Source organism: Coffea eugenioides, chromosome 2 (assembly GCF_003713205.1).
Source record: "Coffea eugenioides isolate CCC68of chromosome 2, Ceug_1.0, whole genome shotgun sequence".
NCBI lineage: Eukaryota > Viridiplantae > Streptophyta > Magnoliopsida > Gentianales > Rubiaceae > Coffea > Coffea eugenioides.
Window position 1 is genome coordinate 24,401,030 of NC_040036.1, and position 126,282 is coordinate 24,527,311.

A 126,282-nucleotide genomic window follows, 5' to 3' on the forward strand; every position below is an offset into this window, starting at 1 on the left:
ACTTTTGCATGTAGTGGGATTTTGTTGTGATATTTTGCCAACTTTCCATCATTGAAACCATCTGGTTTGGTTGCCCATGTTGAGGTCGGCACTTACAACAAATGGTTTGGTTAATTATTATGTGAGTTCTTGTTCTTCCCCTGCCACCCTACTTTGGCACATCCTGCCATCTTTGCTTGTATTTTGTGTAATAATAGGCTTGAAATTAAGCATGCAGATCATTATAGAAAAACATGAATTTGAACCCCACTCGCCCCATTCTTTCTTGGCCAAGATAGTAAGGGTTGATATCATTTTACCTCCTTAACGTTGGATGTAAATCTGTTTGGATTGTGAATTATTAGAGATATTTTTACTGTAGCACTATTTGTGATGTGATGTATGTGAGATAAAAAGGTAATTGGGAAGGTAAAAAGGTGTATTGGAAATTGTAATGATGATGTAAGCAAATAAATTTGGGGAAATAAAACCCAATCCAAACAAACCGGTCACGTTTCCCCCTTAATGTTATCTTTTAATTATTTTACCTTCAAAATTAACGGTCAAAATTAACGGAGTTTGTTAATTAAAGTGAAAAGACGTGTTTAACTCTTAAAACTATTATCACTTTACATCTATAAACTATAGTCTCATTATTAATTTACTCCTAAAGTTATTTTTTAGACAATTTATCCTATCATTAAACCAACTTAACAAATTAAAGAACTTTAGAAGAAAGCACCATCCTCTTTGCATAATAAAAATAATAAAAAATTTAGAGTAGGTTTTCTTCTTTTTAGTATCAAAAAAAAAAGTCAAAGTGTTAATCTTTTTCTTCTTGTCAATTTTATTAATATTGAAAAAAATAGAAAGACGGGGAGGGGGGAGAGACAGAGAGCTCAATTCTTTTTTTTTTTTAAATACAAATAAAAAAGAATTAAATACTTTTATTATTTTAAAATTATTTCACTTTTCTGTTTACCACCAAATTCCAATGCTAATCCCGACAACCTTAAAGTAATACGATAATATTAGACTCTTCTTTATTTTTTTCTTTGCAAAATCTAATTTTCTGTCTCTTTCTTCCTTATCTACTTTTCTTTTTTAATATTAATAAGTGTGAAAAAAGAAATTTGAGAAAACTCTTTTATTTTTATGTTTTTGGATCTTTTAAAGTGAAAAAAAGGAAGAATAACTATTCCAACTTTTTTATTTTTAATTATATATAAAAGGGTAAATATATTTAAAAAATTTTGACCATACTAGTTAGATTAACGATGAGATAAAATGACTAGAAAATAATATTAGGAATTAAAGCGATTGTATCACTATAATTTCAAGGGATAAAGTGATAATAACAATGTGATAATGCTATAGAATAAAGGGGTATTTTTGTCCAAAATTTCTTAACATGCTAAGTTGAATTACTTATGGGGATGAAGTGACTAAACGATAACGTTAGGGGGTAAATTAATAATAGTGATATAGTTTAAGAGGATAAAGTGATAATAACTCGTATAGTAATATAAAGAATTTCTTAATCCCATTTTAAGCTAATAATATATATTTTCTAACTTTATTCAAAACCTCTTGTGACTGACGTGGAATCATGCTCCACACATTTCATCTTTTCAAAAAAGAGTTGCGATTTGGCCAAAGTTGGATGTGACCTGCTTCTCATACTTGCATAGATTAGCATTCGAGATGTGATGAAGCTATTCCCATATCACAATCAACAAGTTTTCGAGAGAGAGGGAGAGGGATTATGCTTTAAAATTTGAACACTCTCAAAATGCAGCCTGGAATCAATAATATGTTCAATTGCAAATTCATGAGCGTCGAAATGTTTGATTCCCACAGTACTATTGATTGAAAGTTGAGAAATGAGTGCATAAAACGGGCAAACTTTGTACTTTTAAACGGTAAGGTAAATTATTCTTGACGAAACCAAATTTGACACTACTATTGTAAGATTCATATTTCATTAGTTGGATATATGATTTCATGTTTAATTAGTGGGATGTAAGATTTTGAAAATATCACCGTCACATCAAAATCAACTGAGGATTCCTATTCCAATCACTCAGCTTCACTATACATTCCCCCTGCTAAGAGATTGCTGATACATATTAGTAACATATACTTTCATTGAACTTTTTCTTGACTAGCAATGAAATTATATAGGGGTTTGTCTGGATTGAGATAATTTCAAATAAAATAATTTATTTCATAAATTTCAATCACCCTTTTATCTTCCAAATCACCTTTTCATCTCACATACATCACAACGTATAAAAAAAAAATGCTGTAATAATTATCTCAAATAAATCATCCAAATAAACTCCTATACAGTATTAGGCAGATTGCCTCTTTGTTAGGGTCTGGAATGGTGAATTTTGATTTCCCCACCAGTGCCATTCCAACATTGATCAAATTGCTTTAGGATGCACCAGTAGAATAGAATAGAATAGACCACCCTGGTTTTGGCTCTGCACTCTACAGACAGACAAAGGAGGCCCATACTTTTATATTTCTTTAAGTTTCATCCTGAGACACGGTATAGTATTCATTAAGTTAAGCATCAGGATCATGAACATCAAAACATGAAAAAGTGAAAATTATCACACAACTTTGTCTTCACATTTTCCACCGAGTATAAAGCTAGTTAGCCTGAGAGCTAACATTCTCTACTGGTAGATAGCAATGCCTGGAATAATGTGACTGTCTTTTCTTTCCATGACAGGTAAACCAATTGAACCTCTCTATATATATATATATATATTGAATGAGAAGGCTACTGAATTAATAATGCTTGTTCCTCCTCCTCCTCCTCAGGATAGAGGGCTAATGTCTTAACAATTTCACCGAAGACCATCTTGGTGTCTGCTGATTTTCAGTTTCAATCCATCATTTTAATTGGGTGCTGCAAGCCGAAAGAAAGAAGAAGTGCATCGATCCCACTGAAAGGCTTGCAGGTTCAACCTTCTGATAGCACTTGTTGGTGAGAAGTCATCAAATTTTCTGCTGCTGCTTCTTCTTCTAGTTTACATTACCCTCACCTTGCATCTGCATTCAAGGAACGTATAGAATTTGAATTTCTGTTTCTCTATTAGTAATAGTCATGAAATCATGATCTTGATTGTCCACTTCCTTGTTGACATACATTGTTGTGGAATAGTTCCAAGCTTCTGCAGTGGTTTGAATTAGCAGAACTTCCCACGTAATGTAAGCAAAATGGTGAGTTTTCACAAGTCCTTTGGGTGAAGAGAGATCTCATTCATCCAGTCCACCAAAAGAACATTTACATCAGAAGAGGAAACTTTCCGTTCAACTTTTCATCATTACCAACTGTCCCAGTAAAAGAGGAACTCATTCCAGTACTTTCTTTGCACTGCATAATATTATACTACTTGGTTTCTTTGTTGGAAAGAAACACAAAGCACAACATTCATCTCATGTCCATTTCTTGAAGGCCAAAGTACTTTTCATCAATTTGACCTTCTCTTGCCCTTTTACTCGTTCTCCTCCAAACAGGTTGATATATAGTTCTCTGTCAATCATGTCCCTGAGCTTCTAAGCATGCTTTAACCACAACTCCTTCGACAACTTTTTATATGTATTTTAACAGGACAGGCCTCAGTAGAACGACCACTTGGTAGTAGGAAACTAGAAAAATATAAAGACCGGGGGGGCTGAAATTTGGCAAAAGCCAATAGCAATAGCATTGAAAATAGCATATATTGAGTTATGTGATGATAAAGGGAAGAAATGTTATTTATCAAACTGGGATTTGAAAAAGAGCCCCATTATTTATCAAATTGGAATTTGAAAAAAGTTCCATCAACACATGTAGGAAGTATTCTAAGAAATTTTGCTCTTCATCTTCCAAATCACAATTTAGTAGAATGTTCTCTTTGTGGATATCTTTGGAATCTAATGTCCTATTTGCTAAATGCTATCTCAAGCAATACGTACGGAGATTAGCACACCAAAATGCAGTAGCTTTTGACAGATGACGTCGATTTAGGGGCAAAGTTGAGGACCACTTTCCATGAAAGCACTTCACGGGAAGCCCATATAAGACTAGAGAAATTAACGTTTGGCCTTATAACTGTTGTTCTTTAGCCGTTACATTGAAAGGTCATCAGTTTCTTAGTCCTGAAAACAATGTTGATTGCTTTATCATTTTCCTTTCCACCAGGATTGCTGATCAGTGGCGAATAAGCATAAACATTTTGTGGATGAAACACCGATCATTAGTTGTAACTGTTAAGAATGAGATCCTAATGCTCTTCATGCAATCAGCTTGTTCTGGAAGTCCATGTAACTTAGAATGAACAGGTTCAATTCTGAAAGACCAGAAGATTGGAACATCTACTCCAGCTCAGATCCTAGTCCATCTCAAACAGAAGTTAATCAGGAAGGTCCATGGAAAAACTTTGGGACATCAATGAATGCCCTTTCTTTTGGTTTTGTTGCTACCGCTATCTTAATTTCAATGTTTCTCATAATGGCCATCTTCGAGCATCTTTTCAAGCCAAGTGAGTCTTTTTCTTCACCTCAAGGTGGCAGCAGCAGGACCTTGCGATCTACGCAAATGCAGAAACTCCAAGATCCCCAAAGGGTATGTTCCTGCCAGCAATTCTTCCTTTTTTAAAACGTCGTATTTCTCATGGTTTGAATGTCTAATTTCTGTGGCTGCAGGTGTCAACAATTTCGTATTCCTCGGATTTCTCCGTCTTAATGCCAGGGCAGCAGTATCCTACATTCATTGCCCAACCAGCTCCTCTTCCTTGTTCAAGGGAAGGGGTGTGCTGGCCTCCCCATGAACATAGATAGCTAGTCTTTCCTCGTTGTATCCACTGCTACATGATAAACCACCAAGTAATCTTCGGTTTGGATGCCTCAACTTCGTGGATGAATGTATAAAACATATATGGTTTTGGATGCTTAGGTAAAGAAACTCCCCCACAATGACGTTCTCGTTTGTTCTGTGTAATAGACCTTCAATCTTGCATCTTATATGACAATCCTCTGAAAACTTCCACTTCCAGTAGCAGACTTGAATCAAGCTGAAAACTGCTGCTTCGGCTGAAAAGCTCTGTGTCTCCTCTCTTCACGGTGTGCTTTTGTCAAATGACAACTAACGTTTCTCAGGAAAATTTTGGCCATGTTTCGGGAAGAAAACGAATTGAATTATCTTCTTTCAGCCTGTACTACGTAGCTTAAAAGGAAAAAAAACTCGTCAATTATACATAACCTATAAGCCTAACCTAGCCTAAGCTGAAAAAGGGCGCCATTCTGCAGCGCATAATACCTGTAGATGGCCTTGTTTACCTGATCACAATGAATATCAAAGATCATCTCTTCACAGCCGAAATCGACCAATGTAAGATTATGTTGCTATATTACCCAAATTTAAGAAATCTTTTCAGTAGATAATTCCTCTGCTTGGGGGTGCTCAAGAGCAAATGCTGTCACTCGGAAGGATGACAAAGGCTCAAGAGCTAATGCTCTCACATAGTAGATAAAACTCAGAATGAGGAATACACCACAAATCGAATTTTCACATTTAAAGACATTTTCTCAGCCATATGAGGCCTTGTTCTCTGGAAACTAACTGTATGGCACAAAACTAACAGGCTGAAATGCGCCAAGATTGCATGGGAAATTATATAACACTAGCAAGATTGTGAGATTCGCATTCACAGGAGAAAAATGTGAACAGAAAAAAAGAGGTCAGTTCAATCCCGCGCCATTCAATCTCATACATAAAGATCAGTTCCTTTCCCCTACCACTTTTACAATTCTGTACAACAGCCATTCCCGCTTCAAATTGCTTATGCAGCAACAAGACGACTGGCTAGGGACCACCTCGCTCCTCCAAAGGTTGCTGCTTTAAAACGATATGCCTCTCATCTTAGGTCTGAATTACAACCTCTATGCTGTTAACTCTCAAGAAAAGTTACAATGAAAATCTAACCTAAATTTATTCTGGAATATCTTCATCAGGTTGTATTACAGTCAGTAAGGCGTACTTTACCCTGAGTGAGATCCTACCCTTCTCAACCATCAGTCTTGCACCTGAAACAACCCAATACCCAGGAGTTTCTTGTGGCCCTCTTGTCATCTCGGTTGTGTCAACAAATTTCAGCAGTTTAGGCGCCTGTACAGGAACAGGAGGGCCACCAGGGTAAACAGCAGAGTTTATGTTCACATCAGCTGGCTCTGGAGGTGGCTTTGAAACAGATGTAAAATGATGACTAATCAGAGTTGATATAAGTCCAGATTTACGTGCCAATCCCGGGGATCCATCCCATTCAGGATGTTTTACGACAGTGGCCCCCAGAACAGTTGAGAAACGAAGTCGTAAGAAAAGAATATTTTTGAACCCATAATCCCTGACTTGTAACTGTGCTCCAGTTACAATAGAGAGATCCTCATCAGATTCAACAGGAGCTGTACATACATGAGAGAAGTTCTTCCACTGAACCTTTTCAAAGTATTTACGATCACAAGACTCATGGAGGAAATTCCCATTTGGATCATCCACGAGTTGGAAAATTTTGGGTAGAGATGAGAGATGCTGCAAGTGTATGGCCAAGCGATTGCTCCTTTTACCCTCAAGAAACAGTCGAAGACCAGTCACAGGCCTTTTGCCTACGTCAACCTGAATGATTAATATCAAATTACTATTGGAAGAAAGCACAACATAATTCACCAAGAACAAAAGCAGTGATTACTGAAAAGATATGGATAAGTCACTTTCTTTTCCATTTCTTTACTACTTATTTTCCAGAAAACCATTCCAGCAGAAACATATGGTTTTTCTCAAATAGTTTCTGTACTATCAGCACAACAAACCAGGTTTCATGCCATATCAACAAGGCTTTTGTAAGCAACAAATAAGAAATGAACTTGGGGAAAGAGATTTGCATCAGCAGATATTTTCATGTACAGACAATTGGTCGGCAAGAAGTTGAAAAATATTAGAGCAGTAATCCTTGTTGTGCACTGCCTGTGTTCCAGCACTGCACTATTACTGCCATTCTCTTCCTCCTCCCTCCATGCATTAGAATTTATAATATGAAGCCGTGTAAAAGAATACATAGACGTATAGTTAAAATTATGTTCAGGATGCTATCAAGTGCTTCTAAATGGTACACCTCTTGAAATAAGAGAAGATTCAGAACCGGTAAGCTTGATACATTTATCAAGAAATTGGACACCAAGTTTTCAGCCAAAATTGCAGACTAATAAATACCAAAGGCAGCAAAACACAAGGAAGTCTCTGTGAGAAGACACGGCATTCTTTTCTGTTTCTATTTCCATTTAGTTGTTCTTTCTTTTTTTTTTTTTTGGGGTGGGGTGGGGGGTTTGGGAGGGAAGAAAATAGTCACCCTTCTACATACTGCAACTTTACAATATAGTATGTTCGGAAGGATTCAGCTCTTTTTGGTACTTATTGAAGCTACACTAAGATACAAATTAAAGGACAGCTGGGAGGGGCATAAAATCAGGCAGTCTATAAGAAACCGAAGGAGAGTCAAACTAATAAGTAAAAACACTTTACCAGAGCAGTGTTTACGTAGAGCTTGGGACCCATTAAACTAAACTGCAGGGAAGCTGTGCTTTGCTGCCTCCTCTGTGGACCAAGAGGAAGGTCACTGAACACAGGAGCCCACTGCCTAGGCAACTGGAATTCCAAAAATTGATGAAGTTCTTCAATAGGTGGTTTATCTGCAAACAGAAGCAGGAAAGAAGATGCATCAGAATTCATATATGCTCAAGTAGGTCTAGGAAGAGATGTAGAAGACAATTATGTCCTGCCCAACCCTTTGGTGCTTCTATACTCCCCCAGTTGTTTTTTCCCCTTTTCTTCAACAACTTAAGACTCTGTTGGATCAGTCACGAGCTTGCCACTCACAGGAGCTCAAAAGCAATCTGTCTTGAAGGAAACAACCCTCCCCTTTTATAGTCTCATTGAAGAAAATGTTTGAATAATCAAATGACTGAAAAATATGAAATCACAGGGTACCCCTATAGGTGTTTAAAATAGCCTAAAGCAAAAGATGCTAGATCTTACTTACATCTCAAATATAGATTAATGGCATGGATCAAAAATCCACTTCCACGGACTCCATTTAATAGGGATGTTACTGGAATGAATGACATTGAAATCACATCAGGTTCCAATTGCACAGTTTGTAACCACTCATTATGACTGAAGTTTTTATTGTCATTTCCACCTCTCCTCTTGCAAATGCTAACAATATCCTGCAATTTTACATTCAATTAACAAGTCCCAAATTGCTTATATGCTAGAAGGCAGCAAGTAAACAGATTTCAAACTGGCATCTGGAAGACTTACGTCCTTATGTGAGTAAGAACTTGATGTCCCACTATTTGCAAATCTTAGTCGTTGTTCCCGGACTTCAAACTGCAAAAATGAACAATTCAACAAGATTTCAATGAATTAAATATTCAGATTAATTGCCACCACCCCAAAAAAAAACAGAGAGAGAGAAAAAAATACAAGGGGTAACACAAATTCTTTATCTATCTTGATAAATAGGATGATATTACAAGTGGGCACATTAGTTATGACCCATGCATGCTAAACAAGGCAACCCCTGATGAGCTCCACTAAATTACATAGGAAAAGAAGTGTGTGAAAACTCTATGGAATCAGCTTATTCTTGGTTTATCTAGCACATGCCTGATTGCAACAAAAACCTTTTTTATGGTAATCGCCATAAAAGAACTGGCATCAAATTGAATGGATTAACCCAATTCTTTGGTTCTCTCAACTGGTAATCAGTTCCTGAGGAAGCAAATTGCTAGGGTGGTTTGTTGGGTAGTTATCGTATTAGTTTGCTTGAACTCATGTGATTAGTATCCATCTTCAGTGGCCTCAAAGACCAATTTCAGTTAATTTAGCCAGATGAAAGAAATAAATGCCCGTTTACACCAGAATTCTTCTGTATGGGAAGTTGCCAGAAGAGTAAAAGATCTTATTTCTAAACCTTCTCATTGTGGTATGCTTTTTCAGACTCCGTTCCATATTTTCCACTTGCATCTAAAAACCTTTTATCTGCCATAGCCTTCAATCTTTTCTGCACATCAGCAGGTTGAAGCGATGAAGAATGCTGCTGCTTCATGTATACTACATCCCTCCCACCCATCTTCACACCAACAATAACATGGGTGCCAAATTTTTCAATGAACCTGTTAAAGTAGATGAAAAATATATTTAGCATGAAAAGAGCTTCTAGCAAAGATTAGGACATGGAACATAAAACAAGATAACATGAAGAGGTCGATGCTCATAACCTACACATGACAAGTGAAGAGTTCTCTCCCTCCTCTTACCCCAGCTTTGATTAACAGATGTTGGAGTTTCCGCAAGGAAACCCTCAGCCATGTATCAAAGAGATTTGGCCCCACAGATGCATCTCTTAAATAAAGAAGTGGAAATAGTTCACCTTCTTTTAGTTTGATAATACGCAACCCAATATAACCTTAACTGCTTTCATACTAATCAAAGGTTTAATCTATCTCACATGCAGATAGTAATGTTCTACAGTTTCACTCACACGTTGACTGGAAATAAACTATGGCCATGCAATTGGTAGTGATGAAGTCGGAAAACAAGGCAATCATTGCACAGATCGTGTCACAGGTTAAAAGTAGTTTCATAAACTTGAGCACAAACACAAAGTTTGTGCAAGCAATATCTGAATATAAAGTTTGCAAAAATTGTTTTTTGTACCAGATGTAAACACAATAGGTGATGTTGACATCAAAACCCCTTCCTGGAGGGGCATTTCATCTCACAACCTCCCCCCAACAACCAACCAAAAGAGAAAAAAAGAAAAAAGAGAAATACTTCAGTGAATGAAAGGATCAAACCTACAATACCAGCCTGGATATATACAGAAACAGTAGGTCCACACATAACACACAAAGAAAAAAGGGAATGAAAGTGCTGCCTTGCAAGTTGTACCTAGCTAGTGCAGCAGGTTCCCATGATGACGGAACTTCTTTCTTCACATGATCACACAGCACCAGCTGAGATTTTTCTAAAGCAACTGTATAAAGTGTGATGAATACTCCATCAAAAGCAAGAGTTTTTGTATAGGCCGCATCTTTCTGCCAGCAACTAGAAAACTCGAACATGGCATTGAAGAGTCCACAAGGGATTTTACCGGTCAATGACAACTCCTGGTTGAATTGTTCCGACATCTGATGATAAACATGTAGTGTGTAAATACAAAAGAGAAAATCTGTAAATGTTGATCAAAAAACATAAAAATAAAAGGAAAGTAAAATAACTTGTCCTGATGATGACACAATAAAGTAAGTACAGAGAATCCAAATAAAACGAAAACACTAGTTTTAGTTCTGATTTTAAAAAAAAAATTTGTCCTCATATGAATTATAACTTCAACTAATGGCCAAATTTGGCTGAGTGTAGAAAGATCAGAAAGTTCACCCTCTAATCTAACAAAAAAAATTGCATGGCAAATATAATGCACAATCAAATGTAACATTCTTCAGCGCTGACACATCTAATTTAGCATGAACACAAACTGAACTCAAACACGAGAAAAAGTTACCGCAAATATCAATAACAAATGGAAAACGTAGGAAGAACGGTGAAAGTATGCAAGTATTCAGAGACATATTACTTGCTGAAAAGTAAGAACATCGGAGCGAAACCGGGTGCGTTCTCCTTTATCACATTTGATCGATTTTGGCACATCAGATATCAAAATTCCGCCTGGGAGTACGACATCTTGACCTTGATCTTGATCAATTGCAATCAGCTGCGAATCCCCTTTGCAGTATTTGAGCCTAAGATCTACAGATACATCATATCCACGCCCAATTGACTGAATCGCAACTTTTGCTGCTTCTGGAGCTGAGAGCTTAAGTGCCATTGCTTAAAACATCCTTCTCTTCAAAAACAGGAATCAAAGCCCAAGAATTACAGCGCAAATCCTTGCTCCTGTTCCCAGTTTAAGCCGAGTTCAACAATAAATCAAAATGTCGAGAATGTAAAAACTCTGTTCGTATAAGTTTCTTCACTCAGATTTTCCTTGAATTGTTACCAATTGTTTTGCTATTGAACTCAGTAGTATGCTTAAATTCGAGAGCCTTTGACCTAATACAGTTCCGAGACTCCCAATTTTCAAGCTCAGCCTTGTCACTATCTATTCTTGCACATACCACGGGAGAAATTCTAGAGCAAAATTGGAAATTTAGCTAAAATAAATGAAGATATAAATTGAGCTAATTCTCAAAAAACACACCTGCATAAATTTATCCCCACCTATAATTTAGCAACAGGCCAGAAAGAAAATATCAGAAAGAAAGCATGCTAGTATAGAAATGTTGGAGCTGGGTGGTTTCAATAATGGCAAGTGGTTGGAAAAACTTATAAGCCCAATGAGAATTTTTTTGGAATTGGGAGCTGAAAGTGAAAACCCTAGACTCTGCCCAACAAATTGAAGTCAGCTCAGATCTAGAGACACGAGAGTTGACACTCAAGAGTCAAGACTACTAATAAAGGGCAAAAATTTTTTTTTTTTTTTTGACTGAGGTCTTCCATTAGTTTTTATGTGTTAAAGTTTTTGGTCCTATATTTTTTGGGGCAAATATAAGATATTAAAATCAGCGTTCGAACATTTCAGTGTTGGATGCAAACGAATCTAATCAATTCAAACATTTAGTGTTCAAGCTTTCTTGTATGAGTCCTAATTAATTAAATAAGAGTGTTCGAACCATCCGCCTTTGGGTTGGTGGTTACCACCAATGCATTAAAGTATGATAGGGTGTTCAAACCATTCTACAATGCATTTAAGAGTGTTCGAACCACCAGCTTTTGGGTTGGTGGCCACCGCCAATGCATTAAAACATGGTAGGGTGGGAGGTAAGGGTGCGTAGTGCATCCGTTTAGTCCGATGATGATTTAGTCCCTTTCAAATTATTCTTGGACCTCTTCAGATCCTTCCCCTCCCTCTAATATAGGAATCTAACATATCGACTGAAAAAAAAAATGTTCGAACTTTGTACTCTTGTATTCAAACATAGTATAGTATTCAAATTTATTTGATTATTCTAATGAATTTGAAAATTTGTTCAACTTTTGAGTTATTTAGTATTGAGTTGATTTGACTAGTTAATAGATCAAATTCAATTGAGATCTTATTAAGTTCAGTACGATTGAAATATCTATTGGATTGATTCATCTTTCAGTCGCATCCCTGTTCTATGGCTAACTATAATTCTATCTATCCCCTTTTTATACCTAACTAAAACTCTATCTATTTTCAGAAAGTGCATTGAAATTTTTTATTCTATATAGTATGTGATGAAAATGGAATTGATGCATAAAAAAAAAGATTTTGAGTAATAAAATATCTTTTTATCAAATTTTAATACTAAATCAATAACATATTGAAAAGGATTGGAGTGAAGTTAGAAAATCGAGGTAAAACTAGTAAACCAGAGACCGGGACAACGGCAGTAAACGTCAACTAGCCTTGCATATATCCATTTGCGTGTTCAACGGGAATGTGATATAGTGGCTGACGGTGACGTGTAAATTGTAATGTAGAACTTATGGACCGGGTAATTTACCATGTTGTTTCTCTCTAATCGTGTATGCATTTGATTCAGCAAAGTCGCATGCAAGACCATTCAACGTATGAAATGTGTGGTTGTGCTGTGTGGGTGGGTTGGGGGGGAGTTGGAGAAATCGGAAAGTGAATGTAAGTGAAAGATTTTAAGCTCAAACGGTTGAGTGATTTGCGAAGAAAAAGTATAAGTGAAAAAATTTATATTCAATTTTTTTTATATACATTATTTTTTTTTAAAAAAAGTATGAAATAGCAATCGACTATATTGGGTAACCTAAAGGGATAATTTTAGAAACTTCCCTTGAGAATTTCAAAAAATGTTATAAAATAATTAATCTCAAAAGAGATTATTGTAATTTTTGAAATTTGAAAGAAGGCCAATAAATAATCAAAAATCTCAGGAGAGGTTTCTGAAATTATACCTAAAAATAAATGTTAGAGAAGGTAAAGAAACAAGATTGCTATAGTGAATGGAAAATGACCGTAGAAATTGGAGTGAGTGAAATTTACAGGCGGGCGCAGAGGCACTGTGCGGTTTGGTGACGATTTAGTCATCTCCAGGTTCCCTATTGATCCATTTATGTCCACCCATTTTTCTTAGTATAGAGTTGGAGTAGTTTTAGAATATAAATTATCACGTCGACAAAAAAGAAAAAAAAATGGAGTTAAAATGAACTAGTTTAGTTCAAAAGTTGTGAAAATTACGTAAATGTATAATGAGACTTAATAACTAAATTTATTGCTAAAGGACTGCACGAATACATGTGAGTAGGTTTGGATAAGAAACCCATGAAAAAATCCACCTTAACATTTTTTTTGTAAAGTAGGTTGGGCAGCTTAAACCATTTTCAAAATTTTGAATTGGCTATCATATTTTTGGATCATAGACTAGTTCGATTTTCTTGATTTCCCATTGTTTTTTTCGATATTTTTTAAACAACCCTAGAATTCATTTGTTTTAGGTAACGTGGGAGGTAACTATTTATCTAATTTTGATAGCAATGGAGAACACATGGGCTTGTAGTCTTTGCTTTAGAGTTGGCATAAGTCGACTATAGAAAGTGATTATAAAAAATAATGAATATCAGCAATAAACTTATCTTTGATAAATTATAGATTTCAACTTCTTTTGACTATCAAGAAATTTATAATCCAAATGTAAAAGTAAACAAAAAATTTTAAAAATTAATTATCTAAAAATCAAAATCTATAAAATGAATTAAAATAAATAATCGAGAACAAGTCCATAGCCTTAAAATCTGCCCACAGACGAGTGGAGTAGCAGTGAGCCAAGACCAGTATCGTAACGGGTTGGGCCGCAATACTGTCTGATAAAATCAGTCCGTAGCCTTAAACGCACTTGTTGTATGGATGAATGGAAAAAGAAAAAGGTATAGCACATTGCTGGCGCTTGTCTGATAGCCTATATCAATATTTCTGGGTCTTTCATGTATATTAGAGGCACAGCTCCAAGTCTGGTCCATGGGCTTTATCCGGAATTTGAAAGGGGGACACAATATAATTTTTTTTCTCAGTGACATAATCATCTGCTACAGTGACATAAATTTTAGGGTGCATCTGATAAAATTAAAATTTAAAAATTGAAGTCTGAAATTCGAATTCGTTAAATTATTAAATTATTAAGTATTAAATCTACTGCATTTGAGTGCATATCACATTAGTGATAAGTAAATAGATTATCATTTAATTAATTCAAATATTTAATTTTTAGTTATCAAACGGTCTGAATATATTAAGATCTAAATCCATTCAATTTAAATACTGAATTGGGTTATTAAACAGGGCCTTAGTTGCTAAAGTGACATAATTATCTCCTAACGAACTTAAAAAGTATTCAATCTCATATTAATGTAGTTTTTCATTAGTAGGATTCCAAACCATCAAATCTAACTTAGGTGTTTGGTTTCGTAATTTTTTTCCCCTCTCTTCTTGTAATTACCTTTTAGACCAGTCCATTTAAACATGATCTCTGTGACAGCCCCACCTCCCTCTAAGGCGAACCAGAGGGTTCGGCGGACCGCCTGCCCGACTCTCGCCGGGACTCAGTCGTTCACTACATTCCTCATACAGATTACAAGATCAAACTCAAATATTACATCAAATTCTCCAATAAATAATTACATATCAAAAGCGAAGCGTCCACGCTTCCACTGCGCCACTCTGATCCTTGATACCAACTATTATACAGGAGGAAGTCCAAATCTAGACTATTACACATCCAATCAATTCTAAACGTTCAATACAATCCCAATATGAATGATTACACAAAAGGAAATTCAAGTTCAATCCATACATGAGATAATCCAGGATTAAACACTACAAGCCACTCCTTCGCCTTGAGCCCTGTGGAGGGGAATAAAACATTTTTGGGGTGAGCTAGAAGCTCAGCGAGTAACCAATAAAATCAGTTATCAAATCAGTTTAACAATGGTTCATTTCAATGATGTTGTAAATCAAAGGATAAGTCTAGAAACAATTACAACGTTTACAAAACATTAAATAGGGAGTATCAATAATTCAAGAAACATTTACAATGGAAAGCGATAGTAACATTCATGAAAAGGATACGTTCGTTCTCCTGTCATTTCATTTCATTTTTGGTTTCATTCGTGCATTCATTCACCCCGTCCCTGGCTTTTGACCAGGCTCCACCAACCTACAAGGTAATACTCGAGTATACCGAAACGTTCACCCAAGTTCCTAGTCGCCCGACCGAGTCCGCTTCTGGCTCGAGACGACCGGTAACAAGGGGCAATGGCCAGTTCAACCCAAAAGGCTTACATTCATGCGCAAGTAGCATTTAATCATTAATCATTGAAAATTTCATATTTATTAGGTCGAGTGCGATAAAGTACACACTCGCCTAGAAAACTCGTTTTAACAATCATTGAAAGCAAAATCATAATAACAAGACACTGATATGCAAGCACGCATGATATGTAAGAAACAGTTCCAAAATTAACTTTGAAAACAGTTCCAAAAGTAAATAATGCGGGAAAGCGGTTCAAAAGTAAATTGGAAACAGTCAAAAGTAAATAATGCAAGAAACGGTTCATAAATAATTTTAGAAATAGTTTGAGGTCACTCACCTCCACGGCTCTGAAACCATCCATCATATAGCATTGCCTTGCTCAAATCCAAGTCTTAGATCACAAACCCCAATGCAACAAGTCCCTTCAAAGTTCGGACAGCACTTCCTCTAAATTTGCTAACTTTTCCAGCCATCATGGCTTCATTATATCCTCAGCCAGTCCCAAAGGTACACACACAACAACAAATTCATCCAATAGCCATTCAACAAGCTCCAAGTAGTACTAGTTACAAGTCAAGCTAGGGAAAAGTCCGGAAATGAAAATTATAGCACAAAACCAGAAAATAGTTTTGACGTCATTTTGCGATAATGGTACCAAAGGCGCTACGATGGTCGGATGAAGGTGCAAGACCCACCGTTTCGAAGCTAAGAACCAGGGCTACAACAATGTAGAAGGTCACTCAGTCCAAATCCCAGCACAACTAAGTCAAATATGCCAAATAACAAACCAGAACCGTAATTGCAGGTTTACAAATTACACTATGCTGTAATCAGTACAACTCAGTCTAAACAGGTCCAAATGTAGAAATTCCAAAGGCATATGGTAGCTAGGACATCAAGATACATTTCATCAGAAGACCTCAACACCCAAATCCAAAACAATTCCAGTCAAAACAACCCAATTACAGGCGCAGTTCGGCCATCCTGAAACCCAGAACAGCAATAGTAAATTTGACATTTCTCACTCTACACTACTCCAAATGACCTGAAATTTTACAGGCACCTCAAACACATCAATACATACAACTTTCATGTTTTAAGAAAATGTCAATTCGGCCTCTAACCATATGATCCCAAAACCGGACAGAAAGGGGGTTATGAAACCCTAACTTTTCACATTTCCTTCCAAACCCAAAATTGGTTGCAATTACCAATCATTTACATCCACTAGAGTCATAACCCCTCATTACCAACCATCATAAATAACCACAACATCATGATCACATTAAACCAGAAAATTCCTCAATAAAATGAAAACTTTACCAATTCATCTCAAACCAAGAAACAAACCACAAATTTCAGCACTTTAGCCACCACTAGGCACAAATTAAGCATCATTAAGTATAGGAGGAAGTGTAATCACCACTTACCTAGTAAACAAGAGAGAAGGAGTTGTAGAACACCTTAACTTCCTTAAAAACTTCACCAAACAACTTACTAGCACCTAATGGAGGGATTTTATGGAGTAGAAACTAGTTTATGTGATTGTTTTTGGAAGATTGAGCTAAATGGAAGCTAAAATGTTGAAGAGTTTCTTTCTTCTTTGCTCAAGAGAGAACCGGCCATGGAGAGAAGAAAAGAGTGAATTTTAGTGATTTTTGTGAGATATTTAACTCAATTGCAAAAAGTCAAAAAGGATGAATAGTTGTCTTAGGCTTCAACCACTCACAAAGTGACACGTGTCACTTCATTAAATGTATTTCTATCCTTTTGTTTCCTCTCACATCAATCACATCTCATCCTCCACTTATCTCTTAACACCCGATAAATTTCACCCAATATCCGGAACTTAACCTTATTGGCCGAATTTTTTCGAACTTTCGCACTAGTGGGTCCCACGTCCGATATATACTCTTAATTTCTCAAAACCTATTTGATACTAGAAAAATCATCCAAAAACTATATCTGCTCCTTAAAAATATCTAGAAAATTTCCCTACTAAAGAAAACGCAGAAAACAAGCCATTAAATAAATAAAACCCTAGAAAATGGGAAAAGTACGGGTTCTCATACTTATACTTTTCGGGGCGTCACAATCTCCCCTCCTTAAAAGAATGTCGTCCTCAACATTCCATCTTGTACCAATCAAGTCGAGACATCCCGCAAGAATCACTAAAAACCAAACCCACAGTCCGGCATCCTAAACTTCAAGCCTAGGATACACTACAGAGATCTGAAACCTAAGCTCTGATACCAACTGTCACGGCCATGGAGGAGAAGAAAAGAGTGAATTTTAGTGATTTTTGTGAGATATTTAACTCAATTGCAAAAAGTCAAAAAGGGTGAATAGTTGTCTTAGGCTTCAACCACTCACAAAGTGACACGTGTCACTTCATTAAATGTATTTCTATCCTTTTGTTTCCTCTCACATCAATCACATCTCATCCTCCACTTATCTCTTAACACCCGATAAATTTCACCCAGTATCCGGAACTTAACCTTATTGGCCGAATTTTTCCGAACTTTCGCACTAGTGGGTCCCACGTCCGATATATACTCTTAATTTCTCAAAACCTATTTGATACTAGAAAAATCATCCAAAAACTATATCTGCTCCTTAAAAATATCTAGAAAATTTCCCTACTAAAGAAAACACAGAAAACAAGCCATTAAATAAATAAAACCCTAGAAAATGGGAAAAGTACGGGTTCTCACACTTATACTTTTCGGGGCGTCACAATCTCTGAACAGTATTGTTGGAATTAAAAAGGTTCACAAAATTTTGATTAATCCATTTATGAGGTTATACTTCTTTTGAGAAATTTCTGAATGCCTTTGTGATGCAACATAAAAACATTTGCGGTTTAACCCCTCAAATCAAAGTTTAATGGCTAAGGGATACGTTCACTATTTCAACGAACTTGGTGCACTAAGTAGTACTAGTAAAACTGTTTGATAATTTAAATACTTTTAGAGCTTATTGAAATATTTGAGAAAATACGTGATAAGAATATTCATGTATGATAGATATGTAGTTAAGCCTTGTTTGGACAGCAATTTTTCTTCGCTATATTTTCCGTAAACACATTTCTCTATCACATTTTTACTTCACATATATCAAATTGTTACGATAATTTTTCCACAAAAAATATAGGAAAATGCAATCTAAACAAGGCCTTAGTTTTATGCATAGATAATTTATATTATTAATATATATATATTCATAAAATTTCTGCTAGAACACGAGCCCGTTTAATTTTGAATTGCTATTTTTAAGAATATTTTTAGAAAAATATATTTTAACAATTTAATACATATGAGATAAAAAGGTAGTTGATAGACGTGTTTATGTAAAAATGTAATATTTTGTATTAATTTTTTTTCCGAACCAAAAACTACGAGAAAATGAGAGTGTTGGGTTTCCATGAGGTGAATAGTATTAGTGCATCCTTTTGTAATTGCCAAAATGTGCGGGGTTGAAATGTAATTTACTCAAACGTAAGTAAGAAAGAAGAAACCCCGTTTGATGCTTCGTTCTTGCCACTTCCCTTCCCCAAAACGAGAAGAGAAACATACCCCCGGGGCATTCATCACTGATCCAATCGCAACACTCACTCCGCTGAGAGAAATCATTTCCCTCTTTATATTTCGTTTCCCTCTGCAGCAGCAGCGGCGGCAGCAACTTCTCTGGTAAGTTATCGACTTGTACCTAGTGTATAACATCTTCCTAATTAAGCCAATTCTATCTTTTTTCTTTTTAATTTAAAGCTGGATCTTGCTGAATTACTTTTTAGATCTGGGGTTTTTGATACTCCGATCTGTTCATGATTCTTCAGTCGTTGCTACATCTTGCACCAAATTCGATTAATTTCACTCACTAGTTTCTACAACTCGTGTTAATTGGTCCTTGCATTCTTTGGATCAATGCCTTCTCAGTGCGTGATATTGCATTGCAAGCTTTTCGTTGGTCATCCGTTTATGTTCGTTAAATTATCTGGATTGATCTTTTGTTCGTTGTTTTCGCTGAGTTTTAGCTGGTTTGGTGTTTCAGAGGTGAAACAGGAACCATTTCCGAGAATTTGAACCTGTGGAGGCCGGAATTCGAGAGGATCAAAATGGTAATCCGTGCTGCAAAGATTAGGATTAGCTTTTTTTGTTGCATATATTACCACTTGAATTGGAGATCATAAACTTATGTGCCCCTTAATATCTGATATGCATATATTGGGTTTTCTCATGATTTTCTCCCTCAATTTTTTTTCTTAATTATGCCTTTTTGCGTGTGTTGATGCAGGTGGTTTTAGCAGCTTCCATCATAAGTAAATCTGGCAAACGTAAGCTCCATATTCAATTTAGATTTCTTATTTCTCTGTGCAATTATGTTGATTATTTTGTGTTTTGTTTCTAAGCTTGTGAAGCAAAAAGGGAAAATGTACTTGGAGATTTCTGCTTTGATTGTGTACTGTTTGACTATTTGTTAAATTCAATTGAGATTAGGGAAAAAGTAGTGGTTTTGTTAAGGCTTTGTTGATTAGGGAAGTGCATATGATTAGTCCTGATATTTGCATGGAAACGTTGATATCAATACGTATATGAATTTAATTCAGATATAAATTTTCACAGAAATTCCAAAAAGCACTAGAGGATTGTTGGGGATAAACTCTGAAAGTTGAGAATAGTGGATCTGCTAGTAATAAATGAAAAGGGAAAATATATGGATGCTCGGGCTTGGTGCAATACAAACACCCGATTCTTGAAAGTGTTAGTTTGTGGCATCCTAGGAACCCACACCAAATCCAGTCATTTTGCTCTATAATTTTTGGACTAGAATACCGAACAAAAGGAAGTTCTCTAGAAGGACAGCCCAACATGCACCTCTTAGAAATGGAAGAGAATATTTTGCCAAAAAACCCGAGAAGAGAGAAATTTGTGCTTTGCTCTTTTTTTTTTGTGAAAAAGAAATATTTGGTGGGATTTTGCATGCATTATTTCTTATGATTCCTTAATTGTTACTCCTTGGAGTAATTGTTTGTTGGGATATGTATGTTGGAACCTACTAAGCTACAACGATATTGAAGCATCAACTGATCTTTTCATGCATCATGAGCCATCTTTTATTTTCTATGTACAATCTTTTATCTGGGCTTGGACTTAATTATGTATTTTAATGTGTTTTGATCTCTTTTCGCATATTATATTTTTGTTTAATCTAAATTGTGATGTGGCTCTAACAGCATTGGTGTCAAGGCAATTTGTTGATATGTCACGCATAAGAATTGAGGGATACCTTGCAGCATTCCCAAAATTGGTTGGAATTGGGAAGCAACACACCTATGTTGAGACTGAAAATGTGCGATATGTCTACCAGCCAATTGAGTCTCTCTACTTGCTGCTTGTAACAAACAAACAGAGCAACATTCTTGAAGATTTGGATACCCTGAGGCTGCTCTCTAAACTTGTATCCTTTCTGCACATTCAGTTTGCTTCTAAATTTTATTGAAAAATGGAAAGTTAAGGGATAATGTTTGATCTCATGTTAAATCTGATTTTCTATTGTAAGTGTTTCTTTCATTTTGCATTGATCTGAGTTAGATGGAAGTTTTGTCAACCATCATGCTTCCAGAATCGATATAAATGGATACAAAAGAAGACATTGGTTTATTAAGCTTATTCCTTAACAATTTATTAGGTCCCTGAATATTCTTATTCCCTTGATGAAGAAGGAATTTGCAAGACAGCATTTGAGCTTATTTTTGCCTTTGATGAAGCCATCTCTCTTGGGCACAAGGAAAATGTTACTGTTGCACAAGTCAAGCAGTATTGTGAGATGGAAAGTCATGAGGAGCGATTGCACAAGTTGGTCTTGCAGAGCAAGATCAATGACACCAAGGATGTCATGAAGCGCAAAGCTAGTGAGATTGATAAAAGCAAGGTAATGCGCGGAATTCAAGTCTTCTCATGTTTTTATATGCCTTTGTTATATATAGTTGTTGTTGTTTTTCGTACACACTGCCTAAAAGTTGTAATATACATTCTGCAGATTGAAAAGAATAGAGGTGAGAGAGGAGGTTTTATGCCTTTGCAATCAATGTCATCTGGTAGAATTGATTCTGGCTTTGGAAGTGATACGAGTTTGCCTGGTACTGGAGGTGGTTATGGAAGTTCATCTGGTTTTGGACTGACCACAGATATTGATTCTTTCTCTACTAAGTCAAAAGGTATGTGTTTATTTGACTTATGACTAAAAATGGCACTGTTTGTTTAACTGTGTTCTATAAGTTGTTTCAAATTTTATAGGCGGAAGCGACCATTTAATGAGGTCTAAATGCTCTCATGGCGGTCTAATGTAAATACCTGTGATTGAGTTTACTTTTAGTTTCCTATTGAAGCTGGAATCTGCATTGCATCTTTAGGTTTATGTTGTGCCTATAATACTTGAAAAAGTTATGTACAGCACATGGGCTGTGGAGGGTAAGATATTTACTGATTGTATAAAGTTATTCTTGTTCATGATTAAACATGTTTGAAAGCACTCTGAGAATGCATTGTGGCTCCATTTGTGCCTCCATATCGAGAATTGAGTATCAAGAATGTTATTTAATTCAGAACAGGACAATTTTTACTTTTACTCATGTTTATTTATTTTTGTTTAAAATGAGGACGAAAACTTTTTTAGAATAGAATGGTGTTGGACCATACATATCTAACTGCTTTATTGTTTCAAGGTAGGATATAGTTTGTTGATCATAATGCTATTTTTATGATCAGGTCGTCCAGCTGCATCAGCTACAGCTCCACCAAAAGGCCTTGGAATGCAGCTAGGTAAAACACAAAGGACCAACCAATTTTTGGAGTCTCTTAAAGCTGAAGGTGAAGTTATTGTTGAGGATGTGAGACCCACTGTTGGTCAGTCCAAACCTGTTGCTCCACCACCAACTGATCCCGTAACATTGAATGCTGAAGAAAAGCTTAACGTGACACTGAAACGTGACGGTGGTATCAGCAACTTTGATGTTCAGGGTACCTTGTCTCTTCAAATTCTTAATCAAGATGATGGACATATCCAAGTGCAGGTTTTCCCCTCACCTTCCATTCTTCTCTCTCTCTCACACACGCACATCACTGTTCTTGCTCTGAGACCAAATCCATTTATAGAAACCGCTGTTTCAAATCCTGTATCTGGATGAATGAATGTCCTCAATGCTATGCCCTCAGAGGATGAAAATTCTTCCAATTTTCTTTGTCTTCTTAAGAATAAAATTTTGTGATTCAATTTGGAAGAAGTCAAATGTTTTTCTCATTATTCTAATATTTTATTCTTTTATTTTTAGTAGTTTTCTCTGAACAACGAAAATGGAGGCATTATAGCGGTATGACATGGTTTTTCTTTGCTTCTTCCATCCCATAGTAGGGGATTACTTGCAGTTTCTGTGAACTGCTGAATGCTTGGATTTCATTTCTTCTGTGAAACTTTTGCTGCCCCTCTATTCTATTTAAGGAGATGAAGTTGATTCCTCCAATATGATTTCATTAGTTGAGCTGAAGTTTTTTGACAAAGCTTAGATGGCTTTGGGTATCTGGTAATCCAGGTCGTTTTGTGTTATAATTGTAATAGGCATGCTAATTCAATTGTGTAATTTTCAGGTTGAAACTGGAGGAAATCCAGCAATTCTTTTCAAAACACATCCTAACATTAACAAGGAGTTGTTTAACAATGAAAATATCCTTGGACTGAAAGATCCATCTCGCCCATTTCCGACTGGCCAATCTGGTGATGGTGTTAGTCTTCTGAAGTGGAGAATGCAAAGTGGAGATGAGTCTTTGGTGCCATTGTCAAGTAAGCTAGTGGATTTGTGATCTGTACTTGTTTCTTATGTGATTACTAATTTGCTGTGTTCTTGATTTCTGCCTCAATCTTATTTCAGTAAACTGCTGGCCTTCTGTTTCTGGGAATGAGACCTATGTGAATATCGAGTATGAAGCTTTTTCATTGTTTGATCTTCAAAATGTTGTGATCTCTGTGCCACTTCCAGCCCTAAGAGAAGCTCCTAGTGTCCGACAGGTTGATGGTGATTGGAGGTGAGGTTTTATGGGTTATATGTTGAAGTAAAAACTCATTAGTTCCTCGTCAGTTGGACCTTTCTTCCTGGAGATTGAAGCTTATAGAGTCCTTATTCTGTAGGCATAGGTCTCATATCTTTTGTGGTTTAGCAATAGAATGGTTGCCACTTCTTCTATACTGGAGCATATGCTGCATTTCTTGCTTGCTTCCATGCAGTGTAGCATGTCTTTATGTATCTATGGTATGTTTTGGAAGTTGTTGATCTACTCAGAATTGAGTGAACTGTGCAGAGTTCTGTGAAGAGTTGTAGCCCGAGTCTTCTGAATTTTGAGTTTTTATTTCTGACAGCTTTGGATCCTTGCTGCACAAACTGATGTGATGCTAGTTGTTCCAGAATTGTAGATTGTAGACAACATAGTCTGCATCTTCAGAAAACTGGAACAACTAAAAGCAAGTGAAGTTACTGGACATAATATTCTGTTCATGCGAGAAGATTGAGCTTAAATAACTCTCTCTCTCTCTCTCTCTATCGAATGGGTATCTAGCTTAATTTTTTATAATGAGATGGTATGCGGCCTCTTCAAGTAGCTTTTTTATGTTGCATCTTCCAAAAGGGGAAAAGTGGGTTTGCATTTAAGTTATTCATACACTGCCTAGGTTTAAGTGGTAGCTGTGAAATAGCATTTTAATATTCATTTAATGCTTATTTGCAGGTTTGATTCCAGAAATTCTGTTTTGGAGTGGTCTATTGTGCTCATTGATAATTCAAACCGCAGGTCTGTTTGATTTGGAATCTTATCCTTTTAACCTAAACTACAGTTGGCATTTTTATTCTGAATTGATTGCATGTGATCTTGGCAGTGGATCTATGGAATTTGTGGTTCCCCCAGCAGATCCAGCATCCTTTTTCCCAATTTCTGTGCGTTTTACTGCTGCAAGCACATTTAGTGACTTGAAGGTTTGCTTTCGCTTCATTTTCTGTGTCTTAACATATGAAGATGATATTTAAAGAGGACACGTGTGAAAAAAAGGTTATACTGCCTCCTCAGAGACCTATGGCATCTCCTGAATTAATTTTTGGCGTGCATTACAAACACTAACTTCAAATACTCTGTAAATACCCACCCTTCTGTATTTTGCCTGGTAATGCCCTTGACTAGTAGCCTGCCTACATTTTCCGCACAGGGGTTTTCATATTTGGTGCAGTAAGATATGATAAGATCTTTATCTATCTGAAGAACCAGTTTTATTTAAGTTTGCCGATTTTGTTATGTATCTAGAGATTTTCTCAGTAATGGATTGGCAAACCAGAAAAGTTGAGATTTGCTTTGTGTGGTTTGATAGATACACATTCGATTTTCTAGATGTACCCCTTGCTAGTCTTTGATATACTATGCCTTCAACACAGTGCTAAAATGAGAAAGAGCTTGAATCTGAATGTGTTTTTTAGGCACAACATGACCTTATTTATGGAGAGTTAACCCCTTTGAGAGAGAGAGGAATCTATGCTCTGCAATTTAAAGCTACAGTTTTTGTGCATGTCATTTTTCCACCTTGATGCTTGATTGGCATGTGTAAAGATATTTTCTGTGCTTAGACACCTAGAAGGTTCATAAATCTAGTGTTTTCTAATCCACTCCTGCATCATATACCCAGAATTTGGGGCTCTCTCCTTGTTAAGACTTGACCATTTTGTTGAGTAGTATTTGTTTCCTGAGTATATGCAATCGTAAAAATTTTGCAGGTTGCCAATATTTTGCCACTGGGAGGTGGACCCGCTCCTAAATTTTCTCAGAGAACACTGCTAACTACAGAGACTTACCAAGTGGTTTGATCAAATAGATGCCGTCCGTGATGGTCAAAAAACTTAATCTGCCAATAGTTTCAGAAATTTTTTGTGTTCTGAATTCAGAAAGCAATTGTCTGTATGCTTTTCTTTGTTTTGTTTTCTCGTTTGGTTGAAATTTTGGGACGAGTTCTTCAGGTTCACATTATTGTTATACTGCGAATAGCTTGATCCTTTAGCAAACCTTTTCTTTCGCTTATAAGAATTTTTTTTTCGTTTTTCCAGAAGTAATTTACTTTTGCTAAGCCCACAAGCCCTGTTATATTAGACCTGTTTGCTCCCCACCCCCCTTTTTGTTAATAAAAAAAATAGTTTTAACATCCACCGTGACCACAATCTACTTCACTAACCGTCAAAGCCAACTAACATGTCTCTAGAAGAGACAATTCTTGGAAATGATAGACTCCTACATTTGGTTGCTAGACAACACAAAAAATTTAACAGTTAAAACGTGTGGAAGGTTTCAAAAGTAAAATCCACCCGCCATAAAATATGAGGATTAAGCAGATGTTGACCAAAAATTCCATTCTAGCAAAAGATAACCTCGACGCAGAACTCAAATTCATCTCATTCGCTCCTAAAATGATCCATCTAAAGGATGGTTTCACACCAACAATTAGCAGTTGCCTTTCTAGTACAGCATTTACTAGTATCATACCAGTATACATACACCCCTTAACTCTCTCCAGTGCAGTACTGTACTCCTCCTCCCACATATCAATATCATCTCGCCACCTCAAATTCCTTCATAATCATAAATTCATAACCCTTCTGGACTTTCGCCAACAGAAGAGAGCAAAAGAAAGAAAATGAATGGATATTCCAAGTTGATTCTTGTCAACAGCAAATCAAGATCCATTGATTTTTCAGATCTTAGTGCCATTGATTTAACTCTCTCTCGTCAAACCCAAAATGTCCACGAAAACATTCCTCCTAGTCCTACTAGTGAATCTGATGATCAAGATACCGACACCGTCGACCGCCAAGACCACGATCAGTCCCCTCCAATTCCAAAGCAGCAGCAGCAGCAGAAGCAGAAGCAGGATGAAGATGAACATCAAGCAGCCTGCAGTAGTGTCGGTGCAAAGTACTTGAGCAACAACCGTTCAGTTTCCTCAGCTACTTCATCCCAGAGGTTCAAGTTGGAAAGGGAAAGAATCACAACAACAAAGAGAGGAATACAATCAGCACTGAGGAGAGCTTTCTCAACGAGAAGATCCTCAACGCCTTCAGTCTCTCATGAGAAGTATTGCAGGATCCACGACCAATGTGTTGCGATCCTACTTGATGATGATGACGTCGATGAAGATGTTTTTGAAGCCATGGAAGACAATAACGTTACGAGTACGAACTCAATAGGATCTCCGGAGAAGAAGAAATTTGGGATCTTGAAAGCCTGTAAGCGTATTCTTGGATTCTAGTACTACCAATAATAATTAAGCCATGAAATGTATGAGCTACAGATGAATCTGCTAATTCATCTTTCTTTTTCTGCCAGGATTTTGTTTAATTACTTTGGTTTTACAAAGTATTACTAGTTTTTTTCCTTCTCCTCTTTCTTTTTCCTCCTACCTCATTTTGGATTGCAAGCTTTGTTTATTTTGCAAGTTTGTTTAACTGCATGAGAGTAAATAAGATTAATCCATCTGGGCTAGTAACTATTCTTTGCATCTTGCCTCCTCTAGTAGTAAACAATGGAGTAGGACCAAGATATGGAAAAAAAACCAAAGAGGAAGCTCCCATGGTTCGTCGTATGAAGAATAGTAAACTTGAGCTGCTATGAAACATTTCCTTTTGACCTAGAGTAGTTCTTCTTACGATTCTCCATGTTGTTTTATGATAAGAATATAAATAATTGTGCATGAATGCCACACCTGACATCTTTCACTATAAAACTATATGGCTCATAACATCAAATAGTTGAAAAATGTGACTATTATTAGCCTTCGGAAGCGGTGAGAGTAGGGTTGTAATCGAACCGAGCTGCTCGGTCAAAAGTTTGACTCGAACTCGGTCAAACCGAGTTCGAGTCGAGCTCGAGCAGCTCGATAAGGCTATCGAGTCGAGCTCGAGCATCCAGAAGAGATGCTCGGAGGCTCGACGAGCCTTATCGAGCATATTAATTTTAATTATTTAATATATTATTATTAAAATTATATATATTATTTAATATATAAAATTACCATTATACCCAAAAAAATTGTCGAATTTACGAAATGTTTCAAATTATATAAAAATTTTAAAAGGGCAATAATGACTTTTCACTCAAAAATTATCAAGAAAATGAAATTTAATAATTCGATCTCGATAGAGCTCGATAAGGCTCGAATGCTCGAATGGACTCGAGCCCACGAGTCGAGCTCGAGTATTGAGAGCAAGTTTCGAGCTCGAGCTCGAGCTCCAATAATACTACTCGCTCGAGCTCGAGCACCCCTATCTCTATGTCGAGTTGAGCTCGAGTATGGCGATACTCGGGCTCGACTCGACTCGACTCGATTACAACCCTAAGTGAGAGCATACCTAAACAACTCTTTTTTTTTTTTTTTTTACGTGCCTTGGAACTTATGCTTGACCCCTTAATTGTTGCAAGAATAGTCGGCGAGCATGCTTTTACCGCGTAAAGAAAACAGTAAAAAGAAACTGGTGGTGGGTAATTTGGGACTTCACAAGTTACTAGTTTCTATAATAATCCATATATGTACATGCATGCTTTTTAGTACAAGATCTAAATCTAGAACACTTTTTCAGTTATCCACCAGGGAGGGACAAAAGTCCCTCTTCGAGTGCAGGGGTAAGAGTTTCGAAACCCTTTGCTTGCATTTTCCATTAGGAAAAGATCCACTTTTTGTCCCTAAATTTTGAGTTAGGGACATATTTTATTTCCAAATTTTTAGATGCACTACATTTAGTATATGAATTAATTATTTTTTGTCACATTTAGTCCAAAAATGGTAAATTGCTTAATTTGAATGTAGAAAGTCACGTGTTTTGCACGTGGCCATTAAGTAAAAACAATTTCTCAATCAAAGTCAACGGCCATGTCAGCCTTCTCCGTCCAAATTGAATATTTAACCGTTTTTGGACTAAATGTTGCCCAAAATAATTAATTCATATACTAAATGTAGTGCGTCTAAAAATTAGGAAACGAGATGTGTCCCTAACTTAAAGTTTAAAGACAAAAAGTGGATTTTCCCTTTTCCATTAAGGATTTCCTAGGAGATAGTTTAATTCTTTTTTTCGAATCCTCACAATAGTTTAATTTCCTTCGAATTCTCAATAGTTTAATTGGGTTCATTCCCATCCTCCTCCCCCCTCCTCCCCTGCAGGTATAAGACCAATTATAAAAATGTGTACTAAAAATAGAAAATGGAACACTTCATGATCTAAATTCCATACGATATGGCCTGCCTCACTCAAACAAGAGTCTAAATGGTCCTACTTCACGCTTGAGATGATTGAATTATTCCAACATAAGACAACTGAAAATAGACATACACAGCCCAAATAGTATAAGTATACTGTCCCCTTTTTATGTACATTTCTAAAAGTTTTACCTCCTAACTGGATACTATAAAATACAGCCTGGGCTACTGAGATTTGTTGATTACATTTGCACTATGGATTTACAGACTTTGTTAGTACATGCAAGTTTCTTACCACTTGTTGAAATGTCACTCACATCTTAGAGCCCCCAAAACTAATTAAGTAAAGTATGCTTAGACATGGGCCGGGTTTGTTTGGATTGTGTTTTATTTCCCCAATTTTATCTGCTTACATCATTATTACAATTTTCAATACACATTTTTATCTTCCCAATTACCTTTTTATCTCACACACATCACATCACAAAAAGTGCTACAGTAAAATATTCCAAATAAAACACAATCCAAACAATCGTCCATAAATATCCGAGGGGTATTTGGTCCGTGTGGAGATGAGATGTCGACCATGTGGTTATATTGGAGGCAAAAAAAAATTTCATAAAATTCGGGGCCACCAATGTTGGAAGAATTATTTCTGGACCTTATGAAAACGAAATATAATGATGAGTGATTTATGTAGTAGTACTATTTTTCTGCTCTATTTGCCAAATAGGTTGGTGGGGTGACTGGTGAGGTCTCGTCCTTCAATATCATGCCCTGCATTACTTGAATCAGAACAAAACAAAGCATTAAAGAGAGAGAGAGAGAGAGAGAGACGGTCAATTATTCAGTAGTGATCTGATGAATGTAGAATTAATTATTCGATTTGCTGAGAATTAAATCTCTCGATTAGAGGACGTGGCATTATAATCCAAGAAAGAAAGACGGAGAGAATCACTTGGACTGACTTCTATAAGCACGTGTAAATGGCAGTGAGTTGTTGGATTTTATTTTTGCCCTTTTTGGAGAGTTGACGACCTTTATGTAAATGGCGTATAAGAAATTTACAATGTAACGGTCAACTTTTTCCTCTCTGGGATGTCCACAGCAAGTTTTTTGAATCGGTGCGGACTTCAATTCAATGTCTACATCATATTGGAGTTCAGCAAAATCCAACCCTTCTTTGATAGCTTTCGGGTCATGGATATTATTTGAACCGGCTCCTGCTCCAATGGTTGTATGAGCAAGGGGAAACGTATTATCTAACCAAATTCGAGGCATCACTCTCTAATTTCCAAATTTTTAAAACAAAAAAAAAAATCTCTAATTTCCAAATAATACTGGGTTTGTCGTTGGGCCGTATTTAGAGCAGACTGGAGCCCATCATCACTCATCCAATGCTGCTGGGCCCAGATCGATGACTGCAAATCCAGTAATCTATTATTGTCTTCTTGCTCCTTATCTTCTCTCCCTCTCTTTCTCCAGGCCAAGCTTCTTTGTTTATTTTGATAAGTACAGCTTTGTTGGTTTTTTTTTTGGTTTTATAATTCTCTTTAATATTTCACCATCCCAAGCCCTACCCAATTAAAATAACAAAATCTAAAATATTGTGTGGCCAATGTATATGTGCAATCCGGATTTTATACAGACTACATTTGTCCTTGTTTTGCTTCTATAATGATACTATATGTCTTTATCATATTTTTGTACTTTACGAAGACTTTGAGCAATCTTGGACTAAACCATTCTCACGCAATTCTATTATCTTTTTCTACCATGAAATGGAAGTCAAACTTTTCGTTTCTTTTTTGTGATTGGACCCAAAATCCTAGTAAAATTTTTTCATGAATTCGTTTGGATTAAAGATCATTTGGGAAAAAAAAAAAAAAAGTTATTAGGGACACATTGTAACACTTTTCGTAATAGGAATAAACTCATTGATAGGAATTTTGTCTTAATCATTTTTCGCAAAGCTACACCTAACACTTGGTTGTAAAATAAATTACTAAACATTTTCGTGGCAAGTGTATTTATTATTATTTTTTTTGCGCAAGTTCTTGCCCATAGCTTATGTGGTGGGTTCATTTTTTTTTTTAAACTTAAATGTGGTGGATTTAATTGAACAATTTGGAGCATCACATTGCTTAAATGTTACTTACCATATATAGTTGGAGATATGAACGAGTCTAATCAAACAAAATATCTTCAAGTTTGATTATTTATTTTGACAAACTTAAAATTATGTTTAAGTTCAACATATTTATTTATCAAATCTAATTCAAACAAAGTTTTTATCAAGTAGAATTCAAGCCAAGTTTGGAATAGTTTAAATTTTACATAAAAATTTCAAAATCTCTTCTAATCAAGCCAAACTCTATCTATATCTAGTCAAAGTTTAAAACTTTACCACACAAAGATGTTCGTTCATGTTTGGCTTTGATCAGCAAGAATCCAAACACGAAAGCACTCTTATCAAGTCGAACTTAATTCAGCAAGAATCCAAACACGAAAGCACTCTTATCAAGTCGAACTTAATTCTTCTGAATAGCTTGGTTCGAATTTTGCCATCTAATATACACGTGTCAATTTTGGTCCCTTTCAATAGGATGATATGAGTGTGACATTAGATCGAACCGAATTTCCATGTCATCAAAGAAAGAAAGGAAGGAAGGTAGGATTGGACAACTAATGATGGATGCAGCGTACTTATCCTGCCTATAATGTTTGTTTTTCCATGTCATCATCGTACTAATAAAATCAAGAATTAGAGAAATGATCCGATCTCGTGACACGTCGATTATGGAAACGGTGGGAATCACGGGCTGCCCGAGTTTCATTTCACCATGAGACAATGGGGCGAAATCTGTGGTGTCAAGTGTGTGTGCAAATTGCAACGAGTATAATTTACAGCCCATTGGCATCCTTTCAAAATGAGGGAAAATTATAACACCCCACATTCCCATTTCCCTCATCATCCCTTGTTCTTGTCAATCACTATCTAAAAACTCATATCTTTTTTTTTTTTTGTACATATTGTACATATCATTCGTTATTACTACGTAGGTGGTAAAGTTATAATATTCTGGGTGGCCTTTGTTTTTGTCGATATCAAAATTATTATTATATTCTGAGGGAATATAAAAAAAAAAATTAATTTCAAGAAAATGTCAACAGAAGAAGGTTTGGTTATGGTGGTGGAGGATAGCATCAGCTGTGGTTCAGCACCAGGGTCTGCCCCTGGTTCCCCAAAGAATAGGGTCAAGTTTCTGTGCAGCCATGGTGGCAAAATCCTTCCCAGGCCAGCAGATGGTCACCTCAAATATGTTGGGGGTGAGACCCGCGTCATCTCTGTCTCTCGAGATATCAAATTCTCAGGTTCCAAACTTCTTTTATTCATATCTTCCCACGTTCGTTGTCTCATGTGTCATGAGGATGAATTGACAGCCTTTAGCAGTATAATAAGCTTCACTACATGAATGACTGCAAATTTTCATTCTGCCCTTTGATTTTCTTGATAAAAATTGACTCTTTCTGCTTGGGATGATATTTGGCGTTTCAAATATAGCAATTGAATTGTTTGGCAGTTGAACCATGCAAAATATTGGACTAAAATTCTCATCATCATAAATAAACGTCCCTCCCGGGGTTGAAATTAATGCCAAAAGATGAGATGTGAATCTTGGCCTCTCGAGTACTCTGGAACCTATTATTGATGTATTTGCGTTTTTCCTTTTTTTTTTTTTTAATGTGATGCCGACCGACTGAATAGAACTTATGAAGAAGCTCACATACCTAATCGAAGAAGAGATGGTGCTCAAATATCAGTTGGTCCAGGAGGATCTTGATGCCCTGGTTTCGGTGAAGACTGATGAGGACCTGAAGCACATGTTCAGCGAACATGACCGGTATGAAAGTGCAGGGTCCCCGAGGCTTCGAGCCTTCCTCTTCCCGGCAAACCCTGTTGTGGTGGAGAATTACGCGGACGCTATTGCAGTCGAGCAGCGATACATTGATGCGATCAATGGCATTGTTCGCGCCCCGCCCTCATCAGGCACTAAGCTGCATCACCCAACTCTGACTGTACATCCTGCCCCTGGGGCTTCCTTTGGCATATCTTCTGCCTGCTCTTCCCCAAGATCACCTGAGAGCTGCAACACCGATGGAAATGCCCATGAACCCATGCTCCAGAGCAGCTATCACAGCACCCGAATGCATATGCACAGGGTCCAGAGCTCACCCACTGTCTGCAACCTTACCGGTCTTCAGCAGCAGAACAGTGCTTCTGGTCTTCAGCTGTATCCTCAGAATTACTACCAAACCATCAGGCAAGGCTTTCACCAGGGCTATCAATATCCTAGCAAACCACCTGCTGATGGCCATAAATGTGCGGGACCGGAAAGGCTGATCTCGGTTAGATCTGTTGGTCGGGCGGAAGGCACAAGATACCAGGTGGATCACGGTACCCCCTACTACCAATCGGCCCCCAGGCACACCAGAGGCGGTGGGTGCTGCTCCAAATGCCTGCATTATGATGAATATGGTGCTGCTTTGGAGAAAAGAATGGAAAGAGGAAGTAGTCTCTCTCCCAGCCCAATTCCCCTCAGTCCTCGCCAGGGCCACATTTTCGTCAAACCATGGGATGCTGCAATAGGGGGTGAGAGCTGATCAATTGACTCCACAGTGGACCTGGTATTACCAGCTTTGGGGTTCAAGAAACTGCTAGTCTCCCACCCACTCTGCACTCACAATCTGGGTTTCAATCTCACCACTCTGCTGCAAAAACTCATCGCCAGTCGTACATTGATTTATTTATTTTTTTTTTTAAAAAAAGAAAACCCCCAATCTTGTATGTCACTAATTATACATCAGTCCTATTATCTGGAACTTGTACACGGCTTTCTTCTCCGAATCAGAAGGCAAGTATCTCTGTTTACTCGAAGCAGCTGCACCGGCACATAGCTAAAGTAAACAGACAGCTTTGGTACGTAATCCCGCTGAAGCTATAAAGCAACATTTCTCATGAATCAAACAGAGAGCGGACAATGCAGGTGCAATTCCACTTGAACCGAGGCCGGTCGTTGACATTTTTTAACAGGACCGTTGCCACTTAAAAGCCATAAGCTCCGCTCAATCGTAAGCAATTATATGTTATTCGTGAGAACGATATTTATCCCTGAGTTTAAAATTTAACTTTGACAGAGGGCCTGGTTGGGAAATGGAGGAAGCCATGCTGCCATAAAAAATTCCAGACGCCCAAAGAAAAATCAATAGTAAATTAACCCACAATTAAAGGAAATGGTACGAGTGCAACACATGTGCCAATTATAGGCACTAGGTTTGTTTTCAAACACAAAAAGGCCATTTGAAGATACTATCAAAATTGTCAACTTTCCTGCTACCTAAAATTCCCAACGTTTCACTACATAGAAGTGGAGACAATCTCAACCTCAGCGTAACAGAATAAAAATTCGTTGCACAGCATTAAACCCTTTTAAGAACTGCGCACAAATACATTTAAACCATCAGCGCCAACTTTTCTATGTATTTCACTGTCAAAAATACCATTACTGAATACTTTTGTTACCTCTATATTAAATCCTAATAAGATATCCTTCTCAAGCCCCCTGACACGAACAAGTTTCCGCAAACGCTAGGACCGTTTCCACAAATTCACGCCTTATACACATTCCAAGGCTTGTAAAGGTTGGAGAGAGGGGCTGGGAGACCATAAAGTGAAAATGAGCTCAGGATCAATGTTCCTTTTTTAAGGCTCACTTGCTGTCAGTAAAATCAGCATCAATGACGTCTCCATCATTACCCTTTCCTGAAGGCCCAGGTTCAGTGCCTGGTGCTGCACCAGCATCAGGTGACTCACCAGGCTTGCCATAGACTGAACTACCAAGTTTCATTACTTCCTGGTTAAGTGCAGCCATAGCATCTTTGATGGCCTGGGTTGAGTCACCTGAGATTGCATCCTTGAGTTCCCCAACTTTCGCCTCAACCTGCTCTTTTACTGCTGCAGGAACCTTGTCACCAAATTCCTTCAGCTGCTTCTCAGTCTGGTATACAATAGAATCTGCCTGATTCTTTGTGTCTATGGCATCCCTCTTCTCCTTGTCCTCCCTGGAAAACTTTTCAGCTTCTTTAACCATTCTGTCCACCTGTATAAATTCACGCAGGACGTAACAAATTCTCAGCTTAAGGTGCAACAAGTAGATTAGATTTTACAAAAAAGAAAAGGCTGCTTTTCTATTGCATGCCTCAGCAATCGAATACATGGAGATTTACAGTCTTAACAAATTCTCAGCTACATGAGATGACTTGTACATTCAGGAGCCATACCTCATCACCGGGCAACGTGCTGGCACCTGTGATGGTGATATCTTGCTTCTTCCCACTGCCTTTATCAACTGCAGCGACAGAAAGAATTCCATTTGCATCAATGTCAAATTTAACTTCAATTTGAGGAACTCCTCGTGGGGCAGGTGGTATCCCATCCAGACGGAAGCTGCCTAATGATTTGTTGTCCCTTACAAACTCTCTTTCACCTTGAAGGACATTGATTTCAACACTAGTCTGGCCATCAGCAGCTGTTGAGAAAACCTCTGATTTTGATGTGGGAAGGGTTGTATTTCTTGGAATGATTTTTGTCATCACACCACCAAGAGTTTCTAACCCCAGAGACAAAGGCGTTACATCCAGAAGTACAATATCACTGACATCTCCAGCCAAAACACCAGCCTAGTATAAACAAATTAATTATGTCTCAGGCAAACGAGTGGCAAAGACAAATTAAAAAAGATAAACATAATTGAAATCAAGCTCTGGCTTTGACACAGAGTAAGTTTACTAAGTTGCGTCATATTTAGAAGGGCAAATTGAAGAGAAAAAGGAACTGTTACATCTCTAAGTAGCAGTAAATCACACCTGCACAGCAGCTCCAAGAGCAACAACTTCATCAGGATTGACTGTCACGTTAGGATCCTTTCCAGTCAGTTTCTTGACAACCTCCTGAACAGCAGGAATACGTGTTGACCCACCAACAAGGATCACCTCATCTATATCACTAAAAGAAAGCTTTGCATCGCTCAGGGAATTCTGAACTGGTCGTTTTAGCCTGATAAAGAAAGGAATAGGATAATTTCAGGTATGCCAGCTGTTAAGAAAAGCAGAAGGTGACTTGGTTATAGAATAATGATATAGAGAAGAAGCCTCAACGACCTTTTCATACCTATCAAGCAAATCTGAGCAAAGCTCCTCAAATTTTGCACGACCAAGAGTGGTTTCTATGTGTTTGGGACCATCTGCCGTGGCTGTAATGAAAGGCAAACTGCCACAAAAAAGAAATGTACTTGCTATGATATAATACCAAAATATTTAAGAGGATATAGAGGGCATCAGAAAATATTGGTACCTGATGTTTGTTTGTGTTAAAGATGACAGTTCCATCTTAGCCTTTTCAGCTGTTTCAGTTAAACGCTGAAGAGCTTGTTTGTCCTTCAGAAGATCTATCCCTTCATCCTTCTTAAAATTATCAGCAAGCCAATCCACAATTCTCTGCACAACATAATTTATTAAATGATGATTCCCCAGCAGCAAATACAACTAAAGATATTAGTCGAAAGTAAGATAACATTTTCTTTTATGTGGGATTTGGATGAACATAGAAAACTCATCAAACAGTTTTAAATCAACAGAGAGAGAGAGAGAGAGAGAGGATACCAACCTTGTCAAAATCATCACCACCAAGATGAGTATCTCCAGAAGTTGAAAGAACCTCAAATACTCCATCACCAACTTCAAGAACTACAACCAAAGCAATGGCAAAAGGAGTTATAGAAAGTTGCATTTTGGAGAAGAAGACAATCTGTTTAGACATTTATACAGAGTACATGAGCTGAGGATGAGAGATAATACAAATAGCCACTTGGAAGGAAATAAAGTCACAGAAGCAGCAAAAGTGGGCAAATTCTTAATAAAAATGAAAGCTTTTACCAAGAATATAGCCACTCCACATGATATCAAGAGACAGTGTATAACCAATCACAACAACAGACACTTGGTACCTGAGACATCAAATGTGCCACCTCCTAGGTCAAAAACTAGAATAGTTTCGTTGTTCTTCTTTTCAAAACCGTAAGCCAACGAGGCAGCGGTAGGTTCATTTATAATTCGAAGAACCTCCAAGCCAGCAATTCGACCAGCATCTTTTGTTGCTGTTCTCTGAGAATCATTAAAGTATGCTGGAACTGTAACCACAGCTTTAGTAACCTTGTCATTCAAAAACTTTGAGGCATCATCAACAAGCTTTCTCAAAACCTAAATCAGGAAATATAGAAAATCAGCAATAGACCAAAATCAGTAAAGCAATAAAAGACAAAAACTCAAAGGCACAGTATTTTTGAAATTCAAATCCTCCAAAACTGTCTTTTGACTAGAACAAACTACAGAATTCAAGCTTTTCTTGCCACCTCAGCTTGCATTTGAAATGCTCAACTTCGGAATATCCACTTCTTCATTCACCAATTGAGCACATACATTCCACCTTCATCTCAGAACAAAGCTCGTCAAATCATTCAGCTACTACAGCTTCTATATGTCAGCTGAACTATAGCTGACTTTATCATGTCCCCTTACCTAAAATCACCTCATTTGCACAATCAAATTCATAGACACACACCCACAAACCCCAAAGATAAAGTAATAATCCTGCATACAACAACAACAACAGCAATAACAATAAAATTAACATTCCCCTCCCCCCCACCCCTACTTCAAAAGTGGCCTTCATTTAAGAATCCAACAATAGTTCACCCTACGATACACATGCTCTAAACAAAATTCACCGCACTGTTATCGTTATCCTCAAAACCTGAAAGCATCCAAAGAATTTAAGAGTCCAATATGAGAACTGAACCACGTATCAGTTCAACTGTATTCAATAGTTTAAGCAACCCAGGGTTTAACAACGTACACATATCAATGTGTACCTGAGCAGAAATTTCTTCAGCAGCAAACATTTTGCCGATAGCAGGGCACTCGAGCTTGACATTTCCATTCTCATCCCTCACCACAACGTACGAAACTTGCTTAGACTCCTCGTCCACCTCCGACATTTTCCTTCCGATAAACCTCTTGACCGAGAAGAAAGTATTCTCGGGATTCACGACAGCCTGGCGCTTAGCAATTTGACCAACAAGCCGATCCCCATTCTTAGCATAGGCCACCACGGACGGCGTCGTCCGCTGCCCTTCGGCATTCGTCACAATAGTCGGCTTACCCCCCTCCATCGCCGCCACCGCCGAGTTGGTCGTCCCGAGGTCAATCCCCACCACTTTCTCCGCCACCACCCGCAGCGGGGCGGTGTTGTACCTCCGGCTGCTGCTATTCCTGGCATACTTGAGTTTGACTCCAAAATCTGACCTGTTTCTGAAGTTTATGGATTGACCGTAGAAGAGGGTTTTAGAGGGTTTGTTTGGGGTTTGGTTCGCTGATGAGAAACGAGCAGAAGAACCACCGAGAGCGTGAATTTGAGCAGTTGAGGAGGCCATTACTTCTGCCAAAGTTCTCAACTTTATTCAAACCCTAACCCTAGAAAGTGGTGCGAGCGGGACGCGCGGGGAAGAGGGTGGGGCGCTGGGGAAGGAGAAGGAAAATGGAGAGAGAACGGAGCCTTTGAGGTGAAGAAGAAGATAAGGGGTTTACAAGGGGTTGAGGGACTTTTTCTTTTTTCCTTTTCTTTTTACTTTGTTGAGAGGAGGGTTAGGTAGGAGACAGATGGAAGATTCTGGAATTCTCTTTTCCTTTTTCTTTTTTTTTTGGGGAGGATTTAGTAATTTTTGGTGAGACTGACATCAGGAAAAAGAGTTGATTTTGATTGGACGGTTTGTTCAATTGTTTGGGCCTATCGACCAATTTTTTTTTTTTTTTGTGTCTCTATTCTATACTACCTCCTATACTAGTTTATTTTAAGAGGGAGAGTCCAACCGAGTCTATTGGAAAATTGATTGAGATTGAATTACTATTGAATTAGACGAGTGCATTCCGTATGAATTTAAGTTAATTAAAATGGCAAATCACATATAGTGATAAGTGGTAGAGACAAGGTTTGGGCCTATCGACCAATTGGGTCCCATCAATATATGAGGATTGTTCTAAATTCATACAGGTGTGTGGTTCACCAGTCTGGTCTGATAGTGGTTCAGTACCCATCAGATTTTCTCGACTCAGTTGAACCACACCCTAGAGTAGTAGGAGTAGATTGGAATAAGTTAGATGTGTCGTTACGATAAAAAAAAAGTTCTTATGATTGCCACTTTTCTTGATGTATTAAAATTTGTGCTTAATTGTATAGTAAAAAATTAAAGGAAAAATAATTTAAAATATCTCTCACATTTTATCAAATAAATTTCTTCATTCCTCACTTTTAAAATGTTAATTTTCTATTCATTACAAATTCAAATTCATAAAACTTGATCCCAACCTAAGTTTTCAACCACTTTTTACCCTGAAAATCATCACATGATTCACATGTAATTGTTTCCGTTATATAAAAAAGTTAAGAAAAAAGTGAATATAGATCAGATCATTTGTTTAATTACAATGGAATTTAACATTTTTGCTCCTATAAAAATGTCAATGTATAGGTCACATGATGAATTCAATGTAAAAAATGGTCGAAAACTTAAAGTGGAGACCAAAATTTATCAACTTGATTTTACAAGGGATGCAAATTACCATTTTAAAAGTGAAGGACGATAAAATTTATTTGGAGAAATGTAAAGAACATTTTGAATGAATTTTCCAAAATTAAAAATAGAAGCTAATACATGATTAAGGATATGTATATTAGTACATGCACTAATATTCTGTAATATGGTTAACAACAAGGTATCCAATAGAATTAACATTGACTCAAAAAAAAAAAGATTTTATTTAAGGATTAATCTTCTATATAGTGATAGTGTATACACTTTCATCATTAAATGTATGATAAATAATTTAAATTCAAATTTTGTATATATATAATTACATCCAATCATGATAATATATACATTATTGTTTGTGAACATAATAAGATTAACTCTTTGTCTTTGTTTTCCTTAGCGATGATGTTGAACAAGTTTTTCCTGGCCTTTAAGAAAGTAGCGAAGAGTGAACGAACCAAGATGCAAGTTACAAGCTGCGCGTGGTTCAACTATTCAACTTCCTCTTTTGAATTCCTGGCCTTTGACCTAAAGTTTCTGAGGTTTGCTCTTACCAATTAGAGCCATTTTCATTATGCAAAATCAAAATGCATGACATGTCCAACACTATACACATTTATAGCTACGGTTTGCTGCCGGAATGACGATCACAACACTGATAATGACAAGCGACTGCAAATTGAAACTCAAACCTTCGATTTAATTAGTCTAACAACCCGACAGATAAAATTTTGTTTTTCCAAAGAAATGAGGATTCTCGATTACTGTCTGATACATTTTCTCGAGGAAAAGGAATGGAATCAAAAGGGGTGAAGCATGAAGCATCTTTGCTTTATTCCACACCCCTTACCAACCTAAGCAAGTACCAAGAATAACGGCAAGATTTCACCAACACCAAATCGGCAATGGACTGCCAGGCTGCCATTCCTGTACTGTGATTAGAAATAATCGACAGTAGTTGTAAAAGGATATTAATTAAGGCTATAGAGTTGGTTACAGTGAGGGGGGAAATCATGAAGTTCAGGACAAGCCTGCTGGGAGTTTGCATAAGCAGCAAGCAGACGAACAGCTAAGAATCCAGACCAGGCAACCCCAGCACAGTCACAGTTGTATAGGGGAGCCAATAGTCATACTAACAGAAATACTTTTTTTACTCGACAAAAAATGATAGCTACAACCTTGCAATTTTTGTCCCTCTAACTTCACTATTCTAATCTTTCATTTCTCAATCAAAAGTGCTACTTCCCATGCCTGCTCTCTCCCCCCGATATTTCAGGGTTGACAAATTAGCTTGGAATCTTTTATTGATGGGAAAGGCATTGACTTACCAACTCTCAAGTGAAGAGTGTCATAGTCATACATACACCCGTCTCCAGTTGAAAATTTTACTTCAACCTTTAGTAGAATATTGTTTCAGAGGCAGTGCTCTCCATCCTATATCTTTCCTATGGAAACCTCCTGGCCAATTAATTTGATCTACAGCCTGGTATGCTCTATCCCGTGCCTCCTCAAGATCCCTTCCCTTGGCAGTAACCCCAAGAACACGCCCCCCTGCTGCAATGAAATTCCCATTCGTGTCAAGAGCAGTTCCAGCATGGAAAACCTTAACAAATGGAGAAACTTGCTCTGCTTCTTCTAGGTTTTGAATCAGTGTCCCCTTCTCGTAGCTCCCGGGATAGCCCTTACTTGCCATAACTACAACCATGGCTGAACCAGGGGACCAGTCTAGCGAAATGCCACTCAGTTCTCCCTTGCAAGCTGCGAGTAGAACTTGTGCCAGATCGGATTCCAAGCGAACCATCAGCACCTGTAAATCACAAGACCAAGCAGCAGCATAGAATGTCAGAGTAGTCACATCTGCAAAGGAACAAATCCATATCAAACTCCACTGGATCAAGAATTGATATACCAGAAGACTAGTTCACAAAGAGGAGAAAATGAAAATACGAAAGTGGTATGGTGTTCATCAAAAACCACCAGAATGGCACCCAAAAAGAACATGATTGCTTAGACTTTATAACAAACATGTTCTACTTTAGAAGATCCCTACAGGAATCACTTTGCTATAAATACCCTCAAAGACCACCAAAATTTAGCAACTTGATGATATAAAAACCAGCAACCATGAAACTGATCCAACATAGGATAACTAAGTGGCATTCTGCTTTGATTAGATCTTAGAGAACCCCCAACTAGAACAACTCATAGATGGAGATGGAAAGAAGATAGGCAATTATAGCATTTACTTATCAATTGTTTGAAGGTACTAAAACAATAGTTTACTCAACTGATACACTAGTAAAATTAGAAGACAAACTTAAGACCACAACTTCAGTTTTCAATTGGTTAAAAAATAAAATTAAAAAAGAAAAGAAAAGAAAAGAAGAAGAAACAGAAATTGAAGCTTCAAACGGCAACCTTTTGCACATTCCACTACATCACTTTCATCTTCTCAACTTCAACAACAATTCTAGGTAAGAAATTGCAGCTACCAGTACAAAACCAAAGACATCAATAGTCAAAGATACTAAAGAAACTGACCTGGCACTCTGGATCTCCAAAGCGCACATTGTACTCAATTAATTTCGGCAATCCGGACTTCCTCTCAATCATGAGTCCAGCATATAAAACTCCAACAAATTTGCATCCTTCATTGGCCATTCCTTTCACAGTAGGTAGAATGATGGATTTCATAACCAAAGACTGGAGTTCTTTTGTCAAAACTGGTGCAGGAGAGTATGCCCCCATTCCACCAGTATTGGGCCCTGTATCACCATCCCCAACCCGTTTATGGTCCTGTGCAGATTCTAGAGGAATCGCATTCTCCCCATCTACTAGTGCGAAGAATGAAGCTTCTTCTCCTTCCAAATATTCCTCGATAACAACACGGCAACCAGCAGACCCAAAATCACCTTTGACAAGCATCGAGTCTACAGCATCATATGCCTCCTCGAGAGTCAAGGCAACAATAACTCCTTTTCCAGCTGCAAGTCCATCAGCTTTAATAACGATGGGAGCACCTTGCTCTTTAATGTAGCTTTTTGCAGCGGTAGAATCAGCAAATGTTCTATACTGCAAAGAGTAACCAGATTTACCATATTCAAGATGCATTTGAATAGTCAAAGTTGCCTAGAAACTGTCAATCCTGTTATGAATCGAATAATGAAGACAACGTTGTGAAAGACATGATTTCTAAACCAGCCATTAAGACAGATGGAACCATGCTATAAATGTCGTATCTGCAACAAAGAAACAATACCCTTTGCTATCTACAATTGGACCCACCTTGGCAGTAGGAATTCCATATTTGTCACAAATGCCCTTCATAAAATTCTTGGAGCCTTCTAAAGCAGCAGCTTCTGATGAAGGGCCAAAAGTTGGAATTCCAGCCTTCACGAGATCGTTAGAGAGTCCTGCAACAAGATGTGCCTCTGGTCCCACAACAACTAGTCCAACACCCCACTCACGACAAAAGGAGATAACTGCTGAGCTATCTAAGATATCAAGGTCAGAAATGCAAGTTGCATCTCCAGAGTTGGAAATTCCCGCATTGCCTGGGGCACAGAATACAGCGTCACAAGTGGGAGATCGTTTCAATGCATAACAAAGAGCATGTTCTCTTCCCCCTCCTCCAATCACCAACGCAACCACCCTTTCCCCTGCCAATAACATTGAGTAAGACTGTGCGTGTAAGTATCACACATTTTCAAGCTGCAAGCTAATTTTATCAAGCCCCTTCAATTGTTGTTAGTCCAAAACTATCAATCGTTTATAAGCCATCTGTCTTATCTTTCCTAAACTCTGATTCACCAAAACTGAGGAAACCATGCGTCAAACGCAGGATGGTGATCAAAATGGATGAGTACAAAATTTCACAAAACAACACGCAGACATTGACTCTTTTTTCTTTAAATTACTTGATATTTAATTAGACAAAGAATGAACTAATACAAACGCAAGTTATGTACTAATTCATCCGCACTGAATAGAAGTACAAGGAAAAATATCTTTCCTAATCTTCTACCCAATGAAAAATTTGATCTTTTATTAAAAAAAAAAAAGGCATCACTTTTCTTCCCAATTGCGTGGCAACTAACCCCAACTCAAAACCAGAGAGAGACAAACAAGAAAATGAGGGAATTCCAAGTTCTTAACATGATCCTCTACTCGAAATTGAACTCATATGTTGAGGATTAGACAACGAATAACATTACCCTTTTTGAATTCATCCCGTTTCTGTTTCTCATTAGAAAATACTAGCATTCTAAACAGTAAGCTTGAAAGCATAGATTCTTGTATGCTTACCAGAAGAAGAGGTACCATTGACAGAAGACAAGCTACAGGCTACTGTGGTGAATGTCGACCGAAGACTATAAACCCTGCGGCTAGAATTGCCACGAAACTCAAGTTTTAAGCAATCCCACTTAATTGTTCCCCCCCGGTAAACAGAACGGCTTTGGTCGGCCGTGAACAGTTTAGATGACTGGTAATGATGGCTGCCCGGAAATTTTGCTGTAGCTCCAATACTATGAGGCATGCATGATGCCATTCTAGCTTATCCTTGATTATTTCCCACCAAAAAAGATTCAAGAAGTGAATGAACAAACCAGAAAGGAAAGATACCCCAATAAAGAGAATTTAGAGAAGAGCAGATAAAAGGATAAAGCTGTGTGTTTTATGTTTATGAGAAGAGAAGAGTTGAGGAGGAGGAGGAGGAAGAAGAAGAAGAAAGAATAAAAAGGGAGAGTAGTCTATCCGGGTCTTAGGTTTCTCCGCTTCAGGTTAAAATTGAAAGCATCTACGTCAGACTGTCAGAGTTCGTTCACATTCACGTCTAGTTTTTATCTTTTTAGCAGAGGGGTGTGATTTTTTTCAAGTCTAGTTTGTTTGTGTTTTTTTTTATTCCTTTATATTATCATCTTATTTTCTTCCTATTTTGGCTTTTTCATCCCTTTCGTTGGGTACTTGGGTAAATAATTAGCAGTTTTTTATTTGCTGAAAAAATATGGGGATTTTTTTTTCCCTAATATGCTCTAGTCACATTTTTCAACTACTTTTTTTTCCCTCTTTCCAATCATTTTATTGTAACACATGTATCTCGTAACAGAAAGAATTAGAATAAACAACAAAAGAATTACCAAATAATTATCAATCCAAACAGACCAAAATGATGTACGTGAGACAACTATATAATTGAGACGTCTTCGTGAAAAATGCAAATTTTTTTGAAAAAAAAAATGACAATTCAAACGAGACCCAATGTATAACTTTTAGAATATTGATATTTTACCGTAATATCTTTTCTAAGATCACATTACTTTTACTATTATGAAATAATAGCTGAAGTTAACCAAAAAGAAGATTTAATTAATTTAACTAGTGATACTTAATTCTTCCTTAACTTCTTCATCATTAAATTTCCTATTTTTTCTATGCACTACTACAAACGACCATCGGTTTAGGCTTTTTCTTTTTCCCCCTTCCGTTTTTAGAGCTTGAAGTTTTGAGTCTAGGGAGTAAAACAAGAGATGTTGATCAACAAGACATCCAGACTAGCATTCAATTTATGGATCTGGACTGGGTATCAAGAATCAACTTCAATATCACAAGCAATGGTTCTCCTTCCACCATGTTTTTCTTGACAACCTGCTTTTGAAGATGCGTGTATTCGTTTCTATTCTTATCTTAAAGAATGACGGACCATATTGCCAACATCATCCCATTAGGTGCTCCACATTAGTATCCCATAGTCCTACTGCAGTCGGGCGAACCAATGCAATACCATAGCACCATACCGAGTTACAAAATAAAGAGATAGACTGCCTCCTGACACCAATTACCATAGCATCATTGGTAAATGTGCCGCTCAAAGATTGCGATAGACAAACCAAAAAGACCATCAGCCACTGTGGCACAAGTCGATAAGCTTGGCAACAACAGCTCTTAAGTCTTACCTTGCGTTATCCAATTCTGATCCATAGTAACAAAGATTTGCCCAAAATGGGTAAAGAAAAACAGAATGATAGGGACGCTACAAGCATGAACAACAACAGGCAAGTGAATACTACCAGAATATCAGCATCAGGGAGCTTCCCTGGAAATGTTCCTATGTCACTATGTGAAACTGATTGATAACATTACAAACTAATCTCCCGGTAGCTCGGTACTAGGCTTCAAAAAAGTCCCGCTTTGAAGATTCTCACAAACATACAAACAGTGGATAATAAGGGTCTAAGCGTCTGGTTTATCATAACCAGAAAATTGACGATCCTAAATTCATATTTCGCTCATCTCCCAGATTCTACTGAGAAATTCATTTCCAGCTTTATACAGACATGATACACGATATTCCCAAGAAAAAGATTTACATGTGATACAGGACAAAGTGGTAAGGTGACATTGCCAGATAAGCCACTAAGAGTGCAAAGCCATAAACAAATTCTGCCTTCGAGCATGCTCTGGAATAAGCCGGCGGACTGTTTCAGCAGGGATGCCCTCAAGTTCTGCCACAAAATTTACATGAGGCATCTAGGGTTCATGAGAAGTCAGGAAACCCCAAGAACTGAGAAGCTAAGAGTCAAAAATTTTAAGACGTGACACATGTCCATTTTAGGGAAACACTGCATAAGCTACTTGGCAGCCTCAGATGGTACTTGAGTGCTATTCTTAAATACCACTTGAGAGTAACATGTAGCATGATTAAGATACTCTAGTTTTTCTGGCCAAGGCACCCTGACAAATTGAGAAAGGAATAGTTCAGTGAGGACGAAGACTAACCTTGAGGTTTAAAATTAAACAGTGGTGGAAGAGGACGTCCATTTGGAAGTCTGCTGCTAGGGTCTCTTAATTCATCAAAGAAAGGGTGAATACAAGCTTCCAACTGCAATTCCACAGACATAAAATTGATAAATCATAATTTGAGCATGGTGCTAACTGATTTCATGTACAAATCTGATCTTACAGCAGTGCATCTCAAATTTGGAGAGTACTGGAAAAACCGACACACCAGGTCCACAGCCTCTGGGGGCAAACACTTTTGGAAGACCTACAAGATGATGAAAAATGTCGCAACAATATTTCACAGACAAGAAACATGCATCCTGAGTGATGATAACAAGAATATTAAAGGTCTCAGTCTTTTTTGCAGATGGCCAAAGAGATAAACCTGACCACGCATCAAGATGCTATAAAGCATCCTACATCCAATTGCAACAGTCAAAAGGCAAAGGACTGTTCAATAGTTAAGTTGCCCTTATATGAACAGTAAATAAAAAAAATAACATTAAAGCAAGCATCAGAAAAGATGAGCTCCAAAATCTTGGTCATCATCACATCAAACGTATTTCAAGGCAATTGCATCATGCACAGACAATTCACTGTCAAAGCCTGAGCTTGAAGAAAGCTCCTTACAAGGAATCTAGCATGTTGACCGTGTAAGTAATTGCAAAGACAGAGAACTTCGTTATGATCATGCAGAAGGATCCCAATTCTATATGAACACTAAATTATCTCTATCAGTTTTATGTAAGTTGAAGGCTCCATAAAAAAAAAAGAGTGGCAAGCCCCATAAGCATCAATATCAGGAAAATTCATCTGCAGAACCTTATCAGACACACTACAAAGTTGGCAGCATACCTGAGCGCACTTGAGGAAATAATAGCGTCAAGATTAAACTTAGTTTCATCTTTTATTGGGTATAGTTTTCAACCCACAGCCTTTATCAATCTAATATAACGTCCACCAATGGTGCCTTCTATGAGATACTTAATACAGATAACACGTGTCTTGAATGAATTTAAATGTCTAACTCATTATCCAACTCCAAATGAAAGCAAAATCACATCAAGGTAGTGATTACTTAGCTATAGTATGAGAATATGATGCCAATTTCATATCCAAAAAGCGAATATTGTAATAAAAAGTGCAACTATGACACCAATCAGCTGATAAAGAAACAGCAAAAAGATAGGAAGTGTGCAAACCTTGTGCCACGGATGTGGCTTTATCTGAGGAAACTTAAATTCAGTGTAGTTTGGGTTCATGCATTTTATCTCCTCTCTGGTAGGTGTTCCTAAAACCTGCCCAAAACACAAATTCACTCAAGGTATTAGTCTGACTTTGTTTGCTGCAACTCTTAAAAGATACTAATGGTGATATAAGCAATTTATGTACTAAACAAGCTTATGCACATTAGAGTAATCTTCTTTCTAAAGTTGTTAGGTAACAAAAGATTTGCAAGCATTTTCAAGCCTTAAACCCAGCAACATTTTTTCTCTGAGTTTGAGATGATAAAAAGGAAGTGCAAAATCCTTCATGGAATTTTCAAGATCAGGAATATCTGCATAACCCGTCCAAACAGTTCCAAGACATAAATCGGAAATTCAAAAACATTTTCATTTCATACACTGGTAATACAAAATTCCAAAAATCACAAACTATGTTCAAATTCAGTATTGAGGTAAACGTCCCATGAATTGAATGGTGATGAAAGTTATCCAAAGAATGTTTTGAAGCATTAAAGGCCAGAGAAAATTACCTTTATAATCTCAACTAGTTGGTCAACTCCACTCTCTCCAGGGAATAAAGGCTGTTATGGGAATTGGAGATACGAGTCAAAATAAATACTGATTCAAAATTTTCAGCAAGAAGGGGTAAGCCTAACTATGGACCGCTAGACCTACCTTTCCAAGAAGTAATTCAGCCATCACACAGCCTGTTGACCAAATGTCAATAGCAGTTGTGTATTCAGTGGCACCAAATATGAGTTCAGGAGCACGATAATATCTTGAACAAATGTAGGACACATTGGGCTCCCCTTTCACCTAATAGTTTAGTTAGAGAAACCAAACTGCATCAAAGCAACAACAAGCCAATTCCCTTTCTCAAATGAGCAAAACATTAACGCATAAGACTAACCAAAACTTTTGCACTCCCAAAATCACAAAGCTTTAGCTGATGTGTATGAGGATTCACCTGAAATATTAAGATAGAGCTAGTTAAACTAATAAAGACGTCAACATTAAACCATCAATCATTCTGCCCCAGTTGGAGCATACCAATGCACCCCACTTAATGAGAAGAACATCATCTCTAAACCTAAGCGTTCTCTAAGTTTTCATCACAATAACTCTTCGCATGACTATTGTACTCCTGAGTCTGCTATACTATAATCCTGAAGTTCATTCATCACATCAAGCCAAACCAGAAGAGAGAGAGAGAGAGAGAGAGTATATCACATTAAATAACTGCATATAACTTTACAGTACATAGCTTTATCAACTTTGAACTTGTATTAAGTGATAATCTTTCAGTTGTCCTACCATGTTTATCAAATCTCAGAGAGCTGAGAGGAACAATCATTATAGGCTTGGATGACAAGAGTGGATTGAAAAGGAAACAAGAGAAGGTAAATTGAAGTTATAAAAGGAACAACAAGAAAAAATGAAGGTAAAAAAAAAAAAAAAAATCGCACTTACTATTAGTGTCATATTGATCTGGAGACCACCCATCTAGATAATTATTCCTATGTTTTTGGCACATCAGATGCTACCTCCACAGTAATATCTATACCTAAGTATGAATTCTTTCATGTAAAGAATACATATTACATGGGCAATATCCATCTACTTTGGTCAAGTCTCTTCAAATGGATGTAAGTTTACATATATTCACTCCTTGAACCGAAAATGCACATACTCTGGAATTATTAACATTATCAACTTACATGGTATTTGGAAAGTGGAGATTCTCTCTTAAAACCTTCTGAATTAAGAAATTAACTTCATAGTTTGGTAGCAATGAATTAACGCACAGATAAGGAACTAAAGTACATTAGATTAAGCTTGACTAAATCCCTGTGTGTAGAATGTATTGTGAGATGCAAAATATAACCTTATCAAGGACATGAAAACTAAACAGTAAATGATGTTTCTATTTCACAATTATGAGCTATGATCTAACATAACAGGATGAAGCACATCCCGAATCATCCCATCAGATGCTGAAGTATGAGTGTGAAGTTGCTCTAGCGCAATAGGTTGAGCTTTTTAATACCATCTCATCAGATGCAGAAGTACTAATGCCAACAATCAAGTCCTCAACAGTAAAGAAGAAAACCTTACCAGTAAATTCTGAGGTTTGATGTCACGGTGACAAATTCCTATGCAGTTGTGAATATATGCCAACGCCCTGCATATCTGCACCCAAAATAAGAAGTCATGAACATGAAAAACGCCAAAGAAAGACAATTAGCATATTGTAGCACCAAATGCCCTAAACTTTCACTGTTGCAAGCCTGGGAAGTCTAGATTAATGAATTGTTAATCCTGCCAGCAGAGATGTTATACTCTGTTTCACTTCTGTGATGTCCCAGCAAAATCAGGATAAACATATATAAAACCCTCCTCTCCAATAATATAACATTTTAGGTGACATCATAATCTTGCATGTAAAGGTATCTAACTCTTAACCATTTGGCCTGGAGTAAAGAAGCCACCAAGACTAATACCATTTTTGAAGGAGTTGTTCAAGAGATGCTGGACAAGCTGTATACTTCACATAAAATATAACTGTACAAGAAATTAATGAATTTAAAAGAGTTAAACTTTTCCAAGATCCATCTCTTATACTACATTAAGGCACACAAATTGGGAATGGGAGGAGAGACTGACCCATACACAATTGGACATTCTCCAGAGTAAGTAATTGCAGAAGCACCAACAGATATGAGGCTGAATAAAAGTTGTCATAGAAAATTTCAAGGAATAAGATATTACATGCCTGGTATGTGTAAAGTTTGACATAAATCAATGGCATCCTTTGGTTCATCCTATTGTATTGTTTGGCTATACGATTCACAGTTTCAGGTACAAATTCAAGGACAAGATTCAGGTATAGCTCTTCTTTGTCTGTTGTTGAAAAGAAAGAGTGCTTAAGGGAGACAACATTAGGATGGTCAAGCATCTGCATAATTTGCAACTCCCTGTTCTTGTAGCGCTTGTCCTGAAGCACCTTCTTGATAGCAACAATTTCTCCAGTTTCTCTACATTTTGCCTGTAAGAAAGTAATTACAACCAACAAAACCATACAAAAAACGAGAAAGAAATGTAGCAAATGATGAACTAAGAAAGGAATGTAGTAGAACCTACTTGGAACACAACACCAAAAGAACCAGTTCCAATAACATGTTCGGCAATGTAACTTATGACCTGTCAATCATCATAACATTACATACAGTAGAAGTCAGTAGTACTCGTGACACCATATATGAGCTTCCAGCCTCACCTGTTTGGCTTGACCACTGCGTCCACCTATAGTCGTCCTTATAACATGTCCTGTTTCAGCACCCACACCATCAATTATATCTGGTTCACTATCCTGCATCACAACAGACATAAAAAGAGGCCTTTTCTTATAAGTAACTATTTAACAAAGTCCTTTTATGAGTCAATATGACACAAGCATTGAGCCACAAATGCTCAGTTGATGAAGAATGAAAGTATGACAAATGCATTTAGCAACATCATTTTTTGGGTGGGTCCTCTCAAGCAATTTCAGGTCAATAATTCATTATGCGTAAATTCTCACCCTATCATCCTCATCATGGTCAACCCTGTCCCTCAATCTCATTGCAAGCATCTCCCTTCCGAGCCAATCTAATGAACTGGATGATCCTTTGAAGCCATTAGCACTTCTGGAACTTCCAACTCCCCCGTGTCCAAGACCAGCAGATGCCATATATCACCACGTTAAGTATTAGAGAAGTTAATATTTGCCACTTTCCACATGGTTGCTCATAATTTGGCAATCAGTCCAATGTAAGAAACTCTCCACCTAGCATTATAAGAAAGTCTCTTCAGTGAAATTTAGTCAAACACTAGGCCTCATTAAACTCAGAAAGAATGCAAACCAGTATGAATGCACCCAACTGACTAGTGACGGATATAGAAATCCTGATTCCAGAAAATTACAGCAGTTCTAATTGAACTAACAAGCCAGAAATATGGAACAGCACAATAAATGAGAAAAATATCACTGCTTAAAAGATATTTTTTTCAAAGATATTAAAATTGCAAACATCCTCCAAAATTTACAATAGCCCTTGAATTCAAACTGTTGAGTTTACCAATGAATTTCCACTTACCCAGCAATGAAATAGCACACAGAAAATCATCACCCATAAATTTTTTTTTTTCCCTTTTTTGCCTTTATAGGAACAAGAACAAGGTTCATGGTATAGTAGTTTACATCAGATACACAGACCCAAGATTACAATACTACCCAAAGGAAAAAGAAAAAAAAATTAAAGAAATTTCTAACTGAATCAGATCCAATCACGCCAGATGGTAACAAAATCAGGTTGTACCAGTACCTTGTAACGTAAAAATCGAGAATGAACAAAAGGAGAACGGATAACTGTAAGTACACTGAATTAAAATTCAAGACAATTGTAAAGACAATATAATGGAAGGAAAGGCGAAAACGGAGTGACCTTGATAAAATTGAGTCGGAGCTGGAAGCAGAAGATTCCCAGCATCTCTTTCTCTCTCTTACAAACCACCACCCTTTTACTAGCTTTTTCCTTCGTTACATTAATTTAAACCCCAAATGAAGCAATCAACTCATAAACACACACCAGACCAAAGTCACTAGAGTACGATAATTAAAGAAATAATCCCATGAAATTACAGCAAGAGAGATACATATATACCTCCATACACCATCTATACATACATGAGACTTGAGGGGGAGAGAGAGAGAGATACAGGCGCAGAAGAAAAGTGAGTGTGCGAGTGTGGACTGTGGAGTGAAAAAGAGAAGATCAAAAGGTCAGAGAGTGACCGAGCGTGAACTGTTGTTTTTGATTACCACCACTTTAATTATTTGTTTATTAATCAAAAGCTTTTGAATTAACAAAACATTTAATCTAAAGTTAACGGGTCGTTTGTTTTACTCCGCCTGGTGTAATTCTTCTACTCGTTAACGTTGGCGTCAGTCCAGGAATTACAAGTCTTTGAAATCAAATCCCCTGTTCCTTGTCCATTTTTAAAAAAAAAATAGTACTACCATTTTTTGCATTTAAAATTTTGCTCATTTTTTTTAACTGGAGTATCTTTTTTTATCTCTTATATATTAAATCACAAAAAATTTCCAAAGCATTTTCAATCCAAACGCACTTAATTGATTGATTGATAGAATTTTATTCTATTATTAGTATATTTGGTTTTGTTAAGCTTTTTCAGAAAGAATTATAGGGGTGTTTGCTCCTCTTATTAGTACAACTGCAACAAACAATTGATGAGTGAAGGAACGCAAACAATTGTCAGTAAAAATCATTTTCTGAAAGATGTAGGCTCCGTTTGAATTAGCTGTTTTTTGAAATATTTTTTGTAATATTTTTTGAATATTAAAAAAAATTAGACTATTTTTTAGAGTATCTTTTAGAGTACTTTTTAAAAAATTTTATTTAGTATTTGAAAAACCGAAGGATCCAAACAAAGCCGTAATTTCTTTTAAATAGATTGTAATTCATTCCGAACGATTTGTACAACCATATAACAAACATATCATGTATATATATAATAAAGTCGTATTCCCATTCTCATCCTTTTAGTTTATCTCTTTCCTACGTGGCTTATTGACATAGCAAGTAGGTGCAACGCACTCTATGAGTTAATTCCCTAATAACCTACGCTATTCTATCCCTGTTTTTTCTCTTGACTTTACAATTCTAGATAATCCTTTTATAATTATTTCTTCTATTCTCTCACCTTTTTTTTCCTTAACCCTAATCGTCAAGCCTAAATTTCCTGGGGATTAGTATAAATAATTTTAAATTATGTTTTTAACTCTCTCTCATCTTCAACTCAAAAGTTTGAAATTTTTTGAGTTTGAAATATCAATTCAAATATTATATTATCTTTGTCAGATTATCACTATCGAAGATACTCTACATTTTTACTCGTATATATGGTTCTTGATCTATTACTCATCACTTTATCAAGCAGTGCAGATGTTTACTCTTTTCCACAATTTTTTTGGAAAGTTTTTTTTTTTTACTTCAATGCAAGGACCGGATTTGGAACTTCGTTTTTATTCCCTTCAATGCAAGGACCGCAATTGGACTTTGTTTATACTCGCTGTATGTAGTATGTAATTTCCTACACCTTCTTCATAGCTAAGTCATTGAATTTGAATTTTCTAAGTCTTCAAAAGTTACAGTTTGGTTTTTATTTCTGACAAGGTTTTTGTAATTAATTTGTTATTTCAATTTATGGATTCACTCTTTAATTCAAGTAGAACACATATTGCTTTTTTGGTTAGTGATTTAAAAATGGCCTTTTAAACTATGTGTTTTCACACGATTTTTTAATTGCCTTTGACAATTTATTAATTGTCTTCAACAATGTATTAAATTTTTTTATTTTCTAGATTTTTGGGGTTAAAAAAAATTTGTGCAGTTTTCAATGTTTTTTTTACACTTTGGTAGAAAGCTTCTAAAGAACAAGAAGGTGTGACTGATTACATAAATGACAAGGCATCAAGTTCATTGTCATACAGCAGTTCACATCATGCAATATACATCAGACTATTTAGATTTTTTATGTTTTTGACTTACTAGCAAAATACATCTTATGTTTTCGTTTTGGTTTCTATTAGCCATGAACAGATTTAGAAGGTTGTTGTGTTCTTATAACTTGATTGATTCTGAATTCTTATCTTTTATTAATATTTCATTCGGCTTCTTTTCTTTTCACATTAACCTTTGAGCCATTTATATTAAGTACCAAAATTGATGTTTTGGTAATGGGCTGGCCATTCTTTTGTTTACAGAAGATCGGCCAAGATTTGATCTTCCTTATTTTCAAGTTTTTAAATGTCATCATATTGTCAATTTTTTATTTTGTTTTTTGCATTTTCGAATTATTAATCATTGAATTAGATGTTTAAATTTACATTATAAGACTATTTTTGAATAACAATGTATTTAAGAAAGGTTATAATAGATTATACAAAAAGTTTGTATTTTATGCAAATATTTTTATGAACTACATTAAATAATTTATTATTTTTAGACAATTCCCATCCAACGAATGGGTACAAAACTAGTTTTATGTTTAGATACTATTCATGTGAGTTGTACATTTTAGTTGCGTCATTGACAATCGCTCGTCGCTTGTCCATATCACCTAATGTTAGCCTTCTTCAACGACCCTTCAAGCATTCCACACCACAACAATTTGATATTAGAAATAGAGAAATATTATTATTGTCTATACTGTCCACTGCATCTCACATGAAGTAAAGTACATCATATCTAACACACTTAACATAGTATACATCTACAATATACATAACTGTGATAATTTTAATCACAACTGATCATACATACAACAAATCAAAACATTAATCTTTGAAGTCTACAAGAAAAGAAAGAGAAAAAAAAAAAAAGGGAAATGAACTTCCGGGTCACTATATTCCTACAGCATCAAGAAGTTGGGAATGCTGGGAAACAGAAACCAGTGAATTGGCGACAATGGCACCACTTGCAGCCACAGCAGGGACACCAATTCCTGGAAAAGTAGAATCACCGCAGCAGAAGAGGTGTGGGATTGGGGTAGAATGTCCTGGAAATGTTCCTTTACCAGCTTCTATAGCTGGTCCGTAAGTTCCTCTATCCCTCCGAAGAAACCTTTTATGTGTCAATGGAGTACCAACTAACTTCACCTCACACTTTTCGCGGTCAAAACCAGGACCAAGTGCGCCTTCCACAGCCCGCCACATTACCTGGTGGGAGAAAGAAGGGATTACAATAGCAACAGGAATGGGAGACCAGATTAAGCAGTTAAAGAATCACACTGGAAATCCAGGACAAGCCAGAGAAAGTTCGTTTACTAAAATCAGAAGAGGTTTGAGCGTGAAAATGGGACTGATTCTCAAATCTGAATCTAGAACGTCCTCCGCTGAACCTTCCCTTCTTAAGTTGCAGAAATTACAACCCGAGATGAACAATTATCAAAGAAGGGGAAAAAAAAAAGGCGATCTGAAGCAGAAAAGCAGGAGAAAACATCAAACATGGTCACAAGAAGAAATTCTTTTAAAATCATATAGATTTTTCATGAATGCGGAATCTCAAAAATTCCATAATGTCCATTAACGTGCATAATGCTGTTTAACATGCTATCTCTAATTATTATCAGCTAATTTCCTGGTCAGGGATCCCAAGGGACAGAAGAAGAATCTCAACAAGCATACCTCAGATCGTCCAGCCTTGAGCTCTTTGTACTCTTTGCTTCTGCGGTCAAGCCCCTCCCAAAGTTCAAAAGGCTCAGTTCCTGGAGTATAGGCATGTAAGATATGCTTCCCAGGCGGAGCAACATGAGGACTAAGCACACTTGGTACAGATATTAAAACAACATTCTGATCAGCGTCAACCCCTCGCTTCCAGTCATTCACAACTATATGATGGACGCCCAGGTCCTTAGGGATGCCCTATATCCAAAATGAAAAAGAAAAATCATATGGTTGGAAGCGTGGCATGTTAAACACTACACATTATTAAATGGGAAATCCATACAGCCACCTAATAATTTGAGGAGACTAGTGCGACTAGTTTTACTAAAATCAACTGGTAGCATGACAAGATGATGCATCTGACTTCTGTCTTAATGAATTCAAATGTACTCCATCCTTTCAATATCAATCTGGTTGCCTAAATACTTTCACAAACTGAAAATCTTACATCTCGTCACATGATGACTCTCAAGGGTCACCTTAACTAAGTCATTGAGCAAAAACCTTAAATCATCCTTATCAAAGATGAACATGCATGCAAATGAAATTTCTCACAGTAGACAATACTGCTGTAAGATGGATACAGAAATATGCTTGTGTCAGCTTGTTCAAATCAGCAAATATGTGAGATATAGTCCAAAATGGAAACTATAACTTCAAATTTTCAATCATTTATGTAAATTGTTTATATAGTCAGAGAAAAAGTTACCGAAGTTACTTTTTCCTTAGGTATAATACTATGACACTTGAAGCCAAGATGTGACCAGAACAACAAAGTTAGCATATAGCAAGTTTAAAATGTTGTTACCCACTTTGATGAATCAGAAGGAAGAATTAGACAAAATGTTTTCTTCATATAGCACAAACATTCAGTACAATACTAGCTTCAACAGGTGATGCCATCAGCAACAGTTCAGCAATATAAAAGCAAAGAATCCAAAGCAAAGCCAAAAAAAAACTTGAGGCGAACTCCAAATAATACAGCAAGGTGAACTCTATCTTAATTCAGCAAGGACATAGTTTTAACAAAAGTTCTAGCTACAGAGAGAACTAGGTTGTAAACCTTCTAAACAATACAGCATTCACTGGTTGCCTAAGAAAATTTTCTGAATCAATTTGATAAGAGTGCAAAATATCAGCTCTCAGACAATAACAGCCAAGACAAAAGCTGGCTGCTTCCTTACCATTGCTTACCTCTGCTTCAAATCCTAAATGTAAGTGCATGAACGATTCACATTGTGGGGTGCTTTTGATTTTGTCTGCATATGATTTTGGCACAAATTCCTTGGGCAATAACTTCAGTGTGTCCCACATGGATGCATTGCTCACAACAGCCTTTCTAGCACGCACAATCTGCAGTAATGATGTTGCAGAATTTCATTAATGACACAAATAAGATAACGATGTTCATGTATGAAGAGAATTTACTCACTTGGCCACTTCTTAGCTTCACACCAACAGCCCGGCCTCCTTCAACAACAATACTTTCCACATGACTCCTTAGAGAGATCCGTCCACCAAGCTTCTGTAATCCCCTGATAAGAGCATCAACAACTGCCCCACTTCCATGAAGAGGGTATTCTAGACAGCAACCTGGTTTATACCATTCTGAAAACATGTAAATCTGAGAAGTAGGGGTATCGTGTTAGATAAATATAGCTGAATGCCTGAGCAAGGCAGACTTGAAAATAAGACAAAGTATAAAATAGAAAGGTGAACAATATCAATGCAGATGTAAGTTAAAGTTAAAATGAAAGGAAAGACCAGCTCTGCATTGTCTTTAGATAGACAAATATAGAAGCACAATAGGGATTTCTTGCACACACACACACATATATATATATAAAACGAGTTCATCCATGCATGTTAAAACATCTATACAATTTCATCTAACTAAAACACGGATCAAAGTTAAACAATTCATTGGAAGACAAAAGAAAAGCAGAAAGTAATTTGTGGTCTGATGCTCCATGCATGAGTTGAAATTTCGGCCGTCATTGTAAAAGAGAGTATCAAATACACAACATACCATTTCTGCTGAAAGGATGCCATTAGATTTCACTCCTGCTAGCAAGAAAGAAAGAAGATCCACCCAATTCCGCACAAAAGGATCTTTTAGTCCCAACGAGTCAATGATATCTGAGAAAGGTCTTAAAAGCTTAGTAGCACCGAAGGCTCCCTGAGGTCCCATTTGAGCAAAGGATTGCAACAGAGAAGGTGCATATCTAGCGGCAGCCGTAGAAAGAACACCCCAATCACCTCGAATAGATAGAGGTGGCAGAGCCATTGCAGCTACAGACAGAGGAAGTATTGCATCCTGTAAAAGATGTATTGACAATTGAGACATTAAAAAAAGAAATCATTGAAAGTACATTTAGGAATGAGCATCAATAACACTCACAAGAAGCTTTCTCCATTCTTTTGCAGCCTCTAGACCTGCAAACTTCTCAAGATCCTGCATAAGAAAATGTTGTATTAAGCATCTTTCACCAGCAGAGACGCTTAATACACGACCACTGTTTTGATAAAAGACATGAACTTCAAAAGGTTATTGAGATGAGCAGGAGTGACCCTCTTAGCTTTCTTGCTCATATCAGTTATAGTGCTTGATTTTGGAAGTGAAGCATAGATTACGTGTGTACAAAGGCAGACTTTAGCAAAAGATCATCTTCACAGTTGAAAAAAGTCGTCCAATCTGACAGCAAGTTTGTAATAATGCGTAAAATTTTTGGGTAAACGAGTGACTGTAATTTGAAGTTCGATCACATTCTTATACAAGAACTGAAATTTTCAGTCTGGTGAAGTCCTGTTGCAAAATCTGGATGATCTACATGTTTGAAAAAATTCAATAGAATGAAGGTAGATTCATTTTGACAATTCTAGAAACATGAAGTCTAAAGTGAGCAATAAATTCACCTCGAAGAACTCTGTTGGCCCAATGCGTGACAAGAACTCACCTTCAGGAACATATACCATCCACGAGTCATAGGTTGCACAGGGAATCGACTCACCTAATGCATCAAGAACCTGCAAAAAAAAAAAAAAAAATTCATTATATCAAGTTTGAAAGCGAAACAGAAATGCATTTTTCGAGAAATTTAATTGCTCATGCAATATAGTATTTTCTTACTGAGCAGTGGAAAGACACTATAACATAACCAACACAAGTAATACAGTCAACTAGATGCTGTTTGCGATCTCACAGATTTTTTTTTTTGGGGAGCCGGGGGTGGGGGAAATCTTTTGCTACACCTCTCCAACTCTCCATACCATGTTGCCTGCACTAGCCCACAGCGTTAGTTGAAACACTCAAAATTAAGCACATGGCCCCTTAAACTTTTCTGGACATGTCACAGAATTAACGATCAAGAAGCTAATAATCTACAACCTTCTAACTGGCTGAAGTCCCGAGGGACAAAAGGGAACACTTATCAGACATCCTATTGGTGATTGGTGAAGGAGATACGATGAAAGTAAAATTATTGTTGGAAACGAAAGAAACAATTACCTGTGCCAGAGGATTGGCCTGTGGACCTCTTGACTGAAATCCAGAAAAAAGAGAAGGGCCGGAGTCAAATTTGTAGCCTTTGATCTCGAAAGAATGAGCAGCGCCCCCAGGCAAATCATGGCTTTCCAAAACCAGAACATCTTGGCCATATCTGGCCAGAAGTCCAGCACAGCATAACCCACCAATACCACTACCAACAACCACAACATCTGCCTCTGCCTTGCCTGCAGATCATTCTGCAACCATATTAATACATAATTACCCCCTCATTTTACACCCAAAAAAAAGAGAGAGAGGAGGGTGGGGGGTTCCAAAAAAAACTCCATTAGGTACTATACTACTGCATTTCGTCTAGTTTAATAGGTGTCTCTGGAAGAGGGATCGAGAGAGGACCTGAAAAGGGTTTGGGTGGATCAATTACAGCAGCGGATGAAGAGGGATAGGCATTGGAACTAGTGGAGTTGGAAGAAGAGGAACTTCTTGGCGCCAAAGAAAAGGCTCTCTTTCTAGTAATACTGGTATTGGGTAGCCAAGGACGTGGAGTGAAATTTAAAAGCGGAGAGATAGGTTGGGGTTGAATTCGATAAGGGAGCTTCGACGAAACTGAAATGCCACCCACCATATTGTTTTTCAACACTATAAAGGAATGTAGTAAGAGCAATTCTTGTAGCATGTAACTCAACCTCGACTGTTGGAACCTTAAAAGTGGGTTCAACAAAGAAGACTGGAGAAGTATAGAGTAACGATACCAGTATTAAAGTACCCCACAGCTCAAACAAACAACGGAATATAAGTTCGTCGTGTGCTCCTCCCCAGCGTTGCTTCCTCAGCTCTTCTCACCACTACACTTTCTTATCTTATTATGCAGTCTAGAAGATGCCACGCCAGGCCACCCACGAGCGACGTAATTGCCTGGTATTGCAGTTGCCAACTGAAGCAATGATTATCAATTACAAAGACGGTAAATCCCGTTTGGTTTCAGCAAACCTTGGAGGAAAAGGAAAAGAATTTCCTGGGAAAGAAATTTTTGTGTTTGGCTAGTGTGGAAACTAATAAGGAAAGGAAATACGAAAAACAACTAAGTTGGATCCTCTGTGTGTGCCTCCGCGTGAATGGTCCAGCGGTAGCACCTCTCAATGGTGACCGCGAGGTTCCGAGTTCGAGTTTCAGCTCTGCTGGATTCCTCCACGCACTTATCGTGCTAGGGTCGGGTTGGGGCGCTGGACCCGGACCGCAGGAGATTAGTCGGGTCCCGTAAGAATTAACCCGGACACACTGTGTCGACAAAAAAACAAAAAAAAAAGATCCTCTGTGTGTGTCAAATTTAATACTACTTTCACTTATCATGCCACTGAAGAAGTGGATCCCACGTGGAAACTCCTACCAGATTTTGCCTAAAATAAGAGGCAATTACATTCCACCCAAAAACGGGAGGAAACAGTGGAAAAACAGAAGCAGCTTGATATCTCTCTTTTCTCTCCCCTTTACTTAATTGATTCTTAGCCTTGTCACTCCTTGATTCTTACACATAAATTCGATCCTCCAATAAAAAAAACAGTGATTAACCAAACCTCCCCTCCCCTATAGTTTAAGATAGATAGGTTATACAATAATTATCGTCTCCGAATAAAAAACAAAAAACAACGCATGGACGATTCCCACAAGTAACCAAAGATCCCTGATTGATCCCATCTATTGATTGGGTCAATAGCCTCTTGGACTGTTAGGTTGTTGGTACTACCAAGACTTTTAAGTTTAGGTGAACCCTTGCCTCTCAATTTGCCACTTAATTGTGATTTCTTCCGATGGAAAAATCTTGTCGGCTTTCCTTCGCTTTAGATTAGACTAAAGTAGGTTATATAAATGTTATCGTTATGACACAAAAAAAAGATTCATCTATTTATTGGAATCAAAGAACTAGTCTTTCTTATTGATATCTCGGGATGAAGAACAGGGATTTGTGAACCTTGACAGTCGAGATGATCCAGAGGTACATGAGACCGTCTTGATTTTGATAATTTGTTGCTTATTTTTGGGAAAATAAAATTAAAGTCGCATACTTATGGTGTTGTTTTTAATATTAGTTTACTTATTATAGCACAAATTTCTTAATTGAGAGCTCTTTATATACAAGTATATGCATATACTTTTGCTGTGTTCATGTTCTTAGTTCTTTTTTATTTTAATAATAGACATATTATTGTTCTGAAAAAGTTTTGAGTAATCAATTTGTTGCTCACCTTGTATCTCATAATGCTTATAATGCTAATTGGTTTGACATGAAATTTTGACTTGAACCTAGCCTTTTTGTGTCTTTTGCTTAGGATACTCTATTCTAGCTTTTTTAGTGAGCAGTAGACTGACTTGATTTTGTCGAGGCTTTTGTGGGGAGCCATGCAAAAAATAGTTTGTGCCATCTGTGAAAAGTGCTGAGTAGGGATACATACTTAATTGATTATTGTTGACCATATCTTTATGCCTTTTGTCATGCTACTGGCTACTTTCTTAGATTTTTGTTGTTTCATGAGATTGGTGCACTAATTGGCAATCCATTAAAATGCAATTTACAGTAATCTTTCTCAATCTCTCTTTATATGTTTGCAATTCAAAATCTCTTTTCATTATTATCATAATTAAAGTAAACAAAGACCATGATAATGTTATCATATGTTGTGGGCTTGATCTGCTTATCATTGTCTCTGCTAATTTTGCAGACAATTAGCAGAGAAAGAAGCTTTGTCATGCTTTCAGATGAACTCCCAGGTCACTATATTCCTACGGCATCAAGAAGTTGGGAATGCTGAGAAACAGAAACCAGTGAATTGGCGACAACGATACCACTTGCAGCCACAGCAGGGACACCCATTCCTGGAAAAGTAGAATCACCGCAGCAGAAGAGTTGTGGGATTGGGGTAGAATGTCCTGGAAATGTTCCTTTACCAACTTCTATAGCTGGTCCATAAGTTCCTCCATCCCTCCGAAGAAACCTTTTATGTGTCAATGGAGTACCAACTAACTTCACCTCACACTTTTCGCGGTCAAAACCAGGACCAAGTGCACGTTCCACAGCCCGCCACAATACCTGGTGGAGAAAGAAGTAGTGACAATAGCAACAGGAATGGGAGACCAGATTAAGCAGTTAAAGAGTCACACTGGAAATCCTGGACAAGCCAGAGAAAGTTCGTTTACTAAAATCAGAAGAGGTCTGAGGGTGAAAATGGGACTGATTCTCAAATGTGCAGTTCACAAGATTATCTGAATCTTGAATGTCCTCCGCTGAACCTTCCCTTTTTTAGTTGCAGACAAGCAGGAGAAAACATCAAACAAGAAGAAATTCTTTTAAAATCATATAGATTTTTCATGAATGTGGTATCTCAAAAATTCCATAATGTTCATTAACGTCCATAATGAATTTTCAGGCAAAACAGATAAGTAGTCCTGTTTAACTTGCTATCTCTAATTATTATCAGTTATTTCCTGGTCCGGGATACTCGAGGGATAGAAGAAGAATCTCAACAAGCATACCTCAGATCGTCCAGTCTTGAGCTCTTTGTACTCCTTGCTTCTGCGGTCAAGCCCCTCCCAAAGTTCAAAAGGCTCAGTTCCTGGAGTATAGGCATGTAAGATATGCTTCCCAGGCGGAGCAACATGAGGACTAAGCACACTTGGTACAGATATTAAAACAACATTCTGATCAGCGTCAACCCCTCGCTTCCAGTCATTCACAACTATATGATGGACGCCCAGGTCCTTAGGGATGCCCTATATCCAAAATGAAAAAGAAAAATCATATGGTTGGAAGCGTGGCATGTTAAACACTACATATTATTAAATGGGAAATCCATACAGCCACCTAATAATTTGAGGAGACTAGTGCGACTAGTTTTACCAAAATCATCTGATTGAATGACAAGACGATGCATCTGATTTCTGTCTTCTTGAATTCAAATGTACTCCACCCTTTCAATATAAATTTGGTTGCCTAAATACTTTCACAAACTGAAAATCTTACATCCCGTTACATGATGTCTCTCAAAGGTCAACTTAACTAAGACATTGAGCAAAAACCTAAGACCATCCTTATCAAAGATAACATGCATGCAAATGAAATGTCTCACTGTAGACAATACTGCTGTATGATGGATACAGAAATATGCTTGTGTGAGCTTGTGTAAATTGGAAAATACGTGAGATATAGTCCAGCATGGAAACTATAATTTGAATTTTCCAATTATTTATGTAAATTGTTTGTATAGTCAGATAAAAGTTACTGAAGTTACTTTTTCCTTAGGTATAAAACTATCACGCTTGAAGCCAAGATGTGATCAGCACAACAAAGTTAGCATATAACCACTTTAAAATGTTACCCACTTTGATGGATCGGAAGGAAAAATTAGACAAAAAGTTTTCTTCGAATTCATTGCAAAACTAGCTTCAACAGGTGATGCCATCATCAACACTTCAGCAATATAAAAGCAAAGTATCCAAAGCAAAGCACCAAAAAACAAAATAACTTAAGGTGAACTTCAAATAATACAGCAAGGTGAACTCTATCTTAATTCAGCAAGCACTTAGTTTTAACAAAGTTTCTAGCTATACAGAGAACTAGGTTGTAAACCCTCTAAACAATACAGCTTTCACTGGTTGCCTAAGAAAATTTTCTGAATCAATTTGATAAGAGTGCAAAATATCAGTCCTCAGACAAATAACAGCCAAGACAAAAGCTGGCTGCTTCCTTACCATTGCTTACCTCTGCTTCAAATCCTAAATGTAAGTGCATGAACGATTCACATTGTGGGGTGCTTTTGATTCTGTCTGCGTATGATTTTGGAACAAATTCCTTGGGCAATAACTTCAGTGTGTCCCACATGGATGCATTGCTCACAACAGCCTTTCTAGCACGCACAAACTGCAGTAACGATGTTGCAGACTTTCACTAATGACACAAATAAGATAACGATGTTCATGTATAAAGAGAATTCACTCACTTGGCCACTTCTTAGCTTCACACCAGCAGCCCGGCCTCCTTCAACAACAATACTTCCCACATGACTTCTTAGACGGATCCGTCCACCAAACTTATGTAATCCCCTGATAAGGGCATCAACAACTGCCCCACTTCCGTGAAGAGGATACTCTAGACAGCAACCTGGTTTATACCATTCTGAAAGCATGTAAATCTGAGAAGTAAGGGTATCGTGTTAGATAAATATAGCTGAATGCCTGAGCAAGGCAGACTTGAAAATAAGACAAAGTATAAAATAGAAAGGTGAACAATATCAATGCAGATGTAAGTTAAAGTTAAAATGAAAGGAAAGACCAGCTCTGCATTGTCTTTAGATAGACAAATATGGAAGCACAATAGGGATTTCTTGCACACACACACACATATATATATAAAACGAGTTCATCCATGCATGTTAAAACATCTATACAATTTCATCTAACTAAAACACGGATCAAAATTAAACAATTCATTGGAAGACAAAAGAAAAGCAGAAAGTAATTTGTGGTCTGATGCTCCATACATGAGTTGAAATTTCGGCTATCACTGTAAAAGAGAGTACCATATACACAACATACCATTTCTGCTGAAAGTATGCCACTAGATTTCACTCCTGCAAGCAAGAAAGAAAGAAGATCCACCCAATTCCGCACAAAAGGATCTTTTAGTCCCAACGAATCAATGATATCTGAGAAAGGTCTTAAAAGCTTAGTAGCACCGAAGGCTCCCCGAGGTCCCATTTGAACGAAGTATCACAACAGAGAAGGTGCATATCTAGCCCCAGCTGTAGAAAGAACCCCCCAATCACCTCGAAGAGATAGAGGTGGCAGAGCCTTTGCAGCTACAGACAGTGGAAGTATTGCATCCTGTAAAAAATGCATTGGCATTTGAGACACAAAAATGGAAATCAAGACCATCATAAGAATGTGTATAAAGCTATACCTCATGTTTCAAATGAACCAGATTTATAACGCTAAATGTTGAGAGAAAGTACATTTAGGAAGGAGCATCAATGACACTTACAAGAAGCTTTCCCCATTCTCTTGCAGCCTCTAGACCGGCAAGCTTCTCAAGGTCCTGCAGAAGAACATGATGTATTAAGCATCTTGCACCAAAAGAGACACTTAATACACAAATCATTGTTTGAACTTCAAAGGTTATAGTGCTTGATTTTGGAGGTGAAGCATAGATTATGTGTGTACAAAGGCAGACTTTACCAAATGATCATCTTTAAAGTTGAAAAAAGTCATCCAGTCTGACAAGCAGCTTGTGATAATGTGTAAAATTTTTGGAAAAATGAGTGACTGTGGTGATATTAAGTTCGATCACATTCTAAGACAAAAACTGAGGATTTCAGTCTGGTCAAATCATGTTGGAAAATCTGGACAATCTGCATGTTTGAAAAAACTCGATAGAAGGAAGGTAGCTTCATTTTGACAATTCTAGAAACATGAAGTCCAAATTGAACAATAAATTCACCTTGAAGAACTCTGTTGTCCCAATGCATGACAAGAACCCACCTTCAGGAATATATACCATCCCAGAGTCATAGGTTGCACAGGGAATTGACTCACCTAACGCATCAAGAACCTGCAAAAAATAATAATAATAATAATACTGTCAAGCTTGAAAGCGAAACAGAAATGCATTTTTCGAGAAATTTAATTGCTCATTCAATATAGTATATTCTTCCTGAGCAGTGGAAAGCCAATACAGCATAACCAACGCAAGTAATAGAGTCATCTAGATGTTGTTTGCGATCTCACAGACGCTTTTGTTTTTTGCTGGTTTTTTTTTTTTTTTTTTTTTTTTGGTGGGTGGGGTGGCTGCATCTCTCCAGCTCTCCATACCATGCCTACACTAACCCACAGCTTTAGTTGAAATACTCAAAATTAAGCACATGGCCCCCTAAACTCTCCTGGACTTGTCACAGAATTAACGATCAAGAAGCTAATGATCTACAACCTTCTAACAGGCTGAAGTCCCGAGGGATAAAAGGGAACACTTATCAGACATACTATTAGTGATGGAGCTACGATGAAAGTAAAAAAAAAAAACGAAAGAAACAATTACCTGTGCCAGAGGATTGGCCTGTGGACCTCTTGACTGCAATCCAGAAAAAAGAGAAGGGCCGGAGTCAAATTTGTAGCCTTTGATCTCGAAAGAATGAGCAGTACCCCCAGGCAAGTTATGGCTTTCCAAAACAAGAACATCTTGGCCATATCTGGCCAGAAGTCCAGCACAGCATAACCCACCAATACCACTACCAATAACCACAACATCTGCCTCTGCCTTGCCTGCACATCATTCAGCAACCATTAACACATAATTACCCCCTCATTTTTACACCCAAAAAAAAAGGAGAGGGGTGGGGGGACGTTGGAAAAAAACTCCATTATGTACTATGCTACTGCATTTCGTCTAGTTTAATAGTGTCTCTGGAAGAGGGATAGAGAGAGGACCTGAAAAGAGTTTGAGTGGATCATTTAGAGCAGTGGATGAAGAGGAATAGCCATTGGAACTAGTTGACTTGGGAGAAGAGGAACTTGTTGGCGCCAAAGAAAAGGGCCTTTTTCTAGAAATATTGGTATTGGGTAGCCGAGTGGATTTTAAACAAGGGGTGATAGGTTGGGGTTGAATTCGATAAGGGAGCTTCAACGAAACTGAAATGCCACCCACCATTGTTCTTCAACACTACAAAGGAATGTAAGAGCAATTTTGTATGTAATTCAATCTCGACTCTTGGAACTTTAAAAATGGGTGCAAGAAGAAGACCACAGAAGCGTAGAGTAACGAGAGATCAGTGCTGAAGTACCCACTTTTCAAACAAACAAGGGATAGTTTCAGAAACCTCCCTTGAGGTTTCCAGCAATTACAGAGAGCTCCCCTCAAGTTTCAAAAATTACATCTACCTCCCTCACTTTTAAGGTTTATGTAACGATATAGACTCAATAGCCTATAATTTTTCACAAATATCCTAAAATACCCTTCTTCTAAAGAACAAGACAAAACAAAACAAAACAAAATTTTAATCTTTAACTTCTTGTACATGGCATACTCATTAAAGCAAATAGAGTCCAGTCAATCTAATTCATCTCAAAATTCATTACTTGCTAATTCTTGCCTAATGCAACTCACTACCACCACTACCAATACTAACCCAAAAAGTGCCCCTATGTCCTTAAGAACATAATTCATCATTACTCTAGGACTGTTAAAAATAGAGACAAAATTTTACCTTTATAGTAAAATCACAATCAATAGGTAAATAAAAGAGAAAACCAATGAGTTTTTTAATTGCTAGACTTTGTTGCTTAACAAACATAATAGTCACTTCTTTATTTTCCAACTCTCAATTTCATTTTTTTCCCTCTATCACTGCCACCTTCTTCATCTTTCCATAGTTTGATAATAAAATTCACTGTCTGTACCTTGTTAATTTGATAACTTCAATTGGCTAACATTTGTAAAGAGTAAAACTATTGAAAAAAAAAAAAGAAAGGGTCTAAAATTTTTATAGTAAAAAAAAGATACAAAGACAAAAAAAAGTGTAGATAAGTTTCGAATATGATAAAAAAAAATTGATAGTGATTTGGTTGGTAACAATGAAGTGCAATATTTTGTGAGAGGGAGAAGCTATTGTAAGAGAAAATGAGAGAAGAGTATGAAAGAAGGAGGGAGGGAGTGAGGAAGAGATAAAAATTAGAAAATTGATGGAGATTGATCTTTGAGATTAGGAAATTGTAAGTAGGATAATAAGAAGTATTTTTCGACTTCAAATATCCCTTTATGAATTAACTATTAAGTCGAAGACATTTTAGTCATTTGATTGGACCAAGGGAGGTTTATGTAATTATTGAAACCTCGGAAAAGCTGAGTGAAATTGTCAGAAATCTTAAAGGAAGTTTCTGAAATTATCCCAACAAAACAACGGGATCAGAAATTCAATGTGTCAATCACGGACGAATTATGTTGATTCATTCAAACCTACTCGAATTTGGATATGCAATAAATTTTGAATGAATTTAAATGATTACTAAATTAAACTTATTTAATTAGTAGATAGTAGGTTGAGTCGATTCACCCATTTATACTAATTTAAAAATTATTATATATTTAAGTCCAATTTAGTATGTAGTAAGCAAATAAATTTAAATTTTCTACCAATCTAATAATAATAAAATGTCTTTATTTCTTGTAAACCTACATGCAAAAAAATTTTTAAAAAATAATATTTTAAGTGAATCATGAATAAATAATTAGATATATTCATACTTATTTATTAAATTAATATAAATATATTAACCAATTTATTAAATAAATATAAATGAGTTGAGCCAATTATATCTATCCCACCCACCCATTTTTGACACCCCATATCGTTGCCAAAAATGCATAGTTGAGAGCAAATGCTCGCGCCTATCCCTAAGAACTGGTGGGTCCTAAAAGTTGCAATTTTGGTGTTCAATTGATTATTTGATTGATGTGCAAGCCCCCAACCACTATGAAACGATTGCCTAAAAAAGGTCAAGTATTATTGGGTCCGAAAAGTCTTCGGTCAAGACGTGCCTCCCTAAAATTTAAGGTGGCGTTTGATTCTCACCTTGAAATCGAATTGAAATTTGAGATTATTTATTTTGGATTTGAAATATAGTCAGTCATTCTAATACATTTATTTGATTTAGTATCAGAAATGTATATCATTACTATAATTGATGTTTGGTTTATTAACTCTTTGGAAATGGGATATAAGAAATTTTCACTAATTAAATATATTAGTAAATTTAGTATAACTAATTAATAATTTTTATTAGTAAACATGTATAATTATTAGTATAGTTGATAATATCAATTATATTACATATATTAATATATATTATAGAATACATATAACTAATAATATCATTATTATAAGTTTGTAACTAATTAAATTAAATATCATATATGTAATTAAATATAATTATATAAGTATTATAATATATAATTATAATTATATAATATATATAAATATTAATTATACTAATATATTATATAATTATAATGTATATTATATATTATATATAATTATTATTATATATTCTTATATTTATAACAATAAATATAATTATAATTGTATAATATATTATTATATACACATATATATTATAATTTTATGCACATATAATATACATTTTTAAATAATATTAATATATTATTATATAATATTAATAAATTTATAATATATAATATATTTATATATTTATATATAATAAATATATTATATAATTATACTAATATTATAATAAAATATATAATTAATATATATTATATATATAATTATATAAATGTATATAATTATATATTAATTTTTTAACGGGTAACGAGACAAGCCCAATTTCTAAATGGGAATCAGACTTGGATTTTGTCCAAACCCTCCAGGTTACTAGAGAATTGGGAAACCCCAAATTTTTAAATATAATTTCAAAATTTCAATTCTGATAATAATAATCTAAATAATAATTATGCAATTTATTCCAATTCTTCATTTCAAAACCCTCTAACCAAACGCCACCTAAGAATTACTATTGGGTACGAAAAGTCTTCAGTCAAGACTTGCATCAATTCGTTTGTTGGAAAAAAAAAAAAAAAAAGACTTGCATCAATTCATGGATAAGCGCACGCACCAACCATCATTTCTTGAAATGGTTGCCTGCCTTGCTTGTGTTCGCGCTCTAATTTTAGTACTCCCTTCGTCCCACTTTGATAGTCCGATTTTCCTTTTTCGTCTGTCCCAAATTGTAGTCCATTTTTCAATTAAAATATGTAATTGTATTTTAATTTTCCTAAAATACCCTTATCAAATGTTAGTTTTTGTTACTATAAACCTACCACATTTAATGTATTTAGATTTTCCAAGCTTATTTATATCAGGAGGGAAACAAACTATGTCATCATTGGCTACAAACCATGAGTGAAAATTTTCAAAACCATCCATATTCCCACAATTTTTCTAATGAAACTCCAACAAAAGAATATGGTTTCAAGTTCCCATAAAGTTGTACTCTAAATAATGTGAGGGTATTTTAAGAAAATAGATATCTAAATTGATTGTTCTAACAAAGTTAACTACTTTTTCTTAAACTGTGTGAAAAAAAAAATCAGGACTATCAAAGTGGAACGGAGGGAGTAACTTGAGTAAGCCGTATGCCAACTAACCAAATAAATATGCGGACCCCGCTACCATGTTTTGCCCATCCAATGTCCGTCTACCTTTTGTGGTAGCATACACTATACAAAACAAAACGAAGGGAAAGATGGAAAATGAAAAAGAATTTTATTCTTCTGAAGTTGGGCACTGTTGTTAGGTAACAAGCAAAATGGACTGTAGTACCCAGAAAAGAAAAGCGTCAAACTTCGCTTACGTAATTGCCAACTGAAGCAAAGATTATCAATTACAAAGACGGTACACCTTCAGGAATTTCTGTTTGATTATACGTTGGGAGATCATCACAGATGCATGAAACCTAGCGAGGGAGGTTAGTTCAGGTCCTTCACCATGCTATTAACGATTCTTTTCCTTATATGCTTTATCTGGCTAAATTTCAGTAACATATGCCATGATCCAGCCAAATTTGCAAAATATGAGCACCAATATAACCCTTTTTTTTTTGTCTCAAACAAAGCGCCAGAATAACTCGGCAAAGAACTTCTGCCAAAACCCAATTCCATTTCTCCACTACACTCAAAAGACCCTCGGAATCACAACAAAAACTCCTGAGTACATAATTCCAGACTAAAGGCCTTCTTTTACAATGCCAGTTACCATTCAGTCGAGTACTGCTACTTAGTAGTATATTAACATATACTTTATATATATATATTCACCACTAATGCCACAGGACATACTATCGGAGAAGCACACATACATATATATGCGTGGGGGGGGGGGGGGGGGATGGAGGCAGTACACACCATCTAATATCTGTATTTACAGTTCAGCGAAAAGAAACCGCCCACTATAAGTTAAAATGTCTCGACTTCTATCCCAGTCAATGGCAAGGAGTTCACCCATGGCTCCAACCGACAGTATAACCCCGCCAAGCCATTACTTGGATGAAAACTGGTGCTGAAATAGGCGATAATAGTGACTATTTCTCTTCCTCCTTTCTCCTAGTTTCGATCAATTTCAATTAGGTAGGATCAGAATTTCTTCCTCGCAATGAACAGTAAATAAACCAGTATATGCAACCTTCTGACAAACTGAGGTCTTTCGTAAGGCCTTCTGAGATGAACCCTTGCTCTGCTCCTGAAAACTCTGTTCACACACGATCTTCACTTTCCCAAAAGAGAGCTCCAACCCACAAGGGGATGTATATTCAGTATGGTAATTGACCAAGCATTTTCACTGCAGAAACATCCACCAAGAAATACTAAGATATGATTGCAAAAAATCAGCACTCATTCTAAAGAATCAGCTCAATTTACTCGAGGGATGGGTAATACGAAAACCCGATGCTTATGTGGTTCCTAATTCCATTATCTTAATTTTTTATTTTTAATCCTAGAAAAGATAAAGGGTGATGCTTTTTGAAAAATGAGGAGGGGGCTTTAGATGGGGGCCATTGTACATGATCTTAAAATGCTAGTAAAATTTTACTACCCAGTAGCTATGGCAATCAACAGCATAATAGCTGTAGAACAATTGATTCGCACAGAAAAACAATACCTATTAACAGAAAAAAAAAATGCCACTTCAATTGATTAAGAAATGATTGAAGGCTTACCACATAACAACTAAGAACCACTGCTCGACTTTTGAACCCAGACTTGTTTCTGCATCAAACCATATTCAGCAAATTTTAGTAACAAAAAGCACACGAGAGAGAGAGAGAGAGAACTCAATATACAGTACCTCATGGGAACCAAAGCCAGAAGAACCACCTCTTCTTAATGGTTTACCATCCACAAGTGAAGAACCATCGGAATCCTTCACGTGTGCAGATCCACGGCGACCCCCATGTCTATAAGATCCTATATTACTCACAGAAAAAATGAGCGCACAAGAAAATTATGCATTTGTAAATCTTGAGCACATTTGTTAAAATAGCATACAATGATTGTCAATGATCCGGATTCAAAACTAACCATTATCCATAGAAGATTGACTACCACGACCGCTTCCACCATGTCTGAACTCTCCTCCACGTGCACTTGACAAGTCACTTTTCATCTCAAGTTGAGTACCTAAACAACAGATGGATTTCAGAATTTTACTCAAAACAAGGAGTAAAATGCAAAACTGGCTACCCAAGGTAAACTTGAAAGTTTGTTCCCAGACCAGAAAGAAGAATCCAAAAATTTCCACCAAGATTTAGCAATATCAAGTTAGAACATCTCAACATATTAATTCGAAAGATAACTATACCTTCAGTAGCATCCACTGCTGATTGAGAAGCAGATGATGATAAGGACTCATCACTGGTATGTGAACCATCTGAGCGCCGAAGAGGAGTCCAAACAACACGGTCAGGTCTATCCTTATTCCTCATGCGTTTTTCCTGCTTCTCGCTGTGGATGTTATGTATATCATTAGGGACCTTATCATCTGAAGCTACATTCGCATCCTTCTGAAGCAATTGCACACTCGGTGGGCGAGGAGGTCTTTTGTCCCTTTCCAAGTTCACGGTCTGGTTTTGCTGGTCAGACCGAACCAAAGAAGGCTGATTCTGGCGATTATCCTTAAGTAATATGCTTCTGATGATCTTTCCACTAGCCTCACGTCTCTGGTTCTGTTTCAGAGCAGAGCTAGGAGGATTCTTAAAAGGAGACGCCATACTTTGTTGCACTGGTGAACCACCAGACATCTACAGAAGCAATAAAAGGAAATCAACTCCCTTTTACATTGCAGAAGCAAACAGTTAAAAATTTTTACAAATGCAGAAAGTGCCTTTAATTTATCATAGTTTTCATGCAAGAACACCAGAGAAGTTTCTCGGTTTAAATTCCTACCAAGATATAATATAATACTTGTACAAGACATTGGAATCTGAAGCTAGCAGTCATCTTCAAATGGAATGCCAGTATTAGTTTAATTTGCCCTTTTGCAGAGTGCCACACATAGCAAGCTAAATCTCAGTCCAACAATATTTGGGGACACTGGAGTCTAAAATTTTACAAGCAGCTTAATGTCCAAATTTGATGGTTACTTACCCATAGAGACCGAGCTCAATTTTTCTTAATTCCCCAGCCTCACCACTCTTATAAAACTCCAGAATGCATCTTTATTCAAATACTCCCACTTAACCATAATTGACTTATTAACAACCTCTGCACTATTGTTCTACTCCAGAGTCAAATAGATATCCCAAAATCAACAAAGCTGAGATAAATGAGGATTTGACTACAAATTTGCTATTTTACTCGCAAGACATGTGACTTACATGAGGAATTTCCTTTTCTTTTCCTTTCAAAAGCAAAATTTTCTTCTTCCCAGAGTCGGTTGGCCCAGAATCTCCTGAAACACATTAGATAGTGGCATGGAACTTTTGCTCTATAAATAACTACATAGACCATGTAACAAGAACATAAAGCACAAACCAACAGATCAGAATTACCACGTTAGTAGCCTACAAAGACGGGATAAAAATCCATTAAAGTTCAACCAAAGCCAATTCAACTGGAAAACTATAAATCCATAGAAAATGCTGTTTTCTAGCCTTTTTCAATTTAAAGACAAGCTAAAAGTAGCAAGTCAATAGCGAATTAAAACCCTTCAAAACAGCTTAGGAGCTGAAAGAGCGATAATCAACTTATCCAATGCAACTGAGCACAAACCTTTGAAGCACTGAAATTTCAGGCAGGAAACAGCCTACCAAATAGAAGCTTAAAAGCTAGCAGTAATGCCAAACAAAATCAACATGAATCAATTTTTAAACATACCACTTTCCTCTTCAAGTCCCCCATTCCCACATGCAGCAGCAGAAGTAACGGATTTGTCAGATAGATGCTGATCATCTTGTTTTGGAACCAGAATATATGTAGATTTGTCTTTTCCACTTGTGGCCTTTGCATTGTCCCTTAGTATGTACTGTTGACAGGGACCAAAATGAGATTTCTTGACAATTATACAAACCAACCGACACAATATCCAGACTACAAAAGTGGTTACTTCAATTTCAAAATATAAATAAATAAATAATTTTGGCACTATTTAACATGATGATGATGACACCACCACGACAAGATATCCAAATACTAAAGATGAAAAAGAAACTGCATGATAAAACAGAAATGGTAAAGCAAGAAAAAGGCAATGACCAAGCAAAGCTAGCCAGCCAACCGAGCGCTTCGCAAAAAGAACAATCACTAATATCAAAGTACTGCACATCTTTTACTGCAACTAACTAACTAATCCAATACAAGAAATGCTTAATGGTAAAAAGAAAAACAGACATAACACGAACTACATTAAACATAAACATCTCATAACAAATACTTGACTAAATCAAAATAATCTAATGCATCTTCATGCATAACAAAAAATACCACAGATAAAAGGAAAAGAGCTACACAGCAAACACGTCCACCATCCCCATTTTTAAGCAGGTAAAAGTAAAATAGCCCAAAACAAGCAAAGCAATGCAATTTGACCATCTCAATACTAGGAATACTATTTTTGTGCTTGGACACCAATGCTTAGACAAGAAACTAGAGAGGAAAGCGAGAGAGAGAGAGAGATGGCAATAAGCCAATGGCAAACAAAACATTGGTCTCATGCAAACTCAGAGAACCACAGGATATTCTACAGTGACATGCACAAACATGAACTGCATAATTAACAATATTAAATAAACACTGGAAACTTTACCATTGTTGTAGACATCCTCCTCTTCTCTGAACCGCGTTTAGATGAACTTGAGCTAGGACCTCCAATTGATGCTCCACTAACCCTCCTATTTGATTTTCCATTAGAGGCAGACCTCTGCCACATATCAGAGGTAATAAAGTAAGGGCCTATAAGAAATCTCATTATTGGGAATTGAAAAGCAGCAACCTCATCAAACATATTGGTAAAAGCACAAGTCATGCTCTCACCTAAATAAAACTATCATCTAATTAAAGCAGCTCAGACTGGTAATAGCTAAACCCTTATATTTAATGCAAAGGAAATAGACGATATTAATGGCTCTGATCAATGATGATACAAATTTATCAATTTAGAAGTTGATATTCAGAATGAAAATGAAAGTCAGAATACAATTGATCCAATATCTAGGAATTGATCTCGTATTTCCTCCAACAAAATTGAAATTTTCCAGCACCATCACTCACATCCAGCACCATGTTTAATTCATAGAGAAGTATCACGGAAAGCATGGCTGAAGCAATAGAATATGCAATAAACATCACAAGAACAGCTGAGATAATGTAGTCTAATAAAAACAATGAAAGCAAGCAAAGAGGCTCTACAATGAAAGCCTCCTAAGGCAAAAGCCTAGATCTTATAAAGTTTTATCAGAAACAGTGTAGGTTTCAGCATGATAATAATAGCTGTTTCAGATGAGTGGCTCAAACCCTGATTAATTTTTTGTCTTAACATACATTTGATGTATTCCTGATATCTCAATTTGTAAATCTTCTTCTATATGTATTACAGCTATCCAATTTCTTCGTGTAAACATACTCCACCTCCATCTTGAATCATTTTTGACAACTTCCATAATCTGTTTTCTTTCTTCCCTAACTAAAATTTTGCACATCTTAATATTTTCAGCAAATTCTATTTTTCCCATATGTTTCCAAAATACCAAAACATTGGAGAAGACAAAAACTTAAATTCACTTGTGCAACCGGAAAAGCACTACAAGGACTGAACAGGAAAAAATATATACTAAAGCATTATATTGATAGAGTTCTATAAAAGTGGACCCATTTTACATTTACTTGTTCCCACTTTCTATTAAATTATATCTTTGACTCTGTCAAGTAACATCAAATCATGCCAGGTGACACTCAACTTGAGACTAACAGACAAGATAGTGCTCAATGTCCAGTTTTTCTAACCTTTCCCCACTGTACTGACTTTTGAGAAATCTTTTCCTCAATTACACATCATTTGAACTTAGTTATATCAACTGCATTTCTTTCATTGGCAGACTAGATTGCCATACAGTGGTCCCTGAACAAACTCTAATTTTTTTCTATCCAAAAACAAAAAAGGAGCTCTAACTATCAAAAAAACAAAATGACTTTTCATTTTCTATAATACAAACTAATGTTCAATTTTTCCAAGTAACTCAAAACACCCACAATAACATTGAACTAAGGACTGAATGATTCTTATATATTAGCTCCAGTGCCCATAGAAAGCCTAGTAATTTTCACTAAGCAACACATAGATCAGATACGCATGTCCCACCATGGAGTCATCATGGATCCATCGTGAGTGGTGCATGCAAGAGGGGTTTTGCAAGAAGCACACTTCTGAGGTCAATGGACATTGTCTTCTAACTTCTGAATCTCTTGAACAATGCAAGAAGCAACCAGAATAAAAACAACAAGCAAAGAAAGTGCAAGCCTTAAAACTGCTACAAAGTCTCAATGAAAAAAAAAACACCTATCATTAAAAAGCATTCCCCTCAACAAGCATTTCAAGAAGATGAATGAAGTCCAAACATAGCGGGCATCAAGCAGGAATCCTACCCGGGTTCCACTCTTAGCTGCTCTTTTCTGACGAACAAAATCCATTAAAGGGGTAACTATAGCAGCCTCCTTCGCGACACCTAGGAAACAAAGCAAAAACAACCATTTAACCAGAAGAACAAGCAATATGTCCACTATCCACTTCCAATTTAAGATTTTGCCTACTGACCAGCTCGTTCTGCTTCCTTCCTCTCCAATTGAATCTCTGCACTCGGAAGATTCTCAACAGGCTTTGCAAGAAATTCAAGAAACTCCAGATATTCAGGATCTACATGTTCGTCAATAAATTAATTGTGACTGCAATACAAGGAAAGGATTGCACACTTGCTAATGCAAGTAGCATACCAGTTAGTATGTGCATACCTTTCAATATGGTTCCTTCTCGTCCGTCCTTCTTGGACCACTGCTTTGGAACACGCTGAGAAGGAGCATATTCAACAACTGTTTTAAATTGAGTACCTGATCAAGCAAGCAGAACACAGTTACCACCTGCATATGCAAAATATGCTACTTAACATGTTCTTTTGAATGAGAATAACCACAAAGGTCCAAAAATCCTAATCACATTTTCATGAAGCCCAAATGCTCTAAGACATTATCATAGCTGCTGTTGAAACCCCTCGCTTTTTCCTTTCCTTTTTGGCTAAGGTACTAGCTGATTAAGAAAGTAAGTGTGACATCATGAGACACCAATTTTTTACTTTCAATAGGTGAATTACTCATCCTGGAGTAAACATTAATTAACCCAACAAGGAAATGCCACGATCTGCCAGAATTCTTGTGAATATAACAAGCTGCCCAGTTAAACCCTCTAAGCATGTCGTCGAGCATTACCCTTTTCATTAACAAAAACATGTCCATCAAAAAACTCTGCAAACTCAATAACATCGTCTGGTCTCTTAAAATCAATGTAAGCTCTGGAATAGGACTGACGCTTCTGACTGCAAAAGCAAACAGAAAATGGTATAAGAGGCACGGCCAAAGAACATACTTTAATCATAACAACTGGACATCATAATGAACTTCTTCATCCCACAAAGAAAACCAAAAACAGAAAGCACATTGAAACAACATTTGCTAGTGGCAATGCACTTGAAGACTGACAGCAAAAGCAAAATACAGGAACAAATTCTTCAGTACCCAACCATATCATGACCATCACTCATTATATCATATCCTGCTTTACTCGTCCATAACCACTTATTTTATAATTTTTTAAAATTTTATATTATTTACTTATTTATTCACACTTGGTTCAACTTCACTACCAGATTTGTTATGTTTTACAAGTACAGCTACAAAAACAAAAACAAAAACAAAAAAAGGAAAATATCATGGGATGAGTAAAACCTGAAAACATTAACATAAAAAAAACACATCATTAAAACAAGGATAATGAAAAGGTAAAAGCAGCATGGATAAAGGATAAATTTTCATTGAGGATCAATTCAGATGAATTGGACATGTTCAGCAGGCTAAATTGCTGTAAAGCATAGAAAAAGTCATAACACTGCAATATCTCCTCAGCCACAAATCTAGCAATAGATTTGACATTTAATTCACGTTGCTGTCATGGTATCACAATTTTCAAACCAAGAAAACATAATAAAGCCAACAGACATGGTACAAAACATGATCTAATCAAAAAGTGATAAAACCAATAGGGATGTCATTTTTTTTTCTATTAGACTTGTAAAGGAGCTATATTGGCAATGACAACAAAAACTACCAGCCAAGACAGCGCTAATGAAGAAACAAAAGTAGAACAGCAAGGGACAACAGTTGCAGCATTAAAACTGGACAAAACAATTTAAAGGACGCACATTTTTATAATATCAAACAGTCAAGCAATTAAATGGCCCACGATTGTAGCATGTTAAAATCAAAATCTTCTCCACCCACCTATTACTCATCACAAATCACCCCAGAATTCAACCAGTTGTAAACACTGCATAATTCCAGCATTGGCTTATTTAACAGCTATCCGATGAATAATTAATTCTAGTACCTAATCAACAACCACTTTTGCTCGAAACAACCAGCACTTAGAATACATGCACCATATTGACTGCAGACATAAAGCTGAATTACATGCTACCTTGGAAACCCTAATTGATACAGCCAATATAATTTAAAAGTCACTTCCATAAGTCCAAGTATTTTAATCGAAAAAAAATCACCTAGCATAAAGGTAAATTTAACTAACTATTCGAATAAAAAAATTGATTAAACGAACCTTCCAATATAACCAGCCCTCGAACACACAAAAGTACACTTAGCAGCAGAAATTAAATGCCCACGGTCACAAAACCACATAAATGCGTACGCAAGTGCTGGCGCGGCCATTTAATATACTTAAAAATTTTCGAACCCTAACCTGGTTTTGCCGGGGCGAAAAGAAACCCAGTTATATCGGCCGGAGAAGCGAGTATCAACTTGGTCCATAAGCGAAGACTGAGAAATTGAGGGAGGCAAGTGCCGCAGCACCACCTTGGTTCGATCTAAAGGCCCCTTCATGCCAAACCTCCTTTGCTGACCTTCAACTTTGCAAAACCCTAATCAACAATCCAACAACTGTCAATTATATCTATACCTACAAATCACCCCCTCAAATGCCCGAATATCACATCTTCTTTACCAAAATTTTGACCAAATACATGTAAAGTTCCCGTGCCCTAATCCCCAACTGGATCCCAATTCGCCATGCATGAGGTGAACAAAACACGGAAGCTAGAGAGAGAAAGCCGAATCAGATTTTAGAGAGAGGATGAGAGAGAGAAGAAAAAGAGAGTACTAAGATATATGAGAGATGATGCAAATTTTATACAGAGTGACCGAAGGGGATTCTGTAAATATACTTTGTAATGTACTACTAATAGGCTGTAATGTGTGTGTGTGTGTATATATATATATATTACACACACTGAAGTGTGTGCGGTCGTTTCACGCTTCGCTCTCTTTCTCTCTGGTCAGTCTGACCAATACACTTAACACTTGTTTGTATACGTTTTTTTTCTCTCTCTCTCTCTCTTCTGGCCCTTTCAAGTAATTAATAAATATTCTATCATTTCGAGAAAAAAAAAGTACTGAATTACTATAGTTACTATATGTATTTTTTGTGTGTGTACATGTAAAATAGATAATTTTTGAATTAGTTTTACTATAGTTACTATAGTTACTATCGTGTATCTTTTTTTTTTTTTACTTTATACATGTTTGTATATGGTTTTTTTTCTTCTAAGTTACCATACATATTTTTATGTGTAGATGTAAAGTGGATAATTTTTTGGATTAGTTTTGACATCTACACTTGGAAGAACTTTCAAATTGGTACTCCCGAGCGAGTCAACTTACTAGTACAATTTGGCCATTGATTTCGATTCCATATAGGATTTTAGGTTATTTCATTTAGATAGAATTTGAAAACTACACTTAAATCCTCTCCTCTTTTTATTTCCCCTTATAGGATTTGAAATCTTCTTTTGATATGAAAAAAGAGTAATGTTATTTGCAGTCTCCTTATATATTATTTGCACTTCTGCTATCTCATTTCCATCTTGACGAGACTATATTACCATTGTTCTAATTTCTTTCGTTACCCTATCTTGTATTCACATGTAAGGAAGTTGGACCCAATTGTTGTATATATCCATAAGGTCAAAAAATTTAACTTTTGCTTCTTTGTTTTTTTATAAATATACATAACTGTTTTTTAATTTATTTTTCATATTCTTATCTCAATTTCAAATTTGCAGAATTTTTATGAGCACAATTGAGGTTCCATTACATCATCTGGATACTAGATACTATTATGCTTTTGTTGAAATATACTAGAAAATTCCACTCCCTCTGTGGTGGTTATATGAGCTATTCTTCGTAGACTTTTTGAAATATTAATATCCTATTTATGAGACATTGTACTTATACTCAGGTTTTGCACATCTTTGATGCTTGGAATTTATTTATTTATTTTGAGCTTGAAGTTTGGAATCTGTTAATATTGCATTATTAGATTGATTTTTTTGGCATCACATAATTTCGTGAAAATTTGTAGAAGAATACATAATACATATTAGTAACAATTTTAAATTAGTCATTTTAATATGCAATGGAATAATTAATTGGTTTTAGAATGTAAGAGAAAATGTAGTAAAGTTAACTCATAAGCAAGGAGATGAAATTAGAGGGAGGGTAATATGGTCTCGTCAAAATAAAAATGGGATAGTGGAAGTACAAATAACATAAGAGAAATGCAAATAACATTATCCTTAAAAAAAACTACGCTAAAATATTCTGAGGCTTTTTTGGTATTTTCAACTTGAAGGATTCATTTTGTGATCTTTTTTTTCCCTCTCATTCTTGTTTGATTATAGTGCCAAAGCTCATGAAACAACGTGACAAAACTATTTTCTAATTATTAATTTTAAGTCATTCAAGGGCTTTAGTGAAGTGAAATGAGGCATACATACTACTTTTTGGTTATTTACTAGTAAAAGAAAGTGGAAACAACATCCAATCGAAAACAAGTTTTCTTAATGTAGGGGTCAAAGCGAATTTCGTGGCCTTTATACGATCAATTGAAATTTATAGTTGCTCTGGGGGCCCAAATACTAAAGCTGTATGTTATCAGGGGGTTTTGATGTAAAGGAGAAATTTGGTGTAGTACTAGTACATGCCGTAAGTATGACTTTTCCAAATTGCTAATGCTATGTCAGTGGTTAAAGAGAACGTGACACAGATGGCTGAGCTTGCGTGAGTGCACAAGCGTACGACTTTTGGGCTGCGTTGTCTGGATTGCTGTTCTTTTTCAAAAGACTTTTACGGTTTTCGTGAATTTATTTTTTAATCACTATTATTAGGTAGGTTAGGTTTTTTAATTTGGGCACCCAATACCCAACTTATTTAAGAGTAATTCAAAACAATAAATAAAAGATTCAATACACATACGCCCAATCACTTGCATTTGGACATGTGTTAATAATTCATTGACCAATTTGTATTCAAAATTCTCATATGTATGTTTTCAATCAATTTTTTAATTTTTATTTAAAAGAAAAAAGAAACTTAAAATAAAAACTCATGTTTATTTTACTTTTACAACATCACGCAACCCGCCCATTTGTATCCATTTAAGTGAAAATTCAATATCAACCCACGCAACCCGCCCATTTGCCAAATATAGAAATACCTATAAAGGAAGACTGTTTAGTTAAAATTGTAGCATCTAATTCTAAGTATTACTTATCCTTTATCGTCTATTTTTGTCAATCATTTCTTTTTCTTTTTCTTTCTTCCTTTTTTTTGTACCTTCTATTCCATCGTTCATTAAAGCTCTCGCATCTTAGCATCCAATATACTAGGGTGCTAATATTAAGTGATTCTTTTTTTTTTTAAGCTTCATCTCTAACATGTGTGACTTTTTCTTCACTATATGTCTTTGTATTTTTATTTTTTTTTTGTTATTTATGGAAGGGCTATGAGCCGTACAATAGTCTTCCCTACATGTAGCTTTTTCTTCCCAATATGATTCCTTTTTTTTATGTCTACTATTATGGCTTTCATTGGCACAAATAAAATATGTAAATTGAAATTATTTTATGATTGTATCACTTTTAAATAGGCTACGTATAAAGATGACATTGTATTTCATATGCGTACTAAAATCACTTAAAAAGGCACAACATGTACATTTTGCTACGTATGGGATTTAGTATTATTTGTACATGGGAAAAGGAAAATAGAAAAAGGGATAAGAAGATGAATCTCACATAAATGGTGAAGAAAATAAGGAAATGGAATATAAAGAAAACCAATCGGAAAAACAAGTGAAGAAAAATCAATAGTAAAGTCCTCTCCATTCCTCTTCCCAAACTCTTCTCTCTCTCTACCACCCCAAAAAATTCTTGCATTTTCCCTCTTGTTGAAAAAACATATATATTTTTTAGGCATTTCTCAAAATATCTCAATTGGTACACACAAGAAATAGGCCAATTCAGTAGCCTCGCTCAACTTATCGTTGTGTAAAATTTTCATTAATATGAGTTATGGGAATGGTCTCTTGACCTCAAATTTTCATATAAAGAATACAGCGTGGAAAAATACCCTCTTTCACTTCTAGAGAATAAGAGGGGAAAAACATGGGATGTGAGATGGTGGTGGTCGGCGGCCAGCGGCAGGAGAGAGAAAAGAATAATGGAAAAAGAAAAACAAAAGGATAAAGAAAAAGGATAGGAAAAGGAAAAAAGAAAAAAGAATTTTTTTCTCCGAATCCCGAAATACACAAAAGTTTCTCTACAATTTTCACAGTAAGTTACAGTAAAATTTTATATAAATACCCAAAAAATTCACCATCCAAATGGGCCCAATCTTCTAAATCCATCAAGAAAGCAGTTAAAAGTTAAAACTATAGCAAGTCTTACGGTTTGTAGGGTGTCAACCACAAAACTTAATTCAGTCGACTTAATCATCATTCATTTGCATTTTTTATGGTCATTTTTTGATTCAAAATTACCGTTTATAATATCCTATCGAAATATGATAATAGGAAATATAAAAGGATACAATAGCTAATACTCCTTTCATTCCATTTTAATAGGTTTGATTTGTTTTTTCACACAGTTTAAGAAAAGTTGATAACTTCGTTATAAAAATAATCTAGTTTACTATTTTCCTAAAATAACCTTATATTAAATAGAGTATGACTAATTAGCTTTACATTAACTAAATTATGTTATATTCAATAACAACCTACATTAAATAAATGTATTTTAAAAAAGTTATAAGTTAACCACATTATTCAAAAGTGGACTATAATTTGAGACAAATAAAAAAGGAAAACAAATCTATTAAAATAAGACGGATGGAATACAAACACAAATCCTTAACCAATTTTCCTTAGGGTGTGTAATAGGCCACTCATTTGCTCTAGAGATGGGTTCCATCTCTTGAGTCCCCTATTGGCCTAGTTGGACCCTCCTATAGGACGAGTTAGAGAGTCTTTCTTCCTCTAATTTCCTTGACCTAGTTAGACCCTATCTAATATAGACATAATTGGAGCCCCATCTAATATGAGTTAGAGGGTCTCTCTTTCTCTAGTTCCTTTGACCTAATTAGACCCGACCTAATATGGCCCTGTTTGGCAAGTGAATTTTTTGGATGTTTGTGTAAAACTTTGGGCCTGTTTGGAAACCAGGTTTTTAAGCAAGTTTTTTACCTACTAGTTTTTAACAACTTTTGCTACAGGAACCCCAAAAAACTTATTCAAAGTTTTTAACCTACACATTTAAAAAATACACAAAAAACTTTCCCTTCAACTTTTCTTCTTTTTCCTCCCCCACCCAACCCACCACATCCTCCGCCGCCGGCCACCACCTCCACCACCGCTTCCCGTGCCGGTCACTATTCCGGCCCCCAGTTCCGGCCTTCCTTTTTTTTTTCTCTCCCTCACCCCTCCTCTCCTCTCCCCCTTGACCGATCTGTTGGTTGTCCTTCTGAAAATTTTTCCTTTTTTCTCCCTCCCCCCTCCCCTCTTCGCCTCTGCCTCCCCCGCCACTCTCCCCCTCCCTCTTTGACTGATCTGGTCACGCGACTAGATCGCAAAGGAGGAGAGGGGAAGGGGAGGGGCGACGGGGGAAAGAAGGGGAAGGGGAGAGGGGAAAGGGAGGGGCCCGACCAGATCGCGTGGCGAAGGGGGAGAGGGAGGGTGGCGGGGAAGGGGAGGGGCGGCGGGGGAAGGAAGGGGAAGGGGAGAGGGAGAGGGAGAAGAGGGATGGCGGGGAAGGGAGAGGGAGAGGGGAAGAGAAAAAAAGCAAAAGAAAAAAAAAGAGGATGGCAGGGAGGAAGGGAAAGGGGAGAGAGAGAGGGAGAGGGAGAAGAGAGATGGGGAGGGAGGTGGCTCCATGGAAGAGAAAAAAAGCAAAAAAAAAAAAAGACAGAAAGAAAGTTGCTGCCATGGAAGTCTCCGGAGAGAGGGAACAAGGAGAGGAAGGGAGGGAGGAAGGAAAAGAAAAAAAAAGAGGAAAGAAAAAGAAAGAAAGAAAATGAAAAGGAAAAAAACTTTTTATCTTATAAAAGTTTTTCTACAACTTCTACAGTGTTCTACAGTAAAGTTTTATACAAACACCCAAAAAACTCACATTCCAAACAGGCCCTTTACTGTAGTTTACTGCAGAAGTTTTTAAAAAAATTTGTGAAGTGTGCAAATTTTTGAATATTTTGAAGTGTATAGTTTAAAATTTTTGAGAAGTTTTTTAATGTTTGTAACTAAAGTTTTTAAAAAACTTGTAGCAGACAAACTTGGCAAAAACTCAAGTGCCAAACAAGGCTATAGATTAATTAGAGTAGGAGTAGAAGTAACATGCCCCTCAGGGTGCAGTTCACCTGATTGTGTCGTCTGTCTTTACAGCATCGACCACGGTTCGACTCTCCTTGAATTAACGGATTGGGCATCCTAAGGGGCGGGCTCTGCTCAGCCGTAGGGGATTAGTTTGGGTGATTCCAGGATACCCCTGTGTCGACAAAAAAAAAAGAGTAGAAGTAATATATAATGATTGACAAAAAAAGAAAAGAGATAAATCCTTGATTTTTTGTTATGTTTTGGAGGAGAGAAATGAACTGAGTGGTATGGTGGAAAGGGGTGTAACTAAAAAATCAGAATTCAAGAACTTACACTTACACAAAAAAAAAATTATAAAAAGGGATATAGTGAATGACAAAAAAAAAAAGGTATACTAGATATTATCGAGAGAACGTGACATCTAAATCACACATAAAAAAGTACAACAAATTCAACTTGTTAATATGTGTTCCCCTCCGAGCACACTCCTAAACACACACAAAAACATGGCATAGGGAAAGAATCACAATTCACAAGTAGCAGTCAGTGAGAGGTCCACTATTTAGTAGTAGGGGGTTTTCCCCTATCCGTCTCTTTCTTCTTCTCTCTTCCCCCAGCAAGGAAGTGAGAGGTCCAATAAGTAGGGAGGGAAGAAGACCTTCACTTCCTCTCTAATTCCCATTCAACCCTTTCCCCTTAACCCCGTTTGCCTCCATCCCACATCCCCAGTAAGCCCCCAACCCCTTCTACCTATCTATGTTTTTTGAACTGTCCTTTATAACTTGTAAATTGTTTTCTTGATTGCAGAGTTGGTCAAGTTAGTTGCTTTGCAGCCAGTTTATGGTTTTTGGGTTTATGGAGAATAGAATAGCTGCAGGGAGTTACTTTCAGTACTCTCCATCTGGAGGTCATCCCCCACTTCAGAGGTCTACTTCCATTTCAGATCGTGAAAGGTCACAACTTTGATTTTCCCAAGTCTGTTTTTTCATCCAAGTTCATGTATTTATGTAACAATTTCAATATCTAATTTTCATTTATTGATGTGGATCTCTCTAGTCTGGTTTCTTTTGTTGCATGACTTTAGTACGATGTTTGTGTTTTTCGTTTGTGGTGGTCTCCTAAGAGGTTTGAGTGTCATCTCGTCGGTCTTTTGCTGACTTGACGTCCTAATACAGCAATATTTGCATAGGTTTGTAACTCTTGTGCTGTCTTTGGCTTTCATTCGTGGACAAATTTCTGATGTTCAATTTGCAAATACATCAACAAAAAAATTGATTAAGCATGTTGAAAGAGGATTTTATGCATTTTCAACATATCATGTTGAGGATTTTGACTTTAAATGTCCTCCTATTGATAATACTTTACGCATGTCGAAAGAGGATTTTATGCATTTTCAACATATCATGCTGAGGATTTTCACTTTAAATGTCCTCCTATTGATAATACTTTACTTTTATACTCTTTTTATTAATGTTCACGATTTAAATTCTTTACTTCTTCCAGATATCTGGCAGATTTAATAGCAGAGAGGCGCAATTTGGGACCTTTTATACCAATTTTGCGTGTATGCAGCAGGCTTCTAAATCAAGGTTGTACATTGTAAAATTACTGTCGCACATTTTGTCATAGTAGATTAGTTGGAATATTATTTGGAAAAATTAATGTAGCACTTTTTGTGATGCGACTTATGTGAGATAAAAAGGTGATTGAAAAGATAAAAAGGCGTGTTGGAAGATGTGTTTGTGATGCATGCAAACAATTTTTGGCCAAATAAGTACTATCCAAACACACTTACACCACATGTGAAGCAATAATGTTTAAAAACTTACATCCATTTATATGGTGTCATATATTTCGTAGAGTTTGCTTCCTATTAATCAATCTAATGTTGCATTAATTTTTTTTTTCTGACCATTGGCAAGATTGTTATGCTGTGCCTTGAAACAAAAAAGTAGAATACTAGAGTTAAGTGTAGCATTTTATTGATAGTACAAACATAACATTTCTGTCATAATTTTTTACCCAGCCCGAAAAGCCTACGACACATATTTTTTATGTTTAAACTGTTCAAATATCTTGAGCTGGCTTTCCTAGAAAGAGTGACCATTCTGAAGACAATCACCGTTTTTGCTATATGGTCACCACTACTCATTAGCTGTTCATCACCTATTGTGCTTCTATCATGCGAGGCTTAGGTGAATATTATTGATTTAACTATTGCCAAATTTAAAATCCAATCTTCAGCACCAACACCACCGGACAACTGAGCAAGAGATTCTGGTGCGTTCGGTGCTCTGTCCGATCAACCTCACAGCTACATGCATCCACAAGACCGAACTGCCCCATTAGCATGCCAAATAATAGGCTCTGCTCTAGCTCTGCTTTTTAGCTTTAAATTGACTTTTAAATAGCGATGTGAATTAATTATGGAAAATTCCAGCAGTAACAGTAATTGACCTTTTGTGATGTAATCCCTTCTTTTTGAAGTTTAGCCTCTTATTGGCATTTCACTTGAGTAAGCTAAACAAGCTTGATTTTAAATTTGCTTTTTGGCTGACAACATCCTTTTGTAGAAATCATGCGGGTATCAGGATTGGTATCAAATCAGTATTTGGATCATGAAAGAATGGGCCATGAAAGTCCATATGGATCATTAGGTCAACATCCTAATGGAGGACCAATGAGTGTGGAGACATGGAATCCACTGGGAACAGAGGTATGTGTGCCTTCTCTTTCAACAGAGTTAGTGAAGCAAGGCAATACTTTATAGGTTTACATTTATTGTGATTATGCAATTCATGAGGATTTGATACCTTAATCTGTTAGTGTAGAGCATCCATATGCCAAATTGTTGATAGTCAAAAGTCTTATATAGATAGAAACATATTTTTATGAACAGGCAGCACATAAATCTTTGAAATTCTGTCTGGTTCAGCATTCTCGATAAATTGGCTTACTGTTACAAGAAAGATCCTAGGGCAAATTTTTAGAATTTGTTTTCGTTTCCATTTGCAAACTCCACTGCTAATTGGAGGAAGATAGCCTATTTATCTTTTTTCTTCAATAGAAATTTATATATTCATGAACCTAAGCTTTGGTGCAATGTCTGTTTTGACTGGGGAAGTAACTGCCTCAATAACAGGGATGATTTATTGTAGGGATTAGGCAGCTAATACTCTTCCTAGATCTGTTAGTGGCAAGACATGACGTATATCTGCTCATAAATTCTGTGTAAATATTAATCTGGAATAAGGTTTAATCCCTTGTTCCATAATTGTCTGGATCCTCTAGTTTCTTATTTCAGTTGATTGAATTATTTGGATTTATTACATGTCTTGCGGTGCATAAGCAATTTTGAAGTTACTAGTCTTGGCTATACATTAGTTAAGAGCTTCTGGTTCTTATAATCTAAGAAGCTAGATATTGAGATTGAACATATGTTCTTCAAATGTAAGACTTATGGTGGCATGAGTTGACTTGTTTCAGGAAAATAGACTTCTCCAGAAGTTGGCTCCATTTCAACCTTCCCCTCTGGAATGGTATTCAGTTCCAGGAACTACTCCCATTGTGAAAAGAGTCATCCGACTGGATGTTCCTGTAGACAAGTTTCCAAATGTAAGATGCAACAATATTCACTTTTTGCGTTTATGATTCCTGGATAGCAATGAAATCTAACTTGGAAATCATCCAGTATAATTTTGTTGGCCGAATTCTGGGTCCACGTGGAAACTCCCTGAAACGTGTTGAAGCCATGACAGAATGTAGAATTTATATAAGAGGTCAGGGCTCGGTTAAGGATTGTAGCAAGGTAACAAATTCTTTTCCAAACCCTTTGGTAATTCATTTTTAACTGTGAGAGTTTCAAGCTTAAATGAACATAAATACAAATGGATTGAGGATATATTTGACATAAAATTGAAAGTTTTTGTCATCCCTTTTGTGGAAAGTTGAAAGGAAACTTTCAGTTCTTTATGGTAGTTGTTGGCTTCCAAACTCATTTAATTTGTTTTTGAAATGCTAAGTTTTGCTCACTAGAGACATATTTCCTCCCCTCAGGAAGAGAAATTAAAAGATAAACCTGGATATGAACACCTCAACGAGCCACTACACATCTTGCTGGAAGCTGAATTTCCTGAAGATATGATTGATTCCCGTGTGGATCATGCAGTTGCCATATTGGAAAAGCTTTTAAAACCTGTGGTATGCGTTGAAACCACTTTGCTGTCTTTTAATATCTCATTTTTTTTAGATATCTTACACTTCTGTTTCATAGGATGAGTCCATGGATCTTTATAAGAAGCAACAACTAAGAGAATTAGCTATGTTAAATGGAACTCTAAGGGAAGAAAGCCCTATCATGAGCCCGAGTATGAGCCCCAGCATGTCTCCTTTTAATAGCACTGGAATGAAACGTGCAAAGACAGGGAGATAACATCAAATACACATGATGGATTGCTGGCATCTCTGTTGGTTTCTCCTGATCTTCTCCTCCCTGAGTTACACCGTCGCAAAAGCTTCCGCAAAAGTTACTGAATTGCCTACATGATCTCTGAGCATGGTTTTGGGGAACCTAAAGTTGCTAACCACTTCGACGAGGATCTACTGCACGACATAGTTTATTGTAAGATTTCATTTCTATCTGACCATCAATTCTTTAATCTGCCAGAGTGATGATATTCATCAATTTGTTTTTGACAAAGATGATTATAAGCTTCAATAATTTCAATCTTGCGGTCACGTTTGATAAGGTTATCTTTCAAGTTGTGTAATAATACATCGATGGTTTGCAGATAAAGAATATTGTGAATCAACAAGCTTCATATAGCAGGCGTATTTTTACATATTTCTTTGATGTCTAAAACGTATGGATCCTCAACAGGAGTTTAAAAGCCGTGCTTGGACCTTTTGCCAATTATGGGATCTGGCAACCATTTAAACACACTCCAACTTTTGTAGTTTCATCGTCCTCTGGCCTCTGGCAATACCATCCATTGTCTCTCCCCAAGTAACAGGAGGGAACAATAGTGTATAGGTATCAAGATACTCTCCTACGTTCTGAGCCCCTCAGGGTTGTCATAGCTGGCTTTGCTAATTTATTTTGAGGAGGACATAAAGCAACCGGTCCTTTCCCCTTTGCTAACTAAAGAATGCTTCTGCTTGGCTCCAAAGAAAAATCCTGCCGAAGCCATGTCAAGTGGACCATTCGTACAAGGAGGCGAGTCTGCTCAAGCTGTACGTAGGTAAGCAAAAATGGCTTTGCGTAACCTGCTCAAAGGAAGGCGAAAACCGTATCTAAGGTTAAGTCACTGTCTAAAGTACCCGGTGCAACAAATACAAGTAGCATCACATAGATATCACGCTGCCAGATATAGCAAAGGCATGGTTTGAGGGCACAGGCAATGTGAGCCAGATTGTTCCAGTTAGACAAGCCCTTAATCTACATACAGTTGCGTGAAACCCCAGCCCTACAAAGGGGTAAAAAGGTTACTGCACGCATAAAAACACAGAGGATCTACTTTATGTACCTGTTTATCAGCCAAACAAACAAACAAAACATGATGTGCATATAATAACTTGAATTCTACATACAGGATTGCCAAACTGAGGTTTGGCAAAAATAATCTTGATTTCTCGGAGAACTCAATGAGATACACGTCTTCTCTACAACTACGGGGCCACAATTCTATCCAAGGATGAAGCTGAGATATGTACAATCATACAATTTCAGCTGCAACCATTGATTGTCATTCATCACGTGTCAACAAATGATTCTCCAAAAAGGGAATACCCCAAGTTTCCTGATTTCACTCATATTGATACATATGCTACAATCTAGAAATTTAAAATATATGAACTTCAACATGGGGGTAGACGATTGCCCATAATCACATTGCGTCCATACAACAATTCGCCAAAGTGAATTGCCAATTACATCTGCACGGAAGGCTATAGTGAGAAAAAGGATGCAAACTTTTTTCAAAGAGAACGCATGCATAATAACATTGAGCAAATAAGATAAAAGGTCAATATCTCCTCTTGTCCCTAAGATGAATATCTCAACCAAACCCCATAGGTCAAATATCAAGATGGAAATGCATGCCAGATGCAGCATGCTAAGTAACTAGACAGACAAGGGTGGAAAAGGGAGAGACAAACTATTTGGTCATGGATAAGAATCAAAAGATATGATGTAACTTTAGAGACAGCCATTTGAAGGGTAAAATATATCAAATAGTAACACCATACTACTGGCAGGAGAATGGGATCTGGCATGAATAAAATCACTTTTGCCCTCCTGCCTGCACAGGCCCAACATTGAGATAGTACAATCAAGGCTTTTATGGAGAAAGAAAACTACTGTTTGATATTTAGCCTACTATCCACCTATTTCATCTAAATTAGTGCTCTCTAAGAAAAAAGCTGGATCTACTCTGAACTACTCATGTAGATGTTGCAGTTCTCCATATACTAAGGTGGTTACAATTCTGCAATACGAGGATACCATCAAGAAGTAACCCCTCATTCATATTGCATCTCTTCATGCAAAACAAGATGCATATATGTACAGGTACCTACTACTATCTATATACACTATAAATCGATTCATATTTATGTAGGGAATTGAACCAAAATCAGAAATGAGCTAAATGAGACATCAACAGCAACACAGTCAACACTTTAAACATCGAACAGGGAGATACACCCAAAGCCTCACCTCAGTTATGTTCAACACATTGAGAGATGAACAAAAGCTCAATCCCGAAGACCAAGCTCAACCTCAAGCTCATCATCCTCTTCAAACAACTTAAGCAAGCGAGCGTACTGCTCTTCACGCTTCTTCTTTTGCCAAAACTTGAATAGGAAAAAAGATAAAAGCACAACAGCCACAATAACAAGGCATATTATTGCTACACTGGATCCCATGCTGCCATGTTTAATAGATTGGCCATCAGTCTTCGTCCCATTTTTGGAACTCGATGAATCATTTGAAGTACCTGAGCAGGAAATGAATACATCTTATAGGCTGATGATCTAACAAAGTGAGACCAATATTATTCAACATTACTGGAAACATAAGCAAGTGCTGATAAGATTAGCATTAAACAAGGAAGCAAGATATATTAATTTAAAACATGTACTAAAGACTACAAGAATAAGGTTAAATGCTTTAACCTCATCTTGCTATATCTCACGTCAAGCACCGTCAAGATTAAAAACTGTTCATGGCTCTCTGTTCAAGCTCAGCCATCTGTTTGCAAATCTACTGGCTGCCTACTTCACTATCCACATTTGGAATTCAAAAACACATACACAAAAATCACTCATAGGATGGCTACCATGATGTGCACGTGGAGGGTAAGCATAAGATTGGGCAAAGGTGATTCTTCTTAGCACAAAATGACATTGTTCAAGAGTTTTATAACAACCTTAATCTATGAAGTTGTGATGTCAAAAGTTATTTAGCATGTTCTTCAAGGGTGAATGGTACAGATATGCATGAGTTTTAAAAATTACAAAGGTCCCCTTGAATCTTGAAATAGCAATGACCTCCTCTTATCAAGTTTTTGTTATTTTAAGTGTCATATACTCTTATAACCTTAGTGTTTGAATACTAAAGAGTTGATAATGTCAATAACTTTAAACATTTAGAGGAAATATATTCAACATAGCATCAAAATCAAGCTCACATCTATATATCCTCAAAATATCCACGGTGTGCCTCTGCAATTGTTCAAGGATCAAAATATCAAGGAAGATTATCATTCTTTGTATCATATGGTTGCCATTAGTAAGAAGACTAGCTCCCAAGTTGTCCAATTAAAAGGCAAATTAGACAATTACACCAAAAAGAAGATGCATTTCTTCCTTCAGCTATAGTGGATTGTGTAACAGAACAAACAAAAGGGAAAGCATGAAAGACATTTTTCTGAATGAAACACTCTGAAAAATGAATTCTTGAAACTTCATTTGACCTTGTCACAGGGGAGGCAAATACGATATGTAAATCCAGAAAGGTGGATGCTCTACGCGCATTATGGAATATTACTCAGACAATCAAGCACAAAATATTGGATTATGAATAAAACACTCATACTCATCCCTATCCTTAGATTCTCAAGCCTCTCTTCTCCTTCCAATTTTTGCTTTCTTCCACTCCCTTCAGTTAAATTACTCTCTCATGGTCTAGGAAATACTTGTAATCCAGATCACTAGCAACATGCTTGGAGCAGTTAACTGATACTGGTTGGTAATTTTAGGCAACCAACTAAGAAGCCCATGTAGGAGATCCCTTTTGGTCCCATATCAATAAAAGCAACCATTTACATCTACTCCTTTCACTGGCCACTTGCCACGATCATCAGCTACAGGCATTTATTTGGTAAGAAAGAACTAGGACTCGTCAACTGTAAAAAAAATCAAAGTGAATTTGGAAGTAGGACGAAAGAAATGCAAATTTTGGTTTAGGATTCCGACCAGCTCAACTTATATTCAAAATAATAATAATAATAATAATAATAATACGCTTCCCAAGAAGAAATAGCATGCATATCAGAGGATCATTAACAACACAATTCCGGAAAAAATACATGCACATTATACTGCTAATTTTTGGTAAATGCCAACTGGGGAAAAAAGGTGTGATTTTTTTTTTTTGGCAAGCACGAAAACATTTCAAACAAGCAGGCGAATGTAACAGTAATCATATAAACATAAGAATTGCTACAACAGATCCAACAATTTATAGATGAATGCATATTAATCTAAGAAATTCATTTGCAACAATTGATCATAACATTTGACATGATCTAACAGCAGAACGTCTACCCGTAATCTTAAAGAAAACAAATTCTTCAAAATTTTAGGAACGAACCTGAAATGAATTGCAGAGAAATCGAAGTAAAAAAGTACAAGAAACCGCAGCAATCTCCGGGCTGAGATCTCTCTCATTTCTTTTCTTTTCTGTGTACAATTTTCTCTCGCCTAAAAAACAAAAAATTCCTCCTTTTTTTGGTTCTTCTTTCTTTAAAGAGTCTGAAAATATCACCAGCAGCCAGCACTTAGAAATTTCTTTGTGCTTTTTGAAATTTGTTTTTTTAAAAAAAAAAAAACTTAGCTTTCTGCAAAATTACGCTACTATTTGAGAATGAAACTGGGCCGGCCAATGTTTCAAGTTATTGCAAACATAGTACTTGTCTTTTTTTTATACTATGTTTTGACCACTGTATTAGAGTAATATTCTAATTCGGCATCGAAATGTTCTTTTGATTCAAAAGAGGCTCTACTCCTTATAAGAAAACAAGGACAAGCAGGTTTAAGTATGAGAATTGAATTGGATCTCAGTACTACTAACTGATCAAGGTCTTTATTAGCTAGATTTTAGGGACAATGTCCAAATAATTACTCCTACATACTAAGAAGTATTAATCCAGTTTTGTTTTAATTTCATAATTGATTATATAATTTTTATAAGGACATTAGGACGTGTCCCAAATTATATCTCAAGTTAACATGAATTACTTGTTAAAATTTTATAGCTTTTAAGGTGATGTTCTATAGGCTCCAAGATTTTCTACAACTGAATTTAAAATATATGAACAACACGTTTTTAACATCTCAAAGCTTTTAACTAAAATCGAAAGTCAAAATAATCCAAACCCGTGTATTTTACAATGCATCATCTTGCAAACGTGTGTTTGGATAGAGTATTGTTTAGAATATAATTTAAAATAATTATTATAATAAATTTTTTGGATGTATATAAGATAAAAAGATAATTAAAATTATATTTTAAAAAATGATTGACAAATATATTTATGAAACAAGTAAATTATTATTTAAAAAAAAATGTGTCCAAAAGCATCTACCTCGTGTTTACACATGGACATACATGTGCACGTCCAACTTCCCTAATAAAAAAAAAGTGTGCATAATAAATTTGATTATGGAAATAAAATATTTTTGCACCTGTAAGACAAGACGGACTGCAAGTAGGAGATCCAATATTCAAGACGTCTTGCTCGGAAAAAAAATAAAAACTTTTAAGGAGATTTAGTTGCACAATTGTGTATAGGTATGCAACTCCAATTCAATGAAATAAGGTGACAATATCAGTGAGATATAAGCCCAACTTCAGCTTCAATTGCCTCCCATCAATCAATACGGCTCCAACTGCCATATCAGATTTCTCGATCACTTTGAGAATTCAAAGTGGAAGATAAACAGCTCAGGAGACTGGAGACCGTTGACGGGGAACAGCAGCATTACCCATCTATCTATTCAAGGTGGCATTGATAGTTTGACACGGGTCTGGCCCAACAACACAGTGACGGAGCCAGAATTTTTTTTTTTGTAGGGGGCCAAATTTTTTTCTAACAAAATCATCTTAATACGTTATGTTTAAAATAATTTTCATCTATTTAAAAATATCAAATATTAACTTCAATTATAAAAGTATGTCTATTCATAAATATGCAGCATAGTCATAACGAAAATTAAGACAAAAAATAACTTTTGATTAAATATCTTAAAATATGACAAATCACCAAGTTGCACATTATGAAAAGATATTCCAATATGTAGCCTATGCAAAAAAAAAAAAATTATGAAATATAAATATAACTATTTTTAATTAAAAAATATAAAAGTTATGTTAACATACACTGAAATTTCAACATCTTTTCATAAAAGTAAATTGAACTTTACGTTCTTTTTAGAAGTAAATTTATTTATGATTTAATCAATGCTAAATTTTGCAACAACTTTCTTTTTCGATGTACATAATTAGGCAATTGTTCAAGAAATTATCTTCCATCTTATTTTGAAACTGCCTTGATTATCTTCATAATTGAAAATGTCCGTTCTATAGTTGTAGTTGATATAGGAAGAATGAGGACGAGCCTAATCAATTGGACTAAATTGTATATTTGTATATAAGCCAATAAAGTAATTACTTTTATTTTAGCCCATTGATAATTATGAATCGAGTCTTTTATTATAATGTATCAAATTGGGTCAATTTACTATGGATTATCCATTATATGTTTACTTTTTTTAAAGTTAAATACTAATTATCCATTATAATTAGTATATTTACACGCTATAAATTAAAATTTTCAAAACTTAAACTGCATGGACTCCGTCATTGCAACAGCTACATGGGCATGCATCTCCTACTTCCCTAATCAATGACAACGTCCATCTGAGATCTGCTGCAAATATTTTTAATCACATGCATAAGTGTAAATCAATCACGGAAACATGCATATTTCTTCTTCCTTCTTTTTTTTTTTTTTTTTTTTTTAAGAAGGAAGAGAGAAGAAGAGGAGGAGAGTTGTGCTGGGAAAGCCGGATGCAGAGGTTCTACTGGTTGATGCATGACTCGTCGGTTCTGTTCGTAGTAAATATTGCATGATACTACTTGATTATAAAGGGTTTTTTTCTATTAGTCAATTAGTTGCCTAAAGGGCACACAATTAGAAATAGATTTAGTGTTTTTTTTTTTTTCACAAAAGAACTGATTTTCTTCTACGAAAGTGTTGGAAGGGTAATGCCTTTAAAATTTTAATAGTTGATGCACCTTCTTTTTTTTCTGTGTTTATTAAATGTCATTAGGGCATAAATTACAAATATCTAATTACTACAAAAGTTCAATTAGATAGGGTAGTCAAATAAATAAACTGTAACGAGGAGACAAATTTAGGTAGGCGGTACAATTTCATTAAGTAAAAAGATGTTTTCCCTCGTGGAATTATACAATTTTTTGACGATTAATGCTTTATGTTAAGGAAAAATCGTTCAAAATATCTCTTATATTTTGCCAAATAAACTTTTTTGTTTTTCACTTTTAAAATGGTAACTTTATGTTCTTTTACAAAATCAAATCCATAAAATTTAGTCATAGTTTTCAACCATTTTTTTTGTTATGCTGAATCCATCCCATGACTCACACGTGATTATTTTTTAGAATTAAAAAAGTCAGATCTTATTTATAGTTAAACAAATAATCCGATTCATGCTTATTTCTTCTCCAAAAAAAGTAGGATATAGCCCAAACCATGTTTATTTTTGATAAAAAAAAATTGGAATCGAATCCAATTCATATTTATTATTGTCACTAAAAATATAGGATCTGATCTTGTTATACATAAAAAAAAATTATTGCAAGTGATTCACGCGATGATTTCAGATTAAAAAGTGATCAAAAAATTAAATTAGAACTAAATTTTTCCAACTTTTTAATTTGTAAATGATGTAAAGTTAATATTTTAAAAATGAATAATTAAAATTTTTTATTTGACAGAACGTAAAGAATATTTTGTACGATTCTTCCTTATTTTAATGACTATTATGATTTGGTGATTTCTCGTTGAAGCAGCTGACTAAATAAAAACGTGTGGTCAGAGAGCACAGGTCAAATGTTGGGGAGACACGGTGGCTGTGACTGTGAGCCCACCAGAGTCTACGGGTATTAGCTGGCTTTTGATGTAATCTGCGTGGCTGCCTACAGTTTTTTAAAGAACCTCAATCAAGCTGATGAGGTTTGAAAAGAATATTGGGATAATTTCAAAAACCTCGCTAAGATTTCTAATTATTTCATTGGTCTTTCTTCAAGTTTTAAAAATTATATTAACCTCTCCTAAATTTGATTATCTTATAATATTTAGATCCAATTGATACTTAAAAAAGTAATATAATGAGAGAGAAGATAATATGATCCATCATTGCTCCTTATCTATTATATTATTTAATTAATTTAATACCAATCCACAAATTAAAGAAAAACACTAAAATTTATTGTTTATCATTAGGAATCAAATCACATATAGTATCAAAAAATAGTATATCATGTTATATTTTCACTTAATACAAGTTCCAAATTACTTTTTTTTAATTGCATATCCATTATCAAACATAATCAACAACAAATAATAAAAAATTTTGCAACTAAAATATTACAGAGAACAAATTTTAACATCATAAATATTCTTGGCAACATATTAAGATTAGTTGCTGAGATTTTATGGCATTAAAGTTTGTTTAATATTTTGGTTACAAATTTTTTTGATTATTTATTATTGATCATGTTTGACGATGAGTTCGTAATTGAAAAAAGCAATTTAAGTCTTACATTAAATAAAATATATAGAATAATATACTAATTTTGATGCTATGTGTGATTTAATCCCTGATGATAAACAACAAATTTTAGTATTTTCTTTAATGTTTGGACATGTGTTAGATTAATCAAATAATTTAGTAGATAAAGGACAGTGACGGAATCATATTATTTTATGTTTCCTAATATCACTTTTTAATTATTGGTTGAATCTAAATGTTACAAGATAATAAATTTTAAAAGAAATTAACGTAATTTTTAAAGCTCAGAGGGAGGCCAGTGAAATAGTAAAAAATCTCAGGGTCGGTTTTTGAAATTATTCCAAGAATAATTTACAGTTTTCAATTTCAAGATTCCAAAATAGTCCTCGTCAGTCTTCCCAACAATCTCAAAATCTGGAAGCTTCTCCAATTCCATGTGGGAACTCGCGTAGGTTTCCGACATGTATTCCGCCCTTGTTAAGAAACTTCTAACTTCAATGATAAGACATTATAATTACAATAAACCCCTTAAACTTTACTTAAAAGTACTACTTCTCCCCTCCTCCCCCTTCATATATTAGCTATTGTTATTGCTGTATTAGCTATATTACCTATTTCTGCACAAAATGCCAGATTTGCCATCCTCAACTCCAAGTAAAATTTGGACACAACAGAAGTAGCTTGTCATTTCAACAAAAGTTGTTGTGGAAATAAAAATTGGACCGTGACAATATTTGATACTTTAATTGTTTCTACTCTATAATGGTACCTAAGTTTGAATTTGAAATTTAACTTTTACACATATGTCATGGATTTAATGGTGATAATGTATACACTATTAATGTATATAAGATTTACTCGATATTTTGCATTATATATAAGATTTACTCTAACGGCGATAATGTATACACTACCAGTGTTGGATGAATGATAATTATGCAAAATTTGAATTTGAAATTTAACTTTTACACATATATCATGGATCCAACGGTGATAGTGTATATACTGTTAGTGCATATAAGATTTACTCCACATTTTGCTAGTTTTTTTTTTGGGTGCTCATTGTTCAACCATAGAAACAAGTCCTTGTGTAGTTCAACTTTTGTACATCCTTAAGGTTGAGAATCATGTTCCATTGCATGAATTAGTTCTTCTTCTTTTTGCACATTCATCTATTAAAGAAAATATCGTGAAAATAGTAGAAAGAGCTAGAAATGCATTAAAGGCCAATTTGAAGCGACAGGTACGAGATGGACATAACATATAAAGCTAAGCTGAGTAAAAAGCTCACCAAAACATTAACAATAAATAAATAGATGAATAAAGGCAATTCAATAAGGAAAAAGGGAGATAAAAAAAGAAAATAAAAAATTCAAAGGAGAATTATCTAAAGATGTCTCAATGTTAAAAGAATCTTAGTCCAAGAACATCAAAATTGAGGTAAGATGATCGTTAACCACTTTGGGATTTCCTAATGCCAGATAGCCCTCTTGCCTTGGGGATGCAACAAAGTGTAAAACAAAATGATTTGGTTAACTTTTGCTCCTAGAATGTATACTAATTAGAGAGGTGTTAGGTGTTAATTTTTTGATAAAAGTAAAATTAATTTAGAAAAACATCTAAATATAGGGATACAATTATGATTGTGAATGTAATCATTTTAGTTAGTTGAGGGGTTAGAGGAGAATTTTTAGATTTTTTTTTTCATTGTAAATAATTGTGAATATGTGCTTTCCTGCGACAACTTAAAACTTTTAAAGCGTGGACGAGAATCCTAATTGAAATATTACAAGTTATTATTTGGCAAATAGGAGGGCAATTGTAATTGGAAGAGAAAGCAGGGATAAAAAAAAAAGAAAAAGAAAAAACAAATCTAAGGGCAGATACGTCATTGCACCAACATCGCGCAGTTGCAAATTTGAGACCGTGGCTTCATCATGGATCATCAACTAATCCATCGTTTCTTTTTCTTTCCCCCCCAAATGTCAATTGCTAGTCGGGGGTCATCAAAATCAACGATCGCCGTCAATTTCTCGGATCCAGCAGAAACTGTAGAAGAGTAAAGCCGAGGAACGATTCAAAAGGGGTACAAGGGTTGCAGAGATTTGAGAGAGATATGGCGAGGAGACCGGACGAGGAATACGACTACCTATTCAAGGTGGTATTAATCGGCGATTCCGGGGTAGGCAAATCCAATTTGCTCTCCCGATTCACCAGGAACGAATTCTGCTTGGAATCCAAATCCACCATCGGCGTCGAATTCGCCACCCGCACCCTTCAGGTGCCCATCCACACGCCCACATTCTTTTTCCACCCTACGACTACTAGCTCTTAACTAACTCGCTCTCTTTCGCCCACTTTCTCTCTCACACACTCACACACTTAAGAAGAACCCAAAAAAAGCTGAATTCTTTACTTCCTACTAAGTATGTTTTTGAATGTCTGCTACTTGTAGTAGCAGTAGTTGCATTATTAGCACTACATTGCTTTGCTGGATATTTTCATCATTTTCACTCTCCAATGCTGTTTATATTAGATCTGTAATTGTGGGCATCTATCCGTCTAATGGTTGTATGTTGGATTAGTTTTGCTTTTAAATTTCTATGATTTGCAATTTTAGTATAACCATAGGACAATTTAGTGGTATGGGTGCGTATGAACTTTGTTTTGGTTTAAGATACCTGGTAGTAAGGTAATGCTTGCAAAGATTCGACGAATGAGGTGAGGGGATATCACTGTTTGCTCATTGATTAGTAAGAAACAAGGAAAAACAGAGGTAAAGTTTTTTTTTTATGAGCATTTAATGCAATCCCGTGATCTATTTTCCTTTCAAAGCCTATAAGCTACTCTGGCCAAGTTGTAATCTAGCTAACATTGAATGTGGTTATGGGTGACTTGCCTGAGTGCTTTCTGATTCTTGTTTTGTGTGTGTGTGTGTGTGTGTGTGTTAGATAGCAGGTTGTACAACTTGAAAGCTCTCCATGATCACACAACCGGGGAGCCCGGTTGAATTAGATGTCACATTGTTGCATCTGAGGCTCAATCCTAGATTGAAAAGCTGCCTGAGTTTTTGTTGAGAAGAGAAAAGCTGTCTGACCTTAAATGTAGTTAAGGTCTTATTTCCTAATGGAGTTTGATTGAAATGGTCGATCATTTGAATTTTAAATCAGATGTTATGGCCTTTTATTTGAGGAAATGGCAAGTCGAATAGTTTACTGTTTTTCGACTGCATCTGAGCTCGGTTGTGTTTAGATTTCTTCCTGCTGTATCCTTGCGTATTTGTGTTGGTTCACTTCATGCTGTGAAATCTATACACAGTTTATTGCTTGGATATACAGTTAACACTCGTTACTTTTCTAGGTTGAGGGAAGGACTATAAAAGCTCAGATTTGGGACACAGCTGGCCAGGAGAGATACAGAGCCATTACAAGTGCCTATTACAGAGGTGCTCTTGGAGCTCTTCTGGTTTATGACGTGACAAAACCAACCACCTTTGACAATGTCAGCAGGTGGCTGAAGGAGCTGAGGGACCATGCAGATTCCAACATTGTCATCATGCTCATTGGAAACAAGACTGACCTGAAGCATCTCCGAGCAGTTGCTACAGAGGATGCTCAAAGCTTTGCTGAGAAGGAAGGCCTTGCTTTTATTGAAACATCTGCTTTAGAAGCAACAAATGTAGAGAAGGCTTTTCAGACAATACTTGGAGACATATATCGTATAATTAGTAAGAAGTCGCTTGCTTCTGATGAGTCAGCGCCAGCAAGCATTAAAGAAGGACAAACTTTAGTTGTGGGAGCCGATGAGACCAACGCCAAGAAGGCTTGCTGTTCATCATAAATGTTGTATTCTCATCTGAATCACCTCTTCTCTTGCCAACTCCTCAGCCCTACCAAGAAGCCTTATATTCATCTCATTTCTTTTTCTTTTGTTTTTTCATCTCTGTTTTATGTTTATTATATTGACGAAGCTACTTTCACTTTTCTTTGTTCCATTCTAGTTCTTTTTGGTGATGTCATTGGATGAGTATATGATTTCCAGATGGTTTTTGTCATATTATGTATTTATTCAAGTGCCATGAAAATTCCAGCAGAAGAAAAGTGTATTGTTTTCCTGTTTTTGCAGTTCAAGGTTGGCGAAAGCCGTTCAAGCCAAATCAGATGCATTTACATAAAACCACTGCCGAAAATTTTGCACTTCCAGAGTGGAGCCATGGTCACACCGTAAATGGTTAACAATGTTGTACTTTCCCTCCTTTCTCCTCCCTCACGCCGCCAACGTACACAGCATAGAAGGATACTTCCTCTCCGCCCCCCACCCTCGCACCCCCAATGCACGCACCGAATAAATCAGCAGTCTCTCCAAAACGGTTTCGTAACCTTAAACATTTACAAGTAAAATAAAAGTTCCCATGGATAAACCTAGTTCCCCTTCACTTTCAGTTTACCTTCAGATAAACCTATCATTGTCTCTTCAGTGATTGGGTTCACACATTCAGGCTGCTATTTTCAGATAAACTGATTTCCAGATTCGGCACAGCATGTTAATGGGTCTGAAATTAAGTGTACGAGTGTATATGGCGCATTTGTACCATATTGGAAGAAAAGCTAGGACATATCACTGCCTCTCTTGTATCTCCAGTCTCCACGTATTATTTCATTTGTCAAGGCTGGCTTGGTAAAAGGACCAACCTCACGATATATATGCCATTTAATCTCAATGACAGCGTTACAGCAAACCAATTGGTAGTCATACTTACCTTTTTCTCTTTGCTTTAAACTACGAAAAGAAAATGAAGCAGAACAGAGAGGTAGGAGAAAGCATTACAGTAAATACTATTTCATGATCAATTTATGGAGGCAAGACCCACATAATAAGTATGGAAAAGAATTGTTTGACAATGTGCCTTTTGACTTCACAAAAACAGACAATAGACCATCTCATCACACCAGCTTCACACAAATAATCATAATAAACATAATTTCTATGAATCTACCAGTAAAAAATGTTAATAAAAGAGACTCTAAAAAGGAAGAATTGGTAGACAAAGTAAGAATGATATGTATAACAAAGAAAGAAAAGACAGTCCAATAAACAAGAAGTACAGACCTTCTTCCTCTTAAATCCACAAAATACAATTGGCATCAACTTATAAGCACATTAGAAGATTAACGAGGTCAACAGTCTACACAAGAAGAAGGTTTAGCATTTTTTTAAACATTTTTCTGCTAGATTGCATTAAAGAACTACAGTCACATGTACAGTTAACCACAACAGTTGCTTTTCTGCTCAATTGGCTGCCCCTTAATCTGAACAGTGCTTGTTGCCTTCTTGCTTGCAGATGGCTGGTTACCCATTCTGCAAAAAAAATTCAACTATCAGAACAGATGATAAAAGCAAATCAACTGTAACAATGACAACTTAACACTATTTCAAGTCAATGAATCTACAAAAGCACCGGTAGTATTCAGTTGCATTACTTTTTCTTAATCTCGCTAGCCATAGTTAAGAAAGCCTGCTCCACATTAATAGAATCCTTCGCACTGGTCTCAAGAAATGGGATCCCAAGCTCATCTGCAAATGCCTGAGATTCACTCCAGCCAATACAGACATTTGAATTAGATGATATTAAAAGAAAATTATTATAAACAAGCAGAGCATAAACTAAGCTCGCAATTTTTAGAACACACAAAAAAACCAAAATGTAGATTTCTTTTCTAAATTTCGAATCACTCCATCACATCAAACCCTGGACCAACATCTGCATGTGTGTTGTAATATGGCAAAATGTGACGTTTTACAAAGGCTTAGACCATCCATTATCTAGGATAGATGTACATTCAGCAGTAGTAGCAGGGCAAACTGTCAGCAAATACCATCAAATGAGACTGGTTTGCCAGTATGGTGTTGTTCAAGTAGATGCTGAAAATGTGCATCTCTGACAGGTCAAATCATTCTGCTGCATGTCAGCAAGGTCAATGCACCCATTCTTTCAAACAAAAAAGAAATATAACAGCCAAGTACGAAATCTTGAAGTATAAGACTAACATGTAGTATGTTTGTCACAAGTTTTCTGGTCTGTCAGCTTTTCCTTCCCCAGACCCCCCTTATTTATTTTTTAGGACATAATATGAAGCTTGAAATCCAAGTACCGGAATGTGTGCACTAGCTACTAAGCAACTCCGAAAAGATATAAGCGATCAAATAGTTCAGGATAGAAAAATTACACATATACCTTTGCAGTCTGGGTATCAACAACCTTGTTCTCAACTAAATCGCATTTGTTCCCCACCAGAAGCTTGCACACACTATCATTAGCGTATCTATCAATCTCATTCAACCACTGCTTAACGTTGTTGAAGCTTTCCATCTCCGTTACATCATACACAATCTGTTGCAATTTAAAAGTGTGTAAGAGCCAAAAAGGAACCAAAAGAAGGCCTTAACACAAATACCATCAAACAAAACACAGTAAGGGCTGATTTGCTTTAAGAAAATTGAGATGGGAATTTAATTATTCTTGAGAACTGATTATTTTATGTCCATTAACAAAAAGGATGTGCAACCCTTCATTACTTGTCCATGATCCAACAGTCCCTTCACTCATTTCAAGACAAATTCCAAATATAAGCAAAGTTCTGGATTTAGATATTCCTACAAGTACGATCAAAATTCAACATTTTTCTTTTGGTGTCAAACAATATAAAAATGAAAAGTTAATTCTTGGTGGCTGAAGAAAAATGACATTAAATCTAAAAAGAATGTTAATCTCAGTTCACGATTCCAATGCAACTAGTTAGAGCTCGCGAGGAGCGATGTTAAATAATATGATGGGTAAAATTCCAATGGAAATATAAGACATTTGATTTTCAAATTATTTCAATAGTTTAACAAACTACACCTTGCTTGCCGGTGAGCAATTTCAACTTTTTGAGAATAAAAAGTTTTGAGTAATCTACATAGACAGGCTGATTTAAGACGAGTTCTAGAATATTGATGATAGCAGTATGTATTAAAAGAAAGATTCAAGGATGTCACCACGGACCAATATACTGGAGAAAATCTAGTTCGAGTATAACATACCTAAACATGCAAAGTTTCATGCCAAAAGAAAAAATATTAACAGGACAAAAAGCGTACTCCAAGTGAATAAATAAGAAGGCTGATGAAGAAACTCCAAGGCTTTGACCTACATCTCCCCAGTTCTAAGCACTCTTTTTTGCCATAAAAGCATTCCAAAAAGTTTAGTAACCTCTTCCTTAAACCTTTTCACAACAATCAACCAGAAAATACATATGTTACTCATGCTGCAGTCCAACACAGTGTCAGCTGTAAGTCCCAATTCATATTCTTGTGCTGCCTAATGTTGGAGAGTTTCCCCTTAAAAAGTTATCCAAAAAATCCAAGGAATAAAGGATATGTAGTAGGCATATACACTGACTCTATAGGTCATGGAAATTGAGTTTGTCAACTCAATGTGGATATTGACAACATAATTAAAACTATATCAAAGTCTTACAGTCCCTAGCACAATATACTCAAAAGTCAGACATCTCTTACGAACTTTGCATGCTCAAACAAGCTTTAATAAAATATGATGGAACAAGATACCTTGACCAATTGACCGGCAATCCACGTAGATAGCATGTTTGCCAAAGTAATTAACATATAATAAACATCTATGAGAGGAAAATGAACATATCCAGGCCGCAGAAACAGATCCAAAGCATCCAAAATCCTGAATATCTCATAAAAGAACAAAAACAGTTGCTACATACAGAACATAGAGCAGACATCTGAAAGCAGCAAAGTGCATGTTTATTAAAAAAAAAATTTAACTATACTCCAACTAAATATCAAGGCATAAGCATTGCCTTCCTAAGAGTATAAAATTCAGAAAATCTTGAGCCAAATAAAGCTGTAAAATGATATTCCTTACTATTATTCCATGAGCTCCACGATAGTAGCTGCTGGTTATAGTCCTGAAACGCTCCTGGCCAGCAGTATCCCACTGAAGAGGCAAGTGACAGAGTCATCAGTAATATATCATCTGCACTTGAACTCGACTCCCCGCACACACACACACACACCCCCCCCCCCCCCCCCCACCCCAAAAAAAAAAAAACCTACAATCTATTCATGCATCATCACTCTGCTAATAGCTCATTTGCATTTCTTTCCAACTTGCTTCTTTGCAGCAACTATAACCCTCAGGCCACTAAAATCAACTCAACCATCAAAAGCCCCTTGTTCAAAATAAACAAAAAGAACAAAAGCCTCGTTGCACCCTATCCTAGTATTTAGGGTCGCCTAAGCTCGCCTCTCATAACAAAAATAAATCAAAACACAAATGAAGGAAATGCACTATCTAATGCATGGAACAATCAATTCCCTAAAGAATCTTGAAGGTCATATCTTAATTCATCATATGCAACTAGCCAATTTTTTTCCTAGTAAGTAATAATCAAAACAACAGAGCTCATGAGTGTAGTAGAAACATAAAAAAAGAATAGATTCACTCACAATTTGCAGCTTGATTGTCTTTCCATCCAGCTCCACAGTCCTAATTTTCTGCAAAAGTTTAAAAAGATTTATGTTACCTAATCATCACTAAATAAATAGTTGCAAACTATGTAACACCACGAGTTACAAACTAAAGAACTTACAAAATCAACTCCGATAGTGCTGATGTAACTATCCACGTAAGAGTCATCCTGAAATCACCAACAAATATCGTAATAACTTCCACCGAAAATACAGCTCTCTTTACTTCATAACTTACTACTTCATCAATTAACCTTTAAAGAAAAATATGAATATTATAAGAAATGACGGTCAACAACCATAATACACCCAACAAAATGTACTAACGATGAGCAGACAGTTTAAAGTATAGATGAAGCGAACATACAGCGAATCGGAGAAGAAGACAAGATTTGCCGACAGATGAGTCGCCGATTAGAAGTAGCTTGAACAAATAATCGCTTTTAACAAACAACAGGAAAATTAGATTAACAGTTAACAAAAGCAATATATACCAAAACAAGCAAAAATTGAAGAAGAAATTTAGCAAAAGGCGGTATGAAATGATGAAATCTTACTATTCGTTACTCATTTCTTCTAAATTCGTGAAATCTTCTTTGCCGAAATCAAAAGGTTTCCTTTTTGCCGAACAGCAGCAGAAGAAGAAAGAAAGGAAAGGGGAGAGAGAATAGAGTAGTTGAGTGCTAAGTGGGGTACTCGTGGGGATAAATAAAGACTACAGCGGTAGTGCAATTGAAGGCTTGTTACTTTTCTCGTTTTCCAACTTGTGTAATTCCAACTTCAACCCACTTTTTAGAATTAATTGCGATATACGCTCATGAACTATCACCAATTTGTACTTTACCCCTCAACTATTCATTAGTAACTTATTGTGTGACTTAAAATCAATTGAAACTCAAAGGAGTTTTTCAAACTCTTTGAAGCTCCAGTTGAGAAAGATTTGTTCATTTACGGTACTAAACTCTTTTCATCAAAAAAATAACTGTCAAAAATAATTGATTTTTGATCAATTTGAGCAACGTGCTACGACATTTTTGCATATTTGCACTAAAGATTGAACCATGAGCTTTTGTTAAATTTGGACTTGTTACGTTACTTTTATGAGATAAAAAAAAAGTAACTTCTGATTAACATTGGACCGTCTATTACTAATGGAGTATTAAAAGCGGATTCTACAGCAAACTTTTATCGAGTGAAAATGAAACCCAAACTCATTATTGTTTGATGTTTCTAACAAGTGCATCAAATGAGATCAAACAAAGTCAACAATGAAATGAAAACTGAAGCTATTCAAATTTGGCTTAATACATTGGATTTGCATGAAAAAAAAAAAGAGCGCAGCCTAGCCAGCGTAGCGAGTTTGGCATTTTTGCCCAGACACGAGCTTGCTTCGTGCAATTTTGTCAATCTGTGGGCTATATATATATACATGGATGGAAGAATTAATAATGTTAGAACAGCAAGTTTCCAAACTACTTAGTCGTGCAGCAAAGAGTTGATGATATTGGCAAAGAAGACAACATATTGATACTACTGTATCTTGTTTTTTGTGTCCGCTTTGGTTCATTGGTCGGTCTCAGTTTTATCTATTTCGGGCAGAAAATTGAATCAGTATCCAATGTTGTCTTTATTTCTGCACAAAGCCATGTTGTCTTTAGTACCTTTATTTTTCTTGTGCTTTCCCTCATCAATGAAACGACAAACTAAAAGTTGAAAGTCCTGAGCATCTTGCATCAGTATCAAGTCTCAAAATACCTGCCGCAGAAAAAAAAAAAAAAAAAAAAAAAAAAAAGAGAGCTTCCTAGAAGGAACGATGACGACGTGATTCTCGTACACAAAAACCATGCTAGAAACATCATCACGGGCAGAAGGGCTGGTTCAAGTTACTCCTATAACTTGGGATTCTAAAATGCCTTATCCTTCCTTCTTGTTTCTTCACGTATGCATCACACAAGAAGGCCCTGGAGAACTTATCTTCAACATCTCTATTCACGTCATGCACAAAAACATCAGTTACTCCATCTTCTCGATTCCTCGCCATCATCCCGGCTGTGTATATGGCTGTCATTCTCCCTGGAGCTTCGTCATAGTAACCTGTTGGAGCATCAACCATGATCAAATCCCATTTTATCTCATAAACTTCACTAGGCAAGCCCTTTAAGGCAAGCTGGCACATTGAGTATCTGGGATCAGCAACAGGTGTGCACTCGGGCCCTTTGCCCACCTCCAACAGCTCATCTGCCTGATTCACTTTGCTATCATAGCTAACATGATACGACTCTAGCATTGGAAATCTTCTCTTAATTTGCTCAATCCAGGACTCGTCTTCTTCGAGGAAAATAGTCCGTCCACCAGAGTTGAGCGCGCTCCACATAAGGCTGTCGTGGCCTAGCCCGAACACAAGGAAATTACAAGGGGACTTCTTCTCCAAAATCTTGGAGGTTACTGAGATCTCTTTCAGCGTTTGCTGTGGAATGATGGAGGAGGTTGAATAGTGAATGATGGCTTGAGCTAAGGTGGACGGGATTTTGTTGCAAGACGGCGAACAGTTTGAAATCTTCTCATCTTTCAAAGGACCACTCAAGGGTCTTGGAAGAGTTGGGATTGGACTTTGATTGGAGGATGAAAAGCTTGATCTCAAGACAAAGAGAAGGAAAAAAGCGATAAAAACGCCAAGCATTAGAAGCTTTATGTTAAGGGGATTTTGGGTCTTAGGCCTCATGATTTGCTGATGATCAAACTTTCAGTTTCTGCAGGGGGAGATCCTGTCCTGTGGTAAGGGTCTATATTTGCTTCTGAAATATAGTGTACGTAGTACATCATGTTGCATTGATAGAGAGAGCACTAAACACTTAGATAGCTGTAGTAATGCTTGGAGATGAAGTGATGAAGACAAAGAAACTACAAAGATTTTGATTGAAGCAAAATAGTTGCTGGTAGATCTGCTAAGTTGGTGGAGATTTTCGCGTCAGGATGGAATAGTGGATGGTGATGGACCTTTACTACGTACTTTGATGTTGATCAGGTCGAGATACAGATATGGATGTGATTCAATACTTTTACACCTGTTTAAGGACATCGGATATCTGAGTTTAGGGACTGCCAAAAAGATAATCGTAGGTGAACGGATTCTGTAACATTAATTGACAACCATTCTCTAGAGCCCTGAATCTGCTTCGAGCTACCTTTGAAACTAATTATCTCCTTGCCTCAGTGAAAATATTGGATTGCAGGAAGCATTTTTTAAATCCCTGGTTTAGAAATTGTCATTGCATGGACCAATAGCTGGTTAACACTTCCTCTTATAGTTATAGCCCCACAGTCTGTTACCATTCACGTTGAGAACCAAATTAACAGGTTACATTTTACCATTTTACTCCTACTTGCCTTGGATCCCAATTTGTAGTACAGCAACAAAGGATTCTGAGCATTCCTTCACAAAACAACTCTCTCTGCTAACTTACATGTGATCCAAAAAAACTCTGATTCTCTTTCATTAGCTCGATGCTGGCCTGGGGTGTCAAAATTTTACATATGTGCATGAATGGCTTCGCCATTACAATAAACAAAAGAAAAAGAACATGGTAAAACTGTACAAAAGATTGTCACTAACTGCCATACACCATCAGGAATGATTTCCTCCCCATCCAACAAGCATGAAGTTGCTTGTCATTTTCTTTCATAGTGATACCCATCATTTTGGGTGATTTTTTTTCTTTTCCAGGCTACCCGATTTCTTCCCATCATGTGCTGCTTTCAAAGGTAGGAACCTTATTTTAGGTCTGGAACGTCGAGTCGCTAATGCATTTCAATCCCAGATAGCCCAATGACATTTTTCCTCTCATGCTGATGAGGTTTGCTTAATCTCTGAAGCAGTAGACTCGCGAACTCAAGGCGTGCTATCATGACACAGGATTCAATCCATAGGTAGCAGGAAATTCCTCGCAAGGTCACCGGCCATTCCCTACATACTGCAGCAACAGTTCTGTCTGTCCATTATCAGCATAGGTTTTTGTGTTCTTATTTTTGTCAATACGAGCTTTCCGAACTGCATTTTGTATTTGTTTCTCATGTTCTTTGAGCATTTCCTCAATATTTCCTCCAGGGGGAAGCAATGGTCCAGAGTAGTGAATCCTCGACTTCTTCAGAGCGTAACCCTGATGTAAAAACCAAAACAAGCAAATTCAAAAATAATTTCATTTTGGCTTTTCAGTGAATGGAAGGGGCCCCAGGGAAGAAGATGTCTGGGTCTTAGTTTATGTCTCTGCATTGGTATGAGTATGTGCCTGGAAGTGGCAGTCATAGAACTCTTTTAAGTTAACCGAAAGATATCACTGATCACGTGGCCAAGCCCCGCAGGAAAATTTCTAAATATTGAAAACGGAAAAATAAAAAAGATACTAACAAGTATCTTTACTCCCTTACCCCATTAAATTCCTTTCTGTATGCCTGTTCATCCTTCTTGTGTGACGAACTCGTCCCTCCCAGCAGATGGCATGTTGAACCAGAATCATTTAGGCGCTCCTCCATCCATTGAGGATGGGTACTACCCTCTCCACTAAGATCAAGGTGAGAACTGCCATGAGCTGCAACTGAGTTGGAGAACCTAGACAACTTTGCAGCTGTTCCTTGGGATTTGTTTGGTATTTGCATTCTAGACTCTGCGCCATACCTTGAACAATTAATGTTGGACCCGGCTTCATTTACATCCATATTTAAGGAACTTCTTGAAGCACCATTTTGCAACAAATGACCTTTATTTAAAGATGGTCTGGATGGTTCAATTGGGAAGCCAGAACCACCATCTTCTTCATGATTATACTTCTCACTAATGCTTTTGGGGTTCGATTGAGCCTGCCATTTCTGGATTCAAGAAAATTTAGATTGATCAGTATATTATACAGAACCTAAGACATCTCGAGGCATTCATGCTCATGGTCTAACAATATAGGTTTACATATTTGTGATCATTGTCTTAAGTAATCCAGAAATACCTGCATGGATGTCAGCAGCTCAGCATTAGCATCCGGTGCTGGGACAGCTTTGGATTCTTTGGAACCTTTTCTGTAAGATTCAATCCCACGTCCTTTACTGCCAGCAGCTTTTTGCCTGATATCATGAAAATAACAAATTTATAATTTAGAAAAAAGCTAAATCCACATATTTAGTTCTTACAGAAACAATAGAGAATGAAATCCTTGATGATCAGATATTTATTCTGAAAACAAAAAGGAAATGATCTTCAGTTGGTTCACAATCCATGATTGGTTAAAAGAATAAAAACACAAAGAAGGAAATCCTATTCATCTTTTAAGTGAACTACATGCTACACAGCCCAGATCAAAATATACTCTAGCTAGTTGAAAACATGCATCACAAATCTTGTAGGCATGCTACTGTACGAATGTCAAATTCTGAAGTACAAAAACAATTGTAAAACTGTAACGACTGATTGCAGATTTACAAATACAGTGACTGAAATGTTAGTAAAAGAACCCAAAGTACTCCGATCAAAGTAGTACAGAAATACATTTAAAAATTATTTACCTTCTAGCTTCTTCATCTCGAATCTTAGCATCAAATTCTTTGCTTGGTGGATACTTTGGCAAACTTGAGGGCGCACAAGGAAGAGGCTTTGTTGTGAAGAACTGTAAAAATGCTTCAATATGAGGAGGTAACTTTTTGAAAACAATAGAGGGAAATTATTCATCCAAGTGAATAAAGGAATACTGTGTCTCGCACTGCAATCCCCGAAACCTAAATACTACTTGATGTGGGTAATCACCTAAATGACAGCATAGAAAAGTACGTAGGATCTTCATAGTTATGACTGCCATTATCAAGTAAGTTGCACAATAATCTCTAAAACTATAATCCAACCAGATACTTTTCTTCTTGGAAATTAAGTCCAGTGTAAAGGTAAAGAGTGTAGGCCATCAAATTATAAAAGATTAGTGCTGTAATCAGACGCTAAGAGAGCATTTAAAAAAATTAATGCATCAATTTGTGCTTAAGCCTAGAAAGGAGAGAGAATTAAATGCACAGATGTGAACATTCCCAAGCAACAGGAAAAATTAAATTTTTAGGAAGAAAAGGAATTGCGTACCAAAAGAGCATAAAACAAAAGAATTTTGAATTACCTCACTTTCAAGTGCAGAAGTTGCAGATCCCCGACGTTCAGGTTCAAAAGCAAGAAGAGAATCTAGAAGTGTCAATGCTGAAGGTGGAAAATCCTTGAATGTCTCACCCACAGAACGCTTGTAAGGATGTTGAGGTTTAAAAATTGTAGCATGTGGCAGTTTAGACTTCTTCCAATATTCCTCAGATGGTGAGCCACAAAGTTTAAATATTTTATGCAGCTGTTCCACCTGCACACAAAAATAAGAAGGTTAAAATGTTTAACCAAATTCAAGTCATTCACAAACCAACAAATCCTGCGCTAAGCTCATAACTCAAAGGATCGACAAAGCACAGAGACACAAAGAAACCAGATGAGAAAAGTTAAACCTTCAAATCCAGAGCAGTACACAAATCAGGAGACAAAGTTGTCCTATACAATCATGAACATCAAGTCAGTTAATCCTTCAGCTCACTAAACAATCTCAAGTAAAATTTATGTAATCTTTTATAGATAAAACAGAACCAGATGTATTCTAACTCAGCACACTGCTTGTGAAATTCTATTTGGGATTTGCCTAAAATTTTTCTTTAACTTATCTGTCTTCGTTTCGAGTTCAGAAAGCACTGATACTATTATTGACCAATCACTTCTTAAAGTAGACCTCTCCACATTTCTGCAACTCAGTAGCATAGCAGAACAGCCTTCTAAACTAGACTTGCTCACACTCTTGTTGAATCTAACCAAATCCATGCTACATAACAAACCAACAAATTTAATATGCTGTCATCTCCACAGATCCTTAAAACAGCGTCACATATATCTCCATTTCAAAGATATTCTTGTAATCTTCAGCATGCCTTAGCCGACTACACTGACTACACTTACATGTAGTTAGCTTCATTCAACGCCATGAAGCATCATTCAACTTACTCTTGCCATAACATTCTTAAACATACTCACAATCCTATCCCCACTCTAGGTTGTTCTTGTTCTTTCAGCTTCCTCTAAGCTTTTTCATCAACTCCAAACCTCTACCAGCTACAGACTTCTTATAGTTAAGGATCTATAACTAAAATTCACATGATCAAGTATTTACATCATATCAATAAGATTATCATAGTAGCTAAGAAAAGCATATACTTTACCTAAAGACAGTTCAAATGAAAAACTACTAGAAACTTCAAGACACTACATTAATTACTAAATGAGGAAGAAAATTCAGCAAAGGAAAGAGGATCTGGTTGCACAAGTGCTAAGAGGAGCCTGGTGCGACCACACTCTGTTTGGCTAATACTTGAGCATGAAAACAAGACACTTAAAAGATTATGGATGCAATCTTTAAATAACAGCTAAAGATTAGTAATGTAATACATATATTATGTGATTACATGATATCAAAACCAAGCAGATGTGCATATGAAAAGTTAAGACTTAGCCAAGCCACATAGCATCAAAATTTTGACAGAACCACAAAGAAAATAAATTGAAATATGATCTCTAGGTTTTTGAAATACACGCAAAGCTTGAAGGAGGAAAATCCCAAAGCAGGAGATATGAAGAGAATAGAAATGACAAAAATCATGTACCTGCAACATAGACCAGAACTTCCAAAATTAAAGCCCAAATTCTAAACATTTCATGCCTTAACAGCAGATATGTAGATAGCTCAGAATATAAAAGAATGCAATTTTTGTCCCATGGCTCTAAGCTGAGAGCTCTAACAGCATTAGATGCCATTCTATTGACACAGAGGAGTTCTAGATGATTTTTTATGAGAATGCTCGAGAAGCAGCTACTTAGATTTTCCTTTTATGTGCACTAATTGATGAAACCACTATGATTTATCTATAATTTCTTAATGCATCAATGGAATCAAATGAGCCAGACTCCATTATTTCACACAGAAGTAGTTTGTTAGTATTTGTAAATATTATAAAACTCAATCAAATAGAACTCACACTCCCCCCAATCAACTCCCTAAATCATCCTTTAATGTGTAAACTACCTCTGTTCTTCCCGGCATTATAGGTTTGCCAGCAAAGAGTTCTGCTAGAATGCAACCAGAACTCCATAAATCTACGGCTGCTCCATAATCTGTAGATCCAAGCAAGAGCTCAGGAGGCCGATACCACAAGGTCACTACACGACTTGTCAAGGGCTGCTTCTGATTAGCACGGAAAAAGGTTGCCAAACCAAAATCACCAATCTTAAGGTTTCCATCATTATCAATTAGGAGATTTGAACCTTTGATGTCCCGGTGTAGAACCCCACGATTATGGCAGTGTTCAAGTCCTCGAAGAAGTTGTTGCATGTAGCATTTAACCTGAAAAAACATACCACAACTATCCTCCATAAGAAATAGAGCAAGAATGGTATATAACGTCATAAATCATTACAAAAACTGGCAAGATTATCTAGACAAGAAACTACCTAAACATCAAAGATTTATAGAACAAATCATATGGTAATACTTGGATGTAGTTGGAAATATGCATGAGATAACCACAGAGAGGAAGATGGAATAAATATGAACTTTGGAATAAAACTTTGGAAACCAAACCACAACTCTGTATCAGCAGAGAATGACGAACTTTCAGCCGTTTCATTATGAGAGGAAGCAAAAACAATATAACAAGTATATGATGTTAAAAGTTTTTCTTGATAAAGTCCAAGCACTTGGTCACATTTTGCTCCCAGCTTCAAAATATAAAACACTTCTGGAACTTAAAAGCACAAGCTCAAGATGGAATTGCAATGCTATGAATCTAGCTAGTCTTTGCAAGCACGTCTACAAGCTCTATGCAGAGAATTCAAAAGAGACAACCCGAAATCAACAGAATAGTAAACTAAACTTTAAAAAATTCTTATAGATTAATCTGCTTAAAAAGTGCAGAAGTTTAAGTAGTATAAACAGCACATAAACAAAGACAGATGGAGCCATCAACTCCGGAATTATTTGTTCATATTAAGCCTTTGAAACATTTTTTGCAAGAAGAATTCCTCGCACTAACATTTGGTTAAAAGTGGGACCAGAAAGGAGCTGCAAATGCACCTGTGGTTCAGTGAATTGAATTTTTGGCGATGCAGCAAGACCAGCAAGATCATGCTCCATATACTCGAAAACAAGATATAAATTGCAAGAGACCCTCGAAGTAACCAGACCTTCCAACCTCATGACATTTGGGTGATCCAGCCTACGCAGAATAAGGATTTCTCTAGCCATAAATCGGACACTTTCTGGATCCATGTTGACGAACCTCACCTTCTTCAGCGCAACTACTTTTCCGGTTTCAAGGTCACGGGCTCTGTATACACTGCTATATGTCCCTTGACCTATCTGCATAATACACAAATTAACTTCAAACTATCAAAACGATGATCAAACATACAGATAAAACACGAAATAGTAGTCTTACTCCAGTTGATATGGCAAATGTTGAAGATAATGCACTATGTTTTTTTAAAGACCAAAGTACATTCATCCCTAAAAAGAAATATTTCAGAAAGATCAATAAATGAATGTTTGAATTAAACCTTGACATGAAATATCATCTTCTTTCCTGCATATAGATATAAAGATGCAGAAGGCATCTGAAGATTTGATTCAGTCCCGAGTTTTTCTATTCTTCCTTTCATAACCCAAATACACATATGTAATGCATGAAATTATCCTGCATTAACAATATTAACTAATGAATGATCAGAGTAACTTTTTATCCTGCATTAACAATATTAACCGATATATGGTCAGAATAACTTTTTATACATTTCTCTTGGCAAGCAGATATAGAAATCAATGACCTTGCAGTTTAGCAAAGAAAAAAATCAGAAAAAACAAGGCATGAAGATGTTAAAAATAACAGGAAAACAGGTTCATCAACAAATTATGCAAGTAAAGAAGAAAATTGCTGACAGACCTTGTCCAACTTCTCAAATGAGTCAGCCTTTCGAGGTATCCAACCTTTGATAGCTTCCCCAGCCACTGCTGTAAGCCACGATGGCCATCCAGCGACGGTTTGTGCCCCATCAACTCCATTTCGAACACTAAATATCCTAGACATTTGGGGTTCTCTTCCGCTCATTCCACCTCCAAATGCACCAGTTTCTGGCATCTGAGGCACCATAGAGTTCTCAACCACTGCAGATGTTTTCTCTGCCTCATCCCGAGAAGGAGGCGTTGAGCCTGCACTTTTCTCAACATTCTCTGTCGATATCAACCTAGCAGTTGCGTCATTTGCACCATTGTCAACCTCCACGACTACTTCCTCCTTTCTAGAGGATGCAATAAATCTTTTAGATGAAGCCTTTTTAGACTCTTTATCTCTGCCACGATTCTTACTTATATAAGCACCTTTAGAGCAAACGCAACCCATGGCCCGCCAAAATTTTTGCAGTCTCCTGTTCATGAACAGGAAACTGCAAAATCCCCTGAAAATCCTCAAACAATGCCAAACTTAATTTTCTAATTTTCTTCAATTCTAGCACTATCTAGCTCAAAACTAAGCAGCATTCTCCCAAAACCCAAAACCCTTCAACCAATTAAAACCTTTAAACCAGGATTTACAGCCAACCCTTCAGTCCAAATCAATGTCCCAACAAATTCTAACAGCAAAATCCAAAACCTCAAATTTTTCTTCAAAACCCAATTCAATTTTCTTTCCTTAAACACCAGAAACCCTCTGAGCTTTATAATAAAAAATGCTAAACTGCACCAAGAAAAATGTGAAGAGAAACAACTTACGAGAAGTATACAATCCTTATTGCAACTCCAGAAATCTCAATCCCAGACGTCAAGTTTAGATCTTTGCACAACCCAGATCCCCAATTCTAATAATCCACACGAAAAACAACCCACATTGCCAAAATAGTGATGATCTCACAAGAATAATTATCAAAAGAACATCTAATTTTTGTTCATTTGGGAGAAAAAAAATGAGTCAAAATAATTATGACCCAGATTCAGAACTAAAACCAATTGGTCAAATTCCGAGGCAACAAGTTATGTATTAGGGTTGTTTACCGAAAAATTCTCAAGTGAATCAACCAACAGCCTTTGATTTTATTCCCATCCAACGGACGGCAATTCAAAAAAAAATTAAAAATAAAACATGCGATTAAAACTAATTATTTAAAAATAAATAATTCTTTAAAAAAAAAGGGACTTCGGAATGCAATTGTGTCAATCTACAAGCGTTTTTTGTTAGAGGGAGTTTCGGATCTAAACAGTCCTAGAAATGCGATTGACCGATTAATATATAGATAAAGAAAAATAACAATTCCGTATAGAAACAGCAAACTATTTTCTCTTCGCTATTGGAAAGTAAAAACATCTGAATTTTGTGACAGCAAACGGGATCCTTCTCTTTTAATGGTGCCAATTTTTTTGAAATTTTTGCTGCATTTTTACAGTTTTTTTTTTTTTTTTTTTGAGAGAGAGAGAAGGGAAGAGGGAAGGGGCACGACGGTCTCGTGAGGAAGAAAGGGGGGAATAAATAGTGGGGTCCACTTTAGGGCCCGCGCGTAGGAACAGTGTCCTCATTGTCGCCACGTGTCAGGAAGTTCGGGTGTCCCTACTTATCAGTTTGGGACCCACGGGTGAAATATCCAGCATTATTGGGCCCGTGGCCTGGCAATTTCGGGTTCTTTTTGTGTTTTCTGGATCCTGATTCTTGACCCATTGCCATCAGTGGAGCCTCTTCTTTTTGTTTTCTGGTTTTGTCATCAAAATTTTATATATTAACATTTTATTGGGGTTTTGTTATCATTTACTCTATCTTCTCAGTTTTGGGGAAATAGATTCTGCTGGCTGTCAACATATTTTTAGTTCAACTTTCTAAACTTTTAGTTAAAGAAGAGTGACTTTTCAAATAAAGTGCAAAATGATATGTAAAGCCAAAAGTGTCTTTTTAGTTTAGAATTAGCCATCAAAAGTGAGTCAGCTCTGTTTAGATTGCTATTTTTTAAAATTTTTATAAAAATTTTATTTTAACGATTTGATATATATATAATTAAAAAAATAATTTAAAAATACGTTTACAGAAAACGTAAAAAATTTTCTATGAAAAATAACAATCCAATTAATGCAATCTCAAAATAAAATGTTTTTTCACACTAAATTAATAGCAATTGAAAACAGAAGAAAAAATAATTTCTATTTTAGCTTTACATAGGGAAACAAGAAGAGCTTAAAAAGAATTTCTTCCTTTTAATAAGTGGTGTGGAATTGGTCTTCCCATCCTCAGGTTTTGATTAGAAAATGATTTTTCTTTTTGGTCGATGTTTTTCTATCAAAAGATAGAAACACACACACCCAATTAGATTAGAAACACTCAAGAGGTTAACGGTTAGAGGACCTAATTAAGAGTAATCTAAGGAAGACCCACAAAAATCCACATCCAATCAATTGGTAATCTTTTTGGTCGACGTTTGAAAATGAAAATGATGAACATCTTTTCGTGATTTGAGGACTGAAGTTCGCAAGGGACCATAAAAGGTTTTTTTTTTTTATTCCCAACAGATTTACACCTACATCTTCAAGAAGGAAAAAAAAAATAAAACTAAAATAAGTGACACACTAACCAGTATTGGTGGGAACAAATAGATTATAGAGTGTAGGATAAGATATCTACAAATTGTGAAATACATTATTAAATTCGCAACTGTAATATTTACATTTTCAATATCTAACTCAAGGAATCCGGTATTTGTTGGCTATGAATTCACAACTTTAATTAAAGATATTTCGACTTGACTAGAATAATCTATCAAGAGGACTCTAATAGTGGATCTCTCTAGTTTCGGAACTGGTTTCTCTCTCTCTCATTTCTTTTGGCTCAAATTTTTTATTTATTTTTATTTTTTTATCTATTGTCACCGTCTATCCTACTCTAACTTATACTAGGAGATAATCCAACAGGATCATGAAAAATCGATGGGAACTGAACTATTATTTGACCATACAGGTGCATTAAACACCCATATGGATGTTAGATAAACCACATTAAGTGGCAACTTTTTGACGGGAAACAAGATTATCATAATATAGATATTTCGAAACTGTTTTTCTTTCGAAATTATTTTTCATTTGGCTCAATTGAACCCCCTCCCCACAATATAGGTTATCATAGTAGTGGAGGATGCTGATTGACCCAAAACAAAAAAGAAAAGTTAAACTTACTTTCTCATTTTCTAGAAAAAAACAAAAAACAACAAAGAAAAGGGTCAATTGTATCATTTGGGCCAGCATAAAAGAACCACTCAAGGCAAAACGAGACAATTGACGAGAATATGGGAATCTAACCATACACTATGCAAACGGAATGTAAATTTGCGTTCGCAATCCTATTGCGACGTTGGGTCCTAGAAGAATATATGTTTGTTTGGTGGTCCAAAACACCACATAAACCATTTGTCCAATTACTAGTCTTTGTAGTACCAAATTATCAGAATTCTTATGTCATTTCATTCCACAATCGTACGTATACATCAAGTGCCATTGTACACAAAAGCATTTTGATTTAAAACTCGGCCCAAAAGTATTCAGCCCCCTGTAGGAGTTAGATTCTAGTCAAGTTTGTTTCGGAATTTGTGCTGGTTCTTGGGTCTCGTTTGCCTTGTTGTAGGAGACCTCGAGCAGCACGAGTCGAGAGTTGTTATAGACGTATATCTTTTTTTGCATAGTATAATCATAGAATGATGTATATTTCAGGTTCAAATTGATAAAAGTGTAATAACCCCAAAGTTCAAGAGAACAAAGTGTTATTAACCCAAGGTTTAATTTGCCCAAACCTTCAAAGGAATGTTCTTTTTTTTTTTTACAATAATAATATTTGTATAACCTACTTTAACCAAGTGTAAGGGGAGGGAAAGCCGGCGAAATTTCAGAGGAAACCACAATTAAGTGGCAGCGATAATTAAAGTGGCAAGGTGACTCTTGCGGTCTTGCCTCCCACTCCCAAATGTCTCGGTGATACCAAGTACCAACAGCCCAAGAGGCCGTTGGCTTCAAAGGAATGGTCAACTAACTAAAATTTTCATTGATATGTTCTCATATTTAAAGAAATTTCTTATTCGTATATTAGTGTAGCATTATAGATGAAAAAATTATTTTTCAAAAAAATGCTGAATCCCAACAGAGATATCTTGTATAAATTTTTTTTTTTCAACGATCCACGTATACTCTTAAATGATTCCTGGGTCAAGATGTACGCGGAGTTTCAATTCCTTGACTGTAGTTTCTAGTTGATGGGCCTTTGGCCCTCCATTTGTAATTTATCAAGAAAACTTTTATTATTTCCAAAAGGATGAAAATAAAAAGTAAAGTAAAATGCCATTTGGTAATCAAAACTAGGACAACAACTAAAAAATTTATTCCAATGGCAATATCTTTAGGCTTTTTTTAGTAGGGGCACAAGATAAGTACATTAAAAAAAATGTAATTTCATAATAAAACCCTAATATATTATCACCGACCCGCAGTCGGTGATTTAAAGATGGTTTTGTTCTGAATATTTGAACTTTTGCCGTCAAAATTAAATAGGTCCACATCTTTTTAAGGATGCAAGAATCCATAATTGAAAACGTCAGATGATGCATCATGTGGTTGTCGACAAGTTGATTATTTATAATACCATTTGTATTGAGGTAAATGAGGCAATGGAAAGGAGAAGAATTGGAGGGGTTTAATTTTTCTTGATTAATTGATTTTTGAGGAGAGAAAGAGTATAATTATTTTGTTGAGATATGATTTTCCATCTAAAAGTACACAAAAATATAAGGGAAAAAAATGCCACATCCAATGAAACAATTTGAAATTTTTCAAAGCCCATTTTTGTTTTCATTAACTAATACTTGATATATTTTTTTATTTAATCCAAACAAAAAATTCAATATTTTTCTTTCACATTTAATTCGAATTTCTCTACTCTCCTTTGCTTTATTTTGCTCCGGTGCCATGCAAGAGATAATTTATATATATATATAGTGTTAGAAGACTAAGGCGCTACTACATTAGAAATATTTTTTTTGGATTAATTTTTCGAACAATGTCAATATATATAGTGATCAATTTGGTTGCATGTCACATCATCTTAATTTATATTTGAATACTAAATTTTACATACGTGTCATGTATTTAGATCTACTAGTATATATACTAGCATTGCATAAAAGATGCATCATTTTGTCTAGAGTAAATCTTATATATAATAACGGTGTATACACTATCACGGTTGAATATACAACACATATGCAAATTTTGAGTTTCAAATTCAAATTTAAATTATGTGTCATGCATCTAATGGTAACAGTGTATGCACTGTCAGTATATAGAAGATTAATTCTTTTTTTTAAGTCACGTCTTAAATGATTTACATGGCTTAGTTAAAATAAATGTCTGAAATTCAAAGGATGTTGTACTTATGTTACCTTATGACTTATGAGGTGTGTCTGGACATTCTGACGATAAAGTAACCACCTGTTCGTGCAACAAAATGGGCATTCCAGATGCGAACTGGAGTTCAATTCTTCGTGACATTCGTACTAATTCACATGCTTCAAGCGCCTTCGACTCAAACTATAACGGCTTCATCGCTTTGAAGCTGACATGCGAACGCTGGGCGCATTTATATTCACGTGGAACAGCATGTTAGTATTTGCAGTAATTTCGAGTGTGTTTAGATAGGAGATTATTTGAGATATTATATAAAATATTTACTGTAATATATTTTTTTATGATATAATATATGTGAAATAAAATGTCGATTGAAAAGATAAAATATCGATTGAAAAAGATGCATATGATGCAAGCAAATAATTTTTTTATTAAGATCTTATATAGCATGGTATTTGCTGTATTTCTAATGAACGATAAAGATCTTGTATAGTACCTGAATAAATGAAAGTGGATTGATTGAAGTTTCAAGTTTCAACTTTTGTTTTTTGATTTATAAAAAGAATTAATCTTACATACACTGACAGTTTATATACTATCATTGTCGGATACTTGATAATTATACAAAATTTCAATTTTAATTTAATATTCAGATTAGTTGTCAAGCATCTAATAATAATAATAGTATATACACTACCAGTGTAAATAAGATTAATCCAACAGTTGAAATACTATCAACATATACGTTGTCAATCAAATTAGTTGTTAAGCATCTAAGGTGATAAAATCACTTTCAACCATTGAACTTGTGTTAAACGTCATGGTTTTTTTAGACAATGTAATGCGTGGTTAAGCTCCTCATTTTCATTTTCAATTATTACGGTTGATTATTCACTTATTATCAAATATTTTTTCCTTCCAAAAAATTATCATTTTTTTTTTTGTAAAGTCTCCGCTCTTATATATCTTATTGTAATTATAAAACTTTACAACAAGTTTGGACAAATCACAAATCTCACCATAGCTCATAAGTCTCTAAACTTTGGAAACATAGGAGTCTCTTTTGATTAACAAAATGTACGAGATAAAAAAAAAATAGTTTAACCTTCCAGGCTTCTTCTACATCATATTTTAACTTCATAATGCATTTGCCAACATGGGATTAAGTTTTTCTTCATCAACCATATAAAATTTTATTACACTACACATTTATATGTATATTACCACAAGTCTTAAAAAATATTTTAAAAATTGAATAGAGGTGTGCTACATATTAAAATTTTAAAATCTGCTAGTGCAAGAAGAATTTTACACTGTTAATATAAGAAAATTATTGGCATATTATAGCAATATAACTACAATCCGAAACATACACTTGTTTTGTAAGAAAAAAAATTTAGTATCTTAGTAAAAGAAAAAACACTTGTTAACGTTTAACTCTTGAATTTTTCAATTCCAACATTTTATTTTGTTGTTGCAGCAATTTATCAGGAAAAAAAAAGTATGCTTCATTTTCAAGAAGGAAAAGGAAAAACTGAGACAAAAAACATTCACCGTGAGAGCCCCAACGCCACATTGCCAACTAGGCTCGGTGCCACGTCCGAGCCTCGTGGGTTGGACTATCCAGCTGCCTACAGGCTGTCTTCGACCCTCCGTATACTTCTCGCAGTATTCAATTATAAAAAACAAGGTACAAATACCACAAATAAATAATTCAAGCAAGCGGTCCGATATAAGAATAGGACTAGTATTAACAAGATTTTATATAGGGTTAATTTCAGAAACCTCCACTGAGGTTTCTAATAGTTTCATTTAGTACCTTTAAAGTTTTAAAAATATCAATTACACCTCTTATTTTTAAATTTTTGTAACATTCTCAACCCAATTCAAATTATATCATTAAAATACTCATTTTAGGAAAAAAATAATTTATTTCCAACAATCCCTTTCGTTGCCTTAATTTTTAATTGTCAGTATAATAATAATATGTTAAATATAAGGACAAAAAGCATGAAGATGTTCTTTCTTTAAAGGAACAACATATAATAATTGCAACCATAAATAATATGTTTGTTAAAATACAAACAAATAATAAAATTTTATTTAATATGCTTTCAAATTACAAAGTAATTTTTTTGTTCAAGATTTGTCTATTTGGTATTCTAAGGTCACATATTAAGAAATAAACTAGATATTATTGTTATTTTTTTTTACAAAAATGTAGATTTTTTCTATAAAAGTGTTGCAATTTAGGAGGCTAGTTATAATTTAAAAACTCTAGTATTTGTCAAACCTTTATTTGTCCATATGTTTATCACATGTCCTTAGATGATCAAATAATAAAAATCTTTCTTTTTATGTTAAATGTTTTGATTGAATTTAATAAATTTTATGAACTATTTAGAATCTTTAATTTTTATTTATTTGAATCAATGGCTTGAAAATTTAGAAAAGGACAAAATTTTAAATTACATTTAGAACTTATTTGAGATGTTTAGAAGATGAAAAAATTTATTTTCCACACTTTATAATATTGCAAATAGTTTTATATACTTTGTTAATTATTTGTGATTTGTCAATTTAAAATTTGTCTCCAAATTATAGATAAAATTTGTTAAAGCATTTCTGAACTTTAAACTTATAAATTTTTTACTAAAAAACACATCCATCAAGTTTTCAAATATGAAAGGATTTTAAATTGATTTGTCATTATAACTAGCGAATCACAATAGAAGGGCAATTTTGAAACAAAATATCTTTCTTTTTTCTAAACATGGTATTTTAATGATATAATTTGAACTGGGTTGAGAATGTTACAAAAATTTAAAAATAAGGGAGGAATTGATATTTTTAAAACTTTAAGGGCACTAAGTAAAATTATAAAAAATTTCAGGGGAGTTTCTGAAATTATCCCTTTTATATATTAAAAAAAACTAATTTTATTTTTCTGAAATTTCTGGGTATGGTTTATTCGCTGGCGACAGCCTGTCACCAACAAATTTCCCGCACACAGACACACACACTCACACTTCCTCTCTCTTCTGGTGTTGCTTTGCCTCAGTCCTCTCTTACCTTACATTCTCTTTCTTTTCCTTTTTTTTTTTTTTAACCTCCTTCCGCTAACTTGCTTTCTCTCTCTAAATCTCTCTTAGGATTTTCTCGCTCTTAGGGTTTTGCAGATTTGCTCCGGCCATCCATCTTTACGACGTCGACACCTCACCGGATCGAAATTCCTCAGCTCGTAAGCTGTTCTGTGATCTCTTTTTCCTACCTACTTAACGTACTTTCTTTCGTTAATGTCCATGTTATCAAATTGCTGTTTTTAGCTTGGCTTTTTTGGTTTTGTTGTAGCTTTGCATTTTTGTTATCATGCGCAAAACAGGAATTTTGATACACAGATATACATGCGCATGTGTGTGTGTGTATATATATATGCATATGTATGTATATGTATGTATGTGTGTATCTATGCTTTCTTTGTTTTGATGATTCTGGTGTTTGGTTTTGCTGTAAGTTCAGTTTAGTTAATGTTGATAAACATAAACACACATCTTATGTGTGTGTGCGGGCGAGTGTTTGGGTGGGAGGGTGGATGTTTGTGCATTAGGTTTATTCACGTGTGCCTAATTCCGAAATTTTGTTGGGTTTAAGGCTTGTAATCTCTTGTTTAAATGCGTTATGTACTCGTGTTTCTGGGTGAATTTAAAGGTCAGAATTTCTTTTTTGGATTCAATCATTTGAAGGAGTTTAGAGTGTAGATTATTGCTATATGAGCCAGTTACTATGAAACAACAGCATCATTAGATTCTGTATCTACGGGTTTGTTTGGGAATGTATACACTTAGGCAAGTGACCTTAGAAGATTTAGAGTTAGGAGAGAGGAACAGAGTGGATCCTCATGCAGATACCTACTATCACTCTTCTAGTTGGCGCCG

General features: G+C 36.0%; 15 protein-coding genes and 1 pseudogene across 23 annotated transcripts in view; 6 read left to right on the forward strand and 10 right to left on the reverse strand.

Annotated features, from left to right (window-relative positions):
• Nucleotides 1–2,632: 2,632 nt before the first annotated feature.
• On the forward strand, nt 2,633–5,001 carry LOC113763014. Of its 2 annotated transcripts, XR_003467293.1 has the most exons (4): nt 2,633–2,722; nt 2,815–2,980; nt 4,181–4,603; nt 4,684–5,001. XR_003467293.1 is itself a non-coding variant. In XM_027306692.1 (2 exons), the coding sequence occupies exons 1-2, from the start codon at nt 4,313–4,315 to the stop codon at nt 4,816–4,818; spliced, it is 426 nt and encodes a 141-aa protein (XP_027162493.1). In that variant the 5' UTR covers nt 3,509–4,312; the 3' UTR covers nt 4,819–5,001. The 2 variants fall into 2 exon arrangements, 1 of the variants encoding a protein (XP_027162493.1); XM_027306692.1 differs by lacking the exons at nt 2,633–2,722; nt 2,815–2,980 and having other exon boundaries at nt 3,509–4,603.
• A 518-nt stretch (nt 5,002–5,519) lies between these two features.
• LOC113762556 (MACPF domain-containing protein At4g24290-like) lies at nt 5,520–11,504 on the reverse strand. Of its 4 annotated transcripts, none has more exons than XM_027306056.1 (8): nt 11,315–11,504; nt 10,671–10,990; nt 9,986–10,224; nt 9,006–9,207; nt 8,351–8,419; nt 8,070–8,256; nt 7,553–7,719; nt 5,520–6,649 (listed from the first exon to the last, which is right to left on the reverse strand). In XM_027306056.1, the coding sequence occupies exons 2-8, from the start codon at nt 10,920–10,922 to the stop codon at nt 5,969–5,971; spliced, it is 1,797 nt and encodes a 598-aa protein (XP_027161857.1). In that variant the 5' UTR covers nt 10,923–10,990; nt 11,315–11,504; the 3' UTR covers nt 5,520–5,968. The 4 variants fall into 4 exon arrangements, with proteins under 4 accessions (XP_027161857.1, XP_027161856.1, XP_027161855.1 ...); XM_027306055.1 differs by having other exon boundaries at nt 10,671–11,224; XM_027306054.1 differs by having other exon boundaries at nt 11,295–11,504.
• Nucleotides 11,505–18,940: 7,436 nt separating this feature from the next.
• On the forward strand, nt 18,941–25,534 carry LOC113761820 (coatomer subunit delta-like). The gene is made up of 12 exons (XM_027304965.1): nt 18,941–19,085; nt 19,447–19,513; nt 19,690–19,729; nt 20,630–20,853; nt 21,085–21,327; nt 21,436–21,613; nt 22,164–22,468; nt 23,040–23,232; nt 23,321–23,474; nt 24,171–24,233; nt 24,319–24,415; nt 25,202–25,534. Exons 2-12 carry the CDS (start codon nt 19,511–19,513, stop codon nt 25,289–25,291), a joined length of 1,590 nt encoding a protein of 529 aa, XP_027160766.1. The 5' UTR covers nt 18,941–19,085; nt 19,447–19,510; the 3' UTR covers nt 25,292–25,534.
• A 6,228-nt stretch (nt 25,535–31,762) lies between these two features.
• On the forward strand, nt 31,763–33,598 carry LOC113762568. Its single transcript, XM_027306071.1, has 2 exons — nt 31,763–32,040; nt 32,435–33,598. Exons 1-2 carry the CDS (start codon nt 31,830–31,832, stop codon nt 33,328–33,330), a joined length of 1,107 nt encoding a protein of 368 aa, XP_027161872.1. The 5' UTR covers nt 31,763–31,829; the 3' UTR covers nt 33,331–33,598.
• Nucleotides 33,599–33,925: 327 nt separating this feature from the next.
• On the reverse strand, nt 33,926–38,380 carry LOC113761109 (stromal 70 kDa heat shock-related protein, chloroplastic-like). The gene is made up of 8 exons (XM_027303954.1): nt 37,656–38,380; nt 36,732–36,984; nt 36,392–36,471; nt 36,080–36,222; nt 35,897–35,995; nt 35,593–35,782; nt 35,008–35,406; nt 33,926–34,826 (listed from the first exon to the last, which is right to left on the reverse strand). Exons 1-8 carry the CDS (start codon nt 38,214–38,216, stop codon nt 34,437–34,439), a joined length of 2,115 nt encoding a protein of 704 aa, XP_027159755.1. The 5' UTR covers nt 38,217–38,380; the 3' UTR covers nt 33,926–34,436.
• A 1,941-nt stretch (nt 38,381–40,321) lies between these two features.
• LOC113761555 (phosphoribosylamine--glycine ligase) lies at nt 40,322–44,138 on the reverse strand. The gene is made up of 4 exons (XM_027304601.1): nt 43,677–44,138; nt 42,657–43,030; nt 41,913–42,443; nt 40,322–41,178 (listed from the first exon to the last, which is right to left on the reverse strand). Exons 1-4 carry the CDS (start codon nt 43,918–43,920, stop codon nt 40,762–40,764), a joined length of 1,566 nt encoding a protein of 521 aa, XP_027160402.1. The 5' UTR covers nt 43,921–44,138; the 3' UTR covers nt 40,322–40,761.
• Nucleotides 44,139–45,411: 1,273 nt separating this feature from the next.
• On the reverse strand, nt 45,412–52,201 carry LOC113761127 (shaggy-related protein kinase kappa). The gene is made up of 13 exons (XM_027303980.1): nt 51,862–52,201; nt 50,958–51,203; nt 50,655–50,747; nt 50,519–50,578; nt 50,151–50,423; nt 49,493–49,567; nt 48,288–48,344; nt 48,053–48,193; nt 47,908–47,958; nt 47,354–47,449; nt 46,333–46,416; nt 46,149–46,251; nt 45,412–45,874 (listed from the first exon to the last, which is right to left on the reverse strand). Exons 2-13 carry the CDS (start codon nt 51,105–51,107, stop codon nt 45,786–45,788), a joined length of 1,272 nt encoding a protein of 423 aa, XP_027159781.1. The 5' UTR covers nt 51,108–51,203; nt 51,862–52,201; the 3' UTR covers nt 45,412–45,785.
• Nucleotides 52,202–54,633: 2,432 nt separating this feature from the next.
• On the reverse strand, nt 54,634–59,975 carry LOC113762240 (prolycopene isomerase, chloroplastic-like). Its single transcript, XM_027305605.1, has 9 exons — nt 59,566–59,975; nt 59,173–59,396; nt 58,581–58,691; nt 58,066–58,119; nt 57,694–57,981; nt 57,097–57,288; nt 56,859–57,017; nt 55,626–55,862; nt 54,634–55,157 (listed from the first exon to the last, which is right to left on the reverse strand). The coding sequence occupies exons 1-9, from the start codon at nt 59,843–59,845 to the stop codon at nt 54,843–54,845; spliced, it is 1,860 nt and encodes a 619-aa protein (XP_027161406.1). The 5' UTR covers nt 59,846–59,975; the 3' UTR covers nt 54,634–54,842.
• Nucleotides 59,976–61,776: 1,801 nt separating this feature from the next.
• On the reverse strand, nt 61,777–66,859 carry LOC113759303 (annotated as a pseudogene).
• A 3,988-nt stretch (nt 66,860–70,847) lies between these two features.
• LOC113762508 (regulator of nonsense transcripts UPF3) lies at nt 70,848–79,706 on the reverse strand. 2 transcript variants are annotated; one of them, XM_027305982.1, is made up of 14 exons: nt 79,497–79,706; nt 79,236–79,413; nt 77,693–77,799; nt 77,222–77,317; nt 77,028–77,126; nt 76,859–76,938; nt 75,024–75,137; nt 74,096–74,243; nt 73,597–73,670; nt 72,582–73,020; nt 72,302–72,400; nt 72,069–72,187; nt 71,941–71,989; nt 70,848–71,561 (listed from the first exon to the last, which is right to left on the reverse strand). In XM_027305982.1, exons 2-13 carry the CDS (start codon nt 79,373–79,375, stop codon nt 71,951–71,953), a joined length of 1,554 nt encoding a protein of 517 aa, XP_027161783.1. In that variant the 5' UTR covers nt 79,376–79,413; nt 79,497–79,706; the 3' UTR covers nt 70,848–71,561; nt 71,941–71,950. The 2 variants fall into 2 exon arrangements, with proteins under 2 accessions (XP_027161783.1, XP_027161782.1); XM_027305981.1 differs by having other exon boundaries at nt 79,236–79,706.
• Nucleotides 79,707–85,727: 6,021 nt separating this feature from the next.
• Nucleotides 85,728–90,030, forward strand: LOC113762924 (KH domain-containing protein At1g09660/At1g09670-like). 2 transcript variants are annotated; one of them, XM_027306565.1, is made up of 8 exons: nt 85,728–85,921; nt 86,001–86,119; nt 86,697–86,782; nt 87,767–87,909; nt 88,680–88,808; nt 88,885–89,001; nt 89,250–89,393; nt 89,467–90,030. In XM_027306565.1, the coding sequence occupies exons 2-8, from the start codon at nt 86,034–86,036 to the stop codon at nt 89,623–89,625; spliced, it is 864 nt and encodes a 287-aa protein (XP_027162366.1). In that variant the 5' UTR covers nt 85,728–85,921; nt 86,001–86,033; the 3' UTR covers nt 89,626–90,030. The 2 variants fall into 2 exon arrangements, with proteins under 2 accessions (XP_027162366.1, XP_027162365.1); XM_027306564.1 differs by having other exon boundaries at nt 85,729–85,921; nt 86,001–86,146.
• Nucleotides 90,031–100,256: 10,226 nt separating this feature from the next.
• Nucleotides 100,257–102,403, forward strand: LOC113761406 (ras-related protein RABA2a). Its single transcript, XM_027304380.1, has 2 exons — nt 100,257–100,572; nt 101,652–102,403. Exons 1-2 carry the CDS (start codon nt 100,408–100,410, stop codon nt 102,129–102,131), a joined length of 645 nt encoding a protein of 214 aa, XP_027160181.1. The 5' UTR covers nt 100,257–100,407; the 3' UTR covers nt 102,132–102,403.
• Nucleotides 102,404–103,328: 925 nt separating this feature from the next.
• LOC113762871 (ras-related protein RABD1) lies at nt 103,329–107,532 on the reverse strand. Its single transcript, XM_027306494.1, has 8 exons — nt 107,393–107,532; nt 107,203–107,275; nt 106,958–107,005; nt 106,815–106,862; nt 106,231–106,302; nt 104,527–104,682; nt 103,772–103,875; nt 103,329–103,649 (listed from the first exon to the last, which is right to left on the reverse strand). Exons 1-8 carry the CDS (start codon nt 107,404–107,406, stop codon nt 103,556–103,558), a joined length of 609 nt encoding a protein of 202 aa, XP_027162295.1. The 5' UTR covers nt 107,407–107,532; the 3' UTR covers nt 103,329–103,555.
• Nucleotides 107,533–108,483: 951 nt separating this feature from the next.
• On the reverse strand, nt 108,484–109,885 carry LOC113762344 (glucuronoxylan 4-O-methyltransferase 1). Its single transcript, XM_027305744.1, has one exon. The coding sequence runs from the start codon at nt 109,555–109,557 to the stop codon at nt 108,694–108,696; it is 864 nt and encodes a 287-aa protein (XP_027161545.1). The 5' UTR covers nt 109,558–109,885; the 3' UTR covers nt 108,484–108,693.
• A 417-nt stretch (nt 109,886–110,302) lies between these two features.
• LOC113757447 (probable serine/threonine-protein kinase At1g09600) lies at nt 110,303–118,036 on the reverse strand. 3 transcript variants are annotated; one of them, XM_027300737.1, is made up of 9 exons: nt 117,698–118,036; nt 116,874–117,384; nt 116,009–116,293; nt 114,962–115,279; nt 112,976–113,203; nt 112,383–112,483; nt 111,830–111,944; nt 111,261–111,698; nt 110,303–110,992 (listed from the first exon to the last, which is right to left on the reverse strand). In XM_027300737.1, exons 2-9 carry the CDS (start codon nt 117,360–117,362, stop codon nt 110,786–110,788), a joined length of 2,181 nt encoding a protein of 726 aa, XP_027156538.1. In that variant the 5' UTR covers nt 117,363–117,384; nt 117,698–118,036; the 3' UTR covers nt 110,303–110,785. The 3 variants fall into 3 exon arrangements, with proteins under 3 accessions (XP_027156538.1, XP_027156544.1, XP_027156534.1); XM_027300743.1 differs by having other exon boundaries at nt 111,261–111,496; nt 111,590–111,698; nt 116,874–118,036; XM_027300733.1 differs by having other exon boundaries at nt 116,874–118,036.
• A 7,355-nt stretch (nt 118,037–125,391) lies between these two features.
• LOC113761629 overlaps nt 125,392–126,282 on the forward strand; it is a 3,462-nt gene continuing 2,571 nt past the window's right edge. Inside the window, exon 1 of the mRNA XM_027304699.1 lies at nt 125,392–125,588. The gene's annotated coding sequence lies outside the window, so the exon portion shown is untranslated. The remainder of the gene's footprint in view (nt 125,589–126,282) is intronic.

Bases quoted from the DNA above. Each gene is read 5' to 3' on its own strand.
- LOC113762508 (XM_027305982.1), bottom strand. From the start codon at position 79,375: ATGAAGGGGCCTTTAGATCGAACCAAGGTGGTGCTGCGGCACTTGCCT. The intron at 77,127-77,221 runs GTATGCACATAC...ACGAACATGTAG, and splicing joins AGAAGGAACCATATTGAAAG to ATCCTGAATATCTGGAGTTT. The intron at 73,671-74,095 runs GTATGTTTAAAA...AATGTGTTTCAG, and splicing joins GGGACTTGAAGAGGAAAGTG to GAGATTCTGGGCCAACCGAC.
- LOC113762556 (XM_027306056.1), bottom strand. From the start codon at position 10,922: ATGGCACTTAAGCTCTCAGCTCCAGAAGCAGCAAAAGTTGCGATTCAG. The intron at 9,208-9,985 runs GTACAACTTGCA...CTACTTTAACAG, and splicing joins GAACCTGCTGCACTAGCTAG to GTTCATTGAAAAATTTGGCA. The intron at 8,420-9,005 runs GTTTAGAAATAA...TCATTTTTGCAG, and splicing joins AAGCATACCACAATGAGAAG to TTTGAAGTCCGGGAACAACG.
- LOC113762344 (XM_027305744.1), bottom strand. From the start codon at position 109,557: ATGAGGCCTAAGACCCAAAATCCCCTTAACATAAAGCTTCTAATGCTT.
- LOC113762871 (XM_027306494.1), bottom strand. The intron at 107,006-107,202 runs GTATGTTCGCTT...TGGTGATTTCAG, and splicing joins GTCTTCTTCTCCGATTCGCT to GATGACTCTTACGTGGATAG. The intron at 106,863-106,957 runs GTAAGTTCTTTA...AAACTTTTGCAG, and splicing joins GCACTATCGGAGTTGATTTT to AAAATTAGGACTGTGGAGCT.
- LOC113762924 (XM_027306564.1), top strand. From the start codon at position 86,034: ATGGTTTTTGGGTTTATGGAGAATAGAATAGCTGCAGGGAGTTACTTT. The intron at 88,809-88,884 runs GTAAGATGCAAC...GAAATCATCCAG, and splicing joins CTGTAGACAAGTTTCCAAAT to TATAATTTTGTTGGCCGAAT. The intron at 89,002-89,249 runs GTAACAAATTCT...TCCTCCCCTCAG, and splicing joins CGGTTAAGGATTGTAGCAAG to GAAGAGAAATTAAAAGATAA.
- LOC113762240 (XM_027305605.1), bottom strand. From the start codon at position 59,845: ATGCTACAAGAATTGCTCTTACTACATTCCTTTATAGTGTTGAAAAAC. The intron at 59,397-59,565 runs GTCCTCTCTCGA...AATGATCTGCAG, and splicing joins TCCACCCAAACCCTTTTCAG to GCAAGGCAGAGGCAGATGTT. The intron at 55,863-56,858 runs GTAAGCAATGGT...TTTTGGATATAG, and splicing joins ATTTAGGATTTGAAGCAGAG to GGCATCCCTAAGGACCTGGG.
- LOC113761820 (XM_027304965.1), top strand. The intron at 21,328-21,435 runs GTAATGCGCGGA...TACATTCTGCAG, and splicing joins GTGAGATTGATAAAAGCAAG to ATTGAAAAGAATAGAGGTGA. The intron at 23,233-23,320 runs GTAAGCTAGTGG...ATCTTATTTCAG, and splicing joins GTCTTTGGTGCCATTGTCAA to TAAACTGCTGGCCTTCTGTT.
- LOC113763014 (XM_027306692.1), top strand. From the start codon at position 4,313: ATGAACAGGTTCAATTCTGAAAGACCAGAAGATTGGAACATCTACTCC. The intron at 4,604-4,683 runs GTATGTTCCTGC...CTGTGGCTGCAG, and splicing joins AACTCCAAGATCCCCAAAGG to GTGTCAACAATTTCGTATTC.
- LOC113761555 (XM_027304601.1), bottom strand. From the start codon at position 43,920: ATGGCATCATGCATGCCTCATAGTATTGGAGCTACAGCAAAATTTCCG. The intron at 43,031-43,676 runs GTAAGCATACAA...TGTTATTGGCAG, and splicing joins CAATGGTACCTCTTCTTCTG to GGGAAAGGGTGGTTGCGTTG. The intron at 42,444-42,656 runs GTGGGTCCAATT...TACTCTTTGCAG, and splicing joins ATGGAATTCCTACTGCCAAG to TATAGAACATTTGCTGATTC.
- LOC113757447 (XM_027300737.1), bottom strand. From the start codon at position 117,362: ATGAACAGGAGACTGCAAAAATTTTGGCGGGCCATGGGTTGCGTTTGC. The intron at 112,484-112,975 runs GTAATTCAAAAT...GCATTTTTACAG, and splicing joins CTTCTGCACTTGAAAGTGAG to TTCTTCACAACAAAGCCTCT. The intron at 110,993-111,260 runs GTAAGGGAGTAA...TTTTTACATCAG, and splicing joins ACAGAAAGGAATTTAATGGG to GGTTACGCTCTGAAGAAGTC.
- LOC113761127 (XM_027303980.1), bottom strand. From the start codon at position 51,107: ATGGCATCTGCTGGTCTTGGACACGGGGGAGTTGGAAGTTCCAGAAGT. The intron at 48,194-48,287 runs GTTAGTCTTATG...CTAAACTATTAG, and splicing joins TTGGGAGTGCAAAAGTTTTG to GTGAAAGGGGAGCCCAATGT. The intron at 46,252-46,332 runs GTAAGATCAGAT...GTGGAATTGCAG, and splicing joins CAAATTTGAGATGCACTGCT to TTGGAAGCTTGTATTCACCC.
- LOC113761406 (XM_027304380.1), top strand. From the start codon at position 100,408: ATGGCGAGGAGACCGGACGAGGAATACGACTACCTATTCAAGGTGGTA. The intron at 100,573-101,651 runs GTGCCCATCCAC...TTACTTTTCTAG, and splicing joins TCGCCACCCGCACCCTTCAG to GTTGAGGGAAGGACTATAAA.
- LOC113761109 (XM_027303954.1), bottom strand. From the start codon at position 38,216: ATGGCCTCCTCAACTGCTCAAATTCACGCTCTCGGTGGTTCTTCTGCT. The intron at 36,223-36,391 runs GTTGGTATCCTC...TATGTTGTGCAG, and splicing joins GTGGTGATGATTTTGACAAG to AGAATTGTGGATTGGCTTGC. The intron at 35,996-36,079 runs GTACCAATATTT...TTTTTGTGGCAG, and splicing joins TTAACACAAACAAACATCAG to TTTGCCTTTCATTACAGCCA.
- LOC113762568 (XM_027306071.1), top strand. From the start codon at position 31,830: ATGTCAACAGAAGAAGGTTTGGTTATGGTGGTGGAGGATAGCATCAGC. The intron at 32,041-32,434 runs GTTCCAAACTTC...CCGACTGAATAG, and splicing joins TCGAGATATCAAATTCTCAG to AACTTATGAAGAAGCTCACA.